Raw genomic sequence first — 111366 nt, 5'->3', positions numbered from 1 at the left:
GTAACTATGTTGCATAATCAGTTTTATCTGAGGTCACAGTCCATCTTTCAGCCGACAGCACTAAAGACTGAGGCTGCAGCAGTAGGCCTATTGATTGTCTTTGCGTTTAGAAATCACCGTTACCAGGTAAACAAAACATCCATCGTCCCAATTCTGCTTATTCCAACCACCATCACCACCTGATGTAAGGATGTCAACTGTGCTTTTATTCTGTACGTTTTATGTTATTTGAATTGATCCTCATTTTTTTTATGTGTGCATTAGTATAGTTGTATTTTTGGAAAGAGTCAATTCAAGTATGAGCGCATTTTGTATTTGTTGCTGTCTCATTCATTTTGTGTATTTGTTTATAGCTGGAAGGTAGGCTACTTTTGATGTACACTACCAGTCAAATGTTTGGACACACCTTCTCATTCTAAGTTTTGTATTTAAATGTTTTCTACATCGTAGATTTATACTGAAGAAATCAAAACTATAAAATAATTATCTAGTAAACAGAAAAGTGTTAAAAATCCAGAATATGATTTATATTTTGCTGGCTACTGCAGAATGCTGTGGTAATGGTGTCCATGCTGGTTAAGAGTGCCTTGAATTTTGAATAAATCACCAACAGTGACACCAGCAAAGCTACCCCACACCATCACACTTCCTCCTCCATGCTTCATGGTGGGAACCACACATGCAGAAACCATCCTCTCACCTCCTCTGCGTCTCACAATGACACAGAGGTTGGAACCAAAAATCTCAAATTTGGACTCATCAGACCAAAGTACATATTTCCACTTTCTAATGTCCAATCCTTGTGTTTCTCGGCCCAAACAATTCCCTTCTTCTTGTTATTCATCCTCAGTAGTGGATCTTTGCAGCAATTGGACCATGAAGGCCTGATTCACGCAAGGCCTCTGAACAGTGGATGTTGAGATTGTCTGCTATACTTGAGCTCTATGATCATTGATGTGGGCTCTAATCTGATGTGCTTTAATTGGCAGTTTCTGAGGCTGGTAACTCTGATGTATTTATCCTCTGCAGCAGAGGTAACTCTTGCTCTTCCTTTCCCGGGGGGGGGGGGGGGGGGGGGTCCTCATGAGAGCCAGTTTCATCATAGTGTTCAATGCTTTTTGCGGCTGCACTTGAGGATAAATTCAAAGTTCTTGAAATGTTCCGGATCGACTGGCCTTCAGTTCTTAAAATGATGATGGACAGTCGTTTCTCTTCACTGAGTTGAGTCATTCTTGCCATAATATGGATTATATCAGTAGTCAAATATGGCTTTCCACTGTGCACTAACCCTACCTCTGCACAACACAACTGATGGCCTCAGACACATTAAGTAATTCCACCAATTGACTCTTGACAAGGCACACCTGTTAATTGAAAACCATTCCTGGTGACGTCCTCATGAAGCTGACTGAGAGAAGCTAAGAGTGTGCAAAGCTGTCATCAAGGCAAAAGGGGGCTACTTTGAAGAATATCAAATAAAAATCATATTCTGGATTTTTTAACACTTATTTGTTAACTACATAATTCCATATGTGTTCTTTCATAGTTTTTATGTCTTCAGTATTCATCTACAAAGTAGAACAAAAATAAAATAAACAAAAACAATTGAATGAGAAGGTGTGTCCAAACTTCTGACTGGTACTGTATTTATTCTACTATAAACTGTACTTCTACAGTATGAGCAAAATATTTTACTTTTTACTCCACTATTTGCTGCAGTTGTGGAAAGTAGATTTACTCATAATAAACTATAAAAATACACAACATAGTACATACTGCATTTCCCTGATTGACTGTATTTTTGCAGTACATTTAGAATAGAAGAAGAATTGGGAGGGATGAAACCCTCTTTTAATGGTCATACATGCAGAGCACACAGCACACACAATGAAATGCGTTCTCTGCTTTTAACCCATCCTAGTACCAGGAGTCTAGTACTAGGAGCAGTGGGCAGCTATTGTACAGCGCCCGGGGAGCAATGGGAGTGAGGGGGGAAGGGGGGTGTCCGGTGCCTTGCTCAAGGGCACCACGGCAGGGCAGGAGGTGTTCTGGGACTTCTCCAAGTAGCAGTCCACACTCCATTTCCTTTTGATGCTATGAGGAGAGAATTAAGATTTGACTTGTAATGGAATATTTTCACAGTGTGGTATTGCTAATTTCACAACAACCCTGAATTTCAAAACTAAATCTTTTTTGATATGAAGAAAACTATGCATTGCCATTTATTCAATTGTACTACAGTCAAGGACACAGAAATCAGTTTTGTATGAAGATATAATAGTACTTTCCCGAAGGTTATAGTTTATAAACACTTTCTATGCTTTATTGACATGACTGTAAAGCTGAGTTTCATGCAGTGATGATGTTGTTTTGTTTTTTTCTTTTCACAGAGGTGTTTGTACCTATGTGTGTTCTCCAGTAGATGGAGCTACAGTTTCAAAAGATGAGAACCAATTGAAATCAAATGGAGCTGTGATGCTGTAGAAGGGGCTCACAAAAATAATTGTGTTTGTTAACGACTTTAACAGATGGGAGTTTTGTCTATCTTGCATGTTATCACTGACATATCGTAATTCTGTGACTCAGCAGGAGTGTTAACACAATGTCTGTTTATACATTTTTTTAACATAACAGCTGTTTTATGGCTTGCTGTTTCCAACTCCACCTGCTGGCAAGTGATAACATGAAATGAAATGATTTCCTTTGCAATAAAGAATTGATTTAAAAAAGAAGAAAAACATTTCCGCTCTCAAAGATAAAGTACTCTCAACATCCAGAAGCAGTGGATGAAGATTTAATCTCTCTGCTGATAAATGACCCACTACTTTTCTCTCAGAGGCTGCTCTGAATTCAAGAGAAACGGTGAAGCAACGGGATAATTTGTTTCTATGATATAATATCAGATCTGTATTAGAAAGTCGGAATGTCATGTAAGATGCAGTCACAATAAAAACAGAGACAAAAAACACCGCTGGACTTTCTATATCATTGTGTGACCATGCAAAATGAATGCACTGCAGTGAGATTTACACAGCATCTTCATTTTAATAAGATTTGTATCCTGTCTCCCTTTTTTTTCTGGTGAAGCTTACAGGTATTGTAGACATCAAATAAACTACTCTTGTATTATCGCCTCAATTTTGTACTTACTACAGCATTTAATCATATAATATCACATACTAATAAGACGCATACAGGTGTCAGTCTTCTGCAGAACAAGATACTTTTGATACTTTAAAACTTTAGAAGTACATTTTGCTTTCAATACGAACAGCAAAACAGTGAGTAGAATTTTAAATGTAGAAGTTTTACAATGCAGTTTTTAATATAATGTAATGGTACTGCTACTTAAATTGTGGATAGACACTTTCATCCTACACTGTTATTTAGTATATTAAAAATATACAATAATAGAAACTTGCAAGCACATATTCAGTCAACAGTGAGATAAAAATAAGCAAAAAGAAGATATACTAGTGATAGAAAAAACTACAATTTAAAAAATGTTGGATCACAATACAAACTTTTAATATAGTTTTAAGGGAGTTTTTTGTTGTTCTAATATCCAAGAAGAGGTTGCTCCACAGTTCAGGGCCATAAAAACAGAGAGCAGCCTCACCAGATTTATCAAACAGTTTGCATCTGGGTTATGAGTGTGTGACTTTCTATTGTTTCTTTAAATGAGTTAGAGAACAAGCAGTTTGCCATTTTATTTGACCCAATCTGTTTTCCCATGTCTTAAGGATTTCTCCCATACAGTAGGTGACAACGTTTTGACAAACATTCATAAAAGCATTTTATTCCTCCTCTTGATGGCAGATTTATGAACTTTTGTCAAACTTGAATGTTCGACCTGTAAGACAATATATGTTCTATATGGTAATGTTTGCAGTGTTACATTGGCTGTTTTGATTGTGCTACATTTTTGTTTATTAAAGCTGTCGACGCTTTCAATGTTCGGACTAAATCGAGATCATATATCCTGACTTTGTTTGGGCATTATTTCTTTCTCTGTGGCTACAGCTCCCCACTGGCATCAGAGTGAGTTGGAGAAGTTGGAAACTCCATTAGGAAGGGCCCCTGATGAAAACCCATTAATGGCTGCAATCGGGATTGAGGTCGGGGTAAAGACCTGGCAGTGCGACCACACACAAAGCCATAAAGCCTGATGTAGCTGCCTCTCACCGAGCATCTGCAGCTGAGGAAGAATAACTGTCCCGCTGTCTGCAGACCTGTTGAATTAAAGGGAGCACTAACCGCTGCCTCCTCTGCATTATTGATGGCCAGCTCTGTTCCTGAAGCCATTATGCCTCCTATTTTTCCTCTTGCAATTTTCTGGTAGGCGTCCCACTGTCTTCAAACACACTTCTGCGGTGAAGGCGAGTGAGGGTTCAGGCAGAGGGCTCCCTGCAGGGAGCTGTTATTTTAAGCCAAAGCACCACAATCAATGTCGCCCTCCATATCTATTGTTTCATGTGTGAAGAGAAAGTAATTACAGGCTGACAAGCATGGGATGATGAGTGCAATGCACGGTGCCAACTACAGTAAGTGTTGTATCCTCTGTGAGATGCACATGACGCCTCACACTTAGCTCATGTGTGTTCCTCACCCCCCCCCCACACAATATGACCTCAAAGAAACCAAAGCAGATGCTTTTTCATTTGATTTTTGACACATAAAGCTCACTAACCGGGATTACCTCGTGATTCACTTCAGCTGCTACATACATTTGTTGCTGAGCTCCCTCAGAGGCTATACGGACTTTATCTACTCTCGCACAGCTTGAGACACCTTACCTCACGGCTGACCTCATCCTGTCATATGATTTAATGAGCAGAGCCGTGTCACACACCACAGTGTCAGAGGGATGACAGGATGGGTCTATACAATGCACTAAAGATTAATGAGGTCATCTCCTTTCTCGGTGCGTGTGTCTGTGTGTGTGAGGGAGGCAGAATGACTTTGGTTATCATATATTAATGACGTCAATATAATCAAAATAGCAGCTTTTTCTATCGATAGCCAGTGATGAAGCAATGTGGCATGTATCTGCTTTGAATGTAATGGCTCTGCCAGGTCATTGATAATAGCCTGACATTTTTTTGTATTCAGTCCCCTGGGATTTGGGTATTCTGCCCTTTGATTCTGCTTGCATTTTTGTGTGTGTTTGCAGAGATGTCTATGAGTTAGATGGCATTGGCTTTATGATGATAACACTCTCTGAGGGTGTCCAAAATCAATCAAATCCAAACCCAAATGCTTGCCTCGCATCTCCACAGGCTATCTCAAAGGTTGGTATTGATTATTCTAGCCATTGCTGTCTTTCGGAGGGCCAGCCTAAACAGACTAGAGAAATGGAGAGATGATAATGCAATTACTGAGGGGAAGCCTTTAGACCAGGCAATAATGTTTTAGGAGAGCGGAAGTTGAATGTCAGAGACACACAGATGTATTATGATAACCTTGGTGAGCAGGAGCCTAATGCACATACAGTACAAGCTCTTCTGTGGAAAGGGACTGTTCACAAATGATTATGTGAGGAAGAGTGGTCAGAAAAAGGGGAAGTCATAATCCTTTTAATTTTTTAAGCTAAGAAGAAAGTCTAACTTTTCTTGGGAGAACGCATTTATATTTAATTTCATAGTTGTAAGATCTATGGTATGTAAAAGAGATAACATATTACATACAAAGTGTTTCTTATGTGTGCCATGTGCATATCTTGTGCATGCTCATGCAGCTGGTATTTGTTTAAAATATTGCTGTGCACAATCTCTCTAGCAAATTTAGCAACTTATTTAAAAGATCTTCATTAAACATTAAAATGTGGCCTATTTTCACAATTTTGTTCTATATTCTTTTAATTTGTTAAGATAAAAATATATATATCTGTAAAAGATAGCTTCATCATGCACTTCCAAACCATTTCACATTAATGTTTTTTTTGCAATGCATTTCCTCAGTATAGGAGGTGGACATTGATACAGATCATGTATTAATCAACGTAGGAAGCAACAATTACCGTTGGAAATTCAAGTGAAGCCACATTAAGGGACATTTATTTCTCAGTTATAGATAGTGAGCTGTTTTTCTTGAGAAAGCCCATTCATCCGGTTATTATCATGTGGAGCTGGGTGAGATCCTTCCTGTCCCTACCGCAGAGCTCCACTGGGTGGCGCTAAAATACAGACACAGCCCCACAGCTTCTGCACACTGACATGATCCGGCTGCTCCCTCTCATCCACTCGGGTACCTCAAATCCGTTTCTCTAACTGCACGAAGACGTTGCCAAAACCCAACTGCAACCCAAAAGGAGGATTGTTCAAAATAATAATCATCCAGAAAGTATGAGTGACGGCCCGGCGTGTTGTCCAGCTGCTGAGCCGCTCCGGCCGGGAGGAAGTTGTGAGTCAAAACCGGAGGAACATCAACTTTTATAGACTTTTAGACCACCGCCTGCAAGTAGGCACCAGCCCCAATTTCCTCTTATTTTACTCGGGAATTGAGAGTCCGTACAGCTCTGACATTATATTAGTGTTTTTAGGTAATGTGTTGTCGAGGGCGTCTTGAAACGACGAGGAAATGGCATTTCTGTGAAGAAGAGCTCCCTGGTTTTTGTGGTTGACAATGGAGAATAAATGAAGGGGACGTTTCAGGGGATTAATTGACAGCACAACGACAGGTAAGTTGACATAGCCTACCCTTAAAACATGTTGTTATCATGTATTGTGTACACTAATGTATCTCTGTGGCTTTTACAACGTTGGGAAATTGACCTCAAACTATTTAAATGCGAATTTCAAACAGCTCACGTGTCACTGCGATATAGCCAATCATCCAAACGCTAGAATAAAATAAGCGTATCGATTTCATGATCGTTTGCTTCCCTTAGATTAATAGTTATAAACTTGTGAGGAACTAATGATTTAATGTGGCGTACAGGTGTAGCTGTGGGTTGGGTAATGTAAAGCGTCATGCTGTTTTCATTCAGAGAAGATCAGATCTGTGCAGCAACATGATGAAACAGTCATTGGCTGCTTAAATTAGACACACAAATAGTTCCCCTCAGAGGGATCTGGGTGGCTGATTTTTGTTTGGGTGCACAAAGGCACTAAAGGAACTCTCAGAGGGGTGAACATTCAAAAACCAACTTCCTTTTCCCCCCATAGATATGAAGGCAAATGATGTGTGGTGTGCATGGTCCCATCAGCATGCATGCAAAAAAGACAATGTCTGATCATGGCTTTAGATAAGAAGAATTAAAAACAATTCTTTACTGGATTCAACACTGATAATCTTGTGTAAAAACTGGCATGTAATAATCCCTCTTTCATTCTTATCATTATCTATCTATCTATCTATCTATCTATCTATCTATCTATCTATCTATCTATCTATCTATCTATCTATCTATTGATCTATTGTCTTTTCTTGCAATGTGATGCAGTAGAATACATCCAATCTGTTGGTGTGTTCAGTTTTCCAGTTTTTTGCCCCCACCAAAGAGTGCATCGTATTTCTTTATCCAAGCTTCACCTGTAAGGTAACCCCCAAACACAAACATGGCTCCCCACAGTTAAACTGTAACCTGGAGCTGACTGCACGCTGTGGGCTGTGTCCTCCATCACTGTCAGTCCCCTCAACTTAAATATGAAATGAATGAAAAGCAGCTCTAGCTATAAGCGGCTTGTTTGTGACTTAAGAAAAGCACAATGCCGTTATCATGTTGGATTACGTTAAGAAGACATGGACGGAGTCCCTAATGAAAACGGCCTCTTATGTTGGCTGCCAGCTGCTCTGCACACACACTGTAGATATTTATGATTATGCTTACACACCACTGTGAATATTTCTATTTCTACAACCCCTCCCCTCTTGACTCTCCCACTTCCCCCCCTACTCTGCCTGTTTTTCCTCTCCATATCAGCCTATCTCTGTTGACCCTCTTCTTTTATCCGCCCTTCATCCCCTTGACAAGTTGTGCGGTCAGCTGTTTTTCTTTTTATCCCTCAATTAGTGCTATCATCGCATTTCATCCTGCAGAATATGAGGATGGTAATAACCTTACACTCCTAATGCGCCTGATAAGTTCTGCTGTGATTAATTGAAGTCCCCTCCGTCAGAGAGTCAAAGGAGGCGTAGATCTTCCCTTTCACACTCACTGACAGGCAACCCATTATATTGTTTTATAGATAGCCGTCAGTAGCCCTTGAAGCTGCCTGTGGCCCACTGTTGTTCTGGAGGGTTTTATTGTGCCGTGTTATTGGTTGGTATTGCTGACAGACAGAGCAAAGGCCACCAAGGGATTACTGGAGATGGGATCCCTGTGACAGTTACACTGTATTTGATAGCAACACTGGAAAAGATTTGTGCGCTCTGCAGTGGTTGTTGTAAAAAAAAAGAATTGGGAATTTGTTATGGAGCTAAAGGCTTAGAATAAAGTTGTCTTTGTACCTGTAAACATCCTGCCACCATAACCTTGCCATTTGTCACTGCTGGCATGCATACTCCCAAAGGAGTGTTGAATCAAAAATGGTTGCTCATGCCGTTTATGTGGCACAGCATCTCTGCAAAACAGCCAGATGTAGAGGTAGGACCGATTAGTTTGCAATCTCAGTCGTGCTTTTCTTTTTAAAAGCCAACATCCTCGCAAACATTGCAACAAAAAACAGATCCAGGTGAAGGCAGAGCGCAGACGGAGGCTTGTAGAGAGTACTTGATATGCATGAGCCACCAGGTGATTTCCAGAGGAAGAGAACACCAGGGATAAGAGGCTTGTCTCTAGTTTTAAGGAGCCACCCCAGGCAGTATTTGTGTTCTCCGGCAGCTTCCTGCTCATGCTGTCAGATCAATAGGGCATAATATGAGAGTCTGGCTTGGGTTTTGCAGGCATGAGACAAAACAATACATTTGAGTTTTTGCACTTATGTATGTATGTATTCGAAGCCCTGTGGTAGTATTCAGATTGCCTGTTGAGACTAAAGTCCCTCCAAATTTCTCCATGTAACACTGACATCACCCGGTTTCCATAGCGTCGGCATGCCGAATATATTTTCAGAAAACATACACATGTCACAGCCCAGTGTCTTGTCACAATGAACAGAGCAATGCAGCACCACAAATCTGAGGTCTTGCATCATTTCAGAAAGTCTGTATTCACCACCAGCCTTGCAGATTTGGCTTAGTGGAACAATAAAAAACTCAGCCATCTATCTACATGATTACACCCGATTTCAGCACCCTGAGATTTTCAGCTCAGCGGTGTTCATAGGCTAATGTATTTAGAAAGCACGGTTTGTTCCACCTCTCAATGATCCAGCTCGAGCTGCCGGGGTGCATCCATCGGGTTTTTAAAGGAAAATTCAAAGCCTACCATAGCGAACGAATGCAGCATTGTTACGCTCGTGTGCAGCTCCGTCATGTACTGAGGAGGAGGAGGACATGGGGAGAGCACATCTTATGTTTTATAGATGCCATTTAAGGGAGCATGCCCAAGATGGGCTGGCTGCAATGAACTGTAACCGCCGACAAAACACCAGGACAATAAACAAATATATTGGTTTCCTGGAAACCAGCAGTGTCCCAAACTCACCGGGGCTGATCCATGCCGATGCGGCAAGGTCTTTTCTCCTCAGAGATTAGGCTGTGAAACACAACTGCACCTCTTCTTTATTCATGCTGATTTGCTATATGTATGTCTTGTTGTGGGCGTGCATGCGTGTGAAAGAGGGAGAGAGAAAGGGTGTGTGTACATCTGAAGTGCAACAGTGTTTGGAAAAGTGGGTGTTTTCCTGAGTGTTTATGTGAATGGTTTGTGTGATTGCATCCTGCATGTGTTCCCAGGCGTCTGTATTTCTTAATGCTGTGTGTGTGTGTGTGTGTGTGTGTGTGTGTGTGTGTGTGTGTGTGTGTGTGTGTGTGTGTGTGTGTGTGTGTGTGTGTGTGTGTGTGTGTGTGTGTGTGTGTGTGTGTGTGTGTGTGTGTGTGTGTGTGTGTGTGTGTGTGTGTGTGTGTGTGTGTGTGTGTGTGTGTGTGTGTGTGTGTGTGTGTGTGTGTGTGTGTGTGTGTGTGTGATTGTATTATATCAGTTCCTTCTGTTGGTTGCTCAGCAATGCATGACTTGAGTACAAAATGATCCTATGGGCTCGATCATGTAAATTTAATAGACTCTGTTGTACTAACCTGCATATAAAGGCAACATTCCACAATAGATTAAACTTTTCAGTTTAAATGAATACATTTTCAGAATCTCTGTCAATTTTAGATAAAATCAGAAAGAAATATATCTTTAGACATATTGTTTATCGTCTTTTCACCCCCCGTACACCGGATATCCAAGCTGGTAACCACTGATTTTAACAATCCTTAGAAGTGTTTTCAGGTTTCCATTCACAATTCTGCTTTTAAAAAAAAAATCCTTTATCTTTTGAAATGTGTCCGTCTTGCTCTCAAGAATACTTTTTGTTTACGGACGTCTCATGTATTCAAACTCACATTTTCTAAGCCAAAATGTTTATCCATCCTCTGTAAAGTAGTCATGTGACTCTGTTGGGTAATTCCTCCAGCTGACTCTTCAAGTGGACACTGAGGACAATGAGCTTAGGGATTTGCTCTTCATTGGAGGTGCTTTTCAGCTTTGTCGTGCATCAGGCTTTTCCAACAAGCCCTTTCTCTCCCTCCTTTAATCTATCACTCTGTTTCTTTTCCCTTGAGGTATTCAGTGTTTGGCAGCTTTCACTCTCAATACTTTGCCATTGCGCCAAATTCCCATCAACCCCTTCTCCAGCACATCATTGAGGAACTCAATTCTCCAAGCCCCTAACCATTGGCCCAGGGACAGGGCTGGGGATTGCAGATTTTAAGAAACCCACTTCATAACCCTGGTTCCTAGTGGTGCAAGGGAGCTCTGATTTTCCGTCTGCAGAATATTTTTTCTTATCCTCTCTTGGGGTGCCTGAGGGTCCTTAGCAATACGTTTTTTTTTTTGTCCTTCTCTTTTCTTGCGTTGTTGTCAAACTCCACCTCGTGCCTGTAATCATTAGACTGTAATTTGGGTAGAAAATTGCAATTACGGGCATTTAAAAATGAGCCTGTTATTTTTCTATGCTTGTTATTTCTTCGTCGAGAGGGCAGGACAGCAGCAATCCTTCTGTGATTATAATTAAACGAATTGGACTCAATGAAATTGGCAATTATTGTCAAAGGTCTTTCCATTTGCTTCCTTTTTAAGGCTTGTTTATCTTATTGAAAGTTGTGCTATTTCCTCCTGTTGTTTGCCTTGATAATGTTGATGGGTCCTTCTTCTGCCCTCCCGCCACGCATCACACAAACAAAAGGAGGCGGGTTGGATTTTGTGACCCAACACGGAGGCCGGTCAGGTTTCTCTATCATCAGATCCCAGCAGAAGAGCTGGGACTCTCCTTCAAAGCAGGCTCCTATCTTCAAAAGAAATGTACCCATGTCATTAAGTGTATTGTGCAGAAGCCAGCGTCGGAGCCTTGATCTTATGTACACGATGAAAATGATGAGAAACAGAAATCTGGGAGTTATCTCTCAACCATGATAGAATTAGCTCAAGGCTAGCTGCAGTTCACGCGCCTCTTTTATCCATTCAAACATGCCTCCTCTATCTCCAGCTATAAATACATACGGAACATTTCACTCACATTATTCTTTTGCATTTTGATTTGTCAGTCACATTTTAACGTGACGATCCGGTGAAGCTCAGTATTGGTCACTAGGAATATACAACGGGAACATAGTTGAGTATGTGTTTGAGCCAGGATGGTTTGAGATTTAAAAAGTTGGATCCATTTTAAAGAAAGTCCTATGTCTTATTATTCTTAAGAATGTAAGTTATTGGTCTTTTAAAGGTTGCATCAAAGGGGGCATCAAAAGGTCGAAAGAATGAATAAAATATAATTTATCAGAATTATTTTTGGGAAATTGCATCTTCCAACAACATTCCTTATCATGAGAGTCAAACTGAGGGATGTCTACTACTGTTTACTGCCAGTTAGCATTAGCTGTCAATGCTTGACTGCTATGTAAGTTTAGTGCTGTGAAATGATGTCCGCAGGTAACCAAATGTTGACATACTGACCACTGAGTGTTTTTGTTAAAGGTAAAAACAAGCATGCTGACATCACATTTGCAATACACGTTTACTAGGTGACATCCAACTGTTTAATTTCCTATTTTGACTGATACTGGATTTGTGTGTGCACAGGCTGCATTGTAAGCAAATGTCACTGGTGTCATTAATTCAGGCAGGTTCGAAGGTGTCTTCTACGTGAATGGTTGGGAAGTCTAATGTTACTTCTTTGGTTTTTCACAAATAACAAGATGGCATAGAGAAAAATCCGGAAACCTAACCATTGTAGTAACAGTAACATGTTGTATTGTAGGGTCATTTTCACGTTAGAGCACCCTGTTTCTAACTCTGTATGAGTCTGTGTAACCATGTCTTAAGCTCTGTGGCTCTTGTGGATTATCTTATCATTTTCGGTCCTCCCTGTTGCCACTGCCGAATCCGGAACGGCACAGCGATGCTTTTCCTGTTACTGCAGAACACTTCTGATGCTTAGATTGATGTTCTTTTTTTAGACCAGCATCAATTTTCAGATATAAGGCAGAATTATAAGCCTTTGGATGGAAAACAATTTTGTTCTCTCTCCCTCCCTGTTCTCTTTCGTCTTGCTTGCACTCTCTCTTCCCTTCAAACACACGATCAAACCCACACACTACAACTCCCTCTTCACTGCGTGCAGGGTGACTAATTTCTCTTGGGCTTTGGACTTCAGCATGAGAGAGGGTGAGAATTAAGAAGAAATGTAAAGAGAGGGGAGGCAGTGATGCACTGGCAGCTCAGAGGAAGCTGCCCACATCCAAAGAGCCCGACTTCACCTCGTCTTTATGGTCGCCTGCCCTTCACAAGAAACAGAATCAGAATACCTCTATTCGTCCCACAGAGGGGACATTTACAACAGGGGAACATTTACAAATGTACAAACCAGTACAAGCCCATATCCAACATACTTTGCCTTACTTGGACTGTGTCAGTTTAAACGTTTTTGACTCCCCAGTTTAAGGTACTGGAGACAAATCACAAACAATGGGCATGGAGCTCCCATCTGGGAGGAGAAATTGAAATCTAAGTGTGCGGTTTTTGCATCCAATTTGAGTTTCTTTGCTGGATTCTGTCGAGCGGAACGGCTGCCAATCACTTGGTTTTGTTTACTCGCTGTCCCCCTGCCGACAACTGGCTGGTACACATATCAGCTGCTGCAGTGTCACACTGCGCATTCGTACAAATTAAATAGGCTATATTGCACTTATGTTTTCGAAATAACCAGAGGGTTTTCGAATAATTTAGGGAACTGATTTCAATTTTGCATTCATCACCAGAAAAAACTAGATACAAAGAGCTGAACGGAACTTGTGTTTGTTTCCAAAAAAATGTCTTTGTAGCTTCTCCTTCACAAGGGATACTGTTTGACCGTTTACCCTCTGGGAAAAATGACTGAAGATCATCTGGTACAAAATCTAATTATTGATCTCTTCCTAACTATCAATAACTGTACATGTGATGGATCATTGGAAAGTGTATAACAACCCTACATGACACTCAATTTTGCAGTCAAAGTCAAAAAGATGCTCACTGGTGTCTCACTTTTTAAAACATTAGGTCATCAAATGAGGTCGTCCGGATTAACCAAAGAGCCAGCCAAAGACAAGAAAACTGACATTTTGGAGGAGGGAAGCAGCAAGGCAGATTTTTCAAATAACCTTCCACGTTTCTTCCTTATAATAATTCATCTCAAAACTATTAATAAAGTATTTATTAAGATTCAATAAAATAATCAGTTGTAGATTGATAGAGTGGATGCTTTACTGGAAAGAGTTTTTTGTTTCCTTTTTTCCCTCACTACTGGATGGAACTACAAATGTCATAATGCACAAGAAAAAGAAAAAGGAAAACCCCACTGCGCTGCAACAGTACTGAGGTTGGCCTTTTGCCAGTGTCTGTCTTTAATACTATACATATCCGTAGACATTTAATATTGTTTCCATGCTGCTTCCACACTCACAGAATAAGGCTGTCATTTTGTGCCAACTTCAAGCCATGAGCAAGAGCATGTGTTTGAATTGTCTCAAAATAAGGCCAATATATTATGCTGCTACTTCATGGACATAATTACGTCTAAATCCCTGACAAAACAAGCGCTGCACTCACTCGACAGAATGTCAAAGCTATTATTATGTAGGACTTAGCATGCACTTATGTCACCCAACTAATGACACGTAGCACATTGTATTGCCGCCACAGAACACCTCTCTGCTTCATGATTGGAGACATAATGGAGATATTTTTGCTATTCTCTCCCTCCCTCTTGTACATCTCTTAACACATCCTCCCCTGGCCCTAATTCATTTAAACATTTAAAAAAAGGGACCTCAATTATTCATGTCCCAAAGTCGTCTGTGGCCCTGGCCCGGCCTCCCGTGGCTCCCGGTGCAGAGTGTGTCTGGATGGACACATTCCCAGGCTGCTCATTAATTGATGCCTCAGTTGACGCCAGAGGTCTAATGCACTCTCACTCTCAGCTTGCTCTCCCTGCAAATCCAGCATGTCGTCTCTTCCTCTCTCACACGGACGGCGTGAGGGCTTTTTTTCACAGAAAGAGTGATGTCATTCAAGTCTTGCTTAAAAGGTTCAATAGGTGTCCTCACCACATGGCCGTGTAAAAATGAAAACTATGTTAGACAAGGGGTTAGATCAGAAGGAAACCTCAGTTCACGGCCAGACCAGGAGTCAAGAATTGTGTAAGTGGACAACATACATTCCTCTTTTATGCTGTCCTTCCATCTTTGAACTTCTGTCCTCATTTCCTTCCTGTGGGCTTGTGTTCTCCATCATTCAGCACAGCATGTGGGTGGTGGTTACCTCCTCTGCACCCAAAGGGAAGGTTCAAAGAGGTCATTAAACATGAAGAGTAAAATAAGATGAAAAGTTAAGGAAGAACTGCAAAATCATTCAAGAAAGGCTGCCTGTCTTTGCTAAACATTAAAGAGAGAAGTCGGCAAGATAATCTTTTGCTAAACAGCAGTTTATGATCTAGTTCACCATCCTTATTGTTAGTTGGAGCAAATGAGAAGCCACTGGAAAGGCCTGAAAAGATAGATGTTGACCGTTCACTGGCCGAATGTCTGGGGAGATCCGGGCTTAGCGCTTAACAATGCAATAACATGGAGGATTAAATCATCATTACCCTGAAGCACCATATGATTTGTTTGTACAGAACCTGCTGGAAACAGTTTTCGTATAAAGGCAGGGACGTTCAAAAAACACTTGGCAGGAGATTGAATAAACCATCTGTCAATTAAACTCTTACTTAAGCTAGTCAGGAGAAGAGTAAAGAACACGTCTGCTCTCTTTTTATATACATACTCTCCAATTGTGATACAATCTTTTGCTATTGCAGCATTTCCACTTCAGGATTTAAGATAATGTTTTTGGATGGATCCTCCAGCAGTGACACACATGTATAAGACGTGACCTTTTACTGAGTTGAGCACCGTTTTTTTCTTCAGTTTTGAACATGTGATCTGTCATGTTTGTGACTGCAGAGCTTTTTGAATGCAGCCGGGAGGTTTGGCCTGGAACAGATTGTGGAAGTAAGTGCTCTTTTTATATATTGTTGGTCATCTGTGCCATTTTCAGTTCAATTACCTCTGGTAAGACTAGACAAAGGCAGGTGGTTTTATATGATATAGAAGTGATATTCAGCTCCACGCGTGCTGCAAATTATCATTCATTATTATGAATTATTGTTGGTTTGGATTTAAGATCTTGGTGTTGCCGTCCACACTCAAGGATGGCATGGTTTTATTCCTGGCGTTTTATGATGGGTTAATCATGTGTTTAGTTTGTTGACCGGAGAAAGTTAAACTATAGTTAATAGATCATTTCCGCTACTGTCATGAAACATCATGCATATAGGTGGGCTGTTTTATTTTATTATATTAACGGGAAAATAGAACCAATACAGTTAAAACAGATCATCTGATTTAAAATATGATCATCTTAAGGTAGCATGCAGCCTAATATTTTGTAACAATAATGAACAATACATTTTTTTACCTCCCCTTTAAAACCAGCACTTTTAGCATAGCTTGCTATTTTTGTTAAAAAGGCAAAAAATGCCTTAAGCAAATCCCCGATGGATGGTCAGTTTATTTTGAATAATTTTGGGGGACTGAAGAGATAAAACTACATATACAACATTTTAAATAAAACCAAGATTTGAGAAAAAGGAACAAATCTGTTGTTTTCTTTCATGTACAGTGAACCATCTTGCGTCTCAAGTTGTTGCGAGCCTTTATACATTTAATTTTGTATTTGTCTTGTAGTTTTTAAACACGCTTGCTTCTTGGGATTTCTGCTTTGATTGCCAGTGCTTGACCTTGATAACAAGCTGCTTAAAAAAAGAGTCAAAGGGTCTTGACTCTGGAATCCTTTTTGAATCCAACTTTGCAATAAATCAATTCAGGAAATATAGAGGCAATTATTTTGTTTCCCACATTCGTTGACAAAGTAGCAGCTAAGCCAGCCAAGAAAAAAAATACAGAGAAGAATTAAAGAGAAGAAAATAAATAAATCTCCAGTGTGGGATTTGGGGAATGTATATAGAACATGTGGGTGATTTGAAATCCGGTATACTTCTGCTAAGCAGCTGTAATTAATGAGACTGTGAATGTTGTTGATCTTTTCGAAACCTTTACTGATTTGTAACCATGTGCGTGGTCGGAGCATAGACTCAGAAAAGCTTTAAATGTAAGTTCAGGCCAGATTGAAGTCAGCGTGTCGAAGGTATTTCTGTATCTATCATACCGTTGCCTATAGAGTCAGTGCTTTGCAATGGGTCTTATGGGTATATGAGTCATGTACAGTATATTTGAGTTCTTGCCCACTACGTTCGATCGAAGTCAGACAATACTATATGAAGAAAATAGATAGTCGTCTCTTTTGTGCTTTTTGTATATTTAGATGATTACACAAGACTATCGGAAACAACTTTTTTCCGAGTCAGTGAATTGTCCCAAACCGCCCCCCATCCGCTCCTAAAATACTGTAAATCAAACGCTTACAGACTAATAGTTTTACCAACACTGTCACTGTGATTTACAAGTTTGACTAACTACCATCAAATCACACATTACTATCCTTTATTAATCAAAATGAATTCCTTGCTGATTCCATTTTGCCATTAACTGTGTGTTTTCTGGCATTTACTCCCTAATTGGGTCTCAGAACTTAATCACGCTCTCATGCGGAGCTTTTCAGACTCTTATTTTCCCGCCAAATGAGGTGTGCAAAGATCAGCTGTAAGCCATCAGCAACAGAGGCCAAATGGAGGGGTAATATACTCCTCCTTATGCAAAGATCCACAGCTGCGATCTATGAATTAACATTTGGGAAAACCTCATAATCCTCTGGATAATTAAAAAGGGCAATTTCCCCCCAGTGTCGCTTATTATCAGTAAACGAGGTCTATAAGACGTGAGGGAGAGACAGAGGGTGGACGAGAGGAAGTTGATAGCTTGTCAGTTAGCCGTTTGTGGAGCCTTCGAAGAATTAATGGTGTGAGACTTGACAGGCAGTAATTCTGTATTAAGATAAGGCAGATCTTGCCCTGGAGGCCCCTTGGGCACCACTGGGACTACAGAGTTGGACATGGACACACACATTTGCATTACAACGAGGGCTGTGAAGGCATTTCCCCCTCACAGTGCGGGAGTGAAGCCAGGGAAGAGCAGGCTCCAGATAGAGCACGTCCTTTCCAAGGAGCATGTTCTATGACACGATTGTAAGAATCTGACAGAACATCATCCTGACCGCTGTGAGGAGAAGAATAAATCTCCACTGAAAAGGGAGGAAAACGAAACGGTTCCGGCTCACTGCTAATGAACTGTGATATGTTACAGAAGCTGTCTCTTTCATGTGTTCAGAAAAAAATTAAATAAAAGACTGCTGCGATGGTAGTCCATGTGTCTCTTGCTCATTCTTCCTGCCAGGCATTATGGTGTATGCAGCATCTCAGAACAAAAGGGGACCTGCTCATCAAGCCGACCATGAAGAAATGAAGCTTAATACATTCAGCCTTTTCCTTCTGCTGTACATCACCATGCAGTACAAACATCAGATCCTCAGGGTCCAGCAGTCTGTCCCAACACATATTTATTTTGTTCTATTCAGTCATTTTACTGAGTCTCTACTCCTGAAAGAAAATTATCATTTGTTTTTACTGTTATTACATACGTGTTGCATACATACTGTACATCTTAGTTTCCCTTTTTGTTAAATTTAAAAAGCGAGTTTGAAACCACAGACATTTTACTAGTTACCTTTATCATGAATTACACAGCTATGAAGAAACATGACGTCGCCAATCATAATCCCACATGCAAACATCTGATTGGATGATTATTTCTCAAACCAGCAACAGCAGCAGCCAACGGACCTACAAATTGCCATTTGATGAATGAATAAGCAATAACTAAAGGTAAAGAGAGAAGAAAAATTATCTGTACATATCAATCATAAAGAAATTAATTATGTTTCATTACAACTGTGTGGGTTGTAATTTCCTGTAGTGAGTTTATATGGCTTTTGTATATGTAAATGGTCTGCAAAGGCTAGAATCCCAAAGGTCCCCAGAGGGAGTTTCTCTCCAACACACTGCCCGAAACGCCTCCATTGGACTCCTTTGTTAACTCCTGTTACATAGTGACATCACTATGTAACACTTGTGTGTGTATTGGCTAGCCTTCAAACACATTGTAAGTGAAAGGTTTATGGGGCGGGACAACTCTCAGTGGTTGACCAATCACAACAGAGGTGGCCAGCTAACCAATCAGAGCAGACTGGGCTCTGGTTTCAGACAGAGGGTGAAAAGAGGTGCTGCAGCACAGGCAGTATGAAAATAATAAAGAGCTTTTGGAACATTAAAGCATGGAGACACGTCACAGTACACACACAAAATACAAATTAACATGAAAATAAGCATAACATGTCATTTGTAATCTAAGAGACCCTTACCCACTACAAACCAAAACACATTTCTCATGTTGAATAACCAACACCGTTCTAACTTTGGCAGAAAATAGTGTGTTTGTGCAAGAATCCCATCACTAAAGCAGATTTACACTTCATTATTTTATTGTGGTTGTTTTTTCTTTATAAGTTATCCTCTGATGGGGTGTAGGGTTCAGCCTGATGAATATTTGTCTCTTCATCTTTCAGCGTTTGTCATCCACCAAGAATCTCACTTTTTGATTTGTTTCCAAGAATACTGCTGCACTGATTGTGTGCATCTGTTTCATGTGCATGGATACGTGTTTGCTGTTTGTTCATCATTATACATATATGCATATGTAGGCCCGTGTGTGTGGGAAGCGCACGGCTCTGCTTACGAGCACCCTGGTAGTTGAGCCCTCTGAAGGGGTGCAGACACTGAGCGCAGACACACCTATTCATCACTCCGAAGCAGGGAGTTCATTAAAATAGCCCACGCAGCCTCCACTGGCTCCTGAACCAGAGCCAGCCTCCCATGCTAACAAACAGGGTCAAAAAGTGATCTCACCATACTTTCATGCAGTTCAGCAATAACAAACACTGACAAAAGAAAACCCACAAACAGGAAAGCAGGTGGTTGTTCATGCAGATAATTGGCAGAGGAAACTGAACATCACTTCTCATTATTTCTTTGATCATAAACCTCCTAATTATGATTGTCTTAATTACATACTGAGTTTATTTATGTAAAGATGAAGTCCTGATACTTCTTTTTATACCAAAACTCAAACAAATACAGAGATATCTCTTTTCCTTCAAGAGTTCAAGGTGCCATTAATTAATTCATCTTTGACTGCTATCTTTGTAATTGTTCTTTTGAGATATAAGGACTTAGAGAAACGTATATTCATGTAGCTGAAAATAAAATAATGTAGTGTACATTTGCTTTTAGTGATGGAATTGTTGCGCAAACACACCATGTTCTGCCAAAGGTAGAAGAGTGTTGGTCAAGAGAAGACTTTCTCAACTATGTTAAATATATTATTATTAAACATCAGATATTACACCTAATGCACTAAATCCAATGTTCAACAATACAGGCAGAAAGAAACACTTCTCTGCTATAAAAGAAAAGAAACATAAAAAACTGAAGAACATTTTATGAAACATTAATGGGTAGGGTTTCTTTTTAATGTTTTATGTTAATTTTCAGGTTCATATTTATATTTTGTGCCTCTATTGTGAATGTTCAAAAAGCTCTTTAATTTCCTTATACTGCCTATACCTCTTTTCACCCTCTGTCTGAGACCAGAGCAGTCTGCTCTGTTGTGATTGGTCAACCGCTCAGAGATGTCCCGCCCCTTAGCCTATCACGTACACTATATTGAATAGAATCGAGTGTTGCATAGTGATGTCACTATGTTACAGAAGTAAACAAAGGACTGTAATGGAGGCGTTTCAGGAAGGGGGGGAGAGTGTGGGAGAGAAACTTCCTTCTATATGTGATCTTACTTTGTTATATTGAATGAGAAATGAGAACAATATCTCTCTTGAATCTGTGAGGCACACTAGCTGTCAACAAAGGGGCAGATATATGTATATACATTTATTCTTTCAGTGAAAGTTAGTCCAGTTTCATAAGGCAGTGCAGCCTTTGTAGATATAATGTGGGTGTAATATATTCTCTAAAAATGTTGTCCTCTCTGCTAGCTTTCTTTATCATTTCAACTTTTCAACACAGCATGCTGTTGCTCCTTCTATGACCACACTTATGCTGCCTGCAACCATTTCTTACATCTTACTATCGGTATCACTGTCCACTACATATACAGCACAGGGAACTCCACTTTGGCTAACATAATGGGAAGTAGAGATATCTCTGACTGAAGAACAAATAGACGAGGCGGAGAGGGTGGGTTCGCTGTAAAAGTAAAGAAAGATATTCTGAAAATGCTGTCTGAACCACACATACGGCATATTATTCACCGACTTAAGGATACAGACCTTGAAGTCAGACAGATGCAACATGCATATTTAAATTGCTCAATATTTTGTGTTACGTCAATTTAGAAAATGAAAGATGATTAACTAGAAACCCTTTAAAAACAAGCACCCTCACAAAGGCTGCACAATACCATATTACATTGGTTTTAGAGTTAGGTCGTTCTTTCCTGAGAGATAGGCAATATGCCGAAATAAAACAGATTTCCATGATAAAAGTGGTAAATGGATTAATAAAAATGCACGTGTCCTTATTAAAGCTTGAATATTATAGTCTAAAGTAAAATATCAGATTTCTGGGACAAGTTACATTTATATCGCAAACCATATCGAAATTCCTTGTGATAGACAATAATGATAATATATTTAGTTTTTTTTATATATGTAGTATTTCAGGTAATAAGATGCAATGATAACTTACATAGCTGTTGGCAGAGGCAGAATTGAAGACACCTTGCATCATTTCCTGTTGGTACCCAGCACACAGCCAATGAGCCTCTGGTCCACACCAGTTCACACAGTGAGCCAACCAAACACAGGCATCTGGTCAGATTTAGTTGGGACTCATTTTTGCTCTGTGACCAATGGGCTTCTGGTCTTTTTTTTGTCCAACCTCAGTGACCTCTGAAGTTATCTTTTCTACAACACACGACAGCTGCACATGCACCAGTGGCTCCGTGTAGGTTACTGTGGGCTGCAAATGTGTACATTTCTCTTCATTTCTCAGATTGTTGTGAGGATTTAGTGAGAGCTCTTTCCTTTTGTTTGAGCAGGCTGTACTCTGTGTGCGACAGTACATTTTTATATATATATAGGGAGTATTTGATCTATTCTTTGGGTGGTTTTCTGCTGTTCTTTTGTCCCTTTTCAGTCGATGCTTGGCGGTGCACCGGAGCAGATGTGGCATTTAAATGGCCTTCTTTTTGGGAAGCAGGTGGCTGAGTGTGATAGATCATAGATGTCATCTCTGGCTCTGCTCTCTTCTTTTTTAGTCCAACCAGGAGGAGTTCCGGACGTTGGTACTCCGGTGTCGCACACATGCACAGGCACATTCACACACACATTCACACACACACACACACACACACACACACACACACACACACACACACACACACACACACACACACACACACACACACACACACACACACACACACACACACACACACACACACACACACACACACACACACACACACACACACACACACACACACACACACACACACACACACACACACACACACACACACACACACACAGCTGCCTCATGCAAACCTTCAGATTCATATATGTGCATGTCAGACCTACACACCTGCAGGGAGAGCAGCCCAGCTCTGATTACGGAGCCCTGAAATCCCTCAGCGCCACCCTGTCAGAGCTTTCCTCCTCTCTAATGACCTGTAAAAGTCCAACAGCGCACAGAAACAAATGTAGTTGGATGTGGAAAATGTTTTAGTCCGATACATCCCCTGCACGTGTCTTCCAGCGCCTGTTGGTGCTTCTTCCAGCATGCACCTTTGCACCATAATGACTTTACACAAATGTAGAGTGATTGTAATTATGGTTGTATCTGATTTTATAATGATGTGTTGCGCTCTCCCCGTTTTTTTTCCCCCATTTCTCTTCCTGTGCTGCTGTTCTTTATTCCCGGGGAGGAGAGAGGGCGTTTCGAACGAGCCCACAGCAAACAGGACTAAAAATAATGACTCTGTGGCTCTGTTTGAGCTTTGCTGCTCTTTGCCTTCCCCTCAGGAATATCTCTCTGAATACACACCGCTACGCTAAAGCCCCAGCACAGCTCTGGGCTGTCTGCGTGCCTCCTCAGTCATTTTCTTAAAATATCCAAAAGCTTTATTGATCTGGCCCCCGTCAGCCGTAGATGCATTAGATCTCTCGCTACTGCTATTTTCAATATAACTTGTGTGTGTCTTTGGGAACTGTATGTGCCAGCATCTTGTTTGCTCCGGCTTTGCAAACACTGAGGACAATTCCCGCAGAGATCCGGGTGCAAGCAGCCGAGAAAGTGTGCTAGATTATTATTATTAGCCTGTAATGACATCATTTCTCCAAGTAAATGTGAGAGTTTCAGAGCAATCTTTCCAAAACATCAACAACAACAAAGATGTCTTGTGCCGACGCATGCTCTGACAGCGCTCCCCACTGCTCAATTAATTGTAATCAAATGTTTACAACGTGATAACAGCTTGGAAGTTTGTGTGTAATAATGATGCGAAATTAAACTTCGTTTGAAACGAGCGCCCCAAACAAACACAAATGACTTTGCTGTGAGAGGTGATATATTCTTGCTGTCCGATCCCAGGCTGCGAGAGAAGCAGCAGGAAATGTGGATAATTGAGCTCCAACTGTTCGTTCTGTCGCAACAGATCTTCTGGCGTACATTTTTTTTTTCTCCACTTATTTCACTGCCTTACTCTTTAACTCTCCCGTGTCTCTTCTTCCTTTCCCAATCTAAACTCTCTTCTTGTCTCTTCCATTGTTTCTAAAATACATCAAGTCAGCCAGACTTTCTCCTTCTCTCCTGAATCCTGGACGCTTTCATCCCTACATTTCTACCTTCCTCCCAGACTCAATCTTCCCGGGTCTGTTTAATTCTTCATTTCCTGCCTCACCTCGCATGCTTCCTCTCTCCCTCTTTGCTCCGTCAGCCTCTTTGTGTGCCCTCTCGAGTATCACTCCTCCGGCTGCTCCCACCTGCCTTCTCGGAGAGGCTCCACACGTGGCCCTCTAGTCTCAGCTCGAGTGCGTTTACTGTTCCCTGGTGATCTTCTCGGAGCTGGCTCATACTCGGCGACCAGGGATCCAGCAGCTCTGAGCCAAGCTTATATCTCCATCCAGTTTTTTGCCTATAAAAGAATGATTACCCTTCTCTCCGAGCTCATTTTAACTAAGTGAAGTAAGCGCAGTTCAAGTGAGCTAATGTGTTATAAGGAAAAGAATGATTGCTCTTCTCGATGTCAACTTTGATATTTTACTCTGTGTGCTTTGGCTGCTCCTTCAGAATTTGATTGTTGACTTGGACAATACCCATGAACTTAATTACATGTCCACTATTTTAAACATTGGAAATGCATATTCAACTCTCTGAAAGAGTCTTACAACTGTCTTGGCGAGAGTTCAATGAGGATATTATTTGCATGTCTGTGTGTGAACCCTAAAGCTTGGTACGGCTAAGCGTAACATAATAAATGGAAGTGTTGGGAAACAGAGCACATGGCTCTCTAGTAAATATAAATTCTTAAATATTTGGTTCAATGCAGGTAGCACTCCATGTTCTGCAAATCTGGATCTTATCAGCTATGATTTATCTTTTTATAACCTTGAAATTAGCTTGGCGTCTTGTCCAACGATGTGTTGGTAGACGTCTTCTCACAACTCCAATCGTGTGTCTCTGGTTGCTAGTCAGACTGTGAACAAGGAGCAGTGCATGGAAATGGACTCTTGGCCAGGATATCTGCTCACTTCACTGTAGCTCACAAAATGGGGGGATCCAGAGGACCTAGTTGAGAGGCCGCTGGGTTTCGAGAGGAATAAACAAACAAGTGGAGTTAAGAAGTGCATGTACATATGTTTCAAACGTTTAGAATGATTTTTATTCTAGGATATGCTAACAATCTCAGAACTTTTATTGTAGAGACAGAATCAAAACGGAGACAGAGGGGATGACATGCAGCACGGTCCTCCAGCACATGGGCTGCCAGCTCTACCAATTGATAGATATGCAACCCATGCTTACAATGATTTGGTAAAATAGAGATGAGAATTGCATCGATCTTCACATTTAATTTCATAGTTCTCAAAGCTTCAAACTATTTTGAAGGTGCCTGTTTATGTGCTTCAGAGTAAGCAATAAGCGAGAAGGACAAAAACAAGTACACCCAGCTCTCCTCCCAGAATGCAAATAAGAAAAATATGCACCTGCGTATGTGACCTTGCTTTATTATACATTTAAGGCTGTGCCTTAGTACCGAAGCACTAGTTTAATCAAATGTTATTGTTATGGGATTGAGTTCAGTTTATTTTCTCTGAACTAAGAAATGTCACCCATTCAAAGATTGAATGGTTTTACTGAGGAATGCACTACTTCAAAAATATAGACCACTCTTAAATGACAACCAATGGAAGAGAAAAGGAAATGTCCTTCGAGTCTTTGAGCTCGAAGACACAAATACAAGTTATCAGAATGAGTATTCTAATGACAAATGTTCATCCTTCAATCAACTGATTTAAGGTTTAGAGTCCAAGTAAATGTCCCTCATCAACATTCAAAACGTTGCCATGTTTTCATCTGCAGTCTGAGATTCAAGGTGATTTTTCTAAATGCATGAATGCCCATTTGTTACTTTTGTGTCGGTGCAGAACTTTTTTTTCCCAACTTGTTTTGAAGAGAACAAACAGTCGAGAACAGAGCTCACACCTTCACTGCTGAACTGAAGTCCAGGCGAGGGGTTGTATGTGTGGGTGGAGAGAGCAACCGTGATCACATAATGGGGATAGTGACAGTCACACTCTTTAGTCAAATCGCCATATACTGTATCTTGTGGTTGCAGTGCATTATGGGCTAATGGTCCCACATTGTGTAGGTGAATCTAAACAGAAACCTTTGCTCTTTTTTTGTGAAGTTATATTTACCATTTTGTGGCAACATTCAAATATGTACTCTATAAAACGTTGTAGCTGCAAATATCTAAACGTCCATAACTTATTTTGCCAGGAAACACAACAAAATAAATAAACAGACAAAACAAAAGGCCCAGAGATGACATTGCAGGTATCTTTGTTACATCACTGCTACAGGGATTTTCGAGTTGAAGTTAAACTGAAAAACAGGAAATAGTGCAGCTTGGAATTGTTAACTTTTTAGGGTTTCTCATTCATCCTTAACACCAAATTGCCATCTGGTGCATCCCCAGTTGTTGAATAATTAGTAAATAACAATGTAAAAAATGTACCATAGTCATCATCCATTCTGTGTGGTTCTGCAGGGAAATTGTTCTCCCACTGATAGAAGTTTCTTTAAATGAATAGTAGAGAAAACAATAATGCACAAGACTGCATATTAAAAAAGATCATTAGCGTCCTGGGACAGTTGTTGCGCCCTAGCTTTAATTGCCTTAAACTGCATCTGGGCAAATAGTGTTTAACAATGATTATTCTTAACCTGCTGTGAGGACCAGATGTTACACATTTGTGAGTAACTCCATTAGAAGTTAAAGCGTAAAAACAATGGTAGTTTTTAGTTTGAAGCCATGCTGGGAGCACAGCTGGATGCCTTGAAGCCAAGGAGGGTCTTTTGGTCTGAGTGTTAATACTTAAGTCTGAGAAAACTCTACCACTACTGGATGGATATTCACAGTCCCTAGAGGATGAAGGTCAAATGATGGTTCAATTATTGAATGTCTGCACAACTATAAGCATTCCCAGCAAACTTGATTACCATTGTGTTCACATTTTAAATTTGAGCATGTTAGCATACTGTAGTTAGCATGTGTAAGTACAATTTAGACGCACGCTTTACCGTAGAGCTCTATCTGTCAGTGTTGTTCCTCTGTGTTTAAATTCTCATTGCATTTTTTATCCTTTTGAAGGGGCCCTATTATGATTTTTGGGGTTCTCCCTTTCCTGTAGTGTGTTATATAGGTTTTTGTGCATGTAAGTGGTCTGCAAAGGCTAAAGTCCCAAAGTTTGCTCCAGAGGGAGTTTCTCTCCCCCCTGCCTGAAATTGGAATCCTTCCATAACATAGGGACATTATACGTAACGCTCATGTTTCTATTGGCTAGCGCTCCAAAACATTATACATGATGGGAAAGGGGCGGGACATCTCTAAGAGGTTAGGCCAGCAAACCAATCAGAGCAGACTGGGCTCTGGTTTCAGACAGAGGGTGAAAAGAGATGCTGCAGCACAGGAAGTATGAGAAAAATAAAGACCTTTTTAAACATTAAAGCATGGAAACATGTCAGTATATACAAACATGAACCTGAAAATGAGAATAATAAAACATGCAACATTTGTCACTGACGAGTGTCTTTTCAGGTGACTGCATTCTGCCATCTTCTTCAATCACCTTTCGGACATTTCTATTATTGCGTGGGCTTTAAAACAGTACACTTTGATGCAAACACGATAATCCATTTGGTCCAGCTCTGCGTACCACAGAACCAACAATCATTAAAACTCTCTCAGAAAAGCAATCACGTCACGCTATTGATTGTGTGATTGCAATATTAGCCTTGTCGACATCTGTACTCGCTATGCCTTAACTAGCAGGAGGTAAATATTGCACATCATTGGGGGCTGATTGAATATGTTTATTTAATTTCTGGCCAGAAGCGAGGCACGCAGCCGGATGTCTGATTACCGCCACTGTTACCACAAAGTATTACTCCGACATTGGCTTGATAAATGGCGTAACACTGAGGCAGAGTAGCAGAAATAGAAATGCAGAGCTGCTTTACTGTGGTGGTGTAGATGTTATGCTTCCTGTGGGTTTGATCCTTTTTGCAGCGTAATTCATCTTTCCCACATCATTTGTAACGTGAAAATCTCCTCCAGCTTATTCCCGCCGCAGATCAAACTTTCTCTCCGCGCTCTCTCAAGCAAGACCAACTCCCTTTAACAGATTCTTCACACAGAAGAGAGTCTGACAATAAAAGCAGATATTCATGCATAGCATTTTGTCAAAAGATAAAAGCTTTCCTCCCTTCTATCTCCTTTTTCATCAATACAGAAGAACACAAACCCCATTTTCTCCTGCACTCCAGATACCTCCGCAGTGCAATGTGGAAGGTGTCAGTTGTAATGAATAGCCCTGTGGTAATTAGAAACACACTGCTCTTCCAGGAGAAAAACAAGATCGTGAAAAAGTGATGATGAATAAATGGAAAGGAGAAAAAAATAAAAAAGGATCAGAGGAATGTGCCCTCCTGGCTGAGGAACAGATGCCGGGCCGCATTGTTGATTCTCTCTGCTGTTTGGCAGAGGACGCAGGGGGCTTATGCCAATTCATTAACCAGTCAAATAAGAAGGCTTCACACTGTCTCCAGCAGTGCTCAAAACACCACCCACTTGTCTTGTCACTTACAGTATGAGCATGTTTGGGTGATGACATAATGTTGGTGGGTTTCTGAATGTTTGTGTGCGTGTCTGACATCTGTGTCTGAATCACTTGAAAGAGTTGGGGATATGAAAGGATACAGTTGAGACAAATTCTAAATTGTGATGAGCGCTGTTGTTAAATTAATTAAATGTCCTACAAAAATACATTTATATGTGACTTATCTGCTTTATTCATTACATTAAGAGGGAATTTAATTGCAAGGGAAACAGTCGAGGTGGATGATTTGGCGTACAAAGAAAATCATTTTACAAAAGAAGTGATATTTTTTGACAGGTTAAAGCTTCTAACAGTTGATGTATTATGAGAATGTATATGCAGTGGGAAGAGACACTGTGATGACACTTATTGGTTTGAGGTCCACCGTCGATTAAGAAAAAGAGCATTTTCATTTCGATACAAAAATCCCTCTATTTTGCAACCTTCGGAGTAACCTCTTACTGTCCATTAACACAGATGCAGGTTAAAGGCACCTCTACATTGTATCCCTATTCAAACCCTGATGTTGCCCTATAGAATAAACCACTTGGTTGAAGCTGCACTATTTCATATTTTTATATAAATAATTGATCGAATGACTGGAGAATACAGCCAGTCTCTCCTGGGTGACCTTTTGCTGCAAAACATGGACTTTCCCTAACCCTGACAAAGTGATTTTAGTTCATGATTCTTCAGTTCCAAAGGAAACATTTTGCAGTTACATATTATTAGTTTAAATGTACTATTTTAAATGTTTTTTATTACTACTCAGTTACATTACACCCTAACGTCTGCTGCTTTTACCTGACATGTGAAACATACTTTTCCCACTTCACCTAAATGCAACACACCCACATTGACAAGCAGGGGAGGGTTAGCCATCACAGTAAGTGACATGGACAGAAAAAGAAGGATGCAGACTCTAATAGACAAATCAATATTCACCATTTTGAATGTAGTAGGCTGTCTGGTCAAAAAATTGCCTACTTAATCTGGATACGGTCCCAGTGTTCACTTTGTGCAGATGTGTGTGTCAGTACAGCTGTTAATATGTTAATAAGCCCTGATATGTGCAGTAAAGTATGTGTGTGTTGGTGTGTTTGTGGGATAAGACTGTTGGAGGCAGATGTGAGAAAGATGTCATCTTCTTCACACACCAGATGCCTGCGTGTTAGATTCATATCCTGTGTGAGAGTCATGTGCTAGTGTGTGTGGGACAGTGTGTGTGTGTGTAGGAGATAATGACATGCAAGAACATGTATGTTTTTTTGTGAACATAAGAATTACAAAACAAACGGAGACAACAACTGAAGCAAGCAGGCTACTTTAGTCTTTGTAATCTCAGTTTCTTCTCCTGGGTCTGAGCTGCTGTCCTGTTTGTCTGTTAGACGACACATTTCCAGTTGTCCTTGATAATGCAGCATAACACAGCTGAGCAATACTCAATATGACAAGCCTCTCAGGTTGCAGGAGGATGTCGATAGCAGATCGCTACTTAGCTCCACTTCTGAGAGATGACCAGTGAGCGTGCCAGGAATCTGTGCCTGTCTTGGCTTGTAGTTCAAGGCAGTCTCATCACAGGTATTTATCTCGACTAGTCTGCTAATCTCTGAGTCTTAAAACCTTTAGAGCGATCTGAGGGGGATTTTATGGAAACATAAATGAGCCAAAATCAAGTTAGGCTGCTGAAACTGAGGCTTTGTGAAATGTACCTGCCGGCTCACCTGAAAGCAGTAATTAAGTGCTCTATCTAGGGACATGTGGACGTAAAGTTATAGTTTGACGTTAGTGCAAATATGGTATTTCACCATTATTCATAACCAGTGTGGCGAATTGACATCCTTAAACCTTTCTGTGGCCAGGAAGTGTTGAGTGTTGCGAAAGCATGGGCAGGGTTGAGCGTGCCTCGTCGTCACAGCCCCGTGCTCACATGCTGTATTTTTTTGGACAACATTGCACCTGGTCAAAGATGCTTTTCTGCACATAAATACTGTTCTATATGCAGGTTTTGAGACTGATTAAAAGCTATGGGATCCGACCAGTTTTCTTACAAACAATGAAACTGAAGAAAATAATGCGTACTGAGGTATCGTCATCTAAATAAATAAATCAAATAAAAAAAGGTGATGGTTTTGGGCCGCCCAATAGCTCTTATGTCACGTCCTCTGCCAAGTAAGCGGTTTCAACTCCCGAGCATGGAAATATATTTTCAGGCAACGTCACCCCCTCTGTAAACCCTTTTCAACTCTGCATCTCAAATGAAGGCACTCTGGCCCAAAAAATATCTTAAACCCCCCCCAATTTTTGCTCCCTGAATTCCCTTTTCATCAACTAATTTAACGTTACTTGATTATTTAAGTTCATTTTATAAAATTTCCATATTTTAATTTTTTTATTTATCTAATTTGAAGCTAAATTATCGGTGAATGGGAAATTTCTCATTTTAATCTGACTACCCTGCTTCCCTTCCTTTTTTGTGATTACTATTATTTTGTGATTACTGTTATTTTGTGATTACTGTTATTTGGACCTCAATCCAGCTGGCTTATACATACACATGTGCTGTGGTTCGTGTAAAGGGTGTCTTTATTATTCCGAAGAAACTCTAGAAGAAGTGTCTGGCTGCGTTACATGAGAGAAAAGGATTGTATTGCTTTGTTTCACATGAAAATTGAATGTAGAAGACAACAACTGAGACATACTGTAGGTCGGGATGATTTGATCAGATTTGAGAAGAAGTGAATGTGAAATTTGATAAAAGAATGGAAAAACACAAACATGCACTTGAAATAAGCATTTAGACTATATTGTAGGCATTACTGGAATATTTCTCTCTTCAAAGAGAGCAAATCTGCACTATGGTTAGCATGAAATCTTGTGAGCCTATTTCACATTCATGACGGCAGATTATTCACTTGATCCATGCTAATGCCTTGCCGCGCTTCTGCTATTCTCGGGGAATGAAAAAAAGCAGGCCTTTCTCCTTCTTATCTGCACCTCTCCCTGCAAAAATACTAGTCCAGAAAAGAGGCTTATTTCTGTGAGCTGCTATACCAACCCTCTCTGGAAGGTGATACTGTATTCACAGGTAGCTGAACAGACAGCTGCTAGAGAGAAATCAGGTGAAGGAGGAGAGGGAAGAGAGGAGGCAGAGGATACAACAGGACGAAAAAAAATATGGGAGTACAGGGGAAGCAATAAATGAGGAGCGGAGGGGAAAAAAGCTTTTGAGTCAGCAGTCAGCAACATGTCAAACTGCTCCCCAGATTCCTCTGCACACACCAGGGAAAATAAGTAACACGCTACAGTAAAACACCTCCTTTTCTTTAAGTTGTGTGAGCACATTGTGAGGTAAAGCCCACAATATTTTAAGATGCATCCAGTAACAAAAAGAATCTAATTGGTAAATAAGCTCCTGGATAAACTGAAGGTTTAGGATCCGTTAGCAGGGAGAGTGTGTGTGAGTGTTTTTTTAGCGTGTTGCGGTGCATATGCTTACACCTCTGAGATTATGCTTAGCAAGCTTATACAATCCACTTAGCATACAGGCTGTAATCAAGTATTAACATTCAAAGTCACAGGCCAAAATAAATCCTGGATTTAAGAAGAAACTGTGAAACGGCGGTGACTATTTCAGTCGCACAATGGAAGGTTGATCAAAGGGAAACAAAAAACAAAGCCGAGGCTCAGGTTTACCTTTATTGATGACAGTATTAATAAAACACTTGTTTTGAATGTTATTGCCAGGGTTACAATTTTGGCTTTAATCCTTCACTATCGTCTATATATTTTAGAAATGTTTTTCGGGCAAATCGTTAGACAGGACAATGCGCAGGTCCTTCAGTATAAATAGAAGGATCTGTTTTCATCACTTGAAGCATCTCATTAAAACACACTGACAAGGACTATGATGTTTGTCATCTTTATCTACTCCTCAAATCACGCTCCCAGGCAGATGTCAATCATTGAGGCGATTTAAAAAACACATGTAGAAATAATCCTCCATTGACTTCCCTTCAGCTGAGATCAGCTGTCACCACTCTGCAGTAAAACCATCAGCACATTCCCCCATGGTACGCAACTTAACATTCAACTTCTGTTCCTGCTGAAGGACTTCATTTTGTAACCTATTTTACAATCTCGAGGTGTTATTTAACAAATGACTGATCATGTTAACTCTTGACAGTTCAATCACAGCAATGCTATTGTGTTGCCAACGTGTTTACTGCATCACTGCATGCAAAGATAATAGATGTTAACGTGCAATTTGAGGACTGTTTGCTTCAGTTGCTCTGTCTTTTCTCATAGTGTTCCGTTTACAATATAGCCATGGCACTCAAAATTCTTAGTTATTTTGTAAACAATGGGTCCCTGATGTCAGACAAAGTAAAACTCTTAACTTTTTTGCCAACAACAGTGAACTTATCTGAAGTGACGCTAGCATAGCTGTAGTTAACCAAGAAGGCTAACGTTAGCAAAATGAGACACCGTCTTCAAATGACTTTTTAATGTCTTCCGTTGACTCGCATTCAAACCATGTCAGAAGAATCTTAAACATTGGTCTGAATGTTTATTTTCAAGAGGGGGGAGAGACGTCTCGGTTGGTTTTGTTCAGCCACAACTACCAAACTGCTTTCGGTTATGTCATTTGTATTACCAGACCTCACACCTAACCCCAGCTATATATTTTTCCAAGAAAAAACTGACAGATGTTAAAATTCTAAATCATAACTTGTTCTGCCACTTCAGCACCACGGTCAGCGCCATGGATTTTTCACTACTTAGTACAGTTAGATTACCGGTACTGATATTTCACAGCCATAGATTTTTAACTTGCACAAACCTCTGTCAGTTAAAGGATCAATGAGTCTGACATACTGAATAAACATATCATTAGCCTCAAAGAATAGTTGCCTAAGTCATATTTTAAGGAATTTAGTGTCAAAAAGCCTAAGTCAAAGAGATGACTAGCATTCTGATATATGCGATAATGCACAGCAGTGTTAGGAGAGTAGAGTTAGGCAGATATCTCAATTTGGCCAAAATATGACTTATTCTGACAATTATGCTACGAGGCTAACTATATTATATAATAGACATGCTAACAAATGCAGCTTTCCTTGTAGCAGATAAACACAGTTTGATGAATCTAGCTGTAGTCTTTTTAGTTTTGGAAAGACAGTTTAAAAAGAAACACCCTCCATGTGAAATATAATTAGTGGGGTTTAGCAAATGCTCAATTTGTGTTATTCTGTAACCAGTGTTAGAATAATGTGTGCATCGGACTGGTTAGAACCTTTCTTCCCCGGCATGTAGACGTGTGCAGTGACCCGAGGACTCCCTGTTGCTGGTAACATAATGATCACAGCTGTTGCTACATGTGCACTGCATGCTATTGGCTTCAGGCCACCAGAGAAATGTCGGACCAGATGCAATTTTGAACAATCAACTTTATGTATGTATTTATAGCAACTTTGTGCTAGCTATTGCTTTTCACTGAAGAATGAATTCAAACCGGGATAACTGTTTTTTCTCCACTCAATAAAAAGCCGACACAGCAACAAATAAATCGATTAGAGGATGTGAACATTTATTTATTACACCCAACCCTCTGCTCTTCCTTAAAAATCACTGTGTGCAAACTGGATTGATTCAACTTTCCTTCTTCACCGAAATCCATCCTTTCAATGTGGGCCAATCAGGCCCTTCGTAATGCGCGACCCATTCTGTGTCCCAGAGCTGTGTTTAATCCGGTGGCTTACATTAAAAAGAGCACACGTATAAAGTAGAGCCTCCACCACCGGCCGAGCAGGCACTAATACTGAAAGCGCTTCGAGAGTAGTGGTTAGAGGAATTAGTGAGAGCCGTGCACAGATTGGAGGCAAAGTGGACTGCTGATTTTTTGTTTAATAGCCTTCTCCCCCCCTCACTCCCCTCCTCACCCAACATACATGCATGGCTCGTTCCTCGGGGGGCTCGCTGACTACGGGCAACACTAAGTGGAAAAGAGTGTTAAGTGTGGTTAAAAGGGATAGAGGGGATATGAAACAGGAATCGAATGGAAATTGGCTTCGGTTGCATGGACAGTGTTGTTCACAGTGGTGATGTGGTGTAAGGTAATATTTTAATGCAAGTCGGTTAGCAGATGATCACCGAAGCCCCTGCTGAGCCAATTCAGCTCTCAGGTCAGAGAAGGGGGTGTTAAGTGTTTAAACATTAAAAGCCGCTCTGAGTGACAGCTCAGCGGCAGCTTTCCTCTTTAAGAGCTTGTTGTCTGACAAACACTCTCCATGTTGCTCAGATGACATGTTTCCATGCCACTAACTGTGTTGATATGTTTTCATAATAGTAGCTGCCTGGCTCAGGGGATTGCCGCAGTCATTACAGCACATCAATGCAGCAAAACTGTTTACAGTGAAACTCAATGTCTCTTATGGTTCGGAAAAAGCTTTTTGTCAGCTCACCCTCAATGCTAATTGGACCTACAAGGCCCAACGCTATGATAAACAACATTTCCATGGTGTATCGGGACCACAAACGGTTGTCTGCATGTGCCCGGGATAGTTTAGGAGCATAATTCATGTCAAAAACTTGGACAGGTTTCCTCAATATTTTTAAGGCTGCCTGTCACGTCGGTGATCACAAAGACATATTTTATGAAACAGAACTTTTGTATTCTGTGAAGGGAGTGTTAAAGGCAACACTACTGCAGGATTCCTCACATTTCTGGGTCAGATAGCATCCATAAATCTTTCTTATTGAAAGTGTCATTCCTGCCCCACCTCCTCTGATTCCTCATTCCAAAAGGGAAAAAGTAAGAGGTAAACAAAAAGGAATAAAATATATAAGATTGTCTAGACATGTGTTGTGGAGAGACGTATAATTGAGTCTCCGTCCTTGATCTGGAGATTACATTTTTATTAACAGAATAAAGTAGGCTACAAAGCGGAGGAAACAGCCTTCAAAGAGTCTCAGTGAAACTGATAGCACAGCACATATCAACATTCACCTGACGTTGGGTAGAATGCCATTATAATATGTGCTGTGCTATTGTGTCGGGCCAAACGCAATGGAAGCAGTTTTCAACCTTGAGGCCTTGAGCTCGCCCTGCAGGCTGGCAGCTGCACCGCCAATTATACCACCTCCGTGTCAAGGGTGCACACTTTGAGCACCTCCCTGTGTTACTAAAAGTGAACAATACTGTATTTAATACAAGTTATTTTCATAATTTTACTATCAGTATTATAATTGTATCTCTCCGTCTGATTAGCACTCGGGGCATTAAAGTGAATGTCCTTTGTAAGGTGGTGTTGAAAGCCTGCCCTGTCCGCGCTGTAGGATTAGACTGAGACAGTGATAAGTGAGCAGGCAGGAGCTAATTAAGAGTTGCTTATGCCTCCGAATACAGTTTCATATATCAGTAATCCTGTATGACCTCGGCCACAGGAGACCGGGGATTGTTGGCTTAGGCACAGAAAGCTCACTTATATATAGAACGATGTAATAGATTTCACTTTGTCCATTAACAGATCATTTGACACTGTAATTAAAAACAGCTCCAAGTGATGAATTAATCAATCCATCGAACAGGCTTGTAAGATAAGATGGGAGCCGTCTCCCTCACACTGGAGAACAGAAGGTATTTAGATACTTTGGAGAGAAAACTGACAGGGAAGGTGCTTCAAGAGGCGATGCAGCGGAATGAAAAGGGTGAGGCAAAGTAAGAAAGAAAAGGGAAGAAAGAAAGCCGGAAACACAGCTTTTATAGGTGTATTTTGTTCAAATGTGAACCAATTAAAAAAAATTCTAATTTTTACTTGAACGGTAACGGGCCAAAATAGAACCCATTCAATTGTGATGAATACCTGAATCGCAGTGCGAATACACACATTCTTTTTTCACTATCATTAACATTGCGAGATAGGGCCTTGCCATCTGCCCTCTCATAGTGCAGTTCTAGTGCTCTTATTGCTTGTTATTGAGTGGCTAAAGTGGCACAGTTAATCCTTTAAACACCATTTATCCATTTTCAAGTGGGTAAAAAGTGCAAACTAGGGAAATGAAATGTTCAGGTAAGTAGATCAAAACTAAAAACCAGACCCTCAAAAAGAAAAGATAGAAAAAGTTACACATTTAGAGTGTACCTCCGTGTCGAAACATAAATATACCTCACTCTGAAAGTCCCGCACCATATGGATGACCCGAGGGCTCTTCCCACTCGCCCGCACCATCGCCATGCCAACACACTGACATGCTCACGGAGAGGCCATTACCACTGAAGAGTAGCATGTGAGCCGCAGGTTACCAGCTCTGTTACTTAGACTCAAACCCACCACTATCCTCGTCACGGTTCATGCTGTTGCTATGTTGGGTGATGACAGTTAGCGAACTGATGGTTTCTTGGCAGTATGTATATCATCCCTGTTGTTCCATAGAATAAACTCAATTGACATTTTCACATTAAAACCAAAAAATGTAAACAAAATTTGTGACATCCCCTTCCAGTCTCAAACAAATGTTATTGCATTAAGCAGGGCTTTGGAAGCAGAGCTGCACAAGTCATTGTAATTTAATGGAATTCGCAAAATGCAATACACCAATCCAAATTGTAGTACTGTAAGTACAATATTTGGTAAAGACAAAATGTGTGAATATATCTTAACAAGATAATCTTAATTTAAGGTGTGGTGCTGCAAGGAATTCTCAGCCTACAAATGTAATTCCACAGCTTTAATAAACAATCACACCATGATCGTTTGAATATTTTTTCAAAAAAGTTTCGCAATTGCAATATTCGTCAAAATAATCAGAATTCGTTGCTTTTTTCAAATATTGCAGCCCTTGGAAGACATGTAAAGCTACCCTGTTTGTGTTTCCATAATGTCATGTTATGATTTTTATTAACATACCTTGATGCCTGCTAAACGTTCATGAACCAATGTTGTGCATGCCATGTTAAAGCAATTCAGAACACTTAGTTAAAGTAAGGAATGCAGATAGTGTCCTAGTTAAGTATTTATATAAACATTATGGTCAATAGCTTAAGGTTTATCATTCAAGGTCAGCTTTTAGATACATTTACTTTTTTATGGATACATTTGATACATGGGATCTTATGTCGGGGTTTTTTATTTTACAGTGTTTATTATGTGATATTAGCAGCTTTGAGTTTTTCACCTGTGACCTGAAACTATATTTTGTTGAGAGTCCATGTTTGTTTAACTGTAATAAAGTTACAGCAACATAAACTTTATATAATGCGCCTTGTGGATTTCATAGAATTCTGTAATTATATGCAGAAGCACATTCTCGAGTCACAGGAGACACGGCATCCTCGCTCCACTGACTTTAGGTGAAACAAATAAACAGTAAACTTTATTCCCCCTTGCAATTGTCTGTGCAGTCTTGAAAAATGCGGCCTCATTTATACTTTAAATTAGCTTGCATAAATAGGCTGAAGAGTGCTCGCAAAACACAAACACAAGACTTCCCGCTGGAATGGCACAAAGGAGCAGTGCAGAACAAAATCTTTTGAAGGGACTCTAAAAGGGAATTAAGCAGGCCTGTCAAAAATTAAACTGGCTCTGGTTTGAAATGGGATTCTTTTAGCTCCTCTCTTCTGCCTCTTCATTCCTTCTCCCAGAATACATCAGCCCTGCCAACACACTGCAGATCCTCAGCCATGGAGGGAACTCACAGTCTGCTAATGCTGCTCATTGTGTTAAGGAAACACTGGAGTACTGTTATTTCTCATCCAGAATTTAAAGACTTTTAGTTGGTAAATTACATCAATGTCTTATTAGTCTAAATTCATATCTTCCTTTTCTAACAGTCTGAATGGATTGTTTCATCAAGTTTAGCTGGATATAGGAGTACCATGATTTCAACAGATTTTGTTATTTCTTAGTAGCAGTGGCGAGCCGTGACTTTTATACCCAGGCCCTCTGACCAATCTATCGATTAGATTTATGATTAGAAAATTATAAAAGTAGGCTAGACATGTGGATATTATCCGGCTGAACAAAACGTGCATTTATCTAACAGGTTCGTTTTCCACAGACCTTATTTCGAGCTATTTTCCAAAATCCTATGGAGAAATTGCATTGCTTTTTTGTCGAGGGAACCCAAGCGCAGCTTACTTCCGGGTTTTAGGACGCGTCACTGCAAAAATGTATAGAGTGCCACAGTGGCGGCGCTAGGAGGTGGCTACTTGGGCTCAAGCCGCGGATGTTTTCTGAAAAGCCCCGAATGTTTCACTTAAAGCAATTTTTTTTAGTAATGTGCATTACCTGAGTCCAACAGAGAGGCAGCAGCTGCGGGACAGTAGCCTGCGTACTGCGTAGCCTTCCATGCCCTGAAGAAGAAGTGATCCTTCATTAGCGTGAAGAGTCTGCTTGATGCGCTCCGCAGTAGCCCAAACAAATATACATAATATAAACGTATGAAACAAATTATACATGATGATCATACGGGATCATTGTGCTACTTTTAAAGCAAGCAACGATTTTTTCTTTAAATCTGTAATCAAAGAGGTCCGAAAAAACGCTATCGACCAATCAGATTGCTTGATTTGACTTGTCAGTTTTATAAATATATTTACATTTCTTCCGTTACGAAACAAACTTACAAAGCATAAGATGGAAACATTTAAGATTAACTTCGACCTCCGGGGGGGTCTTACTATGGAGGAGTGGATTGAGGAGTGCCTGTCTCCGGAAAAAAAGCACCTAAACGACGACATGCAGAGCTACGTGAAGAGCAGGTAGACCAACTGGAAAAGTACCACCATTCAAAAGCTTTCTGATGCGGGTCTTGAAACAAAGCAGAGAAATTATGACCGTTAGTGGCCACAGGTGCGAAAGCTCTCTCCAGAGCTACTGGAAGCCCAATCTCTGGGACCGGAGAAAGTGGAGCAATATTCTCGCCACGCCAAGCAACAGCCTTGAACAACCTCAACCTATACAGTACAAGTGACCACGTAAGCCATTCTACTTATGCTGGACTGAGTTTTTCAGTGGGGTTGTCGACCCTCCGCTTCGCGTCGGGCCAAACCACGCCTCTTAGCTGTGATATAATGAGCATATACCACGGCCTGTCGTGAGCTATTGCTTAAATATAGCATTGCTACTAGGGGACAATTGTTTAAATGGGCGGCCCTTTAAAAAGCCACAAGCAGCATTCCACAGGCCAAGTAATCTGCCCAAAATGTCTGCACCAGCAGTAGTAATGTGTAAGTTAACAACATGTTAATCTAGTGTGTGTGTGTGTGTGTGTGTGTGTGTGTGTGTGTGTGTGTGTGTGTGTGTGTGTGTGTGTGTGTGTGTGTGTGTGTGTGTGTGTGTGTGTGTGTGTGTGTGTGTGTGTGTGTGTGTGTGTGTGTGTGTGTGTGTGTGTGTGTGTGTGTGTGTGTGTGTGTGTGTGTGTGTGTGTGTGTGTGTGTGTGTGTGTGTGTGTGTGTGTGTGTGTGTGTGTGTGTGTGTGTGTGTGTGTGTGGAATTGTGCTTTTCACTATCAGAACTAAATATCAGAAATACCATGAAATAAAATGAAAACTGTTCCTGGAAGTGAGTTAGTCTCTCTGGGAATCTAACTACTTCCTCAAACCTGACTGCGCTTCATTTATTGATGTTACATTGAAGACTTTGAGGATGTCTTATCTACAGTCAGTGGGCAAAAAGAAAATGTTCTTACTCCCAACTGGTGGAAGGTAGGTTCAGATACATTTTTACTTTTCAAATACAACTAGGAATTCGGAAAGAAATACCTTTTCAGCAAGATTTGTTGCACACCCACTCACATACAGTATGCTATGAGAATCACAAAATAAAAAAAAACCAATATATTTGTTCAAGGATTTCCTCTTGTTTTGTGATGTCATAAAGAAATCATCATTTATTGATCTTTGTCTATTTTACTATACATCAGCACAATTAACTAATAAAACATACAAAAAGGCAACCCTTGCTAACCCCCCCCCCAAAGAAAAAGATGTAGAGCAGCACATGTTTAATTTGTGTGTTTGACTGTGTTACTGGAGCTTTGTATGAAGTCAAACTAAAGTTTTAAATTGCTCTGAGAATTAGCTTGTCCAAACATGTCAGGGGACTCAGTTAGACATCCAATTACGGCCGCTGCTCTCACAGGGCTATCGGCTGTAACAACTTTTATTAACTACTCTCTTATGAAAAATGAATCCAAACATTCCGCAAATCCTCGCTAGATTGGAGAGGGGTCGGTGTTGACGTTTAATCCCATTCCTACGGTTCGTTCCTGTTTATGGCGCCAGTCACGACAGCCTGTGTGAAGCTCTCACCAGCAGCTTAAAGCAAGAATTAGATAAGTGGCAGTTGAAAACATGCAATAGACCATGTCTCAGTGTATAACAGCTTAGTTGTCATAAGTGTCAGTGAAAGCCTTTCAATGTACGTTATAATACATGAAATATCCATCTCAGCCCGAGCCGCCCCTTCTCTGCTTTCTTCTTCCTGTCAGACGCTGATTAGATCAGTTTAGCACAGTGGCCGTGTGCCCAAATGCCGCCAGAGATGCACATTTTGTTTTCCTTTTTGCAGCGTGCTTGCCCCTGTTTGTTTTTTCTGTCTGCATTTTGTCATCTGGCGTTTGTTCTTCACGGGTGACTCACTTGCATGGACAGCGTTTTACCATGCCCAGATTAAGCAGCCTTGTTCTCTTTCACGCTGTGTGACTGGGCTCCCCTTTATGGTCGCTCTTCATCGTTCCCACGCGTTGTGCTCCGCGTTTATTATTTATGAATGCATGCAAAGCTACTTCTGCTGAAGCAAATGGAACGGGAACCCTGCCTTTCTTCAGTGTAAATAATGCATTTGGCACAAACTTGCAATCTTTGAACGGTATTGGTGGACTTTACAGCGTTGTCTTGCAGCCACATGAACACTGGCCCATGTCCTAAATGGTTGCCCTTTACAGGCTCTGGCACATCCTGCTGTATTTACGCAGGGCTAATGAGGTGCAGTAGAGTATATCTAAGTTTTGCTTTTTGACCCTGCACTTTTATGATGCAGAACAGATAGTCCAGCAGCAACAGCGGCATCATGGAGACTCATTATTTAAGTGGTTCTATGACTATGGCTTTCCTATAAGCTGAACACAAGTGAATCTCTTCTCTGAGAACAACAACACAAACTTTCTGCTCCCAACAGAGAACAATCAAGAAGCTTATTGATTCCAGAAAACGGAATAAATTCAGGCGCCATTATCGTCCCATTTACTTTGCCAGTATCCCACTTTATTAGAATCTTATTTATTTTTACAGCTCTGCTTTAAAGTGGAAATTGACCTGGTGGGACGTGCAGCTCTGAATAAAGTGGTGACATTATGAAGCAGTCACACTTCAGAGAGACGCACACAAAACACTTTAATGTTTTAGCAGAATGTAGGTCAGGAAAAGTTTTGTTCGGCTGGATGTGAGACTAATGGAGCTGCATTGTCATACTTTTGGTTTATTGTTGGCAGAGATTCTAGGGTTAGTTGAAATATGCAAGGAAAGAGGATAGATTTGAGGTTTTGTTATCTGTACACATCTTTTTACTGAAAGTTGCCATCAAGAGGGAAAACAGATGACTTTATTCAAACAATGGGTTCGCAAACGTATTTCAAATAAGGCCTTATTTTCAAATTTTACTCCAAGATAAATAAATATTATATCAGGAAGCTAGTAAATGTTGTTCTATACAATGTTTTTAGATGATCACTTGTCAGAATAGGCAATTAAAGAGGCATCAATTATTGCTGTGAGTTCTTGGAGACAATTATTTTGCTCTATGCCCCTCAACTTTTGTGGTGTAGGCTACGATGATTAGCAATGAAGTCGAGACAGACCATCCGTCAAACCCACAGATGTGATTTCTAAAATGTTCTGCATGGACCGATGGATTTTGAAGTTGAGTCTAAGCAAGGTAAAGTCTTTCTGTCTGGACACAGTGAGGTGTCCCTCAGGCTGTATCCGTTGACTCCTATGACACATTACATGGGATGTGAGCAATTGTCAATCCCTTTTCTTATGTTCGTACCCGACATCAAAAAATCATTTTTTACAAAATCCATTAATGTTTGGTCAGTTTTCATATTCAAATAAGTAGTTTGTGCCTCTACTGTTGCATGTTTACATGCTTTATGGCTAAAAAAGTGCTTTATTTGTCTCATACTGCCTTCTTGCTCTGTTGTGAATAGTCAGCCACTTAGAGATGTCCTGCCTCTAAGCCAATCACGCACAATGTGTTGGATCGCTAGCCAATCACTATGATGCTGAAGGAAACATAAGAGTCCAATGGAGGCGTTTGAGCCAGGGGGGAGTGTGTGGGAGAGAAACTCCATCAGGGGGGAACTTTGGGATGTTAGCTTTTGCAGACCATTTACATGCACACAAACCTAGGAAAGGGAAAACCATAAAAAAAGCATAAAAGGGCCACTTCAATTTGTAAAGTCACTATTTATTAAAGATGTCACATTTTGTGTTGAATTACAAAGGTTGCACAGCAGAAAAAATATCGAAGTAAAATCCAAGTACTTGAGTAATAATCCTTTGCTACTTTTCACCACTGTGTCCACGCTCTACAATACCATTCACGAGTTACATGGAAAGATTGTGAACAAGCTTAGGTATTGATACATTTAAGTTAGTTTGATACACATGTATTCATGTATCCAGTCCACATGCATGTGTTCCGAAGGAAAGACTGACCTTTATTAGCGGAAGAAGTAATCAGATTCTATTCTTAAGCAAAAGTACTAATATTATCTAAGTACATTTAATCACGTACTGTACACTTTGCAGCTACTTACATTACATTACATTGCATTTAGCTGACGCTTTTACCCATGCTACTTTGTACTATTACACCAATTCTGAGACAAATATTATAAATAGATTGAAGAAAATGTTTTGGATAACATTATAGCAAAGCCATCATTAAACTGATCTAGTGTAGTCTGCAGTTCATATAAGTTGCCAATTACTCTCAATCCAATAATACATCCAAAGCTACAAAGAATATAAAAAGACGTTTGAATGTCCTGATTGTTACCACACCGTCTCAAAGTCTCCTCTGCATGGCTCCAGCTGTCGGTCTTCGCTGAGTGTCATGCCTCTATCTCTCTCAACACTCTGATTTCCTGCTGTGTCTACTATCCAATAAAGGTGAAATTGACGTTACAACAACAAGAGGGCTGCAGGGAGCAATCAGGACGCAGGAATGAAAGAGTGCAGAGGCATCAGGACTGTTTTCCAGATCAATTCAGTTTTATGTGGAAGGAGGAGATGAGAGAGCAGCATTCAAAATGTCTCCCTCTTCACTTTTTACTCAAATCATTGAGGAGCAATGTGAGCTCTGCTGCTCTGCTGGTTTAGTGCAGTCATTAGTAATTCTACTCATTTCACTTGGGCTTCATTTCTTGGTTGTTCTTATCTGCTCAGTTGTTGGAGATTAATTGTGTGAGTGTGAGTGTTTATTCTAGAGTGACTTATATTGCTTTAAAGCGGTAGAATAATTTTCTGCTTCAGCAGACACATTGTTGGATGAAATGTGGAAATAAAGCTTGCAGATCCACTTAGCATGACTTTGATCTTATTACAGCTTAAGTCTGGCTCACACATTCAGTTTGTGTCAAAATACTTTCCACGGTTCTGAATATTCATTTAAGCATGTTGTGACTGACTCAATATTAGATGACAAAAGAAGTGCTGAGGGGAAAATAACTTAGGAAAATAACCTGGAAAATTCATCAAGCATTTCTAGGTGTTTAAAATGCTAATTACTCAAAGGAAGCCAACAAAATCATTCATTTTGTGAGGGAAATGTATTGCAACCACTACAGGATTCTAACACCACAATATGGAGTCAAATTAATATTCTTGTAGAGCTCTGCTAGTACTTTAGAAAAATATCCTCACTTATACAAAGTCTTCAATTAAAAAACCCAGTCCTCAAGTAAACTGTAACCTGAATTATACATCATGGTTAATAACTGGAGCTGTTGATCCTGCAATAAATATAAAACTGCTTGTTTACAACAAGAAACTGTATTCCCTTTACTTTAATTCTCCTATTTAAAATGAGAGAGGAAATATGGATTTAGTTAGTAATTAAGTTAGTTTAATGTTTTAAACACACTATAATTGAATTGGAAGCTATTTTAAGGAAACACGGCAAATTGTATGTAATCATCTATAAATACAATCATTAACAAATCAATGTGCTACTAAACATTAATTATAAGATATATAAATGTGTTCATGTACAAATGTTTCATTATTCACTTTGGAAAAGTATTGTGACGAAAAACTAAAAGGCCAAAAGACTCTTTCTGGAACTTTCAGACAAATATACAAATATATATCAAAAATGTGTTTTCAGTGCTTTACAAAAGGACAAACCTTTACCCTTTCAAATGTGATAACCTCTGCATGCAACTACCTTACATAGTCGTTAACCATCGATTAGTTGTTTATACACTTTTTTTTTTAATAAATGCTTAAAACCTGTTAGGCCCCAAGCCTGATTTTCAGGTTTCAGGCTCGAAAAGGACATTCCCAGAACAAATGACCATGTCTTCCCTTCTAAAAGGGTTAAATTAATAATCTTTTTTCTCAAAGTAATGATAAACCTGTGAGTTGGATGTAGAAAAGTCAGAATCAATATAGATGTTTTTTATTTGAAAGAAAATTCAGATTGGACATGGTAAAAAACTGTAAATTATAGTGTCCGTCCAAAAATAATGTTGTACTTATAGTGAGAACTAACCTTGGATGATGGGTTAGTAGACTAAAAGCTTTAGGAATCCAAAGTACAACGGATAATAAGTACCCTGTATCAAGATTGATGCAAAACAAGTGATATTTGACCTTTTTAGACAGATTTTGCAAAAAATACCTCTTCTGCGGCCATTTGGGTGGATTTTCCTTATCTCTGGCCCCCCTTCTTCGATTTTGACTTGTGACATCTCTTCCTGACTGTTAGAGCCAATAGAATCGAAGGGACATCTCCCATAGACTCTCATGTTAAAAAAAAAAGTGCCGCCTTTGCGCATGCAAGCCTCTGCAGAGCGTAGGAATATCCCTGCTCTGATATCTTGAAAAGGAAAAGCAGTTTTATTGCTTATGGATTATCAGAACATTTCAAAGGGGACACAGACACATTTGATTAACCTATGGATTAACTACACCATCGTTTTTATTGTTTTAATGCCAGTGAAGACCAGTTTTGACCAGACAAAGACCAAGGTATGCCATGTTAGCGTTTTTGGCTACCTAGCATCATGTTTTGATGTAGGTTTTTGTTATTTTCTCCGCGAATTTGTAATCTTTGAGTGTTGAGGTGGGTGCCAATATATTCTGTGTCTCCTTACGATCATAAACGATGTGTTGGATGTGCAGCTAGGATAAGTAATAAGGGTGCTAGGAGTGATTTTCGGTGCATTAATAGGTTAGCATTTTTCGCTCGGGGCTAATTCAGAGGGACAGTGTTAGCATTCTTTTTTGAAAAAAAAATGAAAAAGATCAGTTAAATACGTTTTTTTCCGCTCTATGAATATAAAACATTCATAGTTTATTAAATATGAAGGTTCCTTAGACGTTGTTTCCTGCAAATGACGCGATTTCGGCCCCGGATACGAGTCCGTGGGGCTTAAGAGGTTTTAACAGTGGTCATTTTTTGATTTCCCTAAAAGTAGGGGTGTAACGGCACTCGTACCGAAATGATTTGGTACGGGCCCTTCGGTTCGGTACACATGTGTACCGAAGTGTACTGAACGAATATAAAGTTGAACGTAAAAAATTGAGAACGTGAACAACTTTTTGGAAGTAATCTCAGGTGCTGCGTCGCAGCATTCAGAGTAATTTGCTCACATTGGGTTCAACGCGTCATAGAGCGAGCAAGTCATTTCATTGGACGAGAGGCATACTATGAGAGCTGGTCACAGGGATGCGTTCAAATTTAGTCAGTAATTTGAGGAACTGTCGAAATGGCGAACGCAGATAAAGTTGAGCTCGAAAATCCTCCAGCATCATTGAAGTCTCCCGTTTGGGAACATTTTGGTTTCGCAGTTAAGTACAAGGACGACGGACAAAAACAGGTGGACCGAACCAAAGCTGTTTGCTGGCATTGTTCAACTAAAATTGTTTACGCGGCTGGCAATACATCAAACTTGCTCACTCATTTGAAAAGGCATCACCCGAATGTGAATATCACCGGTACCAAAAGAAAAAAGACTGAAGTGCAAACCCAACTCCCACTAGCATTTAAGCCTCCACCACTCGCAAAAAGTTCAGACCGAGCCAAAGCTATTACAAACGCTAAATATCCTTATGTTGCCATGTTAGCAAAGCGCTACCTGGCTGTATCTGCTACTTCTGTCCCTAGCGAGAGGGTGTTCTCCACAGCAGGAGACATTGTTAATGCCAGCAGATCTGCCCTTTCGGCAAGCAACGTGGACAAGTTAATTTTTCTTTAAAAAAACATGAAAATACAATGACAAGCAAGTCATTATGTCAAACTGGCTTCTTAGGTACTAGTACAGTACAGATTATTTATATATCGAAATGCTGCACCTTAATGTTTATTTTATTATATTTTGTTTTTATTTGAGTGAATACATTATTCACAGTTTAATAATAATAAAAAATATATATATATATATTTTATATTTTGTGATAATTTGTTCTGCTGTACCGAAAACGTACCGAACCGAACCGAACCGTGACCTAAAAACCGAGGTACGTACCGAACCGAAATGTTTGTGAACCGTTACACCCCTACCTAAAAGTAATTCTGTAAACTTAAATAATTTAGGAGAAAACATCTCTTTGTTTGTAGCATGGTAAAAAAAAGTACTGAATGGTGACTCATAAATATGAAATATGAATATAACTTTACAGTATGTTATGAATGTATTCCTCCCTTATGAATTTTCATCCAACCCTCATTGTGATGCTTGGATGGAGACGTACAGTTTGCCGAATGCAGTTTAGTGGTTCATTTGCATAAAATGGGAGTGAATGTAAAAAAGTGCTCTTGTGCCAGCAGCATCTTTTGGACCTCCAGTGTCCGACTCTCCCTGTGTTTCCCTGTGCGGCGCTGTGATGCAACAGGACAGCTATCTGATCCTCGCTGTGCTGCCGTGTGTCCGGTGGCCCAGAACATGCTGTGAGGACACAGGATGAGTCAGAAGCAAGTGGACCACAATGGGGAGATAGGGAGATAGAGAGGGACAGAACAAGATACAGGGACTAGCCCAGTGTGTCGGGGGACTGCAGCTGCTCTGACCTCTGTTGCTGCGCTCGGGGGGGACGTTTTCCAACAGGTCCCAGCCTAATGTTGGCTTCTGGATTTAAAGTACTCGGCCTCCTCTGCTCCGCTGCTTCCAAAAATAACACCGCTCCAAGCCCAGCGGGGGGGTGAATGCTGGAACACAGCAGCAGGCCTCCACCTCTGCCCACTAAATGTACTGCTGCTTTTCATAACTCCAATTGTCTCCGTCAGTATTAGACACGGTGGGGGTCTGCGTGTCACATCGAGTTTGATTGTGGAAAATTACTGAACCAGAAGTAACTATAAAGCTCTAGTTTTGTACAGCACAATTGGAGATCTCTTTTTTTCAGCAGTTATCTTTATAACCCACATTCATAACCGCAAATGCCCCATTTAGAAAGAAAGTCTGAATGGAAGGTCATTTGTTCTCCAGATGTCTTGGAGCCATTGGTAGATATTGCCGTCTACTCGGTCTTATAAAACTAATTCTGTTGTCCCTTGGAGCACAGTCATGTGAGCTTTAAATGATTTGTAGAAAAGATTATTAAAGGACTATTTTTGCCACATAAAATTGAATATATTGATGTGTTTTGGCCTCAGAAAAGTCACATCTTCTTTTCTGCCACATACAGTATGGTCTGTCAAAGGTGAGGGTTTGGTTTCACAAGTTGGGGTACACAATAAAATCAGAAATTCCACACACAAAATGTGTAACAACAAATAATGATACAATCACAACACATGAATAGAAATTCCATATTTGTTCCATCTAAATTATCCTTTACTTCGTTAATAATGTATTATTTCAATCTTGAATACATATAGCAGTGACCTTTACAACATGCTCGTTGATTGTTGTTCAATTATAGTGTGATTAAGATAATAGTAACCCTGTATAACGGTAATAGTCCACCAAACGCCTTGCTGTGAGTCAGGTCTAACAATATAAGGTGACTCAGATGAGCATATATCGACATTTTGATCAACTCAGAACTCTTCTCTGTATTATAATAACTTGTAATGGAGGAATCTTTCCAAATAACTTCTACAAACTTGTGTACTATAAAGAAATGTGTGGAAATTTCTAAAAACACAGTTGGATTTGGAAAATGGTTGCGAGAAATGTCAATAATATTTGATTCGTAGTGAATGGGCTGAAAGTATTTAAAAGTGTCTGTGTTGCCTGCATGTTGAACACTTTTAATTATATTCACTTTCGTTTTTGGCAGCACAGGACATCATAAATGAGCGTGAATGCAATGCTGTCGTATTTACATACCTAAAACGAAGAACTCAGTTGGCTGTTAAGCACTGCCAACTGAGCCATATGCTTCTGTGTTAATTGCTCATTTGATTACATGCAAGAAGTTATAATTTTGTCAGGTAGCCTGCTGAGTTAAAGCTGTCGCTGCCAGGCTGCCTGATGATCACCTGTCACTTGTTGTGTGATTTTCCAATGGCAGTGCAAATCGTTGTCTCGTTTCAAGTTATCTGTAGGATTGTGAAGGATTTGTGGGTACAAAAACAGGCTTGGGGCAAATTCTATCACTTTATGGAAATGGTCCGACCCTCAATCCATTCATCTCGGGATTTAAGAAGCGTGCTTTCCCGCTCATCCTGTCATTACAATCCTTCTGTGAAACAGTCGCTCCTGCAGCATTACAGATTGGCATTGCCTCAAAGACTTATACGTAATTCACCTTAACTTTATTATCAGGGAAAATGCTTTAAAACAGGGAACAGAAAAACACGTCAGGAGAGGATGGCAGAAGAGCTAATTATCATCACCAGAAATCATTTCCTTTCACCCCTGCTTTAAATGAGCTATCTCAGATCTGTCAAATCATAGACTCTCTGATCTTCTTCATAATAGGTTTTCATTTAGTCTAACACTTATGACTTCTACTTCAATTCAAGACATTTTGATAAAGTTAGTTTCCTAATTTTCCTAACAGTCAAGTGATGGGAAACAGTAGGATTTAATCCTGCATACTTCTTGTATTAATGCAGTTTAAATGACTGAAGGAGATTAGATTTATAAATTGTTGGAATACCCTGCCATTTGTCCAAATGAAAGAGTATGCAGTGTGTTTGGACACATTGGTGCACTGAACTACTCAATACAAAATGAATTCCTGTAGCTACAGTATACTAACATCCCTCAGGCTAGCTGGACTTATTGAAAACACATTTACTGATAAGCATTGATTTGATAAAAGGTGAGTAAACCACAAGGTCAATGAAAGGCTGAATAGTTGGGACACTTGTATTCAAACCACAGTTCTGCATAAGTTGTAGATCAAAGGAAAGGTAATTCATTTCAATAATGTAGTTAGATTGCCTTAGTATTTAAAGGGGAAAATGTTGATTTTGACTGATATAATTGTAAATGATTAATGCTGACGTTATTTAATTTGATCAATCAGATAGAAATTACTTTCTTCGATCACACTTACATTTAACCACATGTATAACTACAGCTGAAACTAATAGCAGAACATTTGACTTATTTTAGCCAAATAATGAGTCCTTGCTGCCCCCTCTTTTCCTATCCAACTCCACAAACAATAATAATAATAATAATGATAATTTGCAGCTATTTTGATAAAGGTTGTTCATTGTTAAACCAGAAATGTCTAATTCCCATAGCCTCTTCTAATGATTTGCCTATTTTTCTTTGTCAGTGTGAATTAAATATCTTCTGGGGTTTGAACAGTCGTTTGGAAATATGACACCTTGACTATCTGACATTAGACTTAATTGATCAAATGGGCAGATTCATTTTATAATTTAAATAATAATTACTTTCAGCCCTACATCTACTCCTATATGTATGCGTTTACCTCTCAGAGAGTTTTTATGTAGACCATCAAAGCAATTATATGGTTTTAGATCTCTAGTCTGCTGCATCAACCTTTTAAGCAGTGGCGATGAAATAAGGTCAGTCATTATAAAATCATGCTGTGCAGCCAAACATTGTTCAAAACCACAGAACTGTATTTTAAATTCTAGTGAAGATCCCAAACAGTCCAAATATATACCTATGTTCGGTTGAATTCATTAGAAATGTGTAAAGATGATGCAGTCATCACAAATACTTCCATTTGATGAAGCTGATAAATAGTGTGATGATGAAAAATTAGAAGATTTAATGAATGACTTTAAAGCTGGTACTTCCTTTCAGCAGACTCCATGTTTTCTGTGTCGGTAATAACTGTTTATGCAGCTGAGGGAACGTTAGACCCGAGGCATGACTGCTGGTATACCACCAACCGTGTGCCATATTTAGAGAATCGGTAAACAACGCTAACACAAACACAAACAGCATCATTGCTTTTGTTTTGCCCTCCAACCACAGCAGCCACCTCGAGCTCGTCCACTCTGTCATGTATCAGCTGCAAACACACTCCTCTGTCTTCGTAGTCCCATTTACTCACCACTGCTGCAAGGCAATAGGTGCTCAGGGGAAAGTTTGTTGTGTGAAAGATTACGCGTGTGAGTGTGTGTGAGTGTGTGTGTTCACACAGTCTATGGTTCACACGTTTGCGTTTCGTTTGTGTCTATCCGTCAGGCAGTAATCAGAGACAAGGCTTTTTTCACCACATCTGTGAGACTCACTAATAACAGAAAGAGCAGGAGATCAAAGGCTGCAAGGAGTATTATTTTGCTGAAGTTGCTATGCAACACATCATTTGCCAATAGCATGCAAGATACAGTATATTTTTAGCATTGGCTGAATATCCTTAAATTAGAAATTGGACAAAGTTAAACGAAAGAGGCTGCAGCCATACCGGAGGCTGAATGTTGCTGGCCTTTGAAATGGCAGTTGTTTGAGCTAAATGCTAGCATTGTCATGCCAGTCTTTTTAGCTCAATATGTATTTTAGCATTGTCATTGTGTGAGCCGGTTAGCATGACAATGCTAAAATGCATATTGAGCTAAAAAAAAACTGGCTATAGGAAATCTAAATCCACCCAATAAAACAGAAGACAAATAAAAAATGGGATTAACAATTTGTTTTATCCAGGATGAACTCAATATGAGCTAAAGTGTTGATTATGTTGGTTCAATTTGCCTGTATTTTATTTATTTTTTATTTAACCAGATAAAAGCATAGAGATAAAATCTCATCTGCAATGCTGACCTGGCGAAGAAGGCAGCAACGTTACACATAACACATAACACAAACATATAGAATACAGAGAACATAACTAAGAAAACAAAAGAAGAAAAAGCAGTCACTACATTGTGCACATTAGGACAGCAAGAAAGGTACACTACTTATTACTGCAAGAGCAGCTGGTGGTAAGAACTTCAGACAATTTCAATTTAAAACATGCTATTGAGACAAGTGCCGTCAGTTTGAGGTGTGATTGAAGGTCATTCCAAGACCAAGGACCATAATAAAAAAGACTCCTTTTCCCAGCCTCAGTCCGCACGGCAGGCACCTGGAACCGTATTCAGGCAATGGATTTGAGGTTGTAAGAGTTACAAACTGGGGCAAATCTGGCACATATGTACAGTGGAAGCTTACCTAAAATGGCTTTATACATTAATAAAAACCAATGCTGCATCCTACACATAGTAAGTATATGTGTGTGTCTGTATTTTATATGTTTGCTGTGTGTTTCATTAAGTAAAAATGTAGGCTTTCTCAAACATTCTCATGTTGTACATGTTTTTTTTAATTTAGTTTTTAACAAATTCATGTTAAACAAGTTTTGAAAAATACAAATGTTGTCCCGATGATGGCGTTAGATGAAAAGTTTAGCATCAACAACATTTTCACAATACATCCTTCAGGGAATACAAATATGTTTGAAACTTATGGTGGAGAAAAATTCCCAGGATCACAAAAATCAGTGGTTCATCCTCTGGGAAATACACAATTCTGTACTCACTTTCATGATAATCCATTCGGTAGTTTTTGATACTTCAGTGTAGACATTTCAGAGAAAGTCAGTGGTTCCTTAACTTGCTCATCAAAATGAGACAAGTCACTTATTCTGTCCTATTTCATTCCCTTCCTTAATTGATGCATCTTTGAGTAAAAGCCACATTTAGTCAGCACCGGTTTCACTCAGTGAAGCAAATTGTGGTTTTCATATTCCACTTAGCTGTTCTGATATTCATGGTGCAATCAGCCAAGCCCATTTCAGAAAAAATTATATTATTCATACTATCCATATTTACCACTAATGATTTAATCCGTGGTAATGGGACACATACCAGAATTCACCACATAAGTAAAAGGTATAATGGGGTGGATAAAAGCCATAAAAGGTTGAGGTCTTGTCACTAGGCTGGAATCTTCTTCGTGGCACAAGAAAATAGTTAGGAAAAGAGAGTTTTAGTAAAATATTCCCAGTGTGTCACAAACACATGATAATAAGCAGGTTTTACTATGTTCTGTTAAACCAGACATTATACACCAAAAACATTAGTTTTGTTTAGTGTGCAACATTTCTCCCACAATGCAGTGAAGAACTGGAGAAGCAACTCACAACTGAAAAGCCCCAGAAAGAACTACATCTTTGAAAGACAATTTGCCTTCATCGTGAAGTTTAATTGGCAGTGTTTCAAAGTAGCAGTTTGATAAACGGCTGAGCTTGCAGATATTACATAATGGTAGAATTTACTGTTGGTATAAAGCACTTATACACTTACAGTGTACAGGAGGTTTTGCTTTAGTTTCCATGGGACAATACTGAATGTGACATCAATTATATATGTGAATGTTTTGAAGATGCTTTTAATATGAATCTTGGGCATACTCTGCTGTAATGGTTTAGTACTCAAGACCGGTCTTGGTCTCAGGACCACTTTTTTGAGGTCTTGTCTCGGAATCGACTGCATTTGTACTCGGCTTTGGCTCAGTCTCGGACCAATAGGACTCAAGATTTATTTCAAGACCCTCAAGACCACGGCTGTGGCTGGGGATGTGATTAGATGTAAAACGCCCTGTTTCAAATGCAACCAATAACGGGATTTCCCTGACTTACTTTTAAGCACTCGCAAGACTCCGTATATTTGCGCTCATGCGGCGCAATGTTTGTAAACATGGAACTGGTCGAAACAGGCTGCTACCCCCTCACCTCTCCCCACCCCATTCACACACTCGCCCTGTATTGACTTGGTCTCGACCTCTAAAAGTCTTGGCCTTTTCTTGGTCTTGGTACACTCCGGTCTTGGTCATGACTTGTTCTCGGTTGAGGTAGTCTTGACTACACTACTCTGCAGATACCTATATTTAAATCTCAATATGTTGATAGAAAAAGAAAATCACCTAATGTACTCTCAGACCATATATACACAGTTTGGAGAAGTTGTTTAGACCTAATGACATTCATGAAAGTTACAGAGTATCCAAACTGCATGAAAACTCATCATCACACTAAATGTGTTTATATCAAATCAGCCTTAACTTTCACAAAATAGATTTAGCCTGATCAGGCCATTTTCTGATGAGCCACCTGGTCTCAGTGCCACATCCATCAGGTGGAATAATTATCCTGTTAACCAGCTCCAAGATGCCACCTGAACACTGCCAGACACAAGATGGAAGTTGCGGTATAAGATGTTCCAGTAGGTTTAAATCTTGTTTGGAGTAATACAGTCACAAAATAACTATTAGACATTTGATTTGCAACAAGCAGGCAGCACGGAAATTCAAATTATTTCTGGAGTTCAGCTGTCACAGCAGATGTATTCATTTAGTATATGGGGGGCATGTGGCGTAGCCGACTAGTGCGTGGTGTTCGGATCAGGGGAGCACAGGTTCAAACCCCACTGCAGTCAGCATGTCGTTGTGTCCCTGAGACACTTCACCCCAAATTGCTCCTGTGGGGATTGGCCACAGTATTGAGTATGTAAGTCGCTTTGGACAAAAGCGTCTAACAAGTAACATGTAATGTAATATATAAAATTGTTTACAGAAGCGGAAATATGCGTAATGTGTATTTCTTCTTTAAAGGTCCCCTATTATACTCTTTTCCAACAATACATTAAAGGTCTCAGATATGTACAAAACATGTTTCTGAAGTGTTTTGCTCGAAATACCAAACAGATCATGCATTGTAGCATCCCATACCCCCCTCTGTGTCAGCCCTATTCCAAAAGGGCTGATTCTGTAGCTTTAAATGCTAATGAGCTGCTGCTGGCCACGCCCCTATTGGAAGTGATTGGTTAAAAAACCAGAATGGAGCTGTAGGAGGACAATCAGGGGATAAGGTGGGCGGGTGTTACCTTGGTTGGTTATTGGCTGATGGTTGCTCAACCCAAAACAAAGTGGCCAAATCTGATCAGCTCATTTTCAGAGGTTTTTATATAAATTGATCAGGACAACAAGAGAGAGAATCTATTTTCCTGAAACTTTCCCAATACTTTGGCGATACACATTTATGTATGAAAGACGTGAAAAAGAGGGTTTTGCATAACAGGTGACCTTTAAGATAAACAGGAAAGAGAAATGAAAGGTAAGAGAATTTGGTTGAACTGTTTAGAGCAGGGGTCGTTAACCTTTTTGATATGAAGTGCCATTTTAAAAAAAAATTGTTATCAGCGTGCCAACCATGGATCTATAATAACATAACGATCGAGAATTATCAACGGGGGGGGGGGGGTGAGGAGCTTGACGCTCGTCAACTATCAGCAGGGGGGCGGGGGAGCCTCGCAGTGTGTGGACCTGTCAGCGCAACTTACATGATGGCGAATTTAACAAGCAAATTTAAATAATTGGTTTAAACGGCATAATAATAAGGACGATCGTCCGTTCTGTGATTCTCCAGAACACACATGTTATGATATTAGGGTCATGCAGAGTGAGATGAGATCGCTTTCCCTTAGAGAGAGAGAGAGAGAGAGAGAGAGAGAGAGAGAGAGAGAGAGAGAGATCCGAAAATACAATTTAAATATTTTGCACACTTATTCCTGGTGTGCCACTGGTTACGGTGCCGAGTGCCAATGCTGGCACGCGTGCCAGGGGTTGCCGACCCCTGGTTTAGAGGGACTCGCATTGAAGGAGCGTGTTTGAAACCAGCTCCCAATTCTTTTGACCAAAGTAAAGAAATCTTCTTTTTAATCATATTACCACTTCATGTGGTCCCACGTTGGCGGTGTTATGCGTCGGTGTAGACTACAGGGAGTGCAGGTGAAAATTAGTTTTCTAACTGTGGGAGGTAATTAATCTGGTTAGTCTCGAATGAACAGACAAAAAAAGTCAAGAGAACATCTTGATTCACAACGGCTGCTGCAGTGAGTATCTGTTTAGTGAAGCAATCTTCTGCAGGAGCCAGACAATGCTTGAAGGCAACCCAATCTTTAAAGCATTACAGCCAAGTGTGATTCTGTTTTAAAGACGCAGAGTCTTTTTTCATTCGCTCTCTCAACATAATGCATTATGTTTATCGTTGAGGCCTAATACATTTGCTGAATCCATTTCCTTTCTCATAAAACATTTGCAGAGCCGATTCTTATAGGATTCCTTTGTCTACATCCTTGTTTGCTACATGTAGCGTGCCCAAATGTGTGCACTAGAGATTGACTTGAAGATAACTCATTCTGCATCAGAAATCCCTTCTTTTTGTATTTACTTCCGGAAAAACTCAAACCTCTCAATAAATACAGAGTCTTGTACTATATTTACCTTTGTAAATAATTTGCCATGGTGGTTGTGTTGTTTTTTTAGAGCATATAGAGGCTTAGATAAGTGTGTATTTGCAGACTAAGTTTTTTCTGATTGACATATGTCAGCTCTCTTTGTCCTTGTTTGTTTGCCTCACCTCAGGGCTCAACCTTTAAGTTTGGCTTCAACACCTTATTAAATGTAAGCAAGCGTAAATCTAAACCGCAGGCTTCAAATGGTCCGTTAAATAATCTATTGGTGATGTTTCAGACACTGTGTCTATGTTTATTTACAGTCTGGGCTCTCATAACATCCCCGTTACGTCAGCTGTCTGACAATGCACAGAATCAGAGCGTCTGGTTCAGCATCACCCAGCACTGGCTGTCAATACAAAGGCAGTCGCTGCTGAAAACCTCTCCCTCGTCTCCTCTACGAGCCACTGCCAGATAAGCATGGAGTTGATATCTTTTCATGAAACCAAGCATTTCACTAATTTGAGTATCTGCACTGGAACAGAGTTCAAAGCAGTGCTGTGATTTGCGGCTGCTTCCTCACCAGAGAGGAGGCCAACCCTGTTGGGGGTAAGATGATCCGCTAATTGCATTGCTCGTTGATGGAGATGGAGAGTGTTACTGGACACTCAGAAAGTACATGAAGATTACTGAGCTGCGCACATTAAGACAGGCAACACAAACAGCATTACCCACCTCCCAGGTAGCAGGATGAGAGAGGGAGACAGAGACACTTCTTTTGTTCCTGCTGTCTCCAGATCTAAATTGGTATTATGAATTGCAATGAGTTTATACATGGTTGCCATCTCTCTCATGTTTGACGTGAGGCTCTGTCTCACGCTCTCATGCTGCTCAGAACAAATCTCACAAGGAAGCCACAAAGCACACTGCTTCATGAAAAAAAATATAGTTTTATTGGTTGAATAGGCTTTCTCTGCACACAAGTTAAAGTCTGAACATTGGGCTTTTATTTACAGCGCCAATATTGGTCTATAAATATTACAAAGCCTAAAAACTACACAACATTGTTCATTTATGTTTAGTTTGCCTTATTCCCTGAGCTCAATGTGTCCCACTGTGATTAGTGAAACCAATCTGATACAAGTTAGATGAATAGGGCTCTCTAGCTATCAATTAAAAAACAAACATTGACTTTTTAGGATGAAGAATCCAGAAGTGCTAAGCTAACATGCTAACCCATTTCCAGGTTTTAGAACTCATTCCTGCTTTTTATTGAACTCAGTCAACAGCGGTCTTAGTCTTTTTTCAGGCAATTAATTAAGATAAGTATTTTTTGCGTTGAAAAGCTACTTATGAACCTTTTTTAATTCCAGCTTTAGGGTTTTGTCCGAGTCTTCTGCAATATTAAACTGCTTGTCTTTTGTTCTGGACTGAATGTAAATCAGGATCAGTAAACAGTAAGAGGATCTGAAGATGTATTTGTTGCTTATAGATATTTGTAGGATTTATTTTGAGTTTGAAGAATACCTTTAGCTAACACACAATAACAAGAAGGATATCTGCATTTCCAAAATGAGAGGGGTACTTTGGCCGAGCACAGCAGTGGTAAATTCATTAATTATTCAGAACGATTAATTATCCCTGACACAGCGACAGGATTGGTCAGGATCTAACAAATCCATTTGACCTTCTTTGGTTTTCTACACTTCAGGGGACGGATAAGCTGTCTTTCACAAATTCCAACTTTAAAAAATCATCTGCAACATAGTGCAATCTTAAAGGGCCCATTTCATGGCCATTTCCACTGATCATAATTCCATTGTTGAGTTCTACTACAATAGATTTATATCGTGCAATTTTCCAAAATGACTTTGGTTTCTCATACAGCATCTCTGTAAACTACGTGTATTCACTGAATTTCACTCTCTGCCTTTAATGGCTCGTTGTAGCTCCAGTAGCTCCAGCCCCGACCCTCCCTGTGAGCCCAGTAATCGCGCTGAGCCAAACTCATCCTGAGCACACGCAAACTCACAGCCGAAGTAAAAACAATAAGTGTGGCTTGATATTGAGTAAGAAAAAGGTTGATAAACGCTGTGAGAATGGGTCTGCAGAGAGAATTTCGCCGCGATCCCAACTGTCTGTTATCTATGGGCTCAGAACAGTCTCATAATACACACATGCACACACATGTATTTCATGATCCGCAAAAGGATTCACACTTGTGTTTTTCAATGCACACACAAATGTGTTCCGTTTCATATACATGTAAATACAATCCAAACACAGAAAAAAGTTTTACATATGTATTTTTGATCCACACATATTTGTTTTCCGTTTAAATCCTCTGAACCTACAAACACAAACCGCTTTCTATGCATGGATCGCTGTGCATTCGTGTGTGGGTTTTTTGAGACTCCCCTGACGGTCAGCCGATTCGTACTTGTAATTTCTCTCATCTATAGCCAATCAGATGTCTCCTCCAGTCTAAGCCAATCACATGAGCGCGCCCCCAAGAGGGTAGATTTCTTGCGTTCATGACGTAGCGCTTCATGTACGCATTTTGCGCGGTCCGGAGCTGACAGGTCCATGGAGCCTGAAAGCGGTTTGTTTTTGCGGGTTCAGGGGATTTAAACGGAAAACAAATATGTGTGGATCAAAAATACATATGTAAAACTTTTTTCTGTATTTGGATTTTATTTACATGTATATGAAACGGAACGCATTTGTGTCTGCATTGAAAAACACAAGTGTGGATCCGGAAATACAAGTGTGAATCCTTTTGCGGATCATGAAATACAAGTTTGAATCCTTCTGTGTGCATGTGTGTATTATGAGACTGTTCTGAGCCCATAGTTATCAGCCTGCACAGGGAGGAGAAATCAGCAGAGCTGCCTGCAGTGTGTGTGTGTGTGTGTGTGTGTGTGTGTGTGTGTGTGTGTGTGTGTGTGTGTGTGTGTGTGTGTGTGTGTGTGTGTGTGTGTGTGTGTGTGTGTGTGTGTGTGTGTGTGTGTGTGTGTGTGTGTGTGTGTGTGTGTGTGTGTGTGTGTGTGTGTGTGTGTGTGTGTGTGTGTGTGTGTGTGTGTGTGTGTGTGTGTGTGTGTGCGTGCGAGGAAGTCCGTGGATTGGCCAATTTGGACCAATCAGCGGGGGCTTAACGTAACGGATACGTCCATTTGGTTCCGGGTACTGCATGACGTTAAGCCGTACCTGGATGAAACATTGGACAATGACTTATCAGTGACGAATCTCCAACGAGGCGTTTTGGGGAGGTATTTTCTGTTTTAGAGTTTTACTCGCTACAGGATGTACTTTGAGGGTTTTGACTCTGCACACCGTTTACATGCATAAAAACCTTCATAACACACAAGGGGACGGGTAACAACTGGAAAAGCATGACATGGGCCCTTTTAAACTCAATTAAAACTGTCTAGTTTTACATTTCACAGTATTTTTGTATATGGATGTGTTTCCATATACAGGAGTCAGGACACATACTCTCTAATACAACAATTCAAACATTAAAACATGGGAGATAGTAGTTACAATTAAAACACATTTTATTGGGCTATAAGCCAATGTACCTTATCACTCTGTTTTGTCAGCAACACAGACCAAATATTTGGGGTGATAAATGATTTATACTTCAACGAGATTCATTTTTAAAGATTGTTTTATGTGGTTTCATCCAGGTTGTACAGTAGGTTTGTAGGTGAATGGAATTTCATGTGTGGCGCTTACAGCATTGAGTTCTTTAATGTTTGTGACAATTAAAGAGGATTTAATTCCCATTTTCCATTTATAAGAGATATTTCTCAATTTGTATACAATATCAATAGAAGGCTGTCGCTGTGTTGTTATTTATTACTTTCTGGCATGATGTTGCACATTTCTGCTTCACAACCTTGTTGTGTGTGGCCCTCAGGAGGTTAACCTCGACACAGAAAAGGCGTGGAGGTAGAGCTCTGTAGATTGAAGCTTTGTGATTTCAGGAGTTATCATAATTGACCACCTCGGACTGCCAAGCTGAAGCTCTGGGAGTCTGCTGGCATGAACCCAAGTGCAACATCTGAGTATGTGTGTGTGTGATGCAGATATGGCTCACCGCTGATTATATTTGTCTTCTTTTTGTTTTCCAGAATGCGGGAGAGGGACCTACAGAGCGTGTGCAGAAGGGCCCTGCTGCTGACCGTCTGTATGGTGTCTCTGTGGGGACTGGCATCGTCACACAGAAGCCACATAGGTACAAAACTGCATGTGTTCGTCTTTGTTTGTTTTCCATGTCGCCCATAACAACCAAAGTCTGCTACTAACAGCTTGACTGGGGAAGCATAGGATTAAGGACAAGTACTGCTGTAATTGTATTCACTCTTATTGTCCCCATTTACAGTCATTGCCCATGAAAAGTCTAAAAGGAATAAGCATGTATTTAGCAAAAACAATGGCAGCTTTTGACTTCCAGGGAAGCAGGAGCATCCAACTGTGGCAAATACACCAGCAGGAAGAACAACAAATACATGATAGAATTATACACTGGCATTATCCTGTTAGTGTCTTCCTGAATAGACTTTAATGACTTTAAATTGTTGAGGGAAGACAGAGCATTACTCATTGATTGTCCCTGCATACCTACATTTATGTATGCATTCATTTTTCAAGGGATTAAAAACCCCTCAGTCTTGTACCCATTGAAGCAAATTTCCTCTTTCTATTTACTGCTTTCACAGAGGGATTTATTAAAACAATCTGGGAAAGAGCTCCTAAAAATAGAATTATGTTTTTTATAGCCTTTTTTTTACTTGAACAATAAATCCTCACAATAAGACAGTATACTGAAAATACTTTAACTTGAATTAAATGTATTATGGCAACAGATTTCACCTAACTGCATTAAGTTAGTTGAAAGCAATACTATTAAGGTTAAATACAAATATTATGATGAACTTCATATTATTGCTTTCAACTAACCGAACACAGTTATGGAAATGTTTGACTTAATACATCGTAAGATGCATCCTAAAAAGTATAATACAGCTGATAGTGTATCAGGATGATTCTGGTGGGTGATATTTCTCTCACTGACCTGAGTAAACAATTCTTTACAGCCCAGGTCAGGCACATATGTAGTCGGCAGTTCACCTCACTGACTCTTTCAAAAGAAACGGATATAATGAGCCGAGCTTTCTTGGTTTCTCTGCTCAGCAGCGAAACACAGATTTACTGTATGGTTGCGTTTTTGTGCAGTCGTGCGATCTCAAGCATCACAAGGAGAAAAAAAAGAAATACCAGTACAGTAAGTGTGTGCATGCATCTGTGTGTGTGTTTGTGTGTGGAGGGCAGGGGACAAGACCTTTCAAAGTGATTTCCCTTAAAGGAGAGATGGTCCGATCCCTGGGCGTATCGGTAGAAACTGTGACCACACATTGAAATAATGAGCCTTATTCCTCTGGAGGATAAACAGCAACCAATGGCTGCAGGCCAACAGCTCCATGTTGGCAGAAAACAACATGACCAGCCAAATACTCTTGATAGGGCATCAGCATCCAGGGCTGTGGCAAGGTAAGCTGCACAGGGAAGGAATGCATAATATATGAAGTGAGTTGCATCATAGCATGTGCCTCGTCAAGGTGTATTTCAAATCCACTCCAAGACAGAAGAAGAAAAGCTGTGACGGTAGAATTAACTCTCTGTCAGCTTAATGTTTGACTTCTCCAGCTGCAGAATAATTTTACTATGTATTAGCTTCATTTCATATTCACCTGCAGAGACTTCAGGAAATGGCAGGTTTTTATAAATGTGTTATGAGTTAGGGTATATATGTAAGTGATAAGTTATTGTTATTTTGTATTAATTTGCTTACAAATCCATACTATAAATACTGTAGAAAGATTACACTCCGTGCTTACATTTCACACACTTGAGAAATTAATGTACTCTATTTTACTCTACAAGAAAATATGCTCTGAGAGTGGGAGGAACTTTGGGATTTTAGTCAGGAACGGAAAACCCCCCAAAAAGCATAATAGGGCCCCTTTAAATGGCAGATTTGGAAGGTTAACATCAGGAGGTTGTCTGTGTGTGTGCGTGTTACATGCTCAGTAGCAAAAGTGAAGACACCGGAAGTACAATATGAGAGATGAACCCAACCGCCTCCAAAACCTTTGAAATTAGGAAATCGAATTTTGAGTCGGGCCTTGTCATCCAAAATCATCAATCAAACTTCGCTCCTGTTGCTGTGCTGCAGCTCCAAAATCACGCGTTCTCAGAAGATAAGAGGGTGCTAAAGCAGCGTGAACGGTTTGGTTTGAGGTCATTTACAGACAATCACATGTTTTTCTCACCCTCTCATGTGATACTCTAATCAATTCCTTCAATATTTATTGAATATACTTGATGATTGTATACTAAAAGTGGAGTACTGTGTTGGATAAACAATTGAATCTCCGGGCTTACTTTGCTGTCTCTTTGGTTTTGCATTCGTCCCGCTCTTGTGGTTTGTGCGCTTATTCCTGTGATTTATTAGGAGGCAGTGAGAGGGGGCCCGGCCCCGCTCCCCCCGGGCTGCACTGACACTTAGGTAATCACGCAGCCTGTCCCTGGGCTACGGAGGTCAAGTCAAGGTGGGCCCAGTAAACAAACCTCTTTAGCCCTACTGCTTATTGAGGTGGGGGCTTCGCCAAAGCAATTGAACCTTTCACCACAGCCTGACTGGAGCATGCTGAGCTCAGTGCGCGCACACATAACCCCTGTAATAAGACCACTGCATCCCCCAGAGCACCATCTGCATTCATTAGCTAGTCATGAAAGACTGGAGAGGGAGAAGAAGGGTGAGAGGAGAGCAGTCTGGAAAGGGAGCGAGCGTGATAACAAGTACCCTTCGGCTGTGCAATTTGTTTCGCTCCTGTCGATAGGATTTAGACTGATGATGTGACCAGGTCATACAGCAGCCTCGTTATTCAGCTATTTGGAAACTAGGATACTTATTTTCTCAACAGTAGCTCACTCTGTCTCTTTTGAAATAACCCAAATCAAGCTCTCTGTGGTTTGTTGTCCAGTGTCCGCGAGGGCAAACACTGAAATGTGGTAGAGAGGAAAACAGGCGCGAAAAACACATTCCTCGCCGAGGCTTGGTGATGCATCATGGCAGCAGCTCCCTCTTTGAGATCAAAACGTTTTAAGCTGTGCCGTTTACAGGTCGTAAACTCTGTTGCATTTTTTAAATATTAGGGATTAAGCCACACGGGTCATGGATAGCTTTACAAAATGACTTTGGAGCTAAGGTTTACGTTGGGTTTAAATCAAGGTCCTGTTCTATATTCACATGCACACAAGGGGTAGTGCTGCCCTATTAATAAGATGAAAACGGCTCTGGCTCTCATTTGAATTCAGGAATATTTCCATATTTGCTTATGGTAGAGACATTTTAAAAACTGTGTGATGCACTCTAATGGCTCATTCTCAAGCTGATTTCAAAGCTTTTTGTATTCTATGCAAGATCATTTTCAGTGTTTCATATTAAGAACAAACTGATTCTCTGGAGCCAACATTAATCCAACCTCAACTTTTTCATTTTCTTCCCTACGCGATAACATTATTTTCTCTCATCACTGTCCCAGTCAAATAACTATTTTGGAAAAGGTTTATTAAGATGAGTCACATTAAAAAAGATTGTACGTTTTAATATTCTAACTAGATCAATTAGAATAGTTTCCCTGTGGCTGCCTGAAGGGGGGACGCCTGCGAAGAGAGCCTTTCATGCTTGATGGGTCTTGATGAAAACCAGACTGCCGCAGAGTTCTTTCTTTAGTGTCAAAAGAATGAGGTTATTTTAGTTATTCAAAGCAATATAGCAATAATAGTAACAGTCAAACTTTGGATAGCTTTGGGGCAGATTAAGTCATTGTGTTTTGAACAATGGAGCAAATATTAAATGTGAAATTGCAGAATAACTGCAAAAATAAGTTTATCTTAATACTGCATGGTTATAAAGGGCCCATGTCATGGCCATTTCTACTGATCATATTTCCATTGTTGAGGTCTACTAGAATAGATTTAAATTGTGCAATTTTCCCAAATCACATGGTGTCTCATGCAGCATCTCTGTAAAGTATGTGTATTCACTCTCTGTCCTAAACGGCTTGTTGGAGCTCCTGCCCCCAATTGGGCCAATCCGGTCATTTGTTGTTGATTTGGGTGTTCACACGTCACTATACCCAGGAAAAAACAATGGAAAATGAGAAATCTCCAACGAGGCGTTCTGGGGCAGCATAGACATGGGGCATCTTTTCTGTGTTAGAGTTTTACTCGCTACAGGGTGTGCTTTGAGGGTTTGTGACTCTGCAGACCGTTTACATGCATAAAAACCTTCATAACACACAAGGGGACGGGTAATAACCAGAAAAGCATGACATGGGACCTTTAACATTGTATATTTAAGCATTTTCTACAAAGCCCTAAAACTGACACAACGTAGCAAAGCAGTACCACACAAGTGGATATGCCTGACCTTTTGTATGAGTTTTCCTGTTCAAGGGCTCTCTGCTTTTTTAACTAAACAATTTTTGAAGTTCAACAAGTATGAATCAGAACACAAAGTCACTATGGAGAAGAAAGGGACCAAAAGAGGGCAACGGAGGAGGGGAGGAAAAGCATCAGATAAATTGAGCCTGACTGCTAAACAAGCCTATATTTAGTGGCTTTTCCACAGGTCAGTTCGTGCCTCATTTGTCAGCTCGCGGACATGAGGAAACATTTTGGGGGAAGATTTTGATCCTAGCCAACTGGACCCACACTTCTCTACCTCATTATTTCTCATCAGGAGCGTCAGTTCCTCCTGTAATGAGCCTCTCTGTTGTTGTGTGTTAGCTTCCATCATTCTGCTGCACATCGCACACAGCAGGTCAGCGTGGACCCCTTGCTCAGGGATAGCATGACATTATACCAAGCGGCGGCAGGGGCAGGTCACCCCCGCCCCGGGGACGTGGGGGGCGGGGGGGGGGGGATGCTGCTGCAGAGCATTCGTCCTGACATTTGGAGAGCAGGTGGACAACACAGATAGCGGGGGGAGGCCGATTGAGATGGAGATGGTGGGGCTGTTTGGGATGCACCGTGGGGATGACAGGGGTCAGCTCGCCCCATCTCCCGGTGGCAGCTAGCGAGATTAGAAAACCATCAAACGTCCTCTGCTATGCGCGTCTGAATGGCAGCTGTATAGATGAGCCATGAGTGCCTGCGTGTGGCCTTGGTTGTATCCTCTGTGTGTGGTGGGGGTGGGGGGGTGTGGAGCCAGCGGAGCAGGGGAGAGTGTATGTGCTCCGAGAATGTCAATAGTTGTATTCACATGCTTAACAGGAAATCAAAGTTCACTCCTGAGCGTCTTCTTGTTATCATGTGGGGAATGTTATGTTGGTGAACAACAGAATATTCATTTTATTCATCTGCGGAGTTTAAAGGGGACTTCTGGGTCTGTATGTGCTCAGCTGTTTTATTTTTTGCTTTGTTTTTAAAGTTAATTTCCAATACCAGTTTTTGACAGGCAATTGTTTTTCATGTAATCCTTAATTATGTTATTGTTAATATCCTAAAATTAGTGCATGTAATTGCCAAATTAAGAAGAACATCTGTGCCAATAAACACATTTTTTTTTTTAAACTAACAAACAACTAAAACTTGCTTATCTAATATTATACATCCTGCATTTCTTGTGTGAACTAAATCATTATGCTGTTGTTGTTTTATATAAAACAAAAAACATGTGTTTAGACAGGATCTCTTAATTAAATTAGATGGTATTTGATAATATGCAATACATCCTGGTAAGAATGACAAGTTTAGATAATCGGAGCCTTGTTCATAACCTAAATATTTTACCACAATTTTGGCGCAACTTGTAACAAACCAAGTTTGTACTTCATCTCTGAACTATGCCGACTTTTATTGACATTATAGCAACATATTGACCTATATTGACATACAAAAATGTACAAATTAACTTGTGCAATACATGCAATATTAAAGGTAGAGTATGTAAGTTTGAGAAACCGGCTCGAGATCGCTAGAATTTGAAAATACACGACCGGAGAAAATCTGCCACTTCCTTACAGAGCCCCCCCTCCAACACACACAAACGCGCACATGACCAATGAGGGCACGAGATAAGTTTGTGCACAGATGGAAGGCTGACAGGCAGGTAGGCCATCCAGTTACTTTAGCCGGGCCGGCTAAAATGGTTGGTCATGCTTTTTACAGTATTACGGTTTCCACAGATGACATTTTGTTATGGATTTTTTGTCAAAGCACTTAAGATATTCATTGCTATCGGGATGTTAAGAGCATTCCATGGAATATAACAAAAAGTGTATCTCGAGCCGGTTTCTTAAACTTACATAATATTTTCTTAAGGAAATATTGCAATTTATCTATCATCATCTATGAGAAACTCACGATTAATTAAGCAATCTGATGTGCCTTTGGTAACGATGACATCAGCGTGTTTCAGTAGAAAAGTGTAACCGGGGACAGAGATCTCCAGTTAGCTTTGACTTGAAACCTCACAAGCACTACTTTGTCAAGTTACCAAGTTACCAAGTTTACTGTGTTGTCACTGACAAATAAACGAATAACTACAAAATAAAACCCAAGGTTAATTCGCATCTAATATGGGTTTTCAAGCTAACAGCAGGTGGGTTGAAGTAGAATCTTTCTTTGTGTTTTATTGTCGACGATAGGAGGACCCATACTGTGTCAGAATCAGATACGCCAGCAGTCTTCTATCTCCATTTCCTCTCTAACTACAGCTTAAATGTAAACCAATTATCCCTCGCCACATTATGAGTTACCTCTAGCTGTTCTGAAACTCAAAGAAATTAGGATTTTTGGATTCTGATAGAATCGAAAGAAAGCCTGGTGATAACGATTTGAGCTGATAAATACAATTAGTGGAGAAGTGCTAACAGCATGGTGGTAATTGGGTCTTACAAACTAAAAGCCTGCCCTTACCCAGCAATTAGATTAACCTCCTTTAAAGTTAGTCAATTGTATTGCTGTTAATGGGCTGTGCTTGGTTGAATGTCAACATAGGGAGTTACAGTCCCCTTTAAATTGGCCACATCTCTGTTCCCGTTCAAACTTTAACGTGTGGAAGAATATTTGAAGCGATTAATTTGTTAGTGCTGGTGATTCACCGCTCCACCGACTGTGTTATATGAGCGGCTGTTTGATGCATGTTGCTCCATAACGTTAATTTTCATTTATTACAAATATATATCATACAGAGGAATAGTGCCATATTATTCCTTCACTCTGGTTGTGTTGCCAATGATAAAAAAATTAGTTAAAGGCATTACTTCTTACTTAGATTAAGTCTATTTTAATGTTTGCTATGACAACATATTTCAACGCACGTTTGCCTACAGTGGGACAAAGACCCTAAAACATTAGATTGACAAAAATGCTGTAGAGGCAGATTATTAAAACCAATAAGTCACTGCTCACATTATTACTGTGCTTTCTTTACACAACCATAATTATTGTTTCTTTTATAGAGTTAAATGCCAAGCAATCATCAACATTTCTCTCTATTTAAAATGTGGATTTACAAAGGCAGGGGCTTTTTCCAAACAATGCTTAATGCGTCAGCTAATCACATATCCAATGCACAATATATGTCTCTCATCGTTTGCAGTTTATATTCTCAGGATACCAACCTCAATATGATAAAAATACAGAACTTTGGATAAAAAAATATACATATTTTGGATATGAGCAAGCACCTGGTGTGCATTAGCCTTCACTTTTTGAGTAGGTCAGAAAAGAAAAAGGATGAGTTTGCACTTCATCTTAAATAGGTCATTGTATTAATATCTTTCTGTACAAAAGGTCATGTTCTCTATTTTATTGAGGATTTTGCTCCTCAAAGTTCTACAATATTGTGTGATGATGACAAAATGGCAAGACAAAACATATGGGAGGATTTATTCTTACGTTGAGGAAAACATGTTTATACAGTAAAAATAGAAATGTAATTAAAGAAAAGTGGATAAATATGTTGAGTACTAACTGTAGGGGTTTAGAAAAAGTATATACCTGCCATAGACAAAGAACAACATTAACATTTAGAGGTTAACACTTAAACCAGGGAGAACGTTATAAAATATGAATAAACGGGAAGGCTGGATAATAATTTAATGTTACTTTGGACTGCTCCCAGCACTAAGCATATTTGAGCTTGCATCCATAAACATTCTCTTAATCCTCTCAATTTTTGCAAATGTAGCGACATGCATCCCAGCATGGAATTGCAGATTACATGTTTGTTTTTTCTGATGTCTACTTTCATGGAATATTTCAAGCTCACACATAATGAATGAGTCGCTTTAGGCTACAGGAATGGGACATGTTAATGCAGAAGTGGAGTCGTGTTACCCTAAATCAGGGGTGGGGAACCTTTTTCCTCTCAAGGGCCATTTACATTTTTACAATATCCTCAGAGGGCCGTACAAATTATTGACCTCTGCTTAAAAAAACTAAAATCACAGCCCATTCATTTCATGCTGTGCAAAGGAAAAGCAACCTCTTAATCCAGATATCTCACCATGACTCGTGTATGCATGCACGTGCACGGTGTGGCATGACCACCAAAACAGAAAGATATCGACACAAGATGTGTGCAAATGTATTTAGTTTCCTATCCATGTGAACATGATTTAAGTGAGTGAGTGGGTGGGGGGGACCTAACCTCCTCTAGGGGGGTCTGGGGGGCATGCTCCCCCGGGAAGTTAAACGCATCAATCTGCTGCACTTTGAGAGCAACATTAGGAGATCTATGGATACATCTCTCAACACCCATATCTAACAGAACTGGAAGCAGATTAATTTTTCTTTATGGATATTTTAAAAATCACTCTCCTTTCAAACTGTATTTTTCTTTATTAACAACAACTTTGTTTTTACTGTCATATAGTATTTTATACCTATTTACTTTATTGTATTATTTTTTTATAACTATATTGATCATATAAAGATGAGCCTTTACCTCACTGGTTGTAGAAAAAGCTTCTTATATTCGTTAGCATAGCTAGCTAACCAGATGCTAATAACAACAAAGTTATTGACTGTATGATCAGTATGACAGATGAACAGATCGCCACTGGGCTTTCAACTAAAGACACAGCCACGCAGAAACTGTAGCATGTGTACGGCTCCTCCTTATCGGTACTGCAATTTCTGAAGTGCTGGAGCGGCGTTCTTGTGCTCTCCGTCAGAACTGCTCCCCTGTTAGTCGGGACATATACCACATGATGACACGTTAGGCTCGTGTTGTGTTCAAGGAAACCGACCTTGGCCAGGAAAAACAGGCACTCGCTTGTTTCATTTTTTTGCGGTCTAGATTTCTTACATTTTTTCTTTTTTGGGTGTGTTTATAAATTACCTCGTATACGGCCCGGAGTCCGGAGGTTCCCCACCCCTGCCCTAAATGCTCTATGATGTTTTGAGTGTTTTGTGGAGTGTTACACACACAGTAAACGCCTATAGAGTGTATCATATTCGTTTAAGTAGCTTCAAAGGAGCATGCAGGATGTCTGAGTCATGATGGAAACAGAAGCAGACAGGTGCAGCAGAACTGAGAGGAGCAGGAGACATGTTAGTGCAGAGCCTGCAGATGGAGGACAAAAAAGAAATGCAGGCGTAGATAAAAACATTTCAACGTATTGAGCTTTTTAGGGAAGGGTTTCATCGACACCGTCAAGTTCGCTAAACATCTGCAGCAACTTATGTAAAGGTGGTGACACAGAGCCTCTGAAGCGATTATCAGAGCATGTTGCCTGGTTATTTTAGGGTTCACATATTCACTCTTACCCACAGAGATTGACTCCCAGACAGATCTGAGCAGTCTCTTTCAAACATATTTGATATTTTTACAACCTGATGTCAGGACGGTTCCTGCGGCGTGCAGACATCTAAGAGCATCGTCCACCCACTGAGTTCATAGTGAGTTTAGGTGGAGGAGTCATACATAAATGTTAGAAAGATGTAAGATATGTATGTCCTTATGGTATGTTCCTGGTAAGAAGTTGCAAATAGTTGATTTATTATAAATCAGTCCTGTGTTGACAAGCCTCAATGTAGCACAATGTGTCTGACTACTTTTTACCTCTACTGGATCTATACAAACTACATTCCCAGGAATCGTTTTTTAAAAATCTTTAAAATCAACTTGTCGAATGGTCTCATTTTCAGTACGACCATAATGGCAACAAAAAAGTAATTTCTGTTTGCATTAGATGCGCTACAGATATGATTCAATGCTAACACACGTCAAAATAGATGTTTCTCACCAGTCTAAGTTGTGTTTGTTTTGATAATTAGTGTATTGGGTTAATCCAAAGCAGAGATGTAAGGCAGAAACTAGAAACAAACTTTTTTTGGAAAATGTTGTTTGGTCTTCCCACCACGAGGAGATAACTTAACTCTGAGTGTGCAGCAGCTAAAGGAGAACAAAATAGCACTCCATAATTATAACTAAGTCGAGTCTGAACACACTGAATTATACATAACCATGTTCTTGCATTCAGTGTGACTTGCACCTTCTGAAGTAGGTAGCATTATATTTGGTGACGATTAAATATCTACAAATCCACAAATAATTTCTAACACCTCTTCTAACTGCAGAATCATGAGGTTTTAAGCATTAAAGTGACAATTGCATATTGGAACGGCCAATAGCTAATTCTTCATACTTATAATACTGCTCATTTGCTTAATAAAAGTCATAACATCCGCAAAAAACACGTTTACAGGGTCTACTGTTACAAATCTACAAAGCACCGTGTTGGGGCGTTGTTGTCTTAATTTTTCTGAGGATGCCCACAATGTCAGACTTTGAAAACTCTTAATTAGATAAACAAATTCCAAGCAAAGTAATATTTGAACAGCTTGCTTTGAGACATGTACGTTAAGATAAATGGAAATGAAGCTTAAGGATTGTATTCTTCCCTCTGAGGGCTGGTTGATGTAGCTCTGTTGTCATTAAACCGATGAAGGCTTTCCAACAGCTCGACATCTGTCTCTAAATTGGCATTTAGTATTATTTCAAGATGTCTGAGAACATGTCGGAGAAGTTTAATGTCCTCTCTAAACGCTAATTCCTTGTACTTACTATTACAGATTTGCGGCCTCCAACCGTAAATATAATCCATTTGCCTTAACAACTGTCCCCCGAAACCTCTTTTCTATGCAGTTTGATAATATAAATCCCAACAGACATTTATGAGGGCTCATTTGTAGTCAGGCAATGTTGAAAAGCGAGTCGGAGAGAAACTCGTCAGCTGTTCAGCCTTGGGTAGTTTTCCTTTTTTCCTTTTAAAGTAATGCTACGCTATGGCCTGGTAGTTATTCACTAGAGGCTGGCTACTGACTGAATAAAGTGAAATATAAGCTTCTAAAATGCAGTCCATCAATTGCATGCCTCCATCTTCCTGCTGCGCTCCATGACTTCCTGCCTTCTGGCTCACATCTCCTCAGGAATGAAGTGCATTGCCGAGTGTCCACATCGCACCATAAAAACAGCAGCCGAGGCTGAGCATCAACTTTATGTGAATGGACTGGAGCATAAAATGTAATGGGTGGAACCATTGGAGTTCTCCTCAAATGGCTTTTTTAAAAGGTTTGTCGACATATTTTCCAGGAAGATGGTCTATTAAAAAACAGGAACATCTTTATTGAGCTGTCAGTGGGTGGACAGGTCAGATGCCCTTTAATAGTGTCTTCAGGCGCCACGCGATTCAACAGGGATCAGTGCCGATGGCTGCCTCGCCACTAATGAGATATTGTTTTCCAGGGCGACGTTTGATTTAGAGCAGCTGGTTAAATATACCCCTCAGTTAGCAGCATTGCTAATGAAATAACATGACAGCCTAATATAGCGGAGACTCATTTCTGATCCTCAGCTATGTGTAATTTTAGGCAAGCCATCCTTTTTTTCAGACTGTGGATGGGTTCTATACTCTAAACGCAGTCTGTCGTCTGCTCTGTCTAATGATGACGGATCCGTCTGTGCTTCAGATCATTGCTGCTCCGTCATTCTTACAGAAATGTACAGTTTAACGGGGGACCCTCATCCCCTATTGCAGTTCAACCAATGCTTTGTGTTTCATGACACTGTGCCTGTCACTCAGCTGTGAAAGGCATCAGTGGAATCTGCTCAAGATGAAAAACATGGGAATCCAGTTGGGGAGCAGAGACGGCAGCCGTTTAAAGAAAGACATGACATGTGCTTGACAGAAAACCAGCATGTGTGCATGTCAGATGAGAGACCAGAGACTGGAAAAGAGCATCTCTGGCTTGTCTTTTGTCTGCCTCTGTAGAGACCAACATGTTCATGGGGAGACGAGGCATGGAGCATTTTGATTAGAAAATACACTGTCAGGCAGGATATAGAATTATGTTATTATGTTATATAGGGTACTGAAAACAAAGGACATAAAAGAGATACCGTTTATGAATTGAAAACTACTAACTTAAAGGGAACATATTTTTCTCATTTTCAGGCTCATACATCTCTTTCGGGTTCCTAATACATTTGCTTTACCTTTATACATGATCTATATGTCCATGTGTCCAAGACGAGAGAAACAAATTAGACACAAACAAAATCCCACCCATCCACACATACTCATACTGTAGCTGGTTTAGTTGCTCTTGCCCACAATTCCAACTAGACCTCCTGGATTGTGAAAAACGTAAACCAGTGAGGAATTATGCTTCCAACGGAACATGTTTGGCAAAGCAATTTAGTCTAAATGAAATTGCCTTAAAAAAGTTTGCTCATGAGCACCATAGCTTTCTGTCATGGAGAGTTCCCCTCAGCCATGCGCGACCTTTCGCCTCTGCGTTTGTTCTGGACAGAGAGAGACAGTTCTGGGAAATATTTGTCTTCAAATCACGTACCTATGACTAATGCATCTCTAAATGTGCCCATGTAAGTTTAATGTTGTGCAATAAAAGTAACATTTCAAAAAGATATGCTCAGTTTACTCTAAAACTAGATGGCCTAGAAAAAGCACAGTTTTTACATTCCTTATAATCAATGTTGTCATATCTTCATATCCTGTTGAAATCAGTGAAAGCAAAGAAAATAATTCAATAAATGTAGTCTGTCCCCCTTGTGTGCAAGGAAATTCAGCGGAAAAACAATAAAAGAAACAACTTTTTTCCTTTCCTTTTGATATTATTGCACGTGTTAGAGAACAGGAGTCGAGATAAAACCGCACAGAGGGGGCTTCTAATTTCTGCCAAATAAGATTGATACCAGGGGGATAATTGTTAGGTTTTCCTTTGCAGAACAAAACATTTAGACAATAGTTCATTATTCTCCAAAGTGTCATAACAACAAGAACATTTTAAGTAAGGGAAAAGCAAGACACTTCATCTAGTAGTGGTCCTTAAAATCAAATGGTGATTAAAGCTTGATATTAAGTCAAAGCTGCGATTAGCTGCCTTTGTCCAGGTGTGGAGTTCCATATCTTAATGTAATAGACAGTAATGTGAAACTTAGTGTTTTTTATCCAAGTGCTTTCAGGAGATCATGAGAAAAGATGTAGGAAAAAGCCTCTTATCATACTCTATCTCGCTATGCTTATATGAGATGAGGAAAAATGCACATACTGTGTTCTCCGCTAAAAGTGCCAGAAAATCACATGTGACGAAATGAGAAAAAGACTATAATGGTTCTTTGATGGTGTGTCTGAACATCCCTTATTACATTTTCAGCGAGTGTCTAGAGAATGAGTAACCATGTCAAGACAACACTTTCTCTGCAGACGGCTTTGAGTCTGTGTTTAAGTCTTGTTCTGCCTCTCTGCTGCAGCTGTCCCTGGGTTTAATAACTTCAGTAGCCTTTCACTTATAAGGCTGTATGATTCCTTGAGGGACTCCAATTGATCAGTCAGTGGTGAGCTCTAACATCTTGGCAGCAAGATGAATGGTACTGACATAGACTTCATCTAAACCGCTAAAGCATGCACCCGGGGAGTGTGGGTGCCCACTCATCTGTTTCTATAGTCCTTCTCTAAAGATCCTTCTCAGTGAGCTAAAGATTAAAAAGTAGAAGAAATTGCGCCACCAGAAAATGGACCCGTGAGAATAAAGATCAATGAGCAAGCAATACTCACACTTTATTCAAGTAATTGAAAGTAGCACTATCTCAATAGTTTCATGTTGCAGTTGACTGACGATCAACTTGATTTTTTGAAGGATAGAAAAAAACACAGTATATAAAATGCATTGCAACACTCGACAAAAAAACTAATTGGATGAACTCAATTCAATTGTGTGCAGGTTTTCTTCTCCAATAAATTTGTGTTGTCCAAACTCAAACTAAGTACATCAATGCAACACAGTGTAAGTGATTGAGGCCAACTAAATTTTATAAACAGAATATAAATATTGAATGTATATATATTTAGTTTGTATAAAGATGTATAGAAATATTTAAATGAATCAAACATGTTATGGATCGAATCCTGTTGGCGACCTTAACGGTAACTTACAGTGCTTGTCAACCTTGTAATTCTTATTTTGTTTACATGGCTTGGACTTTTTAATGCTCTAAATGTCTTTCCTTTTTGTAAAGCACTTTGAATTTCCTTGGGTTGAGGGGCGCTTTATAAATAAAATTGCCTTGCCTTGAATACTTGACTCTTAATGGTCAATTTGGAAATGTCAGAGGTTATATAACACACCACTGCTAAGCAAATAATGACCATTTCTAAGGATGATCAAGTAAGAGAAGGAAAGAGGTTAAAAGTCGGACTTCAGAGAAATCAACAGAATAAGGCAGGCAGAAAGTAAAGACAGGAGGTAAATACTAGCCCTGGCTCCATGACCTAACTAAAGCACAACATCTGTTTTGCATTTCATTCCTTAATGACCCATATAAAGGTTTTCCTAATCTTTTTGTTATGCCTTGTGCTTCTTGTCCTTTAACATTGTTTTTGCAAAAGTCAACATTTGCCATAGTACTAGAATATAGGACTAGAGTTAAATGTTTGACCAATATTCCTAATAGACAGAATTTGAGAATATCACGAGTTGAGAAATACTGACATTTCCCTTTTACACTGCAATCCTGCTTCAGTGTCTCTCTCAGATGTGAGCTTATTTGCATGGTTTACAGCTGGGTGGAAATGAGTCCATCTTTTCTAAATATGGTAATCCCGTTAAATACTGGCAAGAGTCATCTTTGTTTTCCTCACCAGGCAAGAGGAATGAGTTCTATAAACCATTACCTCAGTATGTGTGGTGTGTTTATTGCCACATTAACAGACGTTTTAATGTGGCAGCAAACTATTTGAATTGTTTTACCTGGAACTATTTTTACCCCACTCGCACATTTAATTTAAATTAGTACTTTGGCTGTATGAGACAAGCAGCTGTGGTTATTTAGCATCACAGGTTTAGTTTTTCACCTGGAAAATATGCTGCAGTTAGCTGTGTTCAGAGGTTTTTGGAGTCGTCCAAAATGTGTTATCAAGATCTGGAGCACACAGTACGATTGTATGGGCTAAAACCTTTTTTTATGGCTGCTGCTGTTCCTGCGGCTTGGGCCTGTGGCCAGGATGTGACTCTGTTTGCAGAGTTTTGATCTGTCTCTGCATTTTGCCGACTGGAAATGGCCGACCTGGCAGAACGCTACATGAGGCGGGATTGAAACATAACAAAACAAACTGTATATTTAGCTCTCTGTCCTTCGGTGATGAAAGCCGACTGAAGCTGGACTTGTTGCTTCATTTCTCAGTAGATAGAGAAGTGTGTTTACTATCAGGCAGATTCATCTGTTCATGTCAACATGGTGGTCATGAAATCACATTTGTTCTGAAGTTAACATATTCAGGCACTTGATATCTCTTCCAATGATTTGTTATCAAGGGCTTGTTGAATCTGTACACTTGGTGTTTAGGTAAGCAGGTTCTTGATTACTGTGTGTTTTTTTAAATGACTGTAAACTGCTGTGTTATTGTCTTAATTATTATAGTTATAAGCTGTCATGTACTTCAGTAATTATGTTCTGCCCTACGATGTCAGCTCCTTGAGTAGGCGTGAAGATGAGTGTACACAGCTGATAACAGTTTACATCCTGCCTGTAATTCGCTGCTTATTGATTTCTCTGCTGTTTGCAACCAAGTCATTAAAAAAGGAATCATATTTTGCCCTTATCAGTGTTTCCCTGATGTTGGTGATTCAGCCTCAGAGTGGTGTAGCTAACCATGAAATAACCTTATCTGAATATGTCCCTGTCTGAGGTTATGTAACAGGGCATTGATATTTAAGACTTTTCCTTTTGTTATGTTGTAGTTTCTTGGTGATTACAAACAGTTACTTATCGCCGTGAATAAATCCAGAATTCTGCTGCAGTGTTATGTTGACATTACCAAGTACACATCATAAAGTAGGTGACTTTCTGTGTTTCTGTTGGCTGCATAATGTGACACTAAAGCCTTAAAGAAAGGTTAGTTTCATCATGTGCTGTAACTGTCACGATTCTCATGTTATGTCACGTTTATAGTTATGTAGGTTTGGGTGTTTTTGCTGTTTTCCATGTCATGTTTTCCTTTGGGTTATTGTCTTGTCATTAGTTTCCCTGGTGTGTCTAATTGTCTGATTATGTTCACCTGGGCCCCTGTGTTTTCTCCTCCCTCCTCACCTGTGTTGTTGTGTGATTGAGTCTTGTGTGTATTTAAGTTCTGGGTTGTCTGTCTGTCTTGGTCGGTTCGTCTTGTTCCCTGACTAGTTCTGCGGTGAGTGTTCTGTTTGTCATTGTACATATATATCATAGCCTTGAAATAAAGGAAGTTTCAGTTTAAATCTGCATTTGGGTCCTGCTTGTTTCACAAACCGTGACAGTACGAACCGACCAAGAAATGGGCCCAGCAGATCCGTTCGAGTCGGAATTATTAAATGTTTCCTTTTTTTTGGCTAACTGCTCGGATAGATGGAAGAGAGCACCCGGAGTTCAGCAGCGGGAGGCTGTGTTGTCGGAGGCGCGCCAGATGGCTAGAGAGAAACCAGGTATGGTGAAGTTCTTACCTGGCTGGATTTCAAAGATCCTCCCTGTGTGTGATTCCCGGCCTGCTAGCCCCAGGCATGCTAGCTCCCGGGCTCCCAATTCCCAACCTGGCACCATACGCCTTGGTGGGTTCCGTCTGCAGTCAGCCCGTGCTTCTGCCCCAGTTCCTGCTCCTGTCCAGGAGTCATATTCTGGAACTCGTCTGGCTTATGGAGTTCCACGGAGTATTCAGGCGGGTGCTAAGAGGAGGAGTCGCAAGGCCAAGCTAGCAGCTCAAGCCCCAAGAGCCATGGTTCCGGCCCCAGAACCGGACCTTACAGCCATGGTTCAGGCCCCAGAACCGGACCTTACAGCCATGGTTCCGGCCCCAGAACCGGACCTTACAGCCATGTTTCCGGCTCCAGAACCGGACCTTACAGCCATGTTTCCGGCCCCAGAACCGGACCTTACAGCCATGTTGCCGGCTCCAGAACCGGACCTTACAGCCATGTTTCCGGGTCCAGTGCCGGCCCACACAGCCATGTTTCCGGCTCCAGAACCGGACCTTACAGCCATGTTTCCGGCTCCAGAACCGGACCTTACAGCCATGTTCCCGGCTTCAGTGCCGGCTCCAGTAACCATGGTCCCGACTCCGGCTCCTCGTCACCTGCTGACTCATCGGCCGACACCAGCTCCTCGAGTCCTGTCGGCATACCGGCCAACTCCAGCACCTCGTCTCCTGTTGGCTGTCCGTCCGACGCCAGCTCCCCATGTCCTGTCAGCATACCGGCCGACTCCAGCACCTCGTCTCCAGTTGGCTGTCCGTCCGACGCCAGCTCCCCGTGTCCTGATGGCTGTCCGTCCGACGCCAGCTCCCCGGGTTCTGTTGGCGAACCAACCCACTCAAGTGTCGTTGGAGGTCCCGCAGACTACCCCACTGCCGAGGGTCCTGCCAACCCCATGTCCTGTGCCGTTGGAGGTCCCGGAGACTACTCTTCTGCCGGGGGTCCTGCCAACTCCATGTCTTGTCACGTTGGAGGTCCCGCAGACTGCTCTTCTGCCGAGGGTCCTTCCAACCCCATGTCCTGTGCCGTTGGAGGTCCTGCAGACTACTCTTCTGCCGGGGGTCCTGCCAACTCCATGTCTTGTCAAGTTGGAGGTCCCACAGACTGCTCTTCTGCCGAGGGTCCTGCCAACCCCATGTCCTGTGCCGTTGGAGGTCCCGCAGACTACTCTTCTGCCGGGGGTCCTGCCAACTCCATGTCTTGTCACGTTGGAGGTCCCGCAGACTGCTCTTCTGCCGAGGGTCCTGCCAACCCCATGTCCTGTTCCGTTGGAGGTCCCGCAGACTACTCTTCTGCCGGGGGTCCTGCCAACTCCATGTCTGGTCCCGTTGGAGGTCCCGCACGCTGCTCTTCTGCCGGGGGTCCTGCCAACTCCATGTCTGGTCCCGTTGGAGGTCCCGCACGCTGCTCTTCTGCCGGGGGTCCTGCCAACCTCATTTCCTGTGCCGTTGGAGGTCTCGCAGACTCTTCTGCCGGGGGTCCTGCCAACCCCATGTCCTGAGCCGTTGGAGGTCCAGCAGACTGCCCTTCTGCCGGGGGTCCTGCCAACTCCATGTCTTGCCACGTTGGAGGTCCCGCCGACTACTCTTCCGCTGGGGGTCCTGCCAACTCCATGTCCTGTCGCGTTGGGGATTCCGCCGACTGCTCTCCTGCCGGGGATCCTGCCGGTCCTGTGTCCTCTTCCATGGGGGATCTTGCCGACACCGGCTCCTGACCGGCCTCCGGAGCTGTCTGGTCTTCACCCCTCCTCGGACTCTGCCTTGCCCCCGGGCCGTCCGCCCGAGATTCCCTCCATGGACTCTGCCTTGCCCCCGGGCCGTCCGCCCGAATTCCCGTTTTTGAGCTCTGCCTTGCCCCCGGGCCGTCCGCCCGAATTCCCCTTTTTGAACTCTGCCTTACCCCCGGGCCGTCTGCCCGAATTCCCCTTTTTTGAACTCTGCCTTGCCCCCGGGCCGTCCGCCCGAGACCCGTCCTCCAGACCCCCTCCACCCACCCTGCTGGATTTTTGTTTTTTTGGGACGTCTGGAATCCGTCCCTTGAGGGGGGGGGTTATGTCACGATTCTCATGTTATGTCACATTTATTTTGTAGGTTTGGGTGTTTTTGCTGTTTTCCATGTCATGTTTTCCTTTGGGTTATTGTCTTGTCATTAGTTTCCCTGGTGTGTCTAATTGTCTGATTATGTTCACCTGGGCCCCTGTGTTTTCTCCTCCCTCCTCACCTGTGTCTTGTTGTGTGATTGAGTCTTGTGTGTATTTAAGTTCTGGGTTGTCTGTCTGTCTTGGTCGGTTCGTCTTGTTCCCTAACTAGTTATGCGGTGAGTGTTCTGTTTGTCATTGTACATATATATCATAGCCTTGAAATAAAGGAAGTTTCAGTTTAAATCTGCATTTGGGTCCTGCTTGTTTCACAAACCGTGACAGTAACACTGGTAAAACGAGCATATTTTGAATATCACATATTGATAACATGTGAACAATACACATATTATGTTGAATCAGTTCTTAAGTCATTTCAGTTTCTTCACGTTCTTGCTGTATGGGGCTTAACTGGTTAAAACACCTACATACTAGGGGTGTAACGGTATCCGTATTCGTCCCGTACCGTCACGGTACGGACGTCACGGTTCGGTGCATGCAGTCATACGACAAATACGCCTTTTTTTACGAGTGGGAGAAAAGTCTTTCATTCAGGGCAGTATCCATTACAATATATATAATCCAGGGGGCGGTATTGCGCCTAAAAGCTGTTTGCCAGCCGCCCTTAAACAACAAATGAAGAAGACGAAAATACAACAAAACCCAATATGGTCTAGCTGCGGCAGCGGACAGTACACAACACTACACGACACTACACGACACGCCCACCTGACACGACACTACGGTGGCTGAGAAGGGTCTAGCTGCGGCCGCGGACAGTGGAGGTTGAACCAAGCCCCAAGGAAGTGCGCCGGAGTCTGATGAGAATATTCGTTGTGGCCAAACGGTGTTACTACACTTCCTTTAGGTTGCTGGGCCCGGAAACACTTTTTCCCATTGACTTACATGGGGAAAGAATGGTCTGTCACTCGTTGGATAATTTTTTTTAAACTAAATAAAATACCCAGTATGAACGTTTGTATAGCCCTTATTAAAAACATTCGTTCCTCAAGTTGTAAAATGTGCTAATAACGTTATTCTGAGAGTTATTTCCCTCGGCATTATGAACGCGCATCTAACCCACGGGACCGCGCTGCCCGGCACGTTCATGTTACGTGTTCAGTACTACATGAGTTTGTCTTTACCCATGGATGCACAATAACAACGGACCATATCGCCTTACTGCCAGCCCACGGAGCTGTAATAATGGATATATTGCACATGTTTGCTGTAATTCATTATTTGTAAAATATTATACTACATGGGCTGCATGATGTAAATCTCGTCAATTCGCTTTTAACGGTAGTGCCTCTCAGCCACCGTAGTGTCGTGTCAGGTGGGCGTGTCGTGTAGTGTTGTGTACTGTCCGCGGCCGCAGCTAGACCCTTCTCACAAAACCAAGGCCCCAGGAAGTGCGCCGGACTCTGAGGAAAATATTCGTTGTGGCCATACGGCGGTACTTCACTTCCGTATCAGTTGCTGGGCCCGAAAATACTTTTCCCCATTGACTAACATTGGGAAAGAGACGTTTGTAAATCGTTGGATAATTTTTTTTAAACTACATGAACTACCCAGTAAGAACATTTGTATAGCCCTTATTAAAAACATTTGGTCCTCAAGTTGTAAAATGTGCTAATAAAGTTATTCTGAGAGCTATTTTCCTTGGCATTATGAACTCGCAAGTAACCCACGGGGCCGCGCCGCACGGCACGTTCATGTTACGTGTTCAGTACTACATGAGTTTTACCTTTACCCATGGATGCACAATAATAACAGATTATATGATTATATGAATACTTTCGTGACGTTTTGCTCACTCAAAAGTTGGGCCATTTTGTTTTCATGCGCCAATGAGCAGCTCTCATAGGAAAGTACAAGACCCCGCCTCCCACGCTGTATCCAGTTCTTATTATACATCCATGAACAAAACGAACAAAATAAAAGAAGAAGAAACGTTAGTATTGCGATTTCAGATAACACACATGAGCTACTGTAGAAGAACCACCTGCTTCTTTTAAATCAGCTGTGTGGGAACAACAGGGTTCCCTGCGGACTACAATAAAGATGGAGTGCGAGTGGAGGATCGGACGAGGACGGTGGCCGTTTCACTGGGTGGCCGTTTCTCAATCTCGAGTAAACCTGCTGCAGAGCCACTATTTCAAGTATACTACGTCATCGAGTGGCGCCGAAGAACTGTTTAAATACATGTTAAATGCCCAGCATTCGGCGCCACTCGATGACGTAGTATACATAAAATAGTGGCTCTGCAGCAGGTATACTCGACATTGAGAAATGGCCAGAGTTTCTCAATGTCGAGGAAGGCTGCTCCAGAGCCACTATTTCAAGCATACTACGTCATCGAGTGCCGCCGAAGGACTGTTCCAATGTCCAGCATACTTGGAATTCTACCGAGGCCGGCTTACTTCATAGCGGAACATTTTGAGGCTGCACATGTGTAGACTCCACGGTCTTAAAATCCCCACAATGCTTTGCGCACGGACCAATTTCCAAATCTTTGGCGGAAATCGCGCTCCATTTAAGGCGGGGCCTCGCATATGACGCACACCTGCACACCTTTTAGCCTGTTCCACAATTCTTTTTTCCTAGCCTCGTTTTCCGAGGCTAGGAAGGATTCTTGCCTCACTTCTGAAGCATCTGACTCAGAGGTACATGTGCTACCAAAGAAGCGTCCTCGACATTGAGAAACACCCTCAATGTCGAGGAGGTTTGCTTGGTAGCAAATGTATGCTGACGTGGCGCCGAAGGACTGTTTAAATGCCCAGCATTCGGCGCCACTCGATGACGTAGTATACTTGAAATAGTGGCTCTGCAGCAGCTTTACTCGACATTGAGAAAAGGCCTGTGCGTCGGCGTTGTTCGACAGCAGTGCGGTATGCTAATAGTAACACACGCCAAACATGCTAAATCATATCAGAAGGCATCACCCAGATTTGCCAATCACCGAAGCATGGCAAAAGATAACAGCAGTTCAACAGCTTATCCCCACTGTTTTTAAGAAGCCAATAGACATGAAAGCCGAGAGACCAAAATAAATAACAGAAGCTTTTGGCATATGTTTTTCAGCGGCTATGCTGCGCCCTTATGCAATAGTAGAGGACCCCTGCTTTCAGTGATTGTGATTGAAAGTGATTGAAACATTATCTTATTCATTATTTTGTAATATTTTCTAGACATTCTTTTTAGTTTTACAGCTTATTGAACCTTTTTGTTTGACATCAGCCATTATAGATAATAAGGCCATCTGAGTGTGTTGTACTGTTTGTGGTTTGTTTTTAACTGTGCAATACAGTTAATTATTCAAAATGTTAAAGTTCCTTATTTTTAAACTGAAACTTGCACTACTGTTCAAAATAAATAAAAAACAAACCTGGAATTATACATTTTTTTAGCTTTTTCTTGTTGCACCGAAGCCGTACCGAACCGTTTCCCCCAAACCGAGGTACATACCGAACCGTGAATTCTGTGAACCGTTACACCCCTACTACATACATGAGTGTAATTGATCTTCCATAAAATACAATTTGAACAAACAAAGTTATATTTGTAATTAATTGAAAATATTTTGACCAAGATGATCGTGTAGTGAAAATCTGATATTGTGACAGCCTTAGTGCAGATACACATAACCTTGTAGATCATAAAACACAACACAATAAATCTGTGGTGTAATATGAAAAACATTCATGAGGTTGTTAGGCTCTGAAACATAACCACAATGCTAAGCTGAAATTCTTTAAATATAATTATCATACCGGATATTTCAGAATTTTAAGAATGGTAATTGGCCAAAATTCATTTTTTCAATTAATCTTTTGTTTTCTTTTTACATCTTGAATAGTGGCAATAGAGATAGACACAGAACATGGGAAACACGATACTACTGTTCATGTCTGTGTGTTAAATATCAAGCAAGGAGCTAGCTATTTTAGCTTAGAATAAATGTTCTACTGGTTTCTGACATCGTCTTCATGGTCATAAGTCTACATAGTGTACATTTTCCTTTTCACAACAACACTGATTGTGTTGGATCCTTGCAACTGTACATTTTTGTTTCTTTTTATCCAACATATATTCCAGCCCAATTAACTGTGTAGTCACATTTCAAACGTACTGTGTGGAGACACACCTCTAGCAATCAAGTGTTGATTGTGTTTTGATCAAGTTGTACCTGTTAAGAATGTGTGATACTGTCTGGCTTTATCACTACTTTAAATTATTTATATTTAATTCTAGCGGCACCCCAGCAACAGGGAAGTTTGCGTATATAACACTAACTCTGAGAAGTAATGGATGTCAATTTCAATGAATTCTTTGTGATGTGAAACTTTTTAAAGGCGTGTTTTTCTTGCTTGCAGTTTGCTGCGGTGTTTTCCAATCCATTTTTCGAAAACATTCAGTCTCACATTGAACCTTTACATATATATTTAAAAACTGAATTTTTCTACCAATGGTAGCAGATTATATATCTCAGTCTTACGCTGTTTCAGAAATGTAATTTTTTTTGCCAATTTTGTTACAACGCGAACAAAATTGTTGCACCAAAATTACTCTTCAAAGAATTCATACATCCTTTTACCCTATTGACAGATTCTTGCTAGGACTTAATGATAGTGTTTTGAACAGAATACCTCCCGTGTCACAATCACACAGGAAACCTCCTGTGCATTATATTTTACACATGGTTTACTTCTGATTCTGGTTGGTTGCGATAAGAGATGTCTTGCTGTCAGGAATCAAATCAACGCTGTGCTTCTGTTTCTCATGTTTCCCTGTTGTGCCTCCATCCCTGTTTCTCACACTCCATTGGGCAGGTGAGGATGATATGGGGGGTCACGCGGCTGACAGTGAGAACAGTGTGTTGTTCTGGACGCCGTCTACCTGCATGTTACATCAATTGCTTGATTGCTGCAGAAACTGAAGGCAGACTCTGGCTTATATGTTATTTTAGGAAGAAAGCAGGAGAGCACTTTACTCAGTGAATGGTAAGGAGTTTCAGAACAGAAATTAATGTCCAGCTTTGCACCATAAGATTCAGTCTCCAGAGGGATTTCTGGAGGGCTTTTTGAGCTGGGACCGGATTTATTTTGAGCTAAAGGACAAATTACATCCTACTTTTAATGTAAATGTGGCCTACTGTATATAGCAGCAGATTTTCTAGAAGTCAGCTTAAAAACTCTGTTAATACATTAAAAATACATATTTTGTGTCAGTTTGTCCTTGGATCTGCGACCATTGATAATATTATTTATTTTTTTCATATTTATTTGATCCATTCATATCTCTTTGACAGATACTGTAGCTATTTGAACAGATAATTCAAAATCTCTGATGAATTCTTAGACATTTGGGACTTAAAAACATGTTTATGAGAATAAAATGCAAGGACGTCATATGTGAATAAATAACTATATATACAGTATATATATTTAATAAAGTCAAAGGAAACTGTTCTCTTTTACTAATTTCAGCAGTCAATGTGGCAGGATAAAAAAAGCTAATCAAAATGAGAGTGCATCCGTCAACTCTTCCTTTTTTGTGTCAGAGGATTCACACATTGCAAAGTCTTATTTATAAACGCCTTGTTTCCTCATAAAAGTAATGACAGGTTTGTATTTCTGGTTCAGATGTGCCACACTTTTTCGAACTAAAGCACAGTGCCGTGTACGTGTGGTTGACACATATTAGTTTTATAGATTAGATAACAGACAGCTTGTCAGAGAGTAACCAGTTTCATTCAATCAACCACGTCGAGTTTAGATAACATTTTGGTTTGTGGTAACACCTTTGCATGAAAAAGGAGATTTTTTGTTTAAAATAACTTGATCATGTATACGATTGTTAAACAAAGCTACTTCAGCCCCTTTGATGACATGCATGTGTTCATGTATTGTTGCCATGTTTGGAAAATGTAATACTCCAAGTTTCACTTTAAAACTCTGAGAAGTTATCATGGTAACTTGACTCACTATGCTTTGCATTTACTGTCACAAAAAACCTGCTACTTGTTCAATTTCAATGTTGAGAGCCATCTTTTAATGCATGTTCTGGACTTGAAACAGATATTAGTATTTTATGTCAAACATGTTGTTTTTATTGTTTGATGAAAAGGGCAGAATAAGGGGATTCTCCTTCTTTTTCTCCAGCTATGATCAGGTTCTGGATACGTATTGCTATTTATCAATCAGCGATCGATGCATATGATTGTAGTGCAGAGTGTTTGGCTTCAGAGTGCTATTGATCAGCTGCAGGGTTGGGCCTCATGCCAGCTCTCATTAGTGCTCTCTGTCCTTTCACCTTTCTTTGTCTCTCCGTGGCGCTGACGTCGGTACCTGGTGATTCTAACCGATGACAGCCCTAAGTGCTATAATAGAAATGTATTGATCACAGGTGTTGTGAAAGTTTAACACACACACCACAACACACAAACATCACATGGAGGAGAAAAACAGGGAGTCCATGTCCTGCAGTACATGTATGTTTGACCTCACGACGCTCACACTCAGTTGGTCCCACATAAAGAGTTTAGTTTGTAATGTGAAGACAGGGTCACCCTGGTGGTTAGACAGACCGTTTTACAGCCAGAGAAGCAGAACCACCGTCAAAGTGTCCTTGAGCAAAACATACCTGCCTATCTGCAGCTCTGGTATGTTTGCACACATCAATGTTTGACTGACGGTTCAAGACAAAAATAGCAGTAATATACACATCTGGTTGTTTGAAATATGCCCAGAGGGTTTTCTTAATAATAAATGAATGTTCAATATTCATAAAAGAATGTTGCTGTCACTGAAGTGTTGAAAACAAAATATTCCTTTTCATTTTGTTCTTATTTATTTTTTCCAAGCAGAGTAACATCCAGAAGTCAACCCCTTTTGAAATACGAATTGCAAAATCAAAAAAGGAAAAAGTGTAATTATAATGAAAACATGAATGTAAACAAACAACAAAATATAACATGAAAGGTATAGCAAATTAAATACAATATTAGGAGCCTTCATCGCTACATCTTTTGAATCTATGTGAAATAAATTATTGACAATTGGCAATGATGACAATTTTGGGATATACATAGACTTGAATCTAGCCTAGTTTTCTTTAGAACCCCTAATCATAAACACATTTTGTCATTACAGTGAGTTATGCTAAGCTAAAATAACTATCTTCCTCAATGGAATAGAACCTTGTCATTACGTGTTTGCAAAATGACAAACCTTTCCTTTTAGGATGAGTTATTCTCTCCATTGTTTTTTTCCACCCAAATATTCCACATCTTTGTCTACCTTTTCCCTCTTTTATTATTTCAGTGTATTTCCTATCCCAATGTTTTAATACACTTTCCCCGCTCCATTGTCTCGCAGCGCAGACACTCTGTTTATTGTACCAACAGCAGTCGGACAGTTCATGGTTGTTTCTTCTCATATGGATTGTTACCAGCTTGTGCGGTCCAGGGCGCCCTGCCCTCTGAACCCTCATTCTGTCCACCCTGCATGGTGGTATTGGGTCCAGCCTCAGAGTCAGCGACCTCCGCCAGCAGCTCCGGTCTTAATCAGCTGCTCTCTACACACGGGCAACCCAAGCCGCCGCTTCCTGCACCTTAATGAGTCCAGAGTCCCAGGCCAGACCCAGCTCATAGTCTCTCCTCCTTTTCACAACACAGCAGAGTGGTGGTAAATACAGCAATGCTACATCTAACGAAGCGAAACATTTTGCAAGAACATTTTAAAGGCTTTCAGTTATTTCTGACAGCAACCCGAGGTGGGAAGTAGTGGAGTACAAATACTTTGTTAATGTACTTCTGGTATCAGTCCTTTACTCCACTACTTATTTTTAAGACGACTTTTTACTTTTACTTCTTACATCTTTAACACTAATACCTGTACTTTCTACTTCTTACATTTTCAAAACAAGCTCGTTACTTTAGTTTTAATCTGTGTTTGGTGGCTTGATCATTATTATTTAGAGTCATTGCGTGCCTGTTGATTTTAACACGATCCATGTATCCATCATTTCCTGGTCTTCTCTAAAGAAGAAGGACCAATGAAAACATTGTAATTTTGCCGTTGTTCAGCATCGAAACATTCAATAGCTAACAATGACATTATTGTTCTATTAATATAAAGTGAGGTCAGTCATTCTTTAAAACAGTTGTTAGTTATGGGTATTTCTTACTTAAGTACATTTTGAAGCCCATAGTTCTTTACTTTTACTTGAGTTAAGAAGTTTAGTAAGTACTTTTACCAGAGTATTTTCAAACAGGAGTGTCTGTACTTCTACTTGAGTAAATGATGAGTTTACTTTTGCCACCTCTGACAGTAACTCAATTACATCAGTGGAGAAAAAAAGAAATCTAATTTCATTGCTGTCTTCATTTATGATTTGTAATGCCGGCCAGTTAACATTTGGAGCACTTTCTTACAGCTAACATGTTATTTATTCTACCGTATTATTAGGTAACAATAATTATCTTCACCTGTTGAACCTCTTGTGATTGCCTATTGTCCACGCACATCTATCTCTTAAACAAAGTTTGAATATTCTATCTGAGTTATCCCAACTTTTTAGATTAACTTTGATCGGGGGCGTGCTGGTGGCTTAAAGATAATCACATCAAGGGCACGGAGCCTGACCCGCGTGCTGCGCATCAGTACGTTTCTGCTCGGTGAAAATCACTCAATCGGCAATTGTTGTCTTGCCTTTTGTGGGAATGTGAATAGCACCTTATTGATTGGAAGCAAAATGTTTTTAATGTTGTGGATGAGATTTCAGGATTGCTAGCTAATGGGAAGATGGAAACGCACTGCAATCTATTCTCAAGTCAAGTCCCAAATTGAAAATCTTTACAGGCATAATTAAGGCTTATCTGAAAGGAATGTCAAAAACTTTTCAAATGCTTTTTTATTTATTTATTTCACCCTTATAATCCTGCTTCTCACGTGTAAATACTCAAACGTGCTCAGAATAGTGATGAGTCTATGTAGAAACTAATGAATATAAAATAGAGGGCAGTATTGATATTTGATCTAACTTAATAGCAATGAATATGTGTCCTTGTAATTGATATTGTAAGGTTCTTTCACGTACATAAGCAGTTTAGTGATGTTAATCAAGTCATTTTCGAATTTTTTTATGTTGTATTACCACATTAGTGTAATCCTAATGGAGAAATTCTCTCTTTTAATCCTCTGGTGGGGGTTCAAGGTCAGTGGATTAAGTATGTTATTCAAGGGTATGTGGACAGGTGGGGCTGCATGGGGTTCAAAGTCAGGCTCCTCCACCGGGGGGGTGATCTGGATTTCAAGTAGCCACTGTGTTCAGAGGTTTGAAACAAGACTGTGCTTAACACTACTCAAATACCCTCAGCCAGACTGTGCCCCCTGTGTCCACAGTCTTAGTGCTAAGCTAAGCTAACAGTAGTTTCACATTTAGAGAAGGGTGTCAATCTTCTTCAAGACACTGGATCTTCTTCTTTGCACCAGTCTTTAAGGTCTTGATTTCATATAAAAACATGCTCAAAATGGGTATACAGTATGAAGTTGTCTTCGAATGGAATGTCAAAAAGGTAATTCATTTCTTAATCCACTGTGACATAGATGTCCATTGTTGTACAAAACTATTGAAAACACTAGACACACATGTTCCTTCAGTGTGATGAGTCTGAGCAGTGTTTGTATTTCGGTTATCTTAATATCAAATAATGCGTAATAATCCGCATATAAAAAAAGTCCCCAACAAATTGAGTTTTTGCTTCTGTTTGAGTCATGTTTTCTAAAAACTGCAGTGCTCATCTCTGTCAGAAATAACATCACCTTAAAGATAAATTAATCCCACAAGATATATCGTTAGAAACACAAAGACTTGCAGTTAAGTGACATAGACAGTGAAGTCAGAAAGAGAACAGGCTTTTTCTTTTCATGGGATTTAAAATAACACAAGCTTAATCAAGCAAAAACATGTACCCATTGTGTACATTAAACACATAAAAAGACACATACACACACATAACATATCATTCTAACCCTGACATTTGTTGTCAATGCCTTTGTCACAATATGGAGCTACTGCCGCAGTAATCGTCAGATGCATTCTAACCCTGTGTGTGTTTGTGCTTCCAGTTCATGTGAAAGCGGGAACCTGTGAGGTGATTGCGGCACACCGATGCTGCAACAAGAACAAGATCGAGGAGAGATCCCAGACTGTCAAGTGCTCCTGCTTCCCTGGACAGGTGGCGGGAACAACAAGAGCGGCTCCATCCTGTGTAGACGGTATGCCAGGATCCTCATTATAGTTTCTGTAATGACTGACTTCTGATTCTGGTAGAAATGCGACACAGGTACAGAATCTGTCACACCTGTCACTGTGCCTCTGGTGCTTATTTCCCTGATTATCTGGGAAAAGAGGTTTATTGTAGGGAAGGAGAAAAAGATACAGTGTTGAGATTTCTGTGACCCTGTTCCTGTGTCTGGAAGCTTTTATAATCTCCAAAAATCCTATCTCCCACCAGTTTATTCACTCACCCTTTTGTGTGGAGTCGACGCCATGTGTGTTCAGCTAGAGTAGACAGAAGGCCAGGTCATTTGATATCATGTCAAAAGTGGCCTCAGTTACAGGTGAATCGATCCCTATCTCCCCTTTTCACTTTAATGGCTCAGACAGGGGCATCCTCCGTTACGGCAGTTCTCGTTTCACTTATGAAATGTCTGAGGATGATGCTTCACCCCTAAGGACTCCTTGGAGCAACTTTAGACCTTGAAAAGCCAACCTTTGCTGCACTCTTTAATACCCCTCCTACATACTAACATTCACCCTGCTCACACTGTACGCTCCTGCACAGAACACTCATCAGCTTGACATTGACCCACAACCCGTCATTCAGACCTGAAAACACACCAGGGCAGGGCTGACGTACCTCCTCCGAGATCAAAAGACTTCAATCCCTGTGATGTGTATGCTGTAGAAACCACAGGCACCTCGTGTTGCTCCTACCAGCAGAACGTTCCTACACTTTCAAACAGCGTGTTGATAATTGCCTCCTTGCCGCCATTTAAAAAAACAAAAAAGGTTTTCTTTCTTGTCGATTAAAGATCAGAATCATTATTGTTATTTACACATTCAAGGGATTGCCATTTTGTACAATGGTGAATACCTAACAACAGTCAGAGGAAGTGGGAAAACAGGAGGAAATGTAAAATAAAACTTCTTATTACTCGGTTTAGTGGAATTCTCTATTCTGATTAGTCAATTTGGACATTTCAGAGGTTGTTAATTCTTGCTAAGACACTGCTGTTAAGGAGGAATGAAGGACTTTGTGCTTTTTTTATTACTGACCAGCTCGTTGCACATTATGCCTAACTTTAAATAACTTATACGATTAGATACATTTGAATTTGAATATGAAGTCAGTGTTTAAATACAATTATCAGTACAAGTCTCAAGGTTATGTCCAAGTGAATTGCAAGCTAGGTTTTGAAGAGTACTTAAATGGTCTGGCTTCTGAACACACACCTACCCAGCACTAAATAGTAAATAGACACATTTAGCTAATAGATGGTAAATGTAGTGCAGCATTAAGCAAGCTTAAACAGCTTCTTCCTACACTTTCCAACAGTGTGTTGTTAATAGCCTCCTTGCCGCCATTTTTTTAAAACTGTTTTGTTTTTCTTGTAATTTGCTCTCAGCATCCATAGTGGCACAGAAGTGGTGGTGCCAGATGCATCCCTGCATGGATGGGGAGGAATGTAAAGTGCTGCCGGATCTCAAAGGATGGAGCTGCAGTACAGGAAACAAAGTGAAGACAACCAAGGTGGGTTTAATTCACAAAACTATTCCAAGGAAGATGGTAGATATTTATAAATTATGATGCAAAAAAGTCTGGCTATGACCTTGGATAAAAGTTGTTAGGAAATCTGACCCTAGAATATTGGAGGAGGGTTGGATAAGTGTTTGAAAAAGAAAGAAACAAGGGAGCATAGAGCAGCAGAGTAGGAGGCAGCAGGAGAGGAAGATGTGACTCACAGGGTCTCAGATTCACTGAAGTATTTCTTGAAGTGATCGACTTAAAAAGGGGTGAGTTGGGTTCTGCTTTTTATTTAGCTACATCTCGCGATTTGTTGTAGGAGTCTTAAGTATAGACATTTTATTGTATTGTTGCTCAAGTTGCTAATTTGGTAGAGGCAAGTAGATTGTGAAGTGAGCAAAGCAGTACTGTGGCAACACTGGGGGACAGACAAAGATGTTCTGCTGAAGCTGCTCCCAAATAAACACGATAAAAACATCCAATGCTGTGCATGATACAGCCACATAATTCTTCATGCACTACTGGAGCATCAGTTTACTATTATAAGTTGCTGTCTGTCTGCTGTTCGAAAGAAAACAGACAAAGCACAGGATTCTCTGATAGCATTTAGCATTAGCGTCCAGACGCTAAATCTTCTGTTCATGGTCTGCCTAAAGACTTCATCCCGTCAGGTTTTTTTAGCTTGTATCCTACTTTTTAAGCAGTTCTCCTGTGAATAATGAATTGGTAGATTGTTCATTTAGCTACTGGTTAATATCAATTTAAAGACATTTGTTTAAAATTAATAAATTTTTCTTGATGACATTTATGAACTTGTTCTGTCAAGCTTTTGGTATTAGGCCACCCACCGTGTAAATGCTGGCTCAATTAAATTGATCAGAACTCAAGAATATACATTAGTGCCCATTCTATGTTAGCAATGCTCCCCTTAATAATCTTACAAATAAATATATATTTTGAGTGTTTTGATCACAAGCTGAGATCTGGGCTTATATTAACACAGGACCAAACTACAGAATATTAGTGTCAAAATGATTCATGAATAAACATGATGTGTCACTTTAATGTATTCAACAGCAGGCATTTGTCTTGTTTCTGCATGGATCTACTATATAATTTCACAGACATCTTAATTGAAGGGATGAATGAACATTTGTCAGATTAATCAGCTTGAATAATAATAATCGAAGTGACAAGTAAGTAATTCATACAATCTGAGATCAACTTTCAGCTGAACATTAATTTTTGTATCAAGGTAAAATATATGCAGAAGCAATGTTATCGTGAGACTCCTCAGCTTGAGGTGAGAAATAAGAAATATAGCACATGACAACTGAGCGATTGGAAAATCAATTATCACCTCTGAAATATCAGTGTGAAAGTACACAAGTTCATTGGTAAAATTGGAAAAGACAGCCTGTGGGGACCTGAGCATCCCGCTCACGTGGCTCCATCTCACCCTCATGGTTTCAGATGAAAGAGAGAGCAAGCCCGAGTCGGGTCCTGCCTTTGAAAAGTCAGAACAGGCTTGCATATCACTTCAAAAGTGCCAGCAAGAAGAAACACAAAGGCGAGCAAAGGCAGGAGAAAGACAAACAAACAACAAACAAAAATCCCTCCAGGAAGCCAAATCGTCGGGATGTGCTGAGGCAGGCCAGGGGGGCTCAAGCTGTGGCACTTCAGAGATTAATAGAGGTTATCTGGACCTGTGTTCTGGGTGTCAGGGTGTGGTGGACCTGAAGTGGATGGGGGTGAGGAGGGGGGGACATATTGGGCCTTTAGCCATCCATCACAGCTCAGTGTTTGACTCACCAAATGCCTGTAGTTGAGCTGCCTCCTCCATTATTCATGGCTACAGCTGGCCTGGACGAAGCAGAGCTTTTTATTTTAGCCGGGTTAATAATTGATGCCCTCTCACACAGCCACGGGAAAGCAGAAACAGAAGCAAAGACAAGCAGGGGTCCAGGTGGCTAGTAGAACCCGTCAGAACCTCAACTCTTTTTTGATTTGGGAGTCAGCGGGGGTCACTCCATGCTCGTGGCCCTGTTGCCTCCCACAGAGGGCCAGGGTCTGCCTGTGTGAGGGGCCCTCTGTACCCGAGCTTCCTGCACAGTTAACATCACCCCGAGTAATAAAAGGAAGAAGGGACGGTTCCTTTTTGCGAAAATGTATGCCGGGTCTTTCGAAATGACTTGACATTTGAACTTTGAATCCTATATTGGCTTAAATACCAGACAAAGTACAACTTTTGTCGATGAAGGATTAGAAATGTTCTTATTGCCGAGTAAGATTACACACACAAAGAATTTGTATCAATGTTGTCCATTGATGCATGCAAGAAAGTAGGAGGAAGTTGTTAAAGAGGAGCAAATATAAAGCTATTAAAAATATATACTGGTAGAATACTCTATTCTGATTGGTCAATTTCAAATTCTTATACAATTATACATAACAAGAACATTAAAGATACATTTGACCTTCTTTAATATAAAGTCAGGGTTCAATTAAATCATACATTATCAGAACAAGTCTCAAGATTATGTCTAATCAATTACAAGCTTCTAGGTTTTCAAGACTATATAGATTATCTGGCTTCTTAAAGGTGGGGTATGTCATTTTGGAGAAACCAGCTCGAGCACGCTAGAATTTGAAAATACACAGACGGAAAATATCTGCCACTTCCTTACAAAGCCCCTCCTCCAACACACACAAACACGCACATGATCAATGAGGGCACGAGATAAGTTTGTGCACAGATGGAAGGCTGACAGGCAGGTAGGCCATCCAGTTATTTTAGCCGGGCCGGCTAAAATGATTGGTCGTGCTTTTTACAGTACTACGGCTTCCACAGATGACATTTTTTATGTATTTATTGTCAAAGCATTTAAGATATTCATTGCTATCGGGATGTTAAGAGCATTCCATGGAATATAACAAAAAGTGTTTCTGAAGTGAATTACCTACCCCACCTTTAAGCAAGCTTCAAAAGCAAGATTTGAGAAGGCACACCAATTAAGAAAACATATTAAAATCTCTTTTTAAAACATACTTGATTTAATGTGACATCAAACAACTAACCATAGTACTCTGTTCCTATTTTTATATCTTTAAAATGTTTATGTTACATATCTGGAAAGCTAATCTGTTGTGCCACAAAAAGCTTATACTACTATACTCTGTGATTATATTACTGCAAGCTTGTTAGTTGTTATTTCCTCAAAGTAAAAACATAATAATGGTGTAACCTAACTCCTCCAATGCAGTACATGCCTTGAATAGTACTATAAATTATTTCTTCTTTGATGTCCAGCGGTGGCACTGTTGATAACAAATGATGGTGTCGTTTCACCTCATGATGAAGTCCCATCAATAAATCAGGCGTCTCAATACCCTGCAGGCCAGTTGTTCGCTCTTTCTCTGCATGTCCGGGAGCAGCTAGTTTTATAGTCCTGCTGGTAATGTCAGGAATTATAACCCTGGCAGTTCCTGCTTTTCACTCACTATCAATCAGGGATCAGAAGGACCACGGAGCCATTCCACTTGACAGGTGCTGCGATGCTTGTTCAGAATGTGTTGAGGGATTGTGATGGATAGCTGTCTGGGATGGATTTATTTTGTAGACACATTGGATAAAGGACTTACTGAACCACAAGTGTGTAAAACATCTGTAACAGCCTTAAAACAAGTTGTATAATGACTTGAAGCTTGGAATGTCTTTATTCAGAATACCTTTATTAGTCCCACAGAGGGGAAATTTGCAATTGAATTGTAACATGTGTTTTGGTTGAATTGTTTTGAATCCATGTGCACATCATTGTGTGCATGCATGTTTAATGAAGGCAGTCGCTCATTAAACAATCAGCTCATTGGCTGTTTCTGTAACTGACCTGCAGATTAAGGACAGCTCATAGGTGCAGTAGTGCAATAGGATTTCTATTGAATCGCTAAGTTCAGTAGATAAACTTGGTGAATCCAAAACATTTTATCTGACTTCTTCTGCTTCTGGCTTCCCATCCACAAACACTGCCATCTGTGTCTGTTGGTACATGAAACAAAGTAGAAGGCACTGCTGCCATGACTAAACTCTGATCTGTGTTTTAACCCTCTACCCAAAATATTTTTTTGCACTTATTAAACATCATCAAATACAATGAATTTAGACTCCCCTGTTGTTATTCATCACTGTGAAGAAAGTATTCATAATTGTACACAAGAGGGCATATTTGCAAATCTTTTAGAAGCTGAACTCACAAACTCTTGAATCCAACCTCAATTAACTAATTGTTAAAAAAAAACTTTTGTCAAAAGTTTAGCACCAAATTAATGCTGTTGGTTTTAATCAGCCCTTAAATATGTCTAATTTTGTATTTAAAATCACTGACAAGTGTCATTGTAATTGACCATGCTGTGTGCTAGATTGTTGACCCCTGTGTTTTCAGTCAGAAAACACTGCGTGAACAAAGTGATTTTTGTTGTTAAAAGGCTGAAGGACTGCATGACACATTTAGTCGATTGGTAGCCTGAGAAGAGGAGCTAAATCACTCTATTGATGATTGATTTGTTTTGTATAGTCCATTAAGACATCACAGAAGCCTGACCTTACCTGTAGTTAGCACATGTGGCACTGCATCAAATCTTTAAAATGTAAATATAAAATGTCAAAGGAGTTCAAAGAATTAAGACATTTTTAACAACGCTATAATATTGAGTACTGGCTACTCATGCATGTGCTTCAGTAACTCTCCATCAAAGGTAAGGTCTTAGATGTTTTTGTCAATGGGATTTTGAACCTACAGCTTGGACTGTGGTCTTTCATCTTAAAGCAGCAGGAGCTGCTGTTTGTTCCCCTGATTCCCCTTCGTATGTCTACCCATCGATACCCTCACAGTGACAAACTAAGACACCGCGGCATGCTAATTGTGGCTTGGCTTCACTTGTTTTGTGCCTGCTGCAATATGCATTGTTTTTGTTTGGAGTTACTCCAACAACTGTTAATCCCTAACACTTCTCACTTATGAAGTTAAAAAAGCCATATTATGCTTTTTAGGGTTTTCCCATTCCTCTAGTTTGTTATATAGGTTTTGTGCAGGAAAATGATCTCCAAAGGCTAAAATCCCAAAGTTGACGCTGGATGGAGTTTCTCTCCCAAACACTCTCCCCTGCCTGAAACACCGCGATTGAACTCCTAGGTTTACTTCCGTAACATAATTACATCATTTAGTTACATTCATTCTTATATTGGCAAGTACCCCGACACATTGTACGTGATAGTCTAACGGCCCCTACACACGGCGGCGTGCGTTGCCGCTTGGTGGTGGGCGTGTCTTGAGCTTGGGGAGTTTACGCGAGCAACGCGACCAACAACCAATCACATGAATCTCTCCTGTCAATTGCATAAAAGGTTTTACATGTCACACTTTATATGATGAACATTTATGACATTAATGTCTATGGTGCTATTTTACGCAACATTCCATGCTGGCTAAATACTGTCTATGCCTGCTAGCTGTCCATTCAAACGAAGTAAACTGGATATAAACTCCCCAAACAGGCGAAAACCTACCAGTTTCACCCACTGTCTCTGCCACCTCCCTCCATGCCTGGCCAGGGCCGTGGGAAGTAGGGGTGCTGAGGGTGCTGCAGCACCCCCTGGTGGAGGACAGGGGATCTTCACTTCCACAAGATTAAATACAAATATAATACAAAAAAAATGAATGTAACAACATTCATAATTAAGTAAAGATAACACCCTTTTCACCCCGGTTACATTTTCCATTTGCCCTGTACGATGGGCGCTGTAAGTGATGAAAGTGGGGGATGTTGGCTTATCAGGCGCCCGCAGCTCACAGCCAGCGTGAGAGAGAGAGAGAGATAGATAGATAGATAGAGAGAGGGGGTGCACCGGTACCGGCGGGGATTGTTGTTAACGGCTAACGGATATAAGAAGATGTTTCTACAATAATGTGGAAGGAGAGTTCTCTCCTGTCAGACTGAGAGGCTCAGTGAAGTGAAGGACTCTCTGAGTGTTTAGATAGTTCACTTTAGTCTAAGTTATCTCAGTGGGTCTCAAACGTTTTGATCACAATTTATGTAAACAAATATTTCCAAGGCACTCCTTTATAATTATTAGGATAAGTAAAAACAGGTTTGAAATCATTCCAATGTATACTATAGGACAGTAAACCCAAAATATTGTTTAAAACTGGAGAGATTTAAAAATATGCATAAATAAATAAATGTTAACTGGTAAAATTAGATATAAATGAACCACAAAAATAAAACAAGTTAGCCTACGTTTATTTGTTATTGGCTATGGTAGGTTATTGGTTATGTTCACATATATTATTTGATTATTAAAATGCAAACCGATCTTTTTCATATGGGTGTTTAGAGTTGTATCCCCTAGATCAGTCTCTAGTAATTGGGCGCTCAAAGTGCACCAGATTGAAGCATTTTACTTTAAAATGTTAAAAAAATCTTCCCGGGGGAGCACCCCCGGACCCCCCATGAGGATGTGAAGTCCACCCCCCAATTAAAACATATTCATGCAATACTAAATACATTTGAAGCCTCTTTATATAAGCTGTCCACCATGTCAATACGTTTATCTTTTTGTAGTGTATTGGTCTTTTGTAGAGGTTTTTCATTGCCAGCTAAAATCTTGCCTAGGGCAGAGAATTGGTCAAAACTGGCCCTGGTGTCATCCCCACAGCACCCCCCATTTGAAACATGTTCCCACGGCTATGTGCCTGGCTCCTCCGGTTTGTATCCCGGTAGGTGAACAGGGACTCATCATAAAGCACCGGGTGATTCCCTACCGCTATGATTATTTTCTCCTCTATTTTTTGGCATATGAGGAAATGAACTGCGGTCTGGCTCTCCCAGCATACACGCGGTTTGATTGGCTAGCGCTTGTACTGGCAGATTTGCATAAGCGGGATTTGATTGGCTGACACCTCTGTTGAAGCGTCAAAAGTAGAACATTGCTGTACTTTTGCAGCGAGCACCGCGAGAGAAGCTACGCATTAATCCCACAATGCAGTTCGGCGAAATGGGACGCCACCCCATTCAAAGTGAATGGACAGAAGAGTCAACGCACGCTGCCGTGTGTAGGGGCCGTAAGAGGGGCAGGACATTTCTAAACAATTGACCAATCACAACAAAGCCGACCAGCTAAGCAATCAGAGCAGACTGGGCTCTGGTTTCAGACAGAGGGTGAAAAGAGGTGCTGCAGCACAGGCACTATGAGAAAAATAAAGAGCCTTTTGCATGTAAACATGTCACAGCAGAAGCACAAAATACAGCTATAACCCTGAAAATGAGCACAATAGGTCCCCTTAAAATTCCTCTTTTTAAGCTGGCCCTGTATCTTATTACTTTTTATGTTTTATATATAATGAGAAAGAGCTGTGAACTTATGTAAAATAGAAACTGTGTACATAAAAACTGTCATTACAACAATACTCAACATAACAGTGCTTGTAAAATGCTTTTATGGGTTGATAATAACGCCTCTGCAGCAGATCCAAAGTATTTTTGCCAGCAGAAATATGCTGGAGGCCATCTCTAAAAACATTGGCATCGGATTATGTTGCGACCATATAACACGCTTTTACTTAATGCATGAATGTTTGTCTACAGCCTGCTGCTGCTGCTGTAGCCAAAGCAACACAATATGAATTTCATATGCTCTCTCACATCATGATTCCTGAGAACTGTCACTCGGAAGTGTAAATTAATTTGCGTCTCCCAAAACAGCAAGCACTGTGTCTACAGCTGCAGCTCTAAGCAGCAGAAAAATCTCTCCTCCTCAAATATAAGAATTGTTTTTCTTGGAGGACTGGTTGTGGGTAATAAGCCCCTGCTGGTTCCACTGGTGACCCCCCGCTAACTGCTAATTAAATGATAGTAATGTGAAAATATTCACACAGAAAGACTTGCATGAAGTGTGCGCGTGCTTACTGCGTTGGTTTTATAGTGCTTCCTTCATCAGAGGGCAAGTCAAAAAGTTACTTGTGTTCTACTTTTTAAAGGGCAACAAGGAACAGAATCCACCTCCCAGAGTATTTTTAGAGCTGTGCTTGAAGTGAGTCGTACAAACTACATCCTTCAATCTCTGGGATTAATATTCATAAAAACGTGTGTGAATGCTTATGCCAGCAGTAGGCAATCATTAATAATAATATTTCCACTGTTTGCATGATAACCATTGAGCATGATGTTCTTTGCATTACGTCTGACAACTAGCTGCTGACTCTCTTCTCATTACGTTACAGATCTTTGAATTTTAAACATACCAGCTGGGAATATACTCACAGCTTGAACCTTTCACAATTTAGACAGATGGGCTGTTTCAGAAGAGTGCAGCACCCAAGAGCTTGTTTGGTTGAGGGACATATATAAATTGAGCTGAAATTATTAGTTATATCTCTCACAGGCTCCGCCCTCTACTGGACTCTATGGGTACTCCCCTCGATCCTATCATGCAAGCATTCATCCACTGAGACTTTCTAGACGTAGCCGGCCTCTGGGCGGGCCTACCTGAATGCGCGCACATCTCACCGCATAAAAGGAGGCCTCGCCTCCTTACTGTCATCCCTTTCTCTTCAGCAAGGCAGTGAGATACAACTGAGTGAAGAGAGACGGATACAAATATAAGACAACGTAGAAAATGGACTCACCATTGGAGCGCCCCTGTCCTTCATGTCCGGGCTCCATAGAGGGCGACGACCCCCACTGTCGGTGCATCGAGTGCCTGGGGTCCGACCACGCCGCGGCCAACCTGGGCTCGCCAGCGCTTCAGTCGCCTGGAGGGAGAGAGGGCGCAGCTCAACCGCATGCTGCCGCTGGCTCACCCTCAGGTCTCTCTGCAAGGAAGAGAGCGCCTGGCGGTGGTAAGGCGGAGAGAGAGGCGCGGGTACAGAGCCACTAGAGCTCCTGACGCGCCCTCTGCCTCCACGGTCCATCCCGAGGTACTGGCCCAGTACCGGCCCTCACGAGGACAGACTGACCGAACCCGGCGGGCTCCGCCGCAGCGAAGGGGTACCGGGTGGGGAGCTCTTTCCTCCAGGAGTGGACTGGCAGCGGGTGGAAGCGTCCCGGCGGAGAGAGGTGATTTCTCCGGCTAGGACGCGAGGACGAATCCCGCCTCCTCCCTGTTCGACCCGTTGGTATCAAAGTCTTCTTTTCTGAGCGTCTTTTCTTTTCACACACCCACACAGCCACTTAATGTTGACCGTACAGTTTCCCCACTCAGGTTGTAACTCCAGTAAAAGGAGGCAGCTAGTGCGCATTGCGCGGGTGAGAGTGATAAACCGCGCTATGCGGATACAGGGACATTATGGCTGTTGCGTTCAAGGACCTCAGTAGAGAGCCGGCCCTTTCTGTGTCGACCCCCCATGGGCAGAGCTTCCCTTCGCGGGTTTTTTTTGCGGCGGGACAGGTTACCAGAGAGTACCACAGCTTTATCGCTGGGGCCCCACAGCTGATTGCACATCCCCTAACACAGTGTTATGGGGAATGAAAGTGCAGCTGCGAGTTATTCACTCCAGTTTTGCAGCATCCCTCCTCCGTTCATAGGCATAAGAGAGGCAAAGCTATCATCCCGAGGGGAGATAGGTTTTTCTCTCAGCAGAGGTTTAGGCCTTGGTGCAAAAACAGGCAGTGTCTGCTGTTTGCACGCAAGACAGAGGGGGGGCATTATTCCCTATACTTCCTGGCTCCCAAAAAGACAGGCGAATTCAGGCCCGCTCTGGATCTTCGCAGTCTGAATCTCCACATTGCACGCAGAAAATCGACCTCATGTCGAGGGGCGGACCCCTGCCAGGCGAGTGGGCGCTTCCCCTGGAGGTGGTGAAGCGGAGCTGGGCCCAGTTCGGGACAGCAGAGGTGAAGAGGTTAAGGACTGTATCGACCGTAAAAATATAGCTTTTAAAAACCGGGATAAAACGCAACTGAAATGTGTGCAAAAGGAGCTTAACCACATGCTCAGAGAAGCTAGAAGGAGACATAAGGACATTATTGAACATAACTTTTCTACAATGAACTCCAAGGAACTTTGGGACACTATGAAGGCAATCACAAATATGACTCCAGCTAAAAAAACTCTCTGTACCTCTGATGACCTGCAAAAAGCAAATGAACTGAATGACTTTTACATGAGATTTGAAACCCAGGACTTCTCCTCTGAATGTACAGACATCTTAGAGACAATCTCTGCTACTGACCAGGATGAAAGGGTGGTGATTGACCCTTTAAAGGTCCAATCACTTTTCAAACACACCTGTACTAAGAAGGCCACAGGGCCAGATGGCATCTCTGCATTCCTTCTCAAGACATTTGCAGAAGAACTGACATCAGCATGGTGTCCCATATTTCAAAAATCTGTTGATCTTCACACCATCCCCACCCTCTGGAAAAAATCAATAATAAAACCTGTCCCCAAAAAACCTTGTCCAAAGGTAAACAATGATTTTAGGCCTGTTGCATTGACATCCATTGTCATGAAATGTTTTGAGAGGATCATGGTGCCGCTGCAAAAAAAAAAGGTAGATGTACATTTAGACCCTTTTCAGTTTGCCTAAAAGCAAGGGCGTGGCACAGACGATGCTCTAAATAGCATCACACACCTGGTCACTAAACACCTGGAAGACCCTAAGGCATGTACGCCTACTGTTTGTGGATTTCAGCTCGGCTTTTAACACACTGCAGCCTCACATCTTGCTTCAAAAACTGATAAAGATCAGTATAAATCCTTTTATCTTGAAATGGTATTTTTCATTTTTAACCAATCGCACTCAGCATGTCAGGGTCAACAATGCCCTCTCAGAGCCCCGGACCATCAGTACAGGAGCCCCCCAGGGTTGTGTGAGCTCCCCGTTCCTCTTCACACTGTACACAAATGATTGTACGAGAATCCACCTGGAGAACTATATCATCAAATTCTCAGATGATACAGCCATCCTTGGCTTAATGCACAGGGGCAGCAGTTCATTGGCTTATCACTCTGAAATAGAGAGATTTGTGCAGTGGTGTGATTTTAACCATCTAGTGCTGAATGTGAAGAAGACTGAGGAGATGGTGTGGGACCCAAAGGCAGTGGGTGACCTTAGGCCGGTGGTTATCCACAATGAACCCATAACTCAGGTCAGCTCCTATAAGTACCTTGGTGTCCATCTTGATAATACACTCAGCTGGAAGGCGCATGTTCAAGGTCTGTGCTCTAGACTCCAACAGCGATTGTACTTTCTGCGTCGACTCCGGGCTTTCGGAGTCGACCAGAAGTTCATGTTACTGTTCTATCATGCAGTGTTGGAGAGCATCATTAGGTATGGTATTACTGCCTGGTATGGTAACTTGACAGTGCAGTCAAAGTCACAGATCTCTTTTTCCCCTGCTTTAGGGCAGGAGGGGGGAGTCCTCCACATCATAGCACACCTCCGCGGGGTAAGCGCGTCAGGGTATGCTCTGTCAGCCGCAGCCTCTTTTCTCTCCATGGTTATGACAGAGGGAGAGGTGAGTGAGGCGCAGCGGCTGCTAACCAGAAAGCTGGTCAGAAACAGTGAGATGGAACAGTGTTGTTGTGGGACGACAGCGCGCGTATACATCGGGGCTCCGCCCACTGTACCCATAGAGTCCAGTAGAGGGCGGAGCCTGTGAGAGATATAACGAGGGGTTACGTATGGTAACCCTTGTTGTATAAACACAGGCGGAGCCCTCTACTCAGGGGGCCTGTCTGTCCTAAGCTGCTTGCTGAAGAGAAGTAAAGGATGACAGTAAGGAGGCGAGGCCTCCTTTATGCGGTGAGATACGCGCACATTCAGGTAGGCCCCCCCAGGGGCCGGCTACATCTAGAAAGTCTGAATGCTTGCATGATAGGATCGAGGGGAGTACCCATAGAGTCCAGTAAAGGGCTCCGCCTGTGTTTATATAACAAGGGTTACCATACGTAACCCCTCGTTATCAATTATTAGTCCACAGACAGAAACATGAGTCAGCGGTTATTTGATTTAGAAGCAAACCTCAGAAAGACAATATACAGTTCCTGATTTTTAGTATGTTTTGTTAGTTGTGTTTACAATCTTGGTTTTTCTAGTAAGCATTCTAACATGGTGTGGTTTAGCACATTTTTACACCAGAATGCCATAAATACATTTTCTATCGATGAATTGTCAAATGTAAATATATGCTTGTTTTCTTATTTGTCAGCTGAATACCTTTAGGGTTTTCACCGTTGGTCACTAAATTTACATTTTGGTTCAAGGGACATGTGATTATAAACTATTATTGATCAATTAATCTAGAGCATAACATTCCTTGCATCTTAAAAAAAACTAAGAATGCAGCCCCTATTTGAACAAAATGAAGCATAATCTTAGATTGTTGATGGAACAGAGAAGTATTTTAGAAAAATATATTAAAATGTGTTCATATTGACAAAACCATAATTCTTGCAGACTGGATTCTTCTATTTGAGACATATTTAAGCAGTCCTTCTTTTTTGTTGTTGCTACATTGCTATTTAAGAAGGCTTAACAGTAATACGTTGGTTTAATAATTCCACTCCTTTCACAGTTATTTCTGCCGTATCTCATGTCAGAAAGCATTGGTTTTGAATGAATGTTACTCACACTATTTGAGTGAATTTGTTCTTTACCCACAGCATCCATTCATGACACAATCTTCTAATTTCTACCTCTTTTCTTTTCTTCTTTTCTCCTATAGGTCACACGATAGTCGTCTGTTCGGAGGATAGCCTTGTTTGGTACCAGACGTTTGTTTATTTGACCAACAGCACAGGACATTTGGATATCATGTGTTTTTGGAGGATGGGTGGAGACAGGGACCAGCAAGGACAATAATCACGGACATTCCACTGAACGAATGGAGGAAAAGGACCGGCGAGCATCATATAAGACTACGTATCCAAAAAGATTCCTGACTTTAGATCCAGCATCAACAGTAGCTGTCTCTGAACTCTACTGCCCACCGAATCTCTCTTTGTATTATAGTTTTATTCCTATGGACTACAAAGCTCAAACATGAAGATATTTATTGACTAAAAGACTGTGGATTACACCAGAAAAAAAAATAATCACCCTAAAAACAAAACCACGTGATGTGAAACCTTTGTGTTATTTCCTCGCCACACAGAGCCCCGAAGACTCTTGATTCATATCTGTGTTGAAGATCTAGTGGATCATAAGCGTTTTCATTCCTTTTAGCCTTATGGAGCGGAGATATCTCTTCTTTCTTTGTTGAGTTGAAACAAGTGTTTGGCTTTTATTAAGTTTGTTAGGATGTCAGGTCTTGTTTTGAAAGACGATGCCACAACAATAAAACCTAGAAAAAATATAATGATAAACGGTCAACACAGCTAAGTTCTGCCAAAATGTTTTAATGGTATCTGTTGTTTTAAAAGCCTGGTGACTACCATTGATTACAAATGTCAATATTAACTCAATAAATCTAACTCAATGGATATCAGTGTTCGGTAAAATCTGGGTTTTTGCAGACTGTTCTGTGGCTCTTTGTGTACTCGTCCAAAGTGCTGTATATGCAGGAGCTTTTGAAACTTTAAATAAGCAGATAAAGCAAATCATTTGCCTAAAAATAAGGAGAAAGAGGTGGAGCGCTCACATCAATGTTGTGTTGGAACTGAAAATGTGAAATTCAGCAAGTGTAAAAATAGGCCATGTTCAAAAGTGTAAGGGGGAAATCTCACGGCACTGTTTCTTAAAATGAACAGACTTCACACAAAGCCATCTGAAATCTGGTCCGGGGAGAGACTCATAATTAGCACTGCCCCAAACACAACCCTAATCCTGTTTGTAGCATTTCCAAAAACGAAATCTAAAGCGGCTTTTATGGGTGGTAACGTAATGATTTCCATCACCAAACATCGACTGGTGGTGGGTGGGGGACCGAATGATTTTTAGTATATCGCTGCCTTTTAGAAATCCCATAGGAATTGCTAGTCCATGTCAATAAAGGCTTAGAGTCAAAAAAGGGAAGAAGAAAGAAATATTTGTTTTAGCCTAGGCTATGCTATTCATCTGAACGTGTGTAGTCCAAGGCGAGTGTGATGTCCATCTATTTTGGCACATATATACTGTGCTGACTATCATTACTGATATCAACATGCTGCTCCATTCCCCCTCTTTCTGTGGAAGCAGGTTAGAGGCTGGAGGCCGATATATTTGTTTTTCACCTGCATGTGACATTTACACCTTAGGGACATGGAGCCATGGCATTTAATAAACTGGCCCCGCCTCTGATGTGCTAATAAGAGACACATCTGAAATGTACATTTTCTCTATAGCTGTCATGTTAATCACTTCAAGACAAACATCACCGTAACATCAGTGTACCATTGGTTATCAGAGAAATGTTGGTTGATTGTCTGCATAAATCTACTCATTGAGGCAGAGAACGCTTTAATTCTAACGGTGTCTAGACTCCAAAAACACCACTGCTTTATGGGGAATTTTATATTTTGTAAGTCAATTTCCGCCTGTAATTGAAACAGTGCATTCACCGCAGAATACTCCTTACACTAAACATAATTAATTAAGCAAAAATGTACATGGCTCGCTCCTACAGATCAGACCCGAGGGACAGGCGCTGAAGGGGAGGCGTGCGGGGTGTTGCTATGCTTAGCGATACAGGTTGCCTCTTGTTTGGTTAGAAATCATTAAATTACAGTAATGACTAATTTCTCATTTCAGCATGCAATACACCGGAGACCACCATGGATTTAATAAAGAGCTGGCGATGAATTACAAACAGCGAACGACTGAGGAAGGCTACGTGATTATACAGAGTAATTCAAAAGTGCATTAATAAAACAATACAGAAACATTGCTAAATCATTTGAGATAAAGGCTTATTTGCATAATTCATTAAGATTAATCAGACTAGGCCATTCACCACAGTGCACTGAAGAAAAGAGAGAAAAGACATGATCCAATCCCCCTGAAAAAATCCTTTCTATCTACAAACAATGATACAAATCTACCCTTGGATCAGAGAATTAACCTCCTTGCACTTTACCGCCCCTGCAGTGTTGAAACACAATCCTTCAGTCATTCACCTTTATGTGAGCTAATATTCTATTAATATTGAAAGATGTTTTCATGCCAAAGCTCCTCTGGGGTTTGTTGCTCTGCCATGAAAGACCTTCACAAAAGTTGAATGGAAATATATTCTGCGTGTTTGGAAACCGCAGTGTGGATCTGAGGGCTGGCTGTTTGACAATTCTGTGCAACGCTATTGACTTCAGTGTTTCATTTTCTGTAGCACAATGAGACGGGCAGGATGCACATGGGATGAGTTTGACAGTGGTCACGGATCACATACTGAGGGTAAGTCACCTGTTGTGCTGGCGGAGACCACCTGTTACCAATGCAATCTCACCACAGTTTGCTTATAGGCTCAGGTCTGACTGATGTGGTTATTTAAAGTAAAATTTATTTATATCACTATTTTATCTTGGAATTAATGTTTCAAAATCATTTTTGCAACACTACATTTTAATAGGATGAATGTTTCCTCTAAGCCCTAATCTGTGCCCTAAATGCCTGTTATTGCGCTATGCACATTTAGTGAGCAGTCACATGATCTCGAAACGTGCAAGGCTTTACGGCGGTGAGTCCTATTTTCTGGAGACTTTTCTCTGGTTTTCCTCTTATTTTCTCTTCCTGCTCTCCCTTAACTTCCATTTACATGTTTCCTGATGCGCAGACAGATACTTGTTGCTAAAGTAATGCTTACAGCTAACTCCTGCTAACATGAGCTGTTGACAGATGGTTGGCTTTTACCTTCGTTAGACGCGGGGGAGTGTTGGTATTCAAACGGCTGGCACTGGAGGGTGGGAAAAGGAGGTTTTCACTGACTGAGCAGTTGATATACACATTATCATTTCACAGGTGAAGTAGTCCTTTGAGCTGATAAAAAAAATAATTTGGGAAAAATTAAAGGTTGTTCTTTACAGGGAGCTGAACAGTTTTTTTTGTCAGTGGCTACTTGGAGTCTTCACTTGTTGCATGGCAACCTCACAATGACTCCAGTTCCCTGGTACTACAGTCTGTGCTATGCTAAGCTAGGCTAACTTGCTGCTATTGATAGGTTCATATAACAGGTGTGATTTAAATGCATCATCTAATGAAGCTCACAGCAGCAAAGTGAAACATGTAAATCCAAACTATTTAATTACAGCAAGCAATACCATTTTACTTCTTTGCTGATAAATGTCCTATCCAGTGATAAATCGTTTCCCAAAATGTTGTTTTCATTTACATTATCAAATAAAACGACTACTAATTAAATGTTTTAATGTGGGTTGTAGTATCAAAGTTATAATCCCATTGCTGGTTTCATCGCAGGTTTTACAGACTAAAGGGTCTAAAGCTGTTGATTAAAGTCTTCCCACTCCTCCTCCCAGGAATAATTCCCTGGTCAGCCATCGGAAATAGAAAATATAAAAAATAAAATTGGTATTTTTTTTAGCTCAGGCCAGGGAGGTGCACACATCTTATTGGAAGTGGATGACCCAATAAACCAATCCAATTTTTAATGGAAGACCAATATGAGTGCAAAACTACAGTTCAACCGTATAGAGCTGCAGCCTTATTCTTAGTATTTCTCTTTTTTACTGAATAATTTCTGTTTTAATTAATAAGGATGGAAGAAAATGTTAATATAAACCCAACGAGAACTAAAAACCACTTTGTTTTTTGTGGCACATTTATATAAAAAAAGATTAAGACAATTTTGGAGACACATTTCCTTGTTCCCAAAGACAAAAACAGACAATTTAGATCTATATCAAAAAGGGTATGCACTTAACAAAGTGTGCACACAGAACAAAACTAAGATCTCAGTTACACAAACACCATCTGCTGGGCTTACCAGGGCTTTATCTTGACAGGATGAATTAGTTTGAAAAACTGTCAGATACACCAAGCAAAATTAGATTTTCTCATTCCATAATGAAAGCTGACAGACTGTAATGAAAAACCGCTCGATCTTGAAAACAGCCAAGATGAACTGTAGAAGTCTCGCTGGAAAAACTTTTTTTTGAAATCTAATTGTGTTATTCTCTCTTTTCAATATCTGGGGTATTTTTCATCCCTAAATTGGGTGTTCTAATTCAGTTTAGGTTGGAGTTTGATGTTATTTCTGACGGCTGTTGGTGTTATCCTCGTCATCCGTAAGCAGTTTATTTTGAAGTGAGTTGTGCCTCTCTCCCTCTGTGTGTGAGCACTGCTGTGACCTGAGGCATAATGGGATTATCCTGCTCAAGGCAAGACGTAGATGCCTTGAATTCTAATATCAAAGTATTCCTCGCTGTTCCTGACACCTCCTCCTTTCTGTGTTTCTCATGCCTGACTGGACTGAGAGGCGATTAGCACATGAATCACGGCCTGCAAGGTGTTTCAGTAAGTCATTCACACATACTTTTGAGGTTTCCTCTTCCAAATTCGGTTTATTTTCCTTTTTATGGGTTTATTCACAACAGCACACACTGTACTTTCGCAACAAGTTTTGTGTGAAGAAAATGTCAGCTAATCATGCTGAAATGCTACAATGTGACTGTGCTCAGCAAGTCTGAGGCTGTGCACAGTATCCTATAGCCGCCCGAGTCCAAGGAGGGTGTTGACAAGACATTAGTGCTGGCCGGTGCATTTGCACTCGCCGCTCATCAGAGACACTCTCAGCTCCCACACTGCATTATCACAATGCCCTTGGGTCAGTGAAAAGGCCTGCTGTAATTTGAAAAGGAAATTATCTTTTGTGGAACTTACTCCAACAGAGCAAAGAAGGAGGTGGGGAAAGGGTTGAGGGTGAGTGGGTGCCTATAGGCAGGGGGAGTTGATAGAAAGGTGAAAAATGCTACTTCCTCTCTTGGCAGCCTGTGAACAGGTTAATGGGCGAGAGGTTTGCTGATATCTATCTGAATGGGCGGAGAGGGACAAAATGACATTCTGATGGATTCCTAACTGCCTTTCTTTTCTCCCTTGGCCCCATTTACAGGCTGTAACTTTGCATTTATTTTTTTATTTACTTCATTTTTGTGACGCCGTTCTGTATATAGGATCTATTTATTTGCTAATAGTCAGGTTACATTAGACAAGGAGCAGGACCAGCCATAGTTCAACATTTATTTGAGGATAAATGGACCAAAAGATTATTTTCTCATTAAAGGACTTTCTATATTTTCCTTTTAGAGGCAGGTGGTCTATGTATCCTCATTCTGATTAAACTCATCCTTCTTTTTCCATTTCTGATGTGCAAATGTCCCTCACTGCTTTGTGATGCAGCTGGGTCGCCTGTTTTTTTAACCAATTTGTTACATGGTAAAAAATCTGAATAACTACTTGAAGGTCCTGACATTTTGTGGAGAGATGCATACAGACAGTTCATGATCCACAGAGGATCTTTTTATCTACACCATCAACATAAATCATATGTTACTGTATGCCCAAATTCTTGCTAACTTATGACATGCTTACATGCTGAAATAAGATTTTAAATGTGGTAAACATTATGCTGAAATATGACCACGTTGTGTCACATTGTGGTGTTAGCATTCAGCTGAAGTGATAAGAAAATGGTGACAGAAGCATTGGTTCCACATGAACACATGACAACGCACTTGCGACATCTCACAGCCACTAAATTGAATCGTTTTAAACAATATAACAGAAGCTGAGACTGTGTTCAAGTCTTTATTCATCATATGCAGAACATAAAAAATGGAGCAGTTGTTGGCAATGACATTCTTGTTCTCAGGCTCCTTCCAACAATATAACATTTATAAAATAAATCATGCCATCAAATGTGAATCCAAAACACAGACATTCCCAAAAAAAGTGCATAATGTGGGAAACCTTGTGTTTGATGCCAAAATCAGAAAGCTACATCAGCATGACATGTATTGTATTATGCACAGGAAAATTAGATCACCCAGACACACTTGAAGCAGGTTTTTGTAAGGCTTGGATAAAGTGAGGTCAGAGGAATTTGAAACATGTCTAAAATGTTTAATACTCATTTGATATATAGGTTAGTTTTTCGTCACATTGGGACTGACTAAAGTTCACGTACCATCTGCCACAGCCATATGGAGGTATACAGGTGGACTTTGGTGAATAATACAAATGATTTATCAAAGTAAATACCTTGAGCTGCTCACTCTCCACTCTGAGACAAAGAATGATTTAAGACATGTGGCCCAGGAGATACAGGTGTACTTCCTCCAACAGATGTTCCTGACTAATTATCTATTGTAGCACAGATTCCACAATTCCACAGTTCCTCTCTTGTCTTCCGGTGGGAGCCTGGTCATCCCTGTTTCATATCCTTGGCTTGGTCTCCACTTACCTCGGGCACTCCTCTCCATCTGTGAGGGAGACGGAGAGACATAGACCAGCCCATCAGCAACATACAGCGCCATACACACACCTTTGGCTGCAGGGGTGGACTGGCCATCTGGCATACCGGGCATCGTCCCGGTGGGCCGTTGACCCAATGTGGGCCGGAACGCAATGTTTTTTCTTTTCTTTTTTTCCCCTCTAAATTCCCTCCAATTGGGCCGGCCAATTGGCTACAGAGGGCTAGCAGTGTGTTGCCAGCATCGACACATATTATTGGTCTATTGTTTGTCATTGTCAATCAATCATGGGCTGACAGGCTCAGAGAGCCCTGACAGTGCTGTCAATCACAACACAAACCAGGGTGGGGCGGGACCTCATGGCATGGGTGGGAGTCGCGGGACGGGCTGCTGCTGCGCTGAAAATGGATAAGCAGAAGAAACGCCCGGGTGGCGCTGAAAAACTGCAACTTAAAAAGCTGAAGTCTCTGGAGGTGGAGGCTGCTAAATATTCTAAATTGACGGACCTATTTGGTGCCGTGGTCACCGCCCCAGCAGGTGCTGCTGCGCCGGGAGACGAGCGAGTGGAGGAATACATGGTAAGTAACGTTAGCCTGGGCTGGCTAGGCTACATTTTTGAGACATGTCCAAAAAAAAAGTTGAAAACTTAACTGCATAGTCCTACTTGTGACAACATATTAACCCAGAGTTGAAGGGCTGTGAATGTTGGTAGTTGTGGTTGATTTTGTTTAAATATGCCGAATTGTGATATTATGGGTTTTTATTGTTCAGATGATTTAGCTAGGCTAGCTAAGAGCTGCTAACGTCAGCGGTTTCTTGTAGCCATAGCAAAAGTAAACG

The 111366-nt window shown here is 40.7% G+C and overlaps 2 protein-coding genes across 3 annotated transcripts in view; both read left to right on the top strand.

Moving 5' to 3' along the window:
- Nucleotides 1-6215: 6215 nt before the first annotated feature.
- Nucleotides 6216-104595, top strand: tafa3a (TAFA chemokine like family member 3a). The gene is made up of 5 exons (XM_079681582.1): nt 6216-6679; nt 60213-60316; nt 89452-89601; nt 91015-91139; nt 103857-104595. The coding sequence occupies exons 2-5, from the start codon at nt 60214-60216 to the stop codon at nt 103866-103868; spliced, it is 390 nt and encodes a 129-aa protein (XP_079537708.1). The 5' UTR covers nt 6216-6679; nt 60213; the 3' UTR covers nt 103869-104595.
- Nucleotides 104596-110616: 6021 nt separating this feature from the next.
- The window catches only part of LOC307039313 (uncharacterized protein), a 5319-nt gene continuing 4569 nt past the window's right edge, over nt 110617-111366 (top strand). For both annotated transcript variants that reach the window (XM_079681228.1, XM_079681227.1), the window contains exon 1: nt 110617-111104. In XM_079681228.1, coding sequence (XP_079537354.1) covers nt 110886-111104 — 219 coding nt within the window. In that variant the 5' untranslated portion in view covers nt 110617-110885. The remainder of the gene's footprint in view (nt 111105-111366) is intronic.

The sequence above is a fragment of the Notothenia rossii genome, assembly GCF_949606895.1.
Source record: "Notothenia rossii genome assembly, chromosome: 5".
NCBI lineage: Eukaryota > Metazoa > Chordata > Actinopteri > Perciformes > Nototheniidae > Notothenia > Notothenia rossii.
The sequence above is the reverse complement of the archived record's forward strand: the minus strand, read 5'-3'. Positions and strand labels throughout refer to the sequence as shown.

Excerpts from the sequence above, each read along its gene's own strand:
- tafa3a (XM_079681582.1), top strand. The coding sequence starts at position 60,214 with ATGCGGGAGAGGGACCTACAGAGCGTGTGCAGAAGGGCCCTGCTGCTG. Across the intron at positions 60,317-89,451 it reads GTCACACAGAAGCCACATAG|TTCATGTGAAAGCGGGAACC; the intron begins GTACAAAACTGC and ends TTGTGCTTCCAG. Across the intron at positions 89,602-91,014 it reads GGCTCCATCCTGTGTAGACG|CATCCATAGTGGCACAGAAG; the intron begins GTATGCCAGGAT and ends ATTTGCTCTCAG.